This window comes from Scatophagus argus, chromosome 16, assembly GCF_020382885.2.
Source record: "Scatophagus argus isolate fScaArg1 chromosome 16, fScaArg1.pri, whole genome shotgun sequence".
NCBI classification, from domain to species: Eukaryota; Metazoa; Chordata; class Actinopteri; family Scatophagidae; genus Scatophagus; species Scatophagus argus.
In genome coordinates, this window is record NC_058508.1 from 18,464,244 (window position 1) to 18,578,047 (window position 113,804).

The 113,804-nt window shown below is 44.1% G+C and overlaps 7 protein-coding genes across 14 annotated transcripts; 5 read left to right on the plus strand and 2 right to left on the minus strand.

Annotated features, from left to right (window-relative positions):
- Positions 1–7,038: 7,038 nt before the first annotated feature.
- Positions 7,039–32,403, minus strand: rnd2 (Rho family GTPase 2). The gene is made up of 5 exons (XM_046416162.1): positions 32,064–32,403; positions 31,490–31,577; positions 12,700–12,809; positions 10,412–10,546; positions 7,039–8,191 (listed from the first exon to the last, which is right to left on the minus strand). The coding sequence occupies exons 1-5, from the start codon at positions 32,163–32,165 to the stop codon at positions 7,922–7,924; spliced, it is 705 nt and encodes a 234-aa protein (XP_046272118.1). The 5' UTR covers positions 32,166–32,403; the 3' UTR covers positions 7,039–7,921.
- Positions 32,404–36,736: 4,333 nt separating this feature from the next.
- vat1 (vesicle amine transport 1) lies at positions 36,737–67,011 on the plus strand. Its single transcript, XM_046414647.1, has 6 exons — positions 36,737–37,439; positions 43,196–43,403; positions 54,876–55,046; positions 56,206–56,295; positions 57,750–57,991; positions 61,390–67,011. The coding sequence occupies exons 1-6, from the start codon at positions 37,011–37,013 to the stop codon at positions 61,660–61,662; spliced, it is 1,413 nt and encodes a 470-aa protein (XP_046270603.1). The 5' UTR covers positions 36,737–37,010; the 3' UTR covers positions 61,663–67,011.
- On the minus strand, positions 67,009–73,021 carry si:busm1-163l24.3. Of its 5 annotated transcripts, XM_046414646.1 has the most exons (7): positions 72,899–73,021; positions 71,694–71,901; positions 71,222–71,325; positions 68,610–71,131; positions 68,348–68,486; positions 67,719–67,927; positions 67,009–67,618 (listed from the first exon to the last, which is right to left on the minus strand). In XM_046414646.1, exons 2-7 carry the CDS (start codon positions 71,875–71,877, stop codon positions 67,531–67,533), a joined length of 3,246 nt encoding a protein of 1,081 aa, XP_046270602.1. In that variant the 5' UTR covers positions 71,878–71,901; positions 72,899–73,021; the 3' UTR covers positions 67,009–67,530. The 5 variants fall into 5 exon arrangements, with proteins under 5 accessions (XP_046270602.1, XP_046270598.1, XP_046270600.1 ...); XM_046414642.1 differs by having other exon boundaries at positions 68,348–71,131; positions 71,694–71,877; XM_046414644.1 differs by having other exon boundaries at positions 68,348–71,131; positions 71,694–71,880.
- Positions 73,022–73,605: 584 nt separating this feature from the next.
- phb (prohibitin) lies at positions 73,606–76,934 on the plus strand. Its single transcript, XM_046416208.1, has 7 exons — positions 73,606–73,757; positions 74,325–74,418; positions 75,019–75,180; positions 75,451–75,593; positions 75,692–75,808; positions 75,908–76,003; positions 76,140–76,934. Exons 2-7 carry the CDS (start codon positions 74,334–74,336, stop codon positions 76,350–76,352), a joined length of 816 nt encoding a protein of 271 aa, XP_046272164.1. The 5' UTR covers positions 73,606–73,757; positions 74,325–74,333; the 3' UTR covers positions 76,353–76,934.
- An 837-nt stretch (positions 76,935–77,771) lies between these two features.
- znf652 (zinc finger protein 652) lies at positions 77,772–94,945 on the plus strand. 2 transcript variants are annotated; one of them, XM_046415078.1, is made up of 7 exons: positions 77,772–78,204; positions 81,543–81,673; positions 82,880–84,423; positions 86,716–86,863; positions 87,087–87,202; positions 89,286–89,430; positions 91,302–94,945. In XM_046415078.1, the coding sequence occupies exons 3-7, from the start codon at positions 83,383–83,385 to the stop codon at positions 91,925–91,927; spliced, it is 2,076 nt and encodes a 691-aa protein (XP_046271034.1). In that variant the 5' UTR covers positions 77,772–78,204; positions 81,543–81,673; positions 82,880–83,382; the 3' UTR covers positions 91,928–94,945. The 2 variants fall into 2 exon arrangements, with proteins under 2 accessions (XP_046271034.1, XP_046271033.1); XM_046415077.1 differs by lacking the exon at positions 81,543–81,673.
- A 1,068-nt stretch (positions 94,946–96,013) lies between these two features.
- phospho1 (phosphoethanolamine/phosphocholine phosphatase 1) lies at positions 96,014–99,613 on the plus strand. Of its 2 annotated transcripts, none has more exons than XM_046415079.1 (3): positions 96,014–97,011; positions 97,361–97,448; positions 97,863–99,613. In XM_046415079.1, the coding sequence occupies exon 3, from the start codon at positions 97,975–97,977 to the stop codon at positions 98,827–98,829; it is 855 nt and encodes a 284-aa protein (XP_046271035.1). In that variant the 5' UTR covers positions 96,014–97,011; positions 97,361–97,448; positions 97,863–97,974; the 3' UTR covers positions 98,830–99,613. The 2 variants fall into 2 exon arrangements, with proteins under 2 accessions (XP_046271035.1, XP_046271037.1); XM_046415081.1 differs by having other exon boundaries at positions 98,012–99,613.
- A 1,239-nt stretch (positions 99,614–100,852) lies between these two features.
- Positions 100,853–112,860, plus strand: eftud2 (elongation factor Tu GTP binding domain containing 2). 2 transcript variants are annotated; one of them, XM_046415867.1, is made up of 28 exons: positions 100,853–101,009; positions 101,688–101,803; positions 101,911–102,073; positions 102,239–102,317; positions 102,442–102,517; positions 102,731–102,796; positions 102,889–102,924; positions 103,182–103,272; positions 103,365–103,447; positions 103,570–103,736; positions 103,981–104,105; positions 104,222–104,285; positions 104,392–104,482; positions 104,622–104,757; positions 104,965–105,092; positions 105,327–105,520; positions 105,601–105,712; positions 105,805–105,945; positions 106,127–106,228; positions 106,545–106,627; positions 106,884–106,970; positions 108,172–108,298; positions 108,814–108,901; positions 108,994–109,112; positions 109,421–109,515; positions 109,660–109,813; positions 112,056–112,163; positions 112,246–112,860. In XM_046415867.1, the coding sequence occupies exons 2-28, from the start codon at positions 101,699–101,701 to the stop codon at positions 112,339–112,341; spliced, it is 2,916 nt and encodes a 971-aa protein (XP_046271823.1). In that variant the 5' UTR covers positions 100,853–101,009; positions 101,688–101,698; the 3' UTR covers positions 112,342–112,860. The 2 variants fall into 2 exon arrangements, with proteins under 2 accessions (XP_046271823.1, XP_046271824.1); XM_046415868.1 differs by lacking the exon at positions 100,853–101,009 and adding an exon at positions 101,215–101,354.
- Positions 112,861–113,804: the final 944 nt, after the last annotated feature.

Genomic DNA, 113,804 nt, shown 5'->3' on the forward strand with positions numbered 1-113,804 from the left:
GTCAGTCTCTCCCTCGCTGTGCTCTTCTGAATCACCAATTTCACGTCAGAACCAGCCAGCGTTATACTGCTGCCATTTTGCTACAGAGGCAACATACAACAACCAACTCTGCAGCAGCAGTTCACATAACAAAGTTGCCATTATGTTTCTCGCTCCGACCTCTGAGTCTCAGACCAGTGGCTGCCAACTTGGTGATGTGCCATCCAAAACTGGCAACGACGGCTGAGCTGTGGCTGGACAGCTGCCAATATGCCCCCCACCCACCCATCTCTTATAAATTACACATGCTCACAGAATAATACACAGCTGTGCTTGCAAAGCCAATGCAAAGTTCAATGTAACTGCATAATACTGAATATACATAAGACCGAGGCTGGTCTCAGAGTCTCAGTACATGTCAACTTCAAGCTGAAAAGTTTGCTAAGACTAAGGACCTTTGTTGAATGCAATCATGGCAGCACAGTGTCCAGAGTAACAGGTACAGACAACATTAGTGACCTTTCATAATGCAGAGCCAGACGAAGCAGGATGAGGGGAAAGGAGGTGGGCAGCCAGCTAAACACACTCCACCTTTTGCATCATCCTGGAGTGTGTGCTCAGGGCTACACAGGTCTGATTAGGAACGGCTCAGTGGCTTATTCCGTACCAATAAACCACCAATGTCCACATTTCCTCCCCCTCTCTCTCTACCTTGTTTTCCTTCGTCCACTTCTTGTGCTATTTCCTCCCAACACGCTGTACTTTTTGTTATGCTGCCCTGTTTGTGCCATGAGTTGTACTGCAGTGACTCACCTCCAACAGGTAAATGACAACATGTCTTGGACATCTGCGAGCTAATTAACATTCTGAAGCATCACTGCCGTGACGTCAGCGTCTCTGTGGAAACTAATTCAGCGATCGGGGTCAGATTCACAGATTCTGCCACGATCGTGTTGCTGTTCATTCAGTCGGGCTGTCAGGGAACACACTTCGTTGTCGATTTCTAATAGCCATAATTCACAATCAAAACAGCCGTTCTGTGTGGCTGATGATAAATAGTCTGAAGTGCCTGCAGGGCAAAAATATGGGAAGAGAGATCCAACAACAGTGAGAGTTGACAAAACACCTGACTGGTTCTCTAATGTGTGTTTAATTGTCCAGAGCAGACTCATATTGTATCCGAAAGCCAGCTAGATCATGTGGGTGAGAGGAGGATTTCAGCATCATATTAGCCAACCTGACAAACCTGCTCTGCAATAGACAAGTGGACGCGGGTTTTATTACTCTATAATCACCTTGACTGAGCCGGCGAGAGACTGAGACACTTTGTTCCCCTGAGAGATGGAGGATGATGAGCCTGGCTCCTCGCTGGCATTATTTTAGGACGGTCTGGGTTCCTTATTCTCCTTATTCTTCCATCCACTACTGGATCAAGATTCTAATCATCTGAAGTGCCGTCAGTGTGTTCATGGCAACCTACACTGTATTAAGAAAGTACACATTTTCAATATCGAGCTGAGTGATTGCAATATACAAAAGAACATGAGAAGTTGTTTATTGTTTAGATTGCCTGGTTATGTTACAGCTTCTTGAGTCTGAAATCGAATTGTTTCAAAAGATGGTGTTTTTATTTCATCTTTCATCTGCATTTACTCTGGCTGGTGCTGCTGACTGTTCTGCCTCAGTTCACTGTTTTTCTGACAGTGGCAATAATGCTGTAAAAGATCCTGTGAGCTTACTTGTGCTACATAAAATCCACACCACACTATGCTGCTTCAGTGTGTGCTTATATGAGAAATAACACATTATTGAGGAAGTTATCTGGTTGAGAAAGGACACTTTTATTTGGCTCGATAACACCAACGCTCACAATGAGCCAGCTGATGAGCCGTCTTCCATATAACTCAACCTCTGACAGATGCTGAAGGCTTTTAAATCACGTGATCGCTGCTTTCCTACATGGTTACATCCAATTTTCAACACTGCTATTGATCAGACAAGAAAAAAAGCAAAGTTCAAAGTTCTGTCAAAATAAATGGGATAAGCCATGCAAGCAGGCTAGTTACAAAAAATGTTTGTTTTAAATCTTTTTTTTTCCCCTCAAAGTTAATCACATAAGGTTCCTAATGGAAATAAACTGCAGTTTTTTTTAGCCAAATGACATTTACCTGAGCTCCCTGACGTATTTCAAGATATGAATTTTCATTGGAAACTCATTTCAAAAGCAGTTCTCACAAGAGGTCAAACTGTGGCAGCGATAGGTGAAATGATCTCACCGTATTGGCAGCAGTGAATAGATAATAAGCTCCCCTCCCTCAGCAGTTGACAGTGATGTGCCCTTTATTAACGCACTAAACCCCCAGCGGCTCCGCGAAAGCTTCTCGGTGGCCAAACAGGGAACAAAAGCAGCATCTCCCTAACGTGTGACTATGTAAATGGGAGGTGCCTTGCAGTAAATATGAAAGGGGTGAGTGGGTGATGTGGGGATTTACTGACCTACACCAAGGAAACTGTAGACAGACTTTTTTTTCCTTTAACTTATCATCATGAAAAAAATGCTGATTGCACAGCAAAGCTATTCAGTCGTGTTTTGGACTGCAGCAATAATAACACCACTTGAAAACATAAACCATTAATGTGCTACATTGCAGTTAAAGCAGCTGAAGCTGAATTTTCAGCAGACCGTGTTTCAGGGTTTTATTCAATTTAGTTTTTCTGCTATGTTTAATCATCTGATTTTGTTTGTTTGATTGCAACATAGAAACGTTTTAAGCCTACTTTAAGCACTTTATTGTTATAAAATTCTCAGATTATAAGGAGTCACATAAGCTCAGCAGTCACATCAGCTGATTCCGTTTCCATGGTGATCTTGTACAGCAGACTGTTGACCTCTCGTCCCTAAACCTGAGTGACGTGAATAAGAAAACTCAAATAAGAAAAGTCATGCAAGCAGTCTGTCCTGATATGCTGAACACCTGTTTGCAAGGTGGAAAAGTACTTCAACTGCAAACCACCACTGCGCTTATTCACCATATAATTAGCTGCTGACAGGTGGTTGGCTTGCTAGCTTGATCAAATATGCTGAAAACAAATAACCCTCAGATTCAGTCAGTCTTTGGAGCTGCGTATGTAAATGTGTGGCTCGCTGTATTTATAGACTCTGTAGCTGCTGTAAGGTAACGCAGGGGCATGCTGAGCTAAATGCTAACATTACTGTAAACAGGTTAACGTGCTGACAGCATGAGTGCTAGCATCCTAGTATTAAGCAGAAATATGTGTATGTATGTTTAAAGTCATGGCTTAGCGTGTTTGCATGCTACCTTTTGCTAATCAGCAACAGGTATTTGGCCACAAACAAAACACGATGACGGCTGCACTGGATGAAGAACCGCTGAATCAGCACCGTAATTATAATGCATTATTAGGGGGACATGGATTTGTGTTTCAGAGCGGCAAAACCACAAAATGATGGTGCTAAAGAAAATGTCAGAGGATCATCAGAGTCTGTACAAAAACTGGCACCAATTCATCATATAAAATATTGAGATTTTACAGGATATGAGCAAGTCTTTCCCTGCTTGTAGTGGAATATTCTGTTAAACAAGTGGAGTGGAGTGAAAAGCACATTATCTACCTCTGAAATATAGTGGAGTAGAAGTATTAAACTGAGCAAAAAGGAAATTCTCAAGTAAAGTATAAGTACAATCCATGAAAGAGTATTTCAGCCAGTAATGGAGCCATCCAACATTACTGGTAAAAACAAATTAATTACTACCACAAATTGGTATATCTGCTTGATTTTTAGTCCACCTTGTGGGAAAAATTCCAGCCCATCTGGCCACGGCAATACAACTCTTAGTAAATGCTCAAAATTCGTTCCTCTCAATCACAGATGAAGCTGGTTTATTTTTTATGGACAGCGTCCAAGATGTCTATCAGTCTGTGGGCTCCAATTTACAAACCCAAGTGCTGGATATTGAATATCGCTGCCAGACCTCTCAATCTTTCAGCTCGGCCGCACAACTTATACACAAACCGTCTAACCCCTCAGGGAAATACTGTACGTGTGCATCCACCTGAAAACATAGGATGAAAAAACCACTGCCTTCTAAAATATCAATAACTCCTCCTGTCAGTCGATCTCTTCCTGTTCTGCCTGTGATGTTAAAAGACATTAAAAAAATATTTTCTCTGTAATAAGATGCTAACCACAGTTCAGACCCAGAGATGAACACAGTTTAAGAGGTACACACACCCCGACAAATTATATGAAAATGCACACTCACACAATTTAATTAGCTGCACTTTAGCGCAGAAAGCACTAAACCGTAGGATAATTAATCTCCACAGTCTTTTGTTTTCACTGCTAAACCACCTCGGGTAGGGGCCCAGGTTGGTCTCTCCTTTGTTGGGAAACAGGAAACAATAAAGTCCAAAACCTTAAGAGGTATCAGGGGAAAGGTCGTCAGATTAATATGCTGTTGAAGGCATGTGCTTGTGTTGCACACTGGTCAATTCCCTCACTGTGAATGTGGAATGCCAACAATCTCTGTCAGCTTCCTGTGTGTGTGTGTGTGTGTGTTTGTGAGTTCAGCTTGGTCACATACTGCTTCTCATTACAAATCCTCTCATGACTGTATGCAATTTGCGGCTGTGCTCTGTAGCCTTTTGTCAGTAAGCGGGCCAAGTGCTGTCTCTGTCTGTCTGTCCCACTGTCCATCACTCCTCCTCCTGTGTGCCTCTCAGTCGCTCTGTCTCTTTGTCTCTCTGTTTCTCTCTTTCTCGCTCTCTCTCTCTGCCATTTCTGAGGACACAACCCCGTCCGCAAATTGTAGTAATTAGCCAACAACGTCTGCAATCCCGCTCTTCCTGGAAGTGCATGTGGATGACGTCAGCTCTGGTGGTTCAGTGATAATGTGATCGGGCTCTCTGCGCTTGACAGAGACATGAGGAATAGAGGAGAAACGAAGGGAAATTCAAGAAAGCAGAATCAGAGCGTGAACCCACAAAGGTACTTCTAATCCTCCCGGCGTCTCAGCTGTAAAGGGCAAATGGCTGATCAGATTGCTGAAATCGAGGCTCTACATCCTGCAGTAATAATCCTGCCTGCCACTGGGAGTAGATTGTCAAGATAAACTCTGATGCCAGTCTAATTTTACATACAATTCAGTCGATGATTTGTCTTCATCTAGGTGAGATGTACACATCTGCATCAGCATCTGGAAGACTGGTTTATTTGATGAGATGTGCAGGCTGATGGGCAAATGCAAGCCAGAGCAACAGAGATGATGCTGCCCCCGTTAAACACACAAACACACACACACACTCACACACACTGGCACCACAAGACTAATCCTCTTTAAGAGTCGGTCCGAACTGTAGGGCCACAGCAGGTCTTGTGCCCCTGCTGTGGGTGCCGGCCTCATTTCCACCGCTCATTTCCTGCCCAGGGCAACACCTTCCTGCAGCTCCTCTGTGACTTCTGTCCATTACAGGAAAGGTCATTTTTTCTTCTTTAAGCAGGTTAATACAATACAAAAATAATTTTAAGAATCAAATACTCACATCTTTGCTTGTAGGTCGCTCATTTGCAGGGTGTTGTATTATCTTGGATTTGCACAGCAGTTGCAACAGATTTGAAGGAAAGTGTAACATGAAGACATTCATCAAAACTTCTCATTCCACTCCAGCATTATCCATGTCTCCATCACTGATGTGTATCTTCAGTTTGTTTCAAATACTCGTACATTGTAGCTTCACCACAACAGAGGTGAAGTACGTCTCCAGCAGTAACTTAGGGATTTGTCTTGAACACTGGTTCCCATCACCGTTTTGTCCTTGTGACTCCTTATAGCTGAGTGTTTTCTACCACTGACCTCTCATCACAGGCTGCATGTGCTGTGAGCAGTTTATAAACATAAAGAAGTAAACCCACACACAGAAGACATAAAAACCAGTTATATTTTTGTGTAGCTCTAATGTTTTTTTTCCTATCTTGCCACTGACTGACACAATCTCCTTGCAACCCACACAGCAGGTCCTTAACTCCACACTGGGAGCCACTGGTCTAGAGCATCATCATCATGACAATGGTATGATGCATTAAAACATCTGTAAGTTAAATCCCAATCTACAACTTTTGTCCTCTGCAAAGGAGCTGGAAACCTTTCAGGGTCACTTGTCAAACAAACAGAAGGTAAGTATTTGACACACATACTGACACACGCACACACACCCTCTGTCACTTTCTCTTTCATATCTTGTCTTAGCTTGTTTCTCTCTTCATCTATCACAGTTCGTCTGACATTTCATCCAACATTTGAGCTCAACCTGTCAATAGTTTAGCATCTAGCAGGGATGTAACAGCAGTTAAGTTGACAGACAATGCTGACAGTTACAAAGGCAAAGCTTACAACTGCAGCAAATGTGTTTTGGCTCACAGAAGACAGGTCTGTCCACTATCACCTCCACCTGTGAGGATACAGCAACTTGCCAACTGCAAACACACTCCAGACAGACGGTCCTGTTGCCTGAGAGTAACCGTTTACACTGAGACACACCGATGAAACTGTCTTAAGGAAGCAGCTGTGAAATGTCTGGAGTCCCAGGATCAGCTGAACAGACAAATTGTTCTCTATGGACGAAAGAGCTCACACTTCGTATCACCTGTCGTACTGAATAGACTCGAAGCTCCTGTGAGGAGTCGGTCGCTTAAAAACATCATGTTAGTCCTCCGGTGAGGCTGCATTGCAGTTCAATTCTGCTTTTTGCCAGCTGAGAGGTCTGCATGGTGTGCACATTACCTTGAAAGACTGACTCATTGCTCAGGCTGTTGTGCTGTTCGGCTTACAGGGCAACATGAGAGCATGGAGATGACATCAACACAGGGAATGGACACTTTTTATTTACAGATATGGCTTTTTGAAGGCTAGAAGAGGAGAGCATGTGGATGGGAAGTAGCAGAGAGAGGACTGCATGCTGTGAATGATTGATTTGCTGCATCTAAGCATAATCGACGTCTCTGATGCCATTTAATGTAAAAAAGAATGAAACTCTTTGTCCTATCACTCTACAGTCAAGCTGTTGCTTTATTTTGACTTTAGTGAAAGTACAACAAAATATCCCTAACATTTTACCACTTTATTTTTCACAAAGAAACATCTTCAAAATAGTGACAACAGCATTAACTTCAGTGAATCAAACACAGTTGGAACTGATGAGAAAAATAGTGTTAAAGGAACAAAATTAAATCAGATATGTTGTGACTTTCTTTTCTAAAATGCACTTGTGGTAGTAATGCTCACACACCTTTACAATATCTCAGTGTTACAAAATCTCATCTCCAGCCTCCAATGTTTGGTTTGAACCATCATTCATCTAATCCCTTTTCAGCATTACTGAACGTACAGGTTTTCCTCTCAAATATGGCAACAGGAAGCAACTTGAGACACGGCAGCTAGATGATTAGTCCTCATGTTCTCTGAGCAACACGGGCTTTGAAAACAACCAGCTTCATCCCCAGATGTCCTGCTTCAACTGGTACTCCTCACATGCACTTCACTCTCCTCAGCATCGCCGCAGCGCCTTCCTCTTATTAGAGCGGTTTCAGGAAATTAATTCCTCTTTAATACCCGAGACTTCCACTATCACAGCTTCCTCATATCCAGAGGGTTAGTCCAATTTGTCATCATTTCAAAACAACGAATACGTAAACAGCTTAGAAAATATGAACACACGCAACAAAAAAAGGAAAAAAAAACAAAAAAACAAAGCATTTCTTTCCACAGAGCCGTGTTTCTTATTTCCTCCCTCCTTTGCAGTGCAAAAAATGAAGATACGAGGGGGAAAAAACGACAAAAAAACAAAACAATAAATAGACTTCCTCTGTTATATATTTCTGTGTTTATGTATATACATATATATTTTTCATACTGATGGGTCTCTACATGAGCACACAGCTCTTGGCCCGGTCCTTCCTCATGGCCGGCGCCTGGTCCATTTGTTCAGTCCGACCCGGCAGGGGAGGCAAGGGGAGCTGTGACACTCGCTTCAGGCCTCTGCGGGAACTGCTGCGTTTTAGCTGCGGCTTGAGCGGCCGCCGCACCGATGCCACCGTGGTGACGTGGAACACATCTCGAACGCTGTTCTCTGAAACCTTGGAGGTGCACTCCACGTAGGCCACCGCTCCGATCTGTCGAGCTATCGTGGTGCCCTGGAACATGGAGAGAGGAAATTAGCAAGCAAGCTAACTTGATTTATAGAGCAGAAACAGAAGCAGCAAAATGCTTTATGGGGGAAAAAAGCAAAAACGGGAGACTACACGCAACACTTTACCTGAAGTGCATCACAAAACATCATCTTTTAGAACATTTTGGCACCCACCAAGCATATTTTTTCTCCTTTTGTTCTCCTTTTAATGCTTTTCTGTGGTTTTTCTAATAGAATTCCTGACAAAATTGTGTCTCCTCAGGCTTTTAGCCAGACTCTTTGATAGACCTGGGTTTACTCCACATCAAGGTGATGTGTGTGCACTTCATAAAAAAATTAAATTTCACAACACCCATCCCATCCTTCAATGTACTTTGGCATCAGCAGGAACTATAACTCAACAGTGGAGGAGTAAACGCCTCTGAAAGAGGGAGCACATCTGAAACAAAGATTCCAATCTGGTGTAGACTGAATATCATTGGTCTGAACATGTCTGAAGACAAATGGAGCTCCTCCATCTGAGACATGAATAATGTAGCTACTGCTCAGTCTGTGGGAAGACAGTGGGAATGGAGCGGCACAGAGCCCGCTGGGCCCGGTGCTGACATGGACTACACAGCTATTTAGAGAGAAGAGACTATGCTCCTCTATCACTGGAGCTTACCCCTGAGTAATGTTACAATATACCCAGTTAATTAAGACCATAAATTGTTTGCTTGAGATGAAATCAGGCACAAATTTAATTTGAAGGTCCCTCGGCCCCTCTCCTCGCTACGGTCCAGCCTCATCTCATCTTGTTTCACGATCAGACTTTAATCCTACATTGGTGCAGGATCAACGCATGTAAAGGTTCCAGCAGATGAGACTGCATTTCCTGTGAACCAAAAGTCGCATGCTCTCCAACACAGAGAGCTTTGTTGTTTGATTTTTATCACCACCGTGCACTGGGGCCACATCTAAGAAGCAATGGAGTCCTCGTTAGGTGGAATGGCAGTTTGGATTGAGGGAGGGGGAGCCGAGGTAGAGACTGCCGTGGCAAGCGGAAAAGCTCGATCGGATCTCAGGCAGATTAGTGCGGAAATGTCTGGAGTTCATCCAGTGGTCATTCTTGCCACCGACTCCTCAGCTGTGTTGGAATTCAATTTAAGATCACCAACAGGATAACAACACAAGCTATTGGATTAAAGCACCGAAATGTTTATTGTGCCCAGCTTTGGCATCTGCTGTGTGACACACATTTTCTGGGTGTGTTAAAGGGACAAACAGTTGCCTCTGAGGAAAAGTGACTGAGAAGGACCAAAACAATAGATTAATGTGGGACCGGTCACAAAGGGTCCCCAGCTATTTTACATTAGCTCTGTGGTATGCCACTCCATCTTTTGTTTATGTATCTTATTTACATGAAATGCCTGGTTTTTTTCGGTTGCTGATTTTTTTTGGAAGCTGCGTGCTTTTAGCCTCCGGCGAGCTCTCAGACAGCAGTGGAAAAAAGGCTCCTTTGTTCTGAGGGCTTTTGTGTGGCGGTTAAAAAAGCCCCACCAGTCTTTTTTCTTTCTTTCTTTTCTTTTTTTTTTTTTTTGTATGTCCAACACGGGGAAGCACAAAATGAACAGGCTGAAAGCTGATTAAAATTCACAGATTTACAGAACAGTTTATCATCCCCTTCCTCTTCTCCCCATCCCCTTGGCTTAGAGGTCACGGCGGCATGTGATAAAAGGGTTCACTCATTTATCAATGTCCGTTTTTCTATTCATCCTGCATTTTGAAAATCCTCAAATATGCATGAATATTACATTTCAGGGAAAAATGTGTCCCTCGACATAAACTCCACTAACCGCCCGTGCTTCTTCCGCGGCCTTCGCTATAAGCAACCTTACATCGCCTGTCAGCAAAATTTCAGTCAAAACGCCAACCCTAGCAGCACGTCCCCGAGGGGTTTCACGCAGCCCTCATTCCGCAGCGGTTGATTATATTGCGTGAGCCACCTCTCACACTACATTCCTGTGGGACTTCACTTGAGAGGCAATACCACTGCTGATCCAAGAAAAAAAATAAAACATATAGAATCTCTGGAACGCTTTCTAATTTCTTTTCTGCATCCGTTCTTGTTCTCACATCTGTCTTTCTTCCTGCAGTCTGTCTTTCTTCCCTCAGGGGAGGCACCTCCTATCATTATTTATCCCACTCCTTTCTCGTCACATATCCATCACCTGCTTGTTCTCACCTGCTCGTGGGTGACGGGGATGAGGCGCTGCTTGGAGAGTTCCCTCAGGGTGTTGACGTCTGTCCTCATGTCCAGCTTGCAGCCCACCAGCACCACTTTGGCGTTAGGACAAAACTCCTGCGTCTCCCCTTGCCACTGTTCAGACGAGACCCAAAAGGCAGATGCAGAATTACATTTCTGATTCTACAAAAATACGAGAGCAAAGCGAGTGAGTAGTGAGTGAGCTACTGAGATACTGTGACGACCTTTGGCTTTCACTGGATGCCTGAGCTTGAGGGAGAATATTTCTGTCTCGATTTGTTCACCAAACGTGTCAAAGGGAACGTAAAATGGTTTTTAAATACTTTTTTACAACTTTAAATCCACTGCAAGACTAAATGAGTATATGAGGTCTGTTCCTTCATATTTTTGAACATAAAACATTAGTTCTCTAATCCACTTCTTAGTTAATTAACATTTTAATAATTTATCAATAGCTTAACTCATTCATCATGCTGAGAATTTTGCTGTTGTCCATGTTATACTGTGATATTTCAAGACATCACCTTGGGCTCTTTGGAAATGTGTCTGGCATTTTAACGATGTTGTGTCAGTTGCAGGCTGCAGCTAACAACTGTTTTCAATTATTCTCTCAATCATTTCATTTTCCAAAATATTGTTTGTTCTATCTGACCGACACTTCAATACCCAGAGATGTTGAATTTATTCAGAAACTGGAAGAAGAAAATTTTTGTTACAACCAATCGATTAATTCTGTTAATCGCTTCAGCTCTGAGCAAAAGCATCATAACTAACTTCCTATTTTTTTTCATAATCCCATGTACTTGTCAATGTTTCATTGTAAAATTAAATCAAAACTCCAGCTTGAACTCCATGTGACTTCATTCACACCAGCTTGGTTCAGGCTTCTGCAGTACCTGAAGTGTGTTATACCTTCCTCACGCAGCCCCGTCAACAAATCTATTTTAGGTTCTGTGCAAAAAGGTTGTGCAGTCTACCTTCTAAAATCACCCTGAGATTAAATGTCACCTCTGAAACTCAGCTGAACCAACACCGTCTGTCCTCCCCACGACACAAACACACAACAGCAGTCGACGGCCCTGAAATGTTCCACATGCCTCGTGCAGAATGTAAGGGTGTCCATTCTTTCGTCACGTTGAAAACAACCTCTGACCTTTTCAGCCCATCCCTATTCTGCCAATAACATCCAATCAAAAGCTTTGATTGTTTAACCCTCCCTCCTCCCCCAGCTGTCATCCAGAAACCTTTGTGACCTGCTTGTTTCCAAAGGTCAAGAGTCTAATTTGGGATGGGGATTGTGCAGCAGGTTTTCCATGTGTCCCTGAGTTTCAGAGATTACCAGGGCGACAGCTAGGAGTCAGGGGTCATGGCAACCCCCTGTCGAGGGATTCATGGGAAAACCAAAAAGCTTGACGGCGGCTCTGCTTCCCCCTGTTGACAGAGTGCACTGAGGCTTGTGAGATATTTGTGGGTTAAAAAAAGGTGTCTTGGGTTAGATCTACAAGTCTGCAGGGGCATTTTAGCAGCTCCCCTCAGACCACTAAACACGTCAACAGGCCGGCCGTGGGAACTGTCTCTGGCCCACAAGGATCGCAGTTCAAAGGCAAATACACACACATGGCTTCAAGATGAGAGACCACTAAAAGGCACAGGCCTGTTTTACACGACACAGACGCACACAAACAAACCCATTAAGATGGGTGTCTCTGCATGTACAGTAGGTATTTCAAACAACGGTAAAAACATGTGCATGGCCACAACCCTGCCAGTCCAGCATCGCACTTTAGTCGTCAACCCCAGGGTGTCCACATGTGAACCGTAGGCCACCTAATGAATCTGAAACCGCCATCTTGCCAACTCATTTGCATAAAACTCAGATTTTAAATTTCAAATGCCCACAACAGCTTCTTTGATATGCCTGCTGTGGCTAATTTGCGTATCTGATATTCCTCTCGAACCCACCCGGCTGCAAAGCCTCTCCTCTCATTCTTCATTCTGACCTTCCATTCCTCAGAGGGACGCGGGTCAAGTATCCGTGGACGTTTTGATGAGATAAAGGAATGAGGGGCTCTAACCTCTGTGCTGATTTGCTCTATTGTTGAGCCGTGAAAATGCAAGCTGCTGGCACAGAAATGTGAGCGGATACAAGATGCTGATTAGGAAAAACTGTTTTTTTCTTTTTTTCTGTTAGTTCTTTGGTGTCACGGCAGATATTAAATGCTGATTCAAAGTGTTGAGAGGCAAGAGAAAGAATAAAAAACACTGACCTTCTTTATGACACTGTCCAAAGTCTCTGGGCGGCTGATGTCGAAACAAATGAGAACCGCATCTGAATCAGGATATGCCAGCGGCCTCACATTATCGTAGTAAGAGGAACCTGTGGACACACAATAACATATGGCATAAGGTCATGGTGTCTTCTGAGAAATTCCTGTGTGTACTTGTTTTTAACCACCTTAACCCCATGAGGTTCTCTATCCCAACCATATGGCTTCTTCTGTCAATTAGAAACATACAGCACATCCCTGGAAGGTGATCTGAAGGTCACGAAAACATGGATATCCCATTAAAGCAGAGGCTGTGACATGAACTTGGATACACTGCAGCTTGGATGCAGTCTGCAGATGCAAATGAGCCTTGATCTTAACAGTTGTGAACGCAAATTTAAGTATCTTTGTCTCTTGGGCTTCCTCACAGCTGCGGCTTCCCTTCATCACAACGCTTCATGAGGAATGAGTTACTCAGAGAAGCACACACACTCAAAAGTGAATTATAGTGGTTTGAGAACTGGAGGACTTGTGCACACAATCCATTATCATCTTGAAACAACAGCGAATGCCAGCACAAAGGCCAAACTAAAGGTTGGACCCCTTAATTCTCTCGACCCATCCCTCTTCCTGTCACTCCTGTAAATGGTACCTGTTTAAAAATCTTCCTTTTTTTTCGATTGTAGGAGATTGGCACTCACTCACATGCCCCTCCCCACTCTTGCTTTTCATTTCTGTACCTTGATAAGATTTGAAGACAGAGTGGTGCCTCTGTACTTTCACAAGCTGCTCAGTTACACGAGTCCTGCTCTCTCACAGCCCTCATTAGGAGGCTTGTAAAAAAATATCTGGGCTTTACTGGGAAATGTGACTGTGGTTGTGGGCACCCTCCCTCCTGCCACCCCTCTGGGAGCTGGTATGAACCTGAACTTGTACTCGCAGCAGCCCAACCCTGGCTGGATAGGGTGGATTTAGATTCAGGGAAACTCACATGTTTGGAGATAAATCACTTCACTTATAATGCTAGAAATCTCCATAAATCTGTGAATGCACACTGCGGCTGGGCGTTGCACACTTGGTGTATAAAACATAACAAAGATTACACTTAATCCTTTCAGGTCGCTCAAACTGATTGTGATAATTATAGATTATCTTTATACTTGCCGCCACTTCATACCAGAGAGGACACAATGGGCAGTCAGCCAGTTAAAGCCCTGCATGTCTTTGTCTGGCAGGGCAAATGGAGTCTGCACAACGGCGCTACAGCCTGTTTTAGCATCACTATGTTCTCTTTGTTAATGATGGAATGAATCTATGACAATAGCTGCACGCGGCCCGTGGCCCCCATCATTCAGCTGGCTGTCCTATGGTGACCTGCTCCCTCCCTGCTGAGAACAATGCAACAGGCTCCACATTAAAGACGCTAGATGCTTTACGTGCCTCCGAGTGAGAGCAGCTTTGATTATTTCTATTTCTCACCAAAATGCACTTTGCCATTAGCGGGCAAAGATATATTCCAAATGCCTAACCAGTCTCATAAGACTTTTTAAAAAAATGTTTTGTCTTCTTCTAGCCTTTCATTGCAGCCTAGTCAACATGCATCGCCAGCTTCTGAAATGTGGCCTGTCACCCTCTTGCTCATTGCGTGTATATTGTGGTTGTATAAAGATGACTGGATATTGTGTTTCAAAATGATTCCCTATTAATTCGAATGAAATCTGCCCCCCTGCATACACCATAAAAGTTCTTCAGTCTCAGCCTTTTCAGTCTGCATTTTTGGACCTGTAGGGCATGTGCATTAGAGACCTCCTCCAGCTAACTGTCTGCACACAGGAAGGAAAAGTAAATAACATACTGATACAGCTGTCTGAAACTTTTTAAATTGGCTCTAATGGCTGAAATTTTTGCAACACAAATTGAGATTGTATGGGTGTTTTTTTCAATGTTTTAACAGCAGATCCTTTTGTAATGACTGGTTAAAGGGGAAATGTTTCTTGGCCCCTGCAGATCGCATGACTGGCAATTTCAACTGCAATAACCTCTGCAAAATTACTGCACAGCCTGGCAGTGAGGGCTTGGTGCATGTGAAAACAATACAATAAAACGTTTCTCTTTCAGCACCTTCGCTGGTCAGTGTGGTGCTTTTGAACTTTGCAAAAGCCCAAAGGCAGTTTTTCTTCGATACAAAGACTTATGACAATCTTGTTTCTCCACCTTTAAAAATACTGTAGCCACAATTTTATTATAATATAGAAGAAAGAAAGATAAAAAACACATGTCATTTTAACCTACACCTTTCAGGATTTTATCAGGTATTCATAGCCCCCCGTTCATCTTATTAACAGAAGACTGTAACTGTTTTGTACTGCTGAGAGAGCAGGACTAACACACACACACACACACACACACACACACACAAATCCCTATCACACAGATGCCAACTCCAACAGTCAGCAAAGCGCACATTGTGTGACAGTGAGCTCTGATTGGTAGTGGTCACACATGAGGTGCTATAGCTGCTGAAGTTGGTCTTTAGTATGTATCACAGTGCAGCAGACCTGTACTGAGGTTAGAGCTGAGAAAGACCAGATACAGAGCACGTGGGGGTGGGAGGGGGACAGAAAAGATTTAATGACTTTGACACTGGGACGAGGGCAAGGTGCAGAGGCATGCGGTGATGAAAGAAGCAACTGGAGAATTAGAAGCAGAATCCAGATGAGGGGAAGAGATGTCAGATGAAGGAAAGATGAGGAAATTGTGCTTGTTTGACTTATGGTGTAATCATTGGCTGGAATGAGGCCGTTGGGATCAATTTGACAATCCTGGTGATCAAAATGATTGACAGGTCACGGTCACAACAGGCAGCGATACAGAGCTCTCCCTCTCTGAGCGACAGGGAAGCTACCTCAGCACTTTCACAAAGTCAGAAAAAAAGTCCTCTGAGGGAGCAAAGAGGAGAAAAAGCGCTTGTGTTTAAAACAAGCCGAGCAGGCACAAATAAAAGCCAATCACCATAACGATCAAGAACATGAGGAGGAGGAGGAGGAGAAGGAAAAAGAGTTTTGTAAAATATATCACCTCCCCTCCACCGCCACCTACCAGCAAAGAAACATGGCCAGAGATAAAAGAGGATGTAGCTGTGGAGGAGAAGGGTGTGCAGAGGCTGTTTGGGTATGTAATGAAAGCTCTGAATGCGGCTGGACAGATCAAATAAAGAGGTATGAGAGCTCTGGTTTGGCCAATGGTGGAGGTGGTCTGTGCTCATTTGCTGTGAGGTGGAACAAAAGGTCAATTGAATTTCAGACAGAGGCAGGATGAGATGGATGGGCTAGGAGCGAGAAGGAGGGGAGCAGAGCCTGGCAGGGACCACTAAAAACCATCACGCCTGGCAAGGAGCAGGGACCCTGCCACACCGTGCCAAGGACAGGCATAAAACACCCCTCACAAAACCTCCTCCTCAAGCATTAGCATTAGCCTGATTTAGCACCGGCGATCTCTCACAGTGGAAAGTGGATTTCTGTCTTATTTTCCACAGGGGTAATTAAGCGCTAAGCCGAGCTGCAGCGCCACGCAGGAGGCTCCCTCTGAGCAGAGGTGACAGAGGTGGGAGGAAAACGCTCCTCAACCAGCCGTCAGTCGAGCTTCATCAAAGGCCAGAAATATCCCAGAGGATGTCGAGGCAGACAGGAACTTAACATACAGTAATAAGGCTTGAGGGTTTGTGGTATGGCTTCATTTAAGCCTCCTGTCCCCTAACACTTGGACTACGCCGCAGAGACGATCTGTCTGAAACATGACAGGTCTCTGTCTGCTCATTCAAATTCTGTGAGAATTTCCATTGCGTGAGGACAAACAAAGAAACAAACTCAACGATGAAACACATACGGTGCAGTTTCACGTAGAAGATTCTTCGGGAAACCTGCGCAATTGAGTGTGCAAAGCCTTCCAGTCTTCAGCGCATTCATCTGTAACGTCACAGCAGGAATCTTCTCTTTTCTCCCTCTGTTTGTTGCATGATCATTGCAGACACAGCTAAAAAGCAAACCATTATGAGTGAGGGGAGAAGAATAGTCTTCGCCTCGAGGCTCCTCTGATGTTTTCATGCACATATGGTGGAAAGTCAACAGCAACTAACAGCCTCATTAGGCCATATAGACTCTGAAGAACACCCATGCGCACAAATGAAGGCAGGGTGTAAGGGAGCAAACACCATCTCAAATGTCACCAAATAAACGAAAACAGTTCGCATGATTGAATTAGTCGCAACCTTAGAAACACAACATGTTCAGTGCCACACACACACTGCGTCTTTTTTCTTCTCCTGCAGCTGTTTTCCTCTTGAAATCCACCTTCAAAGCAAAGGCAATACATTTCAAGTTGGGGTGGCCGAGTATCGTAGCAACCTGGAGGGATGCAAATGGTTTCATTGTGAGACCCTGAAAGGAAGTAAGGAAGAAGAGAGCAAGGGAGCGAGGGGACTGTGGACACTAATGACTCCGGTGCATTGATGGTTAGAGGTGACTAAAAGGAGAGAAGAAGAGGGTTGGTGCTCCATCCTTTCAGAGGTTGAGCAGACTTTTCATTGCTGACGGCCCAGGCTGTGTTGTGAACTGTTCTGACTTCTACACGATCAGGGTTCTTACTCAAACAGAGATGAACCGACACTGCTGCCAAGACACCCTTTGAGAGGAGGTGGAGTTACTTTGACCCGGTGTGCCTCTCTGCTGATGAAGACCGCGTGTCTTTTATTATGTGAACATAAGCCTGGAATAAAACTTTCTTTTACAGTCTCACATCCAGAATCCAATACATTTTACCAACTTGGACCCTCTGACCCTGGCAGAAATTCTGTACTCACCCGGCAGTCTACCTGGCAAAAACTAGTTTTCCTCACATAAACAGAGACTCGGGACTCATTACATCAGCTGGCAATCAAGGACTAAACCTTGAGAAGAACCATGCCAGTCTGTGATTATACGTTTTAGTTTCAAGCAATATACCTTTGCTGACAATTTTCAAATGCAGGTTTGATGATTTTCATACTTTTCTGGGCAGTCAGTTGCTTCAGTTCGCAGGCACTTGTTTAAGAGCTACAATCCATTTGCTGCAAAGAGAGAAGGCAGCATGGTTAGTTTAGCTCGTCACAAAGACTAGGGTCATGTTGGGTGACTGCTGAATGGAGAGGGAATGTACTTTACTTCAGGAACAAAAGATGGGAAAAAGAAAAGAACGGGGGATAACTGAAACAAACAGAGTCTCTGGTGAGTGTTGACTTTAGCTCTCTAGAAACCTACGGGTGAAGTCATGGTGGCTCCATCCACTATTTATTGTATAACCTAAGCGTGAAACACGACAGGTGCTTTTTAAATTTTTATGAAAAGACAGTGAGCGATCTCAGGGACAGGAGACAGTCCTGCATCCATCATTTTTTAATACAAAAATGGACTTTTTGGCTTCAGTACAGTAATATGGGTCTTTTGTTTTATTGACTTCTACACTCACATTCTTCAAAATGTGAACTTATCACTGTTGTTGAGATCCAAGTTTTTTTTTGAACTCATTCATTATTTCTTTTGAGGAAAAACAAGGCTCAGCGCTCTTTCTGGTACATAACAGCAGGGCATGGACGAGCTGTAGGCCATACTGAAGCACTGCTCTCCTCTGCCAAACAACAAGACGCCACAACTACAGGCAAAATGGACTGTACTACACAGGAAACGCACTGATGCGTCTGATGTCTGATTTCCATTTGGCTCGCCGTAATGCAAATTACATATGTGGGCTGTCTTACCTGCCAAGATAAGCAGCAGGGGTTTGTGAACACGCTGTCTGTTTCAACTGATGTGCCTCTATGAGTGAAAATCACTAAAAAGCTTCAGCTGGCCTACACTCTGCACTGGGGCTTATGTCTTTGGTTGTTCATGCAGCTTGACCTGTAGGCTGTATAAGTACATATAGCACAGAGGGAGAGAGAAAGCTGTTCGTGGGTAATAGAGATGGCACTGTCAAGTTTTCAAAGGCATTAGCACCCAGGCAGGACAGTGGAGGTGACACTGGGTTAAATGGCCATTAACCTTCCATGTCTGCAGCCGTCACACGGGGGATATTGATCAAAGACCCAGTGCTTTCTCTCTGCAGGAAGTCCTGCCTTTGAAGGGCATCGAGCAACTTCCACTAGTGATCTGCTCTGAGCTCCGCTGCCGAGGAGCTAATGCCTGCATCTGCTGTCCAGTCGCAGGTTGAAAAAGTGTGGCTGTCCGCAGACAGCCTGACAGCACAGGCAGGGGACGGAGTAGAGGTACAGTCCGTCTCAGGCTCACTCCGTGTGGGGAGGGAGGATGAAGACAGTGTGTGTCTGCTTTCAGTTTCTCCTCAGCCCCTCCTTTATTATCACACACACAGAGACCCTCATTCCACCAGAGATACAGTATAACTATGCATGTCATCTCCGGCTGTTTGATCTCCGTCTCTGTCTGAGGTCGGTGCTGTGCTTTACTTTTAAAGATCACTCTGCCGCTTTTTGTTGCCCACTTCCTCTGTTGATCTATATATTCCCTGTCTCGCTTAAAAAAAACAAAAACAAAAAAAAACATAAACTGAGACATGACTTCAGATTCGGTGTAGCAGTCTGCATTGGTGCAGTTCCACTATTAATTCCTTGGAGTTCCTGTGTTTGAATGTTACAATGCAAACACTACCCGGCGTTTGTTTTTGTGAGGGAGTCAAGTAGCTGTGAACGACTGTGTACAGGGAGCACAAGCAGAAACTGTTTTTATCCGTTCCTGTCTTTCCTCAAGCTCTGCGCCTCTCACACCAGAACCGTTGAGACTCGTCAAAGTAACAGCAGCAGCAGCAGCAGCAGACTGTTTGGACAGGATCCACCAAATAACACAGAAACAGACAAGAGTTGGTTAAAGAGCACCAGATGTTGACTTGAAGATTATTTGTTCTTTGCACAACGTCTTTCACCAGCATTGGACCCCAGCTGGTTCTGATATTCCCAACACAGACTGCAAGTCTTTCTGCTTTGCTTTTGTTCAACTTGAACATGTAAAAGCCAAAGATTTCAGAGTCTGAAGGAGTGTGGTTTTCTTTTTTTAAAGAAAGGAGGCCAGTTGAAAAACTCAGTTTCACTCCTTAAAAGCTGATCAGATCGGCTTTCAGGACTGTCCGCCCTGGAGATGGCGGACTACTGCTTTACATAGACACCCAAATGAAAGGAAGACTGGGTCACCATGACAGACAGAGCACCTCAGGTAAATTCAAGCAGGCAAAAACGGTGATTTTGTGACCACAAACAAAAATAAACTTAAACCTGTGCTGTGTGCTAATGACATGTGATGTGAAATGGTAGCTCTGTAATTTTCCCTACATAACCATAAAGCTAAAATTAAAGTTATTATTTGTAAATTTATGTGATTATCACATCTTACTGATTATCATACCGAGGGCTCCGGCCAAAACAACAGGTTGAAACCGGCTCAGCTATTTGCATGATGCAACACAGCGTCATTCGCACCATCTTGGACAACCACATACCAGTAAGAAGTCATACCTGGCAGATTATGTACACACCGCATTCAACCTGGGTGTGCGTTGCTATCTACTGCCATGTCATTCTCAAAGCTATCGACAGGTGGCATCAAAGTAAGAAATTTTCTTGCATACATAGCTTTTACAATCAACTCTCAAATAACCAAAGTTCAAACTTGATGGTGTTGAAAGTATTTGGCTGACACTGCACTGGCACTTCCATTTGGCAAGGATGCCAGTAACTGAAAAAACCTCATGCCGCGCTGAGTATTTTATGTTTTATGGCGCCAAGTTGACAAATAGCAACTTTATTTGACCAAGCATTGGTGAAATGTCACAATGAATTCTGTTCTGAAAAGCTCCCAGCCCTTCTCAAACACTGCCATCGCCTCACACACACACACACACACACACAGTATTTAAATTCATCTCATTCACCTGGAAAACATCAGAGATATCATCCTTTATTTCCACTCCTACACATCTTTCAATCTGATACTCTCCCTTTTCAAAACTTGTCGAAGACTTTCATTAAAACTTGTAATAACACAGACTGCAGCTTCTCTGTCCGCAGAGGTCTGTCTAATATGAAAGAAGAAGTGAGAATATTCAGACAGGCATGTGAAAGAAAAACTTGTGAGTGGAAAATGACATCCTCTGCTCCACTGACTCCACTACCTCCAGTGCATAACCATCCAAACACATCCCTATCACGGTGCTATCTATCCTCCAGCCCATTCTGCAACCCCCCAGGGGGGCCAACGGGGAGACATGGCACCACTTCAAGAGCAATTTCACTTCCACAAAAGCAGCAGCAGCGAGAAAGAGTGCACATTGGATCTTGTTTATAAATAAAGTCATCCATAAATGATGGGATCTGTCGAGTGTGTGTGAGCGAGGTGCAGGTGGCGAGAGGATGAAGGATGGAGGTGAAAGACGGCCTCTTTCTCCCTGTATCCCCTTACGCTCGGATGAGTTGCAGACGGATGCTGAGAGGGTTTTGCTCCTGTGGAGGTGGGGGGCCAGGGGGACTGAGCACTAGCTCTGGGAGCAGCAGAACCAGTCAGTGTGGCTGTTTGAAGTGGGCTGATCAAAGCTGGCGCGTCATCGGGTTCTGTTGCAGTCAGTAGAGGGAGTGGACTGGGAGAAAACACACAGAGCCACAGATCCCTGTGTGGGTTTCCTGTCTGACTGGATGACTGAGGTATTCACTGCTGCTGCTGCTGCTGCTGCTGCTGCTGAACAGGAACAAACGTCTGGTTCAGTGCCAGGATGCATTAGTTTGTGTCTCTTCTCCTGGTAAAGTCAATTTTCCAAACACATGAACAGTGCTGGGGCATATAATAAGCAATCGCACATGCTGAAGTTTGGTTTTTAGAGATTAAGTTCCAGTTACTGGCCTGCTGAAAATTGTGTTGCTGCTGTTAAATTGAATCTGGATGGCGTCATGACATACTGACTTGAGAGAAGGATCATTACATTCACTGTTCACTGTAACTGCAGAGTTATCATGTGTATTCACTGATTTCAAATGAAGAAGAACAAGTTTGCTTCTGTTTGAATATCCTTTAGGAAAAATGTACTGTGTGCACATTGTGTTAATACGTAACTTAAATGAAGCACAAAATGATAATGCTCTGATAAATGAGAATATTCTCATGACTTTAACTTCATGTAAAATGTAGAATATCACAGTAAAATGTAAGATGAGGTCTGATCAGTTAAACCACCTGACAAGAAAATAAGCCAGCATCAAACTGGCCATCGTTATTGTTTAGTCTCTTATTTATTATAACACAAAAGTCCCCCAGTTCATCTGGTAAAGTCCATGTGCCCTTGAAGCGAATGCATTTAGGATCAATAACTTCCTACTGCATTGTATCATGCCATAGATCACGTTACTTCAGGTCAATGAAGACTGGGGACGCACAATTAAAGCTTGCTTCCCCCACCTCTTAATACAAAACTGCTGCATGAAACCCCCCAGAGGATTGTTTATATGGCCACATGTAGCTCACATGTAGTGTTGAGCATGTAACAAGACTGCTGTGGTGGTTTAAAACTGAGACACAGTTGGCATTCGTGAGTCTGCATCCCCCAAGTACCACAGTGGGTCAGGTCCCATGGGTGCCACCAACACACCCTACTCACAACAAAAAGGCTTGAAGGGTGGGGTGGTGGGTGGGGGTGGGAAAAGCACAGACGTCCCCTTCTCCTTCTGTCTGCTCCTTCTGTCCCCTTTCCCACTTTTCAATCTAGTGAACACTTACTGCTGTTACAACATGCGCTAAGGGCAGCACCCCCACACCTCCCACCCATACTTTTTTTTTTACCCGCATCAGGCCCCCCACCAAATCTGTTTCCCGATTGGTCGAAGCAGCTGCTCCGCTTTCCAGCCTCATTGTGTGCCGGCTACCTCCCATCAGCCCCCATTACGCCTCTGGTCAGCTGAGAAACAATAGGAGGGGGTCAGGGGTCAGAGTTGTTGGAATTCCCATACACTGACCCACTCAATCATACACATGTCCTCACACATGTAAACATGCACTCACTTGAATCCATTATACATACATGTTTGTCTTTTTATATCTGCTGCATGCATCTCTCTTTAGCTTAACATTGTCTTGTAACGACTGGGCTTTTTAGTGGTTTGTCAGCACACAACTGTGCTGCTTTGGTTCACTCTCGAAGTGTAGTTTTTGGTCACAGCAGGCAGCTGTTTTCAGAGAAAACGTTCTTAAAACCCAGTGTTCACTACCTGCTCACAACCAACGGCAGACACGCACGCCGTCAGCGAGAAGCTGGTGAACACGGTGAGGCATTTAACAACTAAAGAGCCAGAAATTTCCCTCGGGAGGTGGTAGAGGCCGCAATTAAGATTCTTTTAAAACTTTTTGGTTTTCCTGAAGTTCAAATTACGACATAGAAAGTTAAAGTTAATCAACAACAATAAACAGAACCTGTGCACGTATCTCCTGTGTGTGTATTACAGTAGTATAAGTTAAAATGGCTGCAATGATATGAATGCAATGTACATGCATGCAAACTTCTGCCCTCCTCATATCTGCCAGTGTGTACTCCTGCAGCCTTTTATGCATACCAACAAAACCCTTTCATATCTTTTCATTTTATCGTTTTTACTCTGTGTCGGTCATTCTAAAAGCTCCATCCTCCTCTGTTAGTGGCACGGCACAGCAAGGCTTAAGACAGGGCTTGTGATCTGAGTCAGTGTGAGCTCATCTGAAGCCTAAAGTGCTCTTTTTCCCTCCCCACGTACCAAAAGACTTCTTTTAATTCTGTCCAGTTAATGTTCGCTTCCTAATAACATATCGCTTTGATTATTCCATTGGCACATTAACTAAGTAAAAGCCATATACAGCCTATCAGCAGTGCGCAGTGCTGTTCAGCAGTGGACATGCTATTTAAGCAGATTACACACTTTTGCCTGGTGCTCAGTATTAAGCTGACAGTGCATTGATGTGTTGAAGGAATGTGTACCCATGGTCACATTTACAGGCTCCTCTGACAGAGATAAGAGATCTGAAGGGCCAGGATGCTGTGTCCTCTGGGGCCTGTGGGAAGCGCTTGTTTTATTGTTTATGGGCTGATGCACATGTGAGATGCTCACAACGTTTTGTATGCATGTAAAAACAGGCTGAGCAGAGGCTGCATGCTTGTGTGATGCAGCAGGCATCCTGCACTTCTGTGTGCGAGCATAGGTCTCTACACGAGTGTGTGTGTGTGTGTGTGTGTGTGGGTATTCTGTGAGGTAATTACAGCCTGTGTGTCCCTGTCAGTGTGCCTGGCTGGCTTTCATGCAGCACTTCAGCCCACCCCCTGCTTAACACGGCTCCTGACTGCTGGTGACCTCAACGTGGTGCTTCGGCAGGCGCCTGGACTAATGGGCTATCAGAGATGAAGAACATCGACGAAGGGGAAAGGGAAAAGAGAAAGAGGATGGGATAAATAACTAGCACAGAGTTTCCTCATCCTCTCTTACAGCTACTGTAACAAATGGGCAGCCATACCCTCTTCAGCTTGTTGACCCTTTGTGTAATGGTCTAAAAATATGATTCACGGACTGCTGACCTCCAGGGATGGAGCACAGCTGCTTGCCTGCTCAAGAACCAAGACATCGAGCCCAACAGCCAGGACTGCCCGCTGCCCTCCAGAGTTTCCATACTGTCACACAAACCCACTCAGAGAGGCAGGGTGCAATGAAGTGCAGCACTGTGCATGCATGAGGCCATCATTGTTCAAGACATTTGCAGCTTGAGGACATTTTGCAACAAGGAAAAGGGGGAAGAAAGGAATGATGGAGACACAGCAAGGATTTGTTCTTGTAATGGCAAAATAATTATAGTTATCTACAGTGTGAGGTATGCGTGCACCTGTATTTCTGTGGATGACATTTTATTTATGTGCATTCATGTGTGATTATGCAGCAATTATGTTTCATGGGCTGTAAAGTACATTAAAGTTTTTGTTTTGTTCAGTGAAAAACTTAGACATTTAAGACATTCAACAGCCTCTCAGTGGTCGTTTAAATAAAGCAAATGGTCACCACATTTACATTTTCTTTAGCTGTAATGTATTATTTGCATGCATTAGTGAATGAATTCAAATAATTACAATCTATCAAAGGAAGTTTTTCATATATTTATGTTAGTCCAGAATTCACTAAAATCTCAGACTATAAAATGTAAAGTGGTGTGTACAATTTACAGTACAGTGACATGCAAAGACTGCACAACTGCTTTACCACATGCAGGGCTCGCTGTTTGATTTCTAAAATGTAATACGTCTTTGTCGACTCAAACTATTAACTGTAATCCCTGGGATTATCAGGTTCAGTCTGCCCGAAAGGCTGAAGGCTCATCCAAAACTTGACGCCAGGGAGATGAGAGTCAAGGAGGAGCCAGAATCTAATCTCTGAGATCCTTATGTCGCGCTCAGAGGACAAAATGGTGCCCAGTCAGTCCAAAAATACATGCCCAGGCATTCTGGAAAGTGTCTACGACAGAAGTGCCCAAACATCGTCCCTTGGAGGGCCAAAACTGAAACTTAATGATGAAGCACCTATTGTATTATATTGTATTGTATTGTATTGCATTGTATTGTATTAAGATGCAAAATGGTAGGATTTCAAGTTCCCTTAATTGACTGACTTCCTGGTGCAAAGTGTCACCCAGCCTGATATACGCATATGACCATTTTTACCTCATAAATATAAAACAGCATAAACTTTATTATTACATAAAAACATAAACATCTGGGGGAAGCCAAACTGAACCTCCTGGTCATTCGACTTTGGCCCCACTCGGGTAGCTCTGGCCTATGCAGACTGGAGACCTGGACATCACTACAAACTGTACTGTGTGCTGAGCTGCTCCTGTGCTCACACTTCAGCCATCAGACTGAAGAGGGAAACCATTAGATTTATGCTGTGGCTTCCTTTCACAACCACGGTGCATGTTAGACCTGAAATGCCTGTTTCTGCTTCATGTGTCAGCGCTTAGAGCCATGCTGGTGTCTATGAGAGGCTGCAGGCACAGCCGTGCTTTGAGATAAACGCCTGAAATCAAGCTGATGATGCTGTTAGATTAAAAGACAGAGAATCACCAAAGACATTAGGATTCATCTTCATGAAGGTCATGAATGCATATTGAAAAAATTTAATTCATCCAGTAGTTGCTGAGATGAGTAAATCAACAGAAAATTAATCACAAACAGGTTTGACGGCTGATTCACTGTGTAAGTCATTTATAAAGTGAAATGAGAAACACTGATTGTTTCCATGTTCCCAAAAGTGAGGATTTACTGCTTTTGTACTCATTCTTGAGTTCTGGATTGTTGGTTGGAGAGGCCAAGCAGATTAAAGACATCATTATGGGCTCTGAGAAACTGACTGACATGTTTCACTATTTTCTTCCTAATGGAAAACTTGACAATAATCCAGTTAATCAGTAAGGAAAACAATCATTAGTTTCAGCTCTGGCGAACATCATCTCTGTAAGGATGAACTGGTGGAGGACCAAGGAGATCGAGGAGGAACTTCTTCAGTGTGTGTGTTTGTTTAATTAAGAGGGCACAAACAGTTATTTTGAGTTACAGTATTTCACCACGCTTGCACTATTTTCTGTTTACTCATTACCCGAAACTGTCATGCAGCCGTTCTCCCCCACTGCAGGGGAGTGCCTTCCAGCCTGTTATGCATCATCAAAACAAGTTTCATTTAGGCAGTTATAGCCCTGGGCTGGTTAGGTGTAGGAACAACTTTCAGGGCTTGGGCTCATCGCATACATTCAGGCCTGTGAGCAACGGTTGAAAGGATGTCGTCATCCTCCCCGCAGGATGCTGACAAAAATAAACAAAAGGTATATTAACTGTCTGTGGTTACAATTCCAGCAGCCACTCGTACAGCATCTCATTCTCAAACAGTGAGGGAAAACACAGGAGTTTTTTTGGTTTTCAATCATGTAACGTTCAGTCTAACATTACAGCAGAGATTCAGAGGGGCCGAACACACGGGAAGAGAAGAGCCAAAAGCAGATGATGTTATCTCCTGTGATCAGCATGCTTGCTCCTCAGATAGGACTTTCTGAGCATCCGCTGGCTCCACTGAGCTGCAGGTTTGTGGGCAGGAGGGGTGGGAGGGTTGTTGAGTTTATTTTCTGCGCTGCGTTGCGGTTGTAGTTCACTCATTCTCTATTAAAGATTAATCAAGCGGAAAGTGTTGAAGAACAGAGAGCCCACTGAGCTCAGGGTGTTTTTACAGGCCTCTGGATGCCCTACTGGTCCAGTGCGCTCAGAATGTGGAGTTTAAAGAGCATCAAGACACCAGGAATGCTGGAAAGTCGGCACGAGAGGGGAGGGAGACAGCCGGGCTGTGACTCTGAGCGAGCTGTTACACACTTGCAGTGTCTTGTTATCATCTTTCAAGTCAAAAACAATCACACCTCTGACTGTGAAAACACAAGGCAGCTTTGTCGTGAGAAATGAGTCATTAAAAAAAACATTCAAAGCGACTTTGAAGACACGTAAAAAGAAAAACGGCTCTGAAACTCATGTGAGTTTTTATTTTTTTTATACGATTCTTTTAAGATAACAATCTGTGACATTTTCAGATAAATACGTGTTTTTCCGCTCTCCATCACTGACTGTGAAGCACAACGGCGCTTCAAACTGCAGCCGGTTCATGAAAGCTTTTATATTTGTTGTTGTGAGCTCCCGGTGTCAGGCAGGTCTATTGCAGGAAAAATCCTCCACTGCACAGCAAGTGATGCGTTTCATGTTCGCAGCAGCAGAAGCAACAGCAGCTGCATTTTGTCTGGCAATAAATTTAATGAAAGAACTGGGTGGCTAGAATGGGAAGCAATAGCCAACATCGCTGATCAGACAAAGGTGCTCAACAGAAATATTCATCGACAGGACACGATAAGAGCTGAATGACAGGTGATTCTGGACAGTACAGTTGAAAAACAGCGTGAGCGATTGGTAAGCAAAGATTTAAGCGAAAGACAAAAGAAAAACTAGATTCTTATGGATTGCCACTTGAAAGCAGGACTGAAAAGTACGTTCCAGTCTTCATGTGAGAATGAGGTCAAGCATTAGAGAGGCAGCAGAGAAGAGAAACAGAAAGAGACGTGAGTGTACTGCTATAGAAAGTTTGGGAAAAACCCGGCCTGTCATGGCTAGGGCGTGGAAGAATCAGCACACACACACACGCACACACACGCACACACCTCTGAGTGGGGTATTAGTCTTATGCCAAAGCTAGAGGAAATCTTTCCCAGGCAGCCTTAACCATATTGGGAAGAGAGGAAGACTGCATTAATACCCCAGGCTTGGTAAAAAAAAAAAAAAAACAGACTTGCTGACTACCAATGGGCCTCCTGGGCGTAGATAGTAATCACTAATGGCCCTCAGGCAAGTTATCACCAAGCCACATTGACATTTTGACTACTTAACAGCTCGGGTTGCTTTAAAAGTCAATTAAGCCACAGACACATGCAATGGCGGAACAGACCACACCATCTATCACCATGTGGCCGCTCACTCATTTAACATAAACACACACAAATACAGTGTGTGTGCCCCCCCCCAATCTGAATTCCATTCAATCACTTTCTAATTGATTTAATTCTCCAGATGGTCTGGAGCATGGCAGAATACAAAGCACAGCTGAGAAGTTGCCCTCTGCTTCCCAGCAGCCATAGGGCCTCCATTTTTATGTTCAGTGCTTCTTAAAATACTCATTCATTTAGAGCTGCAACACAAACACACACATGCACAGTAAAGACCTCAAGTAGATAAACACCCAGCCCTGTTCTCACCCATCCTGCATTGTGCCAGACCTCGCAGAAGACCCAGAATTAATGGGACCAAACTAATCAATGGCTGACTTCCATGCTACGACAACGAACACTGAGAGCATTTCTAATGGCAATAGACATCTAACCACGCCGGAGAAATGTGAACCAAGAGAGACACAAGCCGTTTAAATAGCCTGGCCTCAGATAGCGATCAATAATGCTTTGTGAGCGGAGCCAGACCACAGCAGGCAGACCTCACCAGCAATTAAAAGGCAGACAATACTGTATGTGAAGAGGCTGAAGGCTTGGTTGTTGGGAAAGAAAAAGAAACAGCTGTATACCTGGGGTGGAAGAGCAAGTGTAGGACTGACTGATGCAAATGGAAGGTTGAAATAAACTGTTCAGTGCAGTGTAGCCTGTAGGCAAGAGAAAGTGGCACAGCACAATTTATTTGCATGTTTTCCCAAAACAGCAAGTATGGGAGGTCTGTAATGCACCTGAACTGATGTGCTGTGGGTTGTACCTAGCGGGCACAAGAAGAAATCTCTGTTGGCACAAAATTTCCATGTTAGGTCCCTCCATTTTGGACTTTCTTCTAAGATTTAACTCGCGAGAGCATGTCACACATTTATTTCAGCTCCACTGTTGCTGCTTTTAGTTGGAAATGTCTCTGTTATAGATGACAGTGTGACCGTCCCTAAGAGTCTGGGTATTAAACTGGCATAACTGCCGCTGCTGCTGCTGCAAGTGTACATGAGAGAAATTCTTTAAAAAACAGAGCTGAAAAGGGGAGAGCGGGTGAAGCAATAAAAAAAAATCAGAGTCTAAAAGAGGAACGAGGGGAGACATGCTATTTTCTTTAGATGAAAGCCTTTTTCATCCAAGTGTGAGCCAATTATTTTTCTTGTTGAGAGAAAATATGAACATCTGTGTTTGCTGTGAATCAGTGAATAATGGCACAACCACACAAGAATCTCTGAGCACACACACACGCACACAGAAGCACACATGCTTACTACACACACACACACACACACACACTTTTGCCCTATGGGTTGGGTGACGTCATGTTTGTTGTGGGGTGGGCGGCTCCTGGCTGAAGATTAAAGACTCACACTGCCAAAGGTGGTTTAGGGTTTTAAAGATGGACAGAAGCACAACACTCCCGTGACATCATTAGGCTCTTAGTGCCCCGAGATAAGGAACTCTTCTAAGTTGTGGCCCTGGGCCCCATAGGACCCGACCCTCTGACTGACAGGCTTGAGCAGATTTACTTTCTGGGTCACCATGAGGTCCAAGGAAAAACAACATTCTTTCACTCGCCGACCATGTAACATTGAAACACTCCCATCATCTCTCCCGGAAGATAGTTTTAGGTTTGGGAATGTTTATGGTAAAAGAAGGATTTCCCCCTGGGAGGATCCAATATTCAGTCTCCTCTGATTGGCCAGCCATGTCACTGGTCAGATAGCCGACAGGAGCCTCTAGCCTGAGATGGCTGTGAAGAGATGCGGATCTCAGGGTAGCTCAGAGCAGTTAATCCATCCATGCTGATAAAACCAGGATGAAAGTAGAGCAAGGCTTTCTGTGAAGGAGTCTCACTGATGAAACTGGCTGCCTGGTGGCCAAAACTACTTCCCCAGCAAGCAAGAAGCATATTTACGCACTGGTTCACATAAGAAGCCATTTACCAGACAAAGTGAGGCTTTGTTTTCAGAGAAAAGTCTCCTTCTGATGGCACAACTCTGCTGACAGTTCCTCTCTGTGGGACTACAATGTTTCACACTGACGTCACCAGCGTCCAACGAGTTTAAACTTGACATTTTTAACACCTCAAGAATCGTGTTCTGGGTGGAAAAGCTCCAAAAGAAACATTTAGAAGAAGTCACTAAAGCTTTCAGTTGAACCTTGATGAATGAACCTGGAAAAAACAAACTGAGTGAATTTCTTTCAGGGTTAAGGGAGGTTGGTGTTGTGGCCAGCTGTGTAAAGTCTGCAAGCACTACTATGTGTTACTGATTCTTAAATAAATGTATAAATAAAATTTGCAAAAACTTAAAGATAAGTAGATAGAGATCCAGTAGGTAATTTACACATTAAAATCCTTGAAAAGGCACCTACTCCTGCTACCTTGTAGACAAAGGCTGTTCGTTTCATGCCTCCTGCTTCGCTGTAAAGTCTCCTCTCATTGCACGTGCACTGGAGGTTTCAGGTCACCACGTCACTCTGTTTAAAGTTGGATACTGGACCAGGATTGGACTCCAAAATTACTTCTGATGCCACAAAATATGCTCGTAGGCATACCCTTAAAACCGAACTTTTCAGTGAGCACTGACAAACTTTCCACTTTATGTAGATTAACATGAAAGCACATGTCATTCGTGCACTGTGAAGTGCAACATGACAACATGACACGTATCTGGCTCAGTATAAACCACCATGTCAGCAAACCGGCACATCAGTCAAACTCTGATGAACTCACTTAAACAGTTAGGGGAGTTACTGATGCCTTAGGGCACATCCTGTCTCAATTCTCCACGCCCACGCCCCCGAACCCCCCCCAGTTGCCTGACCCTGGCTGGAGCATGGGAAGAGCCAGCCACACACAGTGGACAGCATAGGAAGGAATGCAAACACCAGACAACAAGAGGCATCGCTGGCACCGAAGTTTCTTGTAAAGACAACAATCATAAATAGCAGATGCCCCGGACTGAAAAGAAGAAGAAGAAGAAGGAGAAGGTTAAAACAAAAGCCATCCGTGTGATGCTGGCGAGGTCAAAGCAATTTGTCAATTTGATTTCTGGAAAAGTTGGAGAGGGGAGTTGGAGGCAGTCCTCCCACGGTCACAGCCAGGGACAGGCGCCATGAGAAGGGCTGGGGGTGGATGGAGGTGATGTCAGCCCTTGAGAGATGGTGCAGAAGCAGATATGAAACCGTCTTACCTGACGTGTCCCACATATTCAGCTCAATCCGGTGCTTGTCTATCTCAAAACTGGCCGTGTAGTTCTCAAACACCGTGGGCACGTAGTTCTGAAAATAAAGGATTTATTGTAGTTATCCAATTAAGAGGCAAACCATCAGTCTGTGTTTGCACAGCCACACACTTAAGAGGAGCACACTAATGGGAATGTCATATCTGAAATGATGCAGCAGACAAATAAAATAACAGCAGGCACATTTCACAGCAAAGCCAGGGTTGTAAATCCCTTTGGGGATGTTTTAGAAACATGGTGATATTACAGCAGACAACGCCTTAAAGCTTTAAGGGCAGCACCGCAGACACAATAAAAGTCCATTTAGACATTATAGGACTGTTACAGTGATTTTACAGACATTCACTGCAGTTCTACCAGCGCTTTGTCACTCATTCCTGCCTGTAAGCAGGTGGATGTAACCTGCTGAACAAGTGCTGAAGTTCAACTGTTCAGCGTTACATTTTAACGCCAGCGGTCCTCACTTTCATTTCTCTTCAAATTTTAAAAGCAAGACTTAAGTTCGGACTTTGAGCAGACCCACCTCTGGATAGCAGTCCTTGGCAAAAACGTGCAGGAGTGCGGTTTTCCCACATTGTGTGTCCCCGACCACCACAATCTTACAACGGCTCCCTAGACTGTCCATGGTTTGTCCGTCAGAGGTGTATTCTTGACGCGGGGATGGATAGCATCCAGCATCCGATGAGAGGCGCAGCGGAGAAGAAGACGAGAAAGAAAAATGAGCGAATACATGCGCCGAGCCGGTGCGCTTTTAGCCCGCACCTCCTGTCCTGCTCGGAGCGCTCAGGTCCCGCTGACAGGCAGACTCTGACTGACTGCTCGTCTACCAAAAAACCAAATGAGGACGCACACGGCCCTCCCTGGAAAATGGCACTTTGATTGTTGGCCACGCCTTCATAATATTCACGTCTGAGCCCCATCACTCAAACGGCTCAATAGGCTGCTCTAATGGGAAATAAAGGGACTGTGAGACACATGGGCACATCAGCGAGTTTATGGAGGCAGTTCGTGTATAAAAAATTCAACTTTTCAAATCAGATGTTATGCAAATGTTTTTGTGTTCTTTATACTATGAAAGACTTCCTAAAATCCCTTTTGACAAAAGCACAATATATCGACTTACAGTATTGCAATACGTCATTATATCATTATATCAGATATCATGATACATCTCGTGTCACCAGATTCTTGCCAACACACAGCCCTTATCCCTATACGTCTATATATTATGATTACTACATAATGGCTTAAGAACTTCGTATTTGAGGACGTCTGGATTTCATGCCTGCCTTGTTGTGTCCCTGCACACAATATTTTAGTACTGGAGCTTGAAATGCAGGAACAGGACTTAATTAAGACCTCTTGTCGCACTTAACATTTTGCCTCTTTAACGTCAGGTCTGTAATGTCACTGTAAAGGTTAAGCACTATTATCGGGAGGACTCATTAGAGCTCACTGAGACCACATGGACGGCACATCGTACATATTCCCGTTGGAAGCTCGTCAGTGATTGCACTCCAAACAGCAAACACACACACACACACACACACACACACAGCGTACTCAAACTTATATCTATTTTATCTAATGATAGTTTTTCAGTCTGCTTGCTGGCCAGCTGTAACTGGATGTGGCTGCATCTGACCTTACAGCACTCTGACGGGAGCGATTTCACACCATCTGAAACCATACTGCCTTAAGTTATGGGGCAAATCTCTGGGCCTCTGAGGCTGAATGTGTCCAATTATTTGTTAATCATGGTGTTTGGTGATAACTAACCTACTGTTCCCCGTTACTGATGGGAAAGCAGCATAAATAGGCCTTTTGATTTAGTCTCAGCATGACCTCTTAATGAAGACACAATAAATGCAGCATACACAGATAAAATAGTCCATGAAATTAAGTAGTTAGAGGTGAGTGGGCTGCTTTATGGGCCTTTTCGCCTGCACTTCAGCTGATATTCTCTGGAAGTGCTCCGCTCAGGAGTTATTGGTTTTCTGAATGAGATAATTAAATGACGCGTCACCATTTGACCGGACGGCGCTGTCGAGTCGTCGTTTCTCCTCTGAAGAGCGACACTGGCGCCTTCTGGACGAAAGTGGTATTACATCAATACAATTTACAAAGAGCACAAGCCCTATCAGTCATACCGACAAAATAATAACAGTGAGAGAGCAATACACAGAAATCCAATTTATCTCAGCCCTCTACAACACACTTGCCGAGCTATTAAATCACTTGCTGTCTTTTTCGTCACATTATTATCTTGACTATGGTTTGTGCCGTTGGTGCATTGTTGTCTCTTTCAGAAGCGCAAGGAAGATTCAGCTCCTTCACTTCAGTAAAAAGTACAAACACAACAATGTAAAAATACTCCATTACAAGCCGAAGTCTTATATTAAAGCTTCTACAGTAAAGTCTTATCAGGTAGTACAGTACAGTGTAATAAGCAGACTAGAATGAGTACCTTAAACCACTGTGATGCATACAATCACATGTTACTGCTCTAGCTGATTGTGGTGGTCATTCTAACTATTAGTATGGATGTGTAACTATTGGTAGTTCGATCCAGTGGTTCCTGACATGCGTGGAAGCTTCTGAAGGGTTGCGTGTCTGTGTGTGTGTGTGTGGGGGGGGGCTGATCCCAAGTGAGTCTCTGAGGCAGGCGAACAGCAGATGGCAGCACCTATTCATTACCAGAGCCCGAAGGCTTTTTGTATATTTTAAGACAGGACCCTTCCAGACCTTATGGAGGGCAGACAAAAATATTTTATCATCTTTTCATAAAGCAGACATCTGCAGGCCTGTACAGGAAACTGCTCAGGCTCATCACTTTGTCCTTAGACGTTTCCCATTTCACTTTAAGAACCTCCAATGCTCGTATCTTGCATTTAGAGCACAAATAAATACAGAAAGAATCCATGGGTCCATAAACGAATAAATACTTACATTAATGGTCTGACTATTTAGCACCATCTGCTGCGTCTGCCAGCAGGTGGGTGGGTGTAATGTTCTTCATCACCATTACCTGCATGTTACTCTGACTGAGCCAAAAGGTTTTGTGCATCATTCAGCGTTTACAAACAATTACATTACAACAAACAATGCCAGCAGCAAATCACTCAACAGGAGGCTAAATGAGCAAAAAATAAATATGTATTTTCAATTTTATAGGCGTGACCAGAGGCTGAACTGGTAAGGAGCCAGTAGGCAGTGACTTCTCGCCAGGAAGAATCAATTTGTCCCGTAACTCTAACCCGACTGTGAACGAACTGCTGAACATGATTCAGCATCCTGCTCAGGGATACTGCAGTCGTGTATAAAAGAAAAACATTCACCTGTGTGTGTATGTGTGTGTGTGTGTGTTGAGAGGGTAAAAAATGTTGAACAGACTAGAAATACTGTAAGGCACCCCAATACTTGCAATGATAAGCAAGTAAGTCACTGTAACTACTGAACATGAAGGTATTAATACTTCATAAGTCTGCAGTAATAATTCCTGCACACATGAGCAGGATTTGGATGACTTGCCGTAACTCATTTTTCTAGAGTTGTTATAAAGCCCAGTATTTGCCCAGTTTTAATGGAGACGAAAATGTGTGTGTGTGTGTTTGCAGCTCAGACACACACACATCCCAGACTCCCTGCAGACTCAGTCTATTTGCCTGGCAGAGTGGTGACACAGTACTTTATCCAGGCCAAATTACACCGCTGAGCAGCATTATGCATTCAATAACCTACTTAGACAATAGAGTAAGTCTCCAAACTACACCAGGTGTCCAAGGCAGTGCATCTCTGTTCCTGTGTCCTATTCCTTTAGCCGCAGCCATTTCCTGTGATGGGCACATGTTAAAAGCCTTTTTTTTAGCTGTTGGAGTGTGTTCTGAAATTCTCTCCCTGGCTTCGCAGTGAGACACATAACTAAAGGTTTTATATTATGCTTCACGTTTTAATCCTTCTTTCAGTCATCTTCCTGACTTTGCCTTGATGGTACGTTAACATACCAGGCCTGCCAGAGCTAATGAGGAGATGAGCCACTCTGTGAGCACCCACAGCATGCTGATGTGTATTCATTGCTGCTCGGTGTGGTTGGGGAGGAAACACAGACAGTCCGCCTTGTAACATTTTTGCCTGCGTCAAGGCGGCAGATCAGTGAGGCCTCCATCCTACATCATTATGCCTCTGTGGGATATCGATTGGGACGTTGCTGACTTTGGCCTCAGGAGCGCTGAGTGGCACTTAATGGCCACAAGGTGTCTTACCACTCCTCCTGTGGTCATGTGTCTCTGAAAGGACACTGGGCTGGTCTGTGGGCTCTGTAGAGCTGGAAAATGTGAATAGACTCCGGTTTCTTTGTGTGATAAATATAAAAGACATTGGCAGTTACAAGTATGATGGCAAAAGTTTAACTATTTCTGTCTATCACTCGAGCCACCAGGACTCTCTCTGAATGTCCCACTAGCTTTCAACGGAGAGGTCAGCCTGCCCTGTGGTTCTGCCTCTCTGTACTGAAGTTGAATAATACAAGGCAGGTTATATCATTTAATCAAAAACTGGCGTGACCTCAACACAAACTCATATTTTTCTGAGCTGCCTGTGCAGGGAAGTTACAACAATGAGCCGTACGCAGGTCCAAAGTTCCTGCAAATCCTACTGCAGAATAGGCAGCATAAACAGACGTTTCCTCTGGCTGCTGCTGTTCCAGCAACACAAACCTCGCTGCTCAACAGGCAGCAGTAAACACACAGAAAAAAGCAAAACCTTACTGAAGGGCTAAGTTCATAATGTGTGATTTCTGTTCTATCTGATTTGAAAGCATTATTGCACCGTTTTCTGAAGGTTTCTCTCTGACAGCTCAAAAGATGACAGATCAGTGAACAGTGCTGGGATTATAGTGACCTCTTTTGTATCTTACATAATCATACAATATTTATCTGTGGCTTCTTGTGCTACTAGTTGCTGTTATGACATTGTAACTTTAATGTGTGTCAGAGTGGAGTAAAATCTCCCTGCAGTAATCAGCAGATTTTGAACAAGGATTTGCTGGGTTTCCTTCAGTTTTATTTGCCTCTTTTGACATTTTTGCAAATCACCTCTCTGCTTGATGCAATCTAGGCTGTTCCTAGCCCTTCCCAACCAGACAAGCCCATCCAATCACGCAAGCCAATCCCCGGGTTTTATCAGTTCTCCGTGTTTTCCAGCCTGCCTCTGTCTCGTCCCACTCACACTCTCTGTCAGAGCGCGGCGTTGACAGCCACTGGCCACTGATCAGCCCACTCTGTCGGGGTTTGTGTCTCCATCCAAGACTGCTGAAAAAGAAGCTCTGACTCTCGCATTTCCTTTTATTTGCAAGGCAAGCAAACCAACAAGTCCGTCCACGGCAACGGAAGCACCAGAAGTGAACGAGGGAAGGAATAAAAGCATCTAAGTAATTTTCTAGACTCATCACTGTCTCACAGCTCCCTGCACGATGTCTGGAGAGGACGCACCTGCCCAGCAGCAAAACGCCGTGGACCAGAAGCAGGAGACCAAACCCGCCGAGGAGCCCAAAAACGAGCCCCCCAAGACGGAGTCCGCACCCGCCGCCGCCGCCGCCGACGCAGCAGCTGCCCCCGCGGCGACCACCGAGAAGGTCCCCGAGGAGGAGACGTTCACCTACCGCGCCCTGGTGCTCACCGGCTACGGGGGCTATGATAAAGTCAAGCTGCAGGTGAAGAAGGGCAAGCCGGCCCTCAAGGCTGGAGAGGTCCTGGTGCGGGTCAAGGCTTGCGGGCTGAACTTCGCAGACCTGATGGCTCGGCAGGGGCTTTACGACCGGCTGCCGTCCCCGCCGGTCACCCCAGGAATGGAGTGCTCCGGGGTGGTGGAGGCTGTCGGGGAAGAAGTGACGGACAGAAAAGTAAGCACATACGCCTCTCAGCTTTTCCCCTAGCCACTCCAAGTGTAATTTTCTTATGTTTTTATGTGCTTTGTTGCAAGTGATGAATATTTGTCTTCATTTTTTGCTGCTGAACGGCCACATCTGGGTATGGGCGTGTCAGGCTTTGCTCGCCGCTCAGGGAGCGGCGGCCGCGCTGAACACTCATTAAACAGTTTCACTACTTAATCCATTTTAATGGCAGCAGACTATTGGGTCAGGTAATTGAGACAATAGCAGGTTAATAATAGATAATGTCCTGTAGTTTATGTTTGGGCTGCCATAGTTGTTCATCCATTCATTCACTCGTGCGTAATGAGGAGCCTGCACTTATAAACCTTTCAGTGCGTTCGTGTTGTGTTTCATTGTTGTAGAAGCAGCTTCAGAGTGTTTAAATGACACGAGTTGAGCACAATGAGGCCAGCAGCAGGCGTCGCCCCTCTTGTCTTTTCAAATCGCGCAGCCTGTGCGCACTTCGGCTGAGCGACTTGAGGCGCCGCGCAGTAGCTGATCTGCGGGATGAATTCACTGCTCATACGCAACATGTTTGTGTGTTGTAAATCCAAATAAACACATGCAAATCCGCGGGATGTTTGCCACCCTTGCAGCTACCTACGCTGTGCTGCGCTTTGGTGTGTGCCAAGGCGCGGAGAGCCGCGTCAAGTCAGCCAGAGGTAGCAACGAAAAGACCGGAAATGTGACTGTTCCGCCTTCAAAATTAAAGCTCTGAACAGTCACGAAAGGGTGTCTTTTGAAGCCATGGTGAAAATATACGAAATGATGTGTTAACCGTGTTGGGTTATAATACGGCCGCATGATCTGATCATATAGGACTACAGTACAGACAGGCTGCAGGTCTGCAGTTCATCCTGCTTTGGCCTTAATGGTTGGAGTGTGCACAATTTGAATAAAACAATAAAAGGACAGTTTGGTTCCGATTCCATTCATCACTTCTTCCTCTGCTTTGCTTGCAGAAATTGCTGTCAATGTTAATTAGTAAGGGACTTTATTTTGTAAACGACGGTCAGATGCTACAGTTATTAATATGGCTGACTTGACTCCGGTGGCGGGGACCGAAGTCACCGTCGCCTTTTGTTACCGGGAGCGACGGTGGCGCACAGACTCACCGAGCGGAAAGGGCGAGGCGCGCCGCACCAGACAACGAGATGTGAGAACGACTCACTCTGCCCCTGTGGCGTCCAAAATATATTTACAGTCATCAGTACATCAGGATTAAAGTTCAAACCTGCGCGCCCTCACACAGTGAAGCAATTGAATAATACCAAAAATAATAATTAAACATCTCAGACTTTTCTCCAATGTGGAACCAAAGAGAATGAAGTGGTGACCGAAGAGGAATCATTAGTCGGTTCCTTACATCGCATGATGAGTCACAGGCCCATATGTCTGTCTCCTGGCTGCGCGGCATCACCACGTTAACGCCTTAGTAGGGCAATTAAACGACAAAGCCAGCATGTTACACATCAGCCGGCGATGACTCACACTGTTTGTTGTAAGAGCACCACATTTTCCTCACACCAATCACTTCATATCACAACACCACGCTGATAACGTTAGTGGTACAAGTGCGGGATCAGTGCATCTGGCTGGGAGTGGCACATATGCCTATCAAGTCCATCTGGAAGGGAAGTCTGTGCGGGGTAATGTGGATATGACCGGCGATAGGTCAGCCAGGCATCATAGAAGGTCAAGAACCTCGTGTTTCTAAAATACTTTACAGCTTCTTTCCACATTGTCAGTGATGTAGATTGGATTTAAAGGTCACACACTGCACACACACGCACACACACAGCTTGTCATCAAGGCCTCACACTCCCACATCCCCTTGCAGCCCTTAGGTTATAGAATTAAGCGCCAATCTTCCTAATGGATGGAGATCTCTGAGATCTTTTGGCAGCTAACTCAGAGGGAATGTGCTGACCCTGGTGGCACATAATTTTTGGGAGGCTCATCACTCACTGCGGCTCTGTCTGCCTGTCTGCCTGTCTGCCTGTCTGCCTCTGCTTCTCCCTGACACACATGCACACAAAGACATACGATAATGGCTTTGTCTGATGGTTTGCTCGTCTTGAAGTGCACACAAGGCTGCGCACACATTCTGGGCATTTAATCAGGTGCAACATAAACATCAGTGGCTACAGTGGGATTCATTTTTAGTTGATCTCTCTGTCACTGAACCTAATGGTGAGCGTCTGCTCACAAGCATTTGAGAACTGTGGCTTTATTCGACACATGAGAAAAACATTTTTATTTTATTTGTCAAAGAAATTAAATAATAAATATCGTTTTGGTCTCAAAGTTCAGGTATTGTATTGCCACCAGTATAGAAAAGTTCCACCTACCCCTGAATATAATGTAATTAAAATTCCTCCCTACCTCATTCTCTAATGTTTATACTTTTGAAAAGTTTATAAGGGCAGCACTTGCACCATTGTTGCCTTCTAGCCTCCCCGTCTTTCGGTTGAATATTGTTTTGCCGCTTGCTGGCTCCTCTGTTGTTGTTTTTTTTTACATTTATTTATTATCCTCTGCATGCCTCGCTTTGTCTTTCAATAACTGCTGCAAAACAAGCATCCCTTGAGGGGACAATGGGGCTGAATGAAGTAAGACTACAGTGTCCTCACCCCAAATGACCTGAGAGGGAGTGCAGGGAAACGTGTAACAGTGAGTAAGCGAGTGAAGAGGGGAAATATCTCAAATCAAGCTCCCCTGACGCCAAACATCAGCACTTTTTTTTCCTCCTGGCTGATTTTTCATGCTCTCCCTCGGTGAGTTTTGGTAGGATCTGACCCATATGTTCTCAATTACCTCCCTTTGGCCCACATTGTCATTCTGGTATTTCCTCCATCCCCCTTTCCTTCTCTCCATCTATCTCTCCTTTCTTTCATATAATCACTTGATTCTTCCACTGTTGATCATGCTGTCAGAGAATTCCTCCCCTTTAAGGTACATCTGCTCTCTCTTCCTCTCCTCTCCTTTCTATACCTTCCTCCCTGCTCTGCTCTTTCATCCTACATGTCATTTCCACCATGATCACAGCATTTAGAGCCTGCCTTCATACTCTGCAAGGCCTGTTGACGGCTTGCCAGAAGCTGCTGGCTTAAATCAAACGTCCTTCTTTTGTATTTTTCTCCTCGAAGGTTGTCCAATGTGATGTTCCCTGATAAACTCTGGAAATTTCTGAGATTGAAAGTATAGAGGAAGAAGAAGTGAAGTGACGAGGAAGAATAATCGTGTTTTGTCGGCATGATATGCTGATTTGCATAATCAGAGGTGCAGTCAAGTGCAAAAAGCAGACAGTCCTGTCAGAGATTTTGCTGGATGTGAGCAGGGCGTGGCCTCGGTCCTGACACCATGCAAACCGCGTTAAAGCACAATACAACCTGCGCTGACACCAGGGAGGTATTATGTTTCTTTTTAATTACAATTACGGGAGCTTCTCCATGTGGGTGTCAACGTTTAACTTTCACATTTTGTCTGCCCTTTTTATTTTCTCTGAAATTTTTTTGCTGAGCTCATCAAACTCAAAGCCACAAAGCAGCTGACTTGGAGGCCCGCATGCCCCAAAATTGAATCACCATCTGATTAAGTCCATTCATACACAGTTAACTGGAAATGTCTTTGTTCAGCACCCCCACACTCCTGACCCCGAATGTGAGTACATTTGATGCAGTGACATCAAGGCTATGAAAGGAAATGTAAGAAGTGTGTGTGTGTGTCACACGGCGTGAAGATGTTGTAACAGAAATGTCACAAGGTTCGCTCGCCCGGCCTTGAACATTGCTGCCCAGCTTCTGTATGACTGACACTAACTCACATGCTTAACGTGGGTGCTGACGAATAGCTGCAGATGAATTTGAAGGCGATGTGTGAGTCATGTTTGTGTGTGTGTGTTTCCTGTAAAAGCCTCCCCCATCTATCGATTTGTGCCACACTGTACCCCTAGTCAAACCGGCGAGATTGATGAGTTTGAAGACTCAAAAAAAAAAAATAAAATAAATAAAAAAGAGAGATGGGAGAGAGCGAGTGAGCATAAACAACAAAAGGAAGGAAAGAGAAGTGGTCTGTGGTGAAATGGTGAAAGTATAGTTTGAATATAAACCAAATGACTCGGCCTCAGACAGAAAGATGAAAAGAAAAAGAGAGAGGGAGATCTCTCTAATTGGAGTGGATCGACAGCGAGGCGCATGGCTCCCGCCGGACCATTAGAGAGGCCCGGGTGGAGAGGGTTTGTTCCCAGGAGGAGAGAGCTTGTCTTATGCTCAGCCATGAGGAAGAATCTGGCAGGGACTCTGAGTGGAGAGAGGCCAGGGGAGAAGATGGGCCCCCATTGTCCTGTCTCGCTGATGAGGAAGAGGGGATACGAGACACTCCTCACACAAGAAAAGAAAGAGTGCAGAAGAGACAGAGTGAGACGGTGAAAGATGAAGAGTCAGGGAGGAAAGAGAGAGCGTCAAAGGAGGCGGCGAGGCAGAAACGCAGGCAGGATGAGACGCGGGGCTGGAGAAGGGGAAGGAAGATGTTCTAAAGTTGTGAGAGGAAAAGGAGTCAGGAAGTGAAAGAGAAAGAAGGGAAGAGAAAAAGTGAGGGCAATGGAAACGGGGCGGGAGGGAGAGCGGCGTCTAGAGGGGTTAAGGGGGAGGAAGAAAACAGGAAGAGAGTTATAATGCCACAGTCGTCTCTGTTTCCTGTGTCCCCCGAGTGGGCTCTCCTGATTGGTTATCGAGGGCGCTGGGGGTATGTTTACATCGTGGCTTGTCCTTCTGAGAAGAAACAGTTGTGAATTGGAGGATCCTGCTTTGATAAGGATAGTTTGGCAGCAGAAAATGATAAAGATGGAGACTTTGACTGATGCCTGTGGCTTCCTCAAGTTCCCAACAATAGAAACTGCTCAGATGATACAAAGAGCAATTGTGACATTTCTATTATAGTCAAACATTTGCTAAAGAGGAAAATCAGAATAAATTTCTTAGAAGGTGTCGCAAAGCCACACATTTAGCACACTAGCAGTTCTTCTCTTTATCTTTTCATCATCTGTCAGCACTTTCCCTCGCTGTCAAATCTGTTCTGTAGCCACTGCAAGGCGCTAAGTTAAAAACTGGAAAACAGCCATCTTACTTTGGCACCAATCCTGAAGATGTAACCTATGAAACAAAAAGGAAAAAAGTGCCACTTCCTTGTTTTGCCCTCTTTCCTCTGCAGCTTCATTATTTCCCTCTGTGAAGTCAATACAGTTACCACTCTTGCTCCGCTGTGGGTTTATTGCTTTACTTGTTTGATTGCATTCTACAAGAGCAAACTCTTGGAGGTTTGGTGGATGTGGTGGCTGCATGTTTACAGGTCTGCCAGTGTTGTGGGCTAAACATTAAACCACCACTCTTACTATTCCTGCTGCACGGCTCACATGTTTCCCACAGTGCCAAATGGCAGGACACTCCAGAACACATCAGGCTCTAGCAGCGAAACCTCCTGGGGTATTGAACTGCCAATGGATCCTGTTCAAGCTTGAGAAATCAATTAAACTACAGCAGAACCTTAATTGAGTACAATCTTTATGGTTATTTGCTCCCATTTTCCCCACATTTCCGTAACGCTTGTCATTGTAGATTATAGTATTAACCCAGAAACATTCTTCCGAGGAAGAAAACAAGCACCTCTGGCTTGAAACAACTGTGTTAAGGACCTACTCCTCAGTATTCCTGTGCCTTCTGTTCCAGGTCGGCGATAAGGTGATGGTGCTGAACCGTTTCGGGCTGTGGCAGGAGGTGGCGGTGGTGCCGGCGAACCACACCTTCCTCATCCCAGAGGGCATGAGCTTCGAGCAGGCAGCAGCCCTTCCCGTGAACTACATCACTGCCTACATGATGCTGTTTGACTTCGGCAACCTGCGGCCCAACCAGAGCGTCCTCATTCATGCTGCTGCAGGTAAGGAGACAAACACAAATACAGAGAAAGAGACACAGCACACATGCACAATGGACACACACTGACTCTTGAGAAGGGATTCATCGCTCTCCATGAAAGGCCATTATTTTAAATGATGGTTGATTTCATTGTAGTAATAATTCACCCCCAAACTAAAACAGTCATCATTTCACCCTCTTTGTAAATAACCCAAAGTTCCGATGCAAATTTATGTTGCAATCCTGCAACTAAAAACCACATTTAATCAGCTTTATCGCAGCATATGTCAACCAAGCATTGAACTGTCCTCTGTAGTTAGCAGCCACACATTTCAGTATCACACCTCGAGACTTTTGAGATGGTCTGTGAAGAACAAAGTTTCACATGCTCTGCAGAAGTTCAGCACAAGATTCAAAGCTTGAGGAAACGCCCTTGAATGTAGTGCAGTCGCAGATGTCTTCCTTCTCTGCACCTCCTGTTTATGCATTTCTTTTCTATGTGAATTTTGGCTGATGGAGAAGGTCCACCTGTACATTAGTGTGAGACACGGCTCAATGTTTTGCACCTTCTAGCGCTGTGCTAATGCTGGAGCACCTGCCACCTGGACTGTAGGAGGTCAGAGTTCAGAGTGAGTGGGAAGGAGAAAGAAGAATATTGAGGGAGTAAAAGCACCTGTTTTGGGGTGTGATGCACTGAGCCTGAGAGCATTTGATTTTGCTGTGTTTACACAACCAGGCCAGCTGGAGAGAATGGGAGTGCATTAGCTAAGAGAAAGTGTTCTCTCCCAGTTCTCCTCTCTCTTGTCCTATCTGCCGGTGTGCAGCTCCCACTTTTCCTCCCATTCCCACTCTCTTGCTGTCGAGGGAGTCAGAAAGGGATCCCTCCACATTTGGGACAATGCGTGGGTCTCAGTGGCTAAGAGAAGTAATGAAAAACGAGATGAGTTTTCTCTCCGGGGGGGAGGAGGGCGGGACAAAAGAAAATGACAGAGAGCTCTGCGAGGCTACCAGCCCAGGTGGATGCGTCCCTTGGCGTTTACACAGAAAAACTGAAAATGAATGAATTTGTAAGATTACCATTAAACTGTTTCCCCAGAGCTGAATGACAGCCAACAGACTCATTGTTGTGGGACTGGTGGTCTGCAGAGGAATCCCAAATGTTTGTGTTCACCATGTCATCCAGCTGATGTCATGGCTGTGAACACACATCTTGGCCAGAGGTTTTCTTGCTCAGAGTACGTTCGCTATAGGAGGAATGCTGTGGACGTGTGGTGTAAGACGGTTTTCCCTCACTGGTTTGGTCGAGGCGGCGTCTCTGGTTTCTCGAGGCAGGCCGCCAGTCTTGGCTCGCCAGCTGTCCGGACATCAGGATTGTAAAAGCACATTGTTGAGGCTATGACAAAAACATTTGCCTAAAACTCTGCCTCGCTGCGCTCCGTCATTCTTCTGCATGTGTAAATCATTATCATACTGTGCGCTCGACAACGCTGCTCTGTTGAGAGTAACTCGAGGCTTTTCGTTAATAGCAGTGTGTTTTGTGAAAAAGGTGTTGAGAGATATGCACATCCTTCTCCCAAAACTGCCTCCTAAAACTGTGCTGTGGGACCGCGTGGCTCACATGGTGCTGGTGGCTGAGTGTGTGTGTGGGTGTGTGTGTTCTCGATATTCTCTGATCAAAAGTACCAGTGACCAGAAAGAGACTGTGGGGGTCCGTCTCTGTCTGTCTGCTTATCTGAAGTCTGACACTTTTTTAATATCATGAAGGAAATTGCATACACAGATGCACGTTCCTCACTAAATATATTCCAGTACTGCAACTGGTTATTTTAGCAATATGCTAACATAGGCATATATTGCTACTGGACCTCAGTCTTGGGCTCTGGGAAACCTTGTGATGTGGTTTAAGGGCGTGTCTCCCCTCTACTCCTTTCTGCTCTCAGTATGAAGGAGGGTTTACCTGCCTCTTCACAGTCCTTCCTCCTGTCATATGTATCTCCCATGACTATTTTTTACAGGAAGTAAAACCTCTCTGTATTTCATTTAAAAAAAAAGGTAAAAATCAACAAATGTAACAGCGTAGCATTAATTTGTTCTTTCTTTTTTTCTGTCATTTTCAGAAAGCTCGTTCAGAACCACTGATCTGACGTGTTATCCATCCTCAGTTATGTGCTCTAACCACTTGGTCTTACTTGCTTCCAGCTTTACAGCTGACCCATTCACATGTCATCTATCTGACTGTAATGCAACACATAAAATAAATGCGGAACACCACCACTGCTGCCTCTGCTGAAAATCGTCGTGTCAGTTCTGTTGTTTTCCAAAAATTGATCTCCTTTTTGTGCCGAGTCAAAATCAATTCAACAACAATCAAGTAACACATTAGGATAGAAAGCACATATTGTATTTTGATTATGAAACAGCAGCAATTACCAAGTTCTGTGTAAGTCCTCGGCTCTGCCCACAGCTCCAGTGAACACCCTGTTTAACCACACACGGTATTAGCATGTGGTTAAATGGTTTTACTTCACTTCGTCAGGCTGTCTCAAAGGACGATTGCGTATGAAGTCATATGTCCCACTAAACAGCAGTGATTTTGTGTGCCAGACGTGCCAGCACAACACTGCATTCCTTCTACGTCAGTTTATGTTGTGCAGAGATGAGACGGTGAGCTTTTGCTTGAGATTCACCGGGTTCGCTGAGGAGACAGATAGTGATTTGTTTTCTTACCGTCAGTCACACAGTATATGGCTGTGTAATTAAACCAATGTCATTTTTATTGAAGGTCCATATTAGATCAGCAGCTTCTTATCACAGTGGCAACACACTACAAATCTTTTCATGAAAGGATCCTTCTAGTTCATGCTTTAAGGGTTCATCCTGAGCTCATCCGTCCCATGATTGACTTTGTTTGTATGATGAGGATATAATCAACTTGTTCAATCACATTAGGAAAACAGTCACCCTCTTTCCAATTACTTTTAGATTACTTTGTCTCTAAAGCCCCCCAGAAACGTGAAGTTAAATGATTACAAAATTCAATAATGTTGATATTATATCATCATCTTCAACAGTTATTGAAATCGCTGTCAGGATATGCAGAGTGGTTCTTAGCCTTGGACCATCATTAAGGTACAGTGTCAAAACATTCTTTTTTTTCTCTATTTAATAAAACAAAATAGAAAGTCAAGTCAGTTTCAAGTCAAAAGACACCCTTTATCCTAAGGTCCTTGATTCAGATGAGGCCACACTGAAAAAAAAAATTAATGGGAGAAAAGTGTGAAACCAGAGAAGGAGCATCATACAACAGACGCACAGCAGGGGTCGAATGTACAGAGTCAACACGAGTGCAGAGACGGAATTACAATATTAAGTAAATAACACTGGAAACAGGGTGCAACATTTAGCCTGGTTCAGACCAGGACCAGTTGCCAGGCAACAGCAGAAAATCCAGGAAGTTGCTGGTCCTGACCAAGAAATAGTCTGGCACATAACCAGTCGTAAAATAGCAAACCATGGTTTTTACACTCTGCTTTTTGCACAGATTAAATGAAAGACACACATCTAGAAAATGTGCTGTTAGGTGGACTTTGTTACCTTTGGACAGGGACAGGCTGGCCATTTCCCCCTGATTCCATTCTGTCCCGTGCTATCAGTCTTGTCATCTAACTAAAAGCAAATTTCCCCAACATGTCAGCGGAAGTGTAATACAGTTTCAGGTCAAATGTGAACCACAAGTGGCAACACAACCGTGCAGCTGGTCACACTGATCATGAATTTGTTGATATTAAACATAGCTGATGCAGAACTTGAACAATGGCATCTCTATATGGCAAATAACCTGTTGAACTTGTTAGCGAGGGCCTTCACAGAGGGATGATGGGTATCCATCCTCTTGCCCTTTGCTTCTCCATTGTTCTGCACATGCAGGTAATGCCATGTCAACTCACTGAGAGCTCTCCACAAAGATCATCATTTCTGCAAAAGTATGATGACCTTTACCCATCACGATCAGGTGACCAGTGCAGAACGCCTGACTGGTGCTTCGGCTCTATTGGTCAGTCATGCCTTAATGTGTGTGTGTGTGTGTAAGTAAACTCTGGTGAATAGTCCTCAGCTGCCTCTCTCGTGGGTCCGCTCCTGTCCTCTCTCTCCAAACAATAGCTTGTTGTATTTCCTCCCATCGTGCCTCCCTTCTCCACCGCATTGCACATCTGCATCCTCCGTTCTCCCTCTCCCCCTCCGGCCCTCTGTAACCTCCGCTCCCTCTGCACGACCTCTCCATGTCCATGCTCAATCCCTCGTCACAGGGGAACGTGCGCACGTTTCCCCTTTTGTTTTCCCCCTCGAGGGCCTGGGCGGGGGGAAGTTCTGCGACATTTGGATGTATCTCTTGGGTCTTCCTCTGTGCCCGGCCAGCAGCCTTTCCTCTGACCTCTCCCTGAACTGGCCCTAATGTTTATGAACCCTGGCCAGCCACCCCGCCACCACACCCACACTACACATTCCTGCATGCATATGGGGCTCCGCTGCTTCCAATAGTGACGTCCACCTCTGATTTATTTATGAGTCTTCAAGTGACTGTAGGCCAGCATCAAGTGTCACGCATTGTGTTGCAGATGTGGAATGCATAATATGAATTAGGCGGTGCTGCAGGAGCCTGTGTCATCAGTTTATCTGATGGTTTTGCTTCGCGACTTCTGCAGCCACTTCTGCGTGTCAAAGCTGTGTGACATTTAGGAGCAAATGCTGCCAAGTTTGCGGTTTGACTCCAGCTTCTCTTCCTGGAGAAAATATCTACTCCCTAATAGCACTGTAAGGTGCTTTGGTTGATTTAATAGCATATGTTATCAATCACCTCTTCTCAAAAAGCTCCACACCAGTGTGTTTGAGGTTTGTGTGTCACATTCCACATGTCCTCAGCCCTGTTTAAGCTGGCTATTATTAAAGCTTTTATTTTTCCCACCAGCCAATTATGGCGGCCGCCATGCTTTTGCAGCTGCTTCTTGCTGGAGTATCTGTGTGCATACACCAGGTTACACCAAGGACTGTCTGGATACACTTGATGTGAGAGGCTTCCAGCTGCATGTGGGCACCATACGACGTTGACAGCGTTGGGTGGCAGCAGTCACAGATGAGTTAAATCCTTCTTAATGGTATTCGACAGAGTTGAGCTGATAGGTCAGGAAGCAATTTTTTTTACTGTAGTAAATTCCTGTTTGAAAGTCTTCTTTTAATGGTACCCTCGTTGTTTAATGTTCAACATCAAAACGAGGGATTGTTGTGACCATCAGTTCTGACCTAACTTTTCTGTCTATTTGTCACTGTATGGCAGATGTGAGTTGCAGTAAGAGGTACCACAGTTGACAAATTTATCCAAACTTCACCCTGAATCTGAAAGGCAGTCGTTTTGAACTGCTGAATGTTTTATCTTTAGCTTTGACTCCGGCACAAACGACAGAAGTTTTGTGTTCGGATGTTTCTTAATGAAGCGCTCCTCGATATTCACTGATGACCAGTCGCTCTATGTTTTTAAGTACACAAACTTGAATCCTTTTATTAAAATAGTCTGATATTTTCTTATGCTGTTGCTCATCTATTACACAGATGATTCAACCAGCAGAATTTCCTGCTCATTTGTCTGTCTGTCACGAAGCATTGCCTCTGCACAACAGCACTTTGACTATTGGAGTGAAATCATTTTGTAACTCTATTAGTTGTGTCTGACAGGGAACGTGAATTTCTGCTCTGTGGCAGACAATGCTGTCATAAGAGTGTGGTAAATGGAACAGGTGGCTGGATCTCTTGGGTTTGGAGAACAAGAGCCCCATCCTGGTGTAAATCTTCATGGCTGCTGTCAGGCCTGCAGGCAGGGCCTCAGGCATGGGAGCCCCCAGTGCACACTTTATTGCAGATGGGAATGAAAAATGAGAAGCAAAAATGTTTTTTGGAGGTGTGATGATTGGAAAAAGTCTGTGAGCTCTATATAAATAAAGAAATATAGATTTCTTATTTCTCCCAGGACTCCCTCACAGATTATTGCTCTCATTCATTATTTATCAGGCAGCAAAGTCCCTTGCTATTTAGGCATTCGCTTAAGTGTAGTTACATCGCAGTGTGTCAGACTGTATAGTTCACAATAACATCAGTATAATTTTCAATAAGCGCTCAGTGGAAAACAAGGCGAGCCAAAAAGTTGAGCTCTAAGCTAAAAATATTTTTCAGTATTTTGTCTTATCGAGAATAACATCATCGCAGAAATAATGTGAAATGCGGTGATAATACTTTAAGGCCAAATCATCCACCCCTTTAGTTACTCCTCTCACTTTTATAGACCCATTGTTCCTGGGAGCCATGATAAAAATCTGATGTGCCTTGAAAATGGTTTCCTCTCGTCTCTTCTGTCTGTCTGCTCAGGAGGTCTTACCCCAGTTTAGAGAATGCTAATTCAGTCTGACCACTAAGCGGGAGTCTGGGCTGTGTGGTTGAACCGTCTCTGTGTTCCTCAGGCCTGGCATCGCCGGCGGCAGATCAGCTGCACTGATAGGAGAGGGAAACCAGGGCAACCTTCAGCCTAACCCACCAATCACATCGCTCGCTCGCGCTCTCATCGCTGCAGCCGTTGACAAATGACCCCCACCCACCTCCACCCTAACCACCACATACAGTCGCAGGTGTATGTGAAACCTCTGTGAGGACACCTGCTTCTGTGTGTGTGTGTGTGTCTCCTGCATAACAGGATGAGTGTGCACCAGCACTTGTTTCATTTTTCTCAATCAGCTTGATTCAGCTCTCAAAGACAAGGAAAGACAAACCAGTAAAATGTGGGAAACGTTTCTTAAAGTAATCAAAATTTTACACCAGCAGAACAAAATCTTCCTTTGCCAAGATGCTTTATAACAAATAAAAATATGTGCAGATTTATTTTGTCAATAAGTAGGAAAACGTGCTTAAATTTAGCAAATTTCTGTGCTATCATCTTGAGATAAGCCATTATCTTAAAACCAGTACTGCTACTATCAATCCATCCACATGTGAGATTAAAAAGAAAGTGGTTCTGTAAGAAATATTTTTTATGTCCGTACATATTGATGCATATTACTTTATATTTCTGCCTGTAGTGTGCGTGTGTGTTAGTGGTGTGTGAATCTTTACTCAGGAAATCACAGGGACCACCTTCACGCACAAGCAAACGATGTTATTAACTAAAAATTATAGAATAAAAAAATGGGCTTCCTCTGTGCCGCACAGAGAGAAATTCACCATCAGAGAGCACACATTAAACTGCTCTTCAAGCCCACAGTGCACACACACACACACACACACACACATGCACGCAGCCATCCCAGAAAAACACCAAGGTTACATAATGCAGAGTAATACCTCAAAGGTGCATGTTCACAACGAGTCGACCACAGCTCCTATCGTCGTTACAGGACCCGTTTCTGAACGCTCTGCAGAGCTGCAGAGAGCAGCAATAAAAAGTTCATTTATTTGGTTCAACTTGTTGATGTTGTAACACAGCCACAGCGAGTTTGGGTAAGGAGAGATGCTTGGGTCCCCGTTTGAATTTCATTCTTTGTCAAGCGCTACCACCACAGGCTAATGATAGGTTAAGAAAGACGAGAGTCCTTGAGGAAATGTGGAAATGAATGCAGAAGGAATCGCGCAAGAAAACAACACAGAGCTCAGAGACGAGGGACCAGTCGTCTCTGGTGTTGACAGCGGCCATATGTCCACCAACCCCACCACCCAACAAACACCTGAAATTATAGCCTGGCTCGCACAATTAAGAAACACTGTGAGATGTGAGATCAGTTTCGTTTAAACAGGAAACATGAGCTGTAAGTGAGGACGGAGCAGCAAAGAAGACTGAGAGATGCATCAGTCATTACGGGGCAAACGTGATATCCATCCCGTTATTTTTTTGTTTTATGAATCTGAAAAATATTTCTGATGTCCCCACCCACCCCTGCTGTTGAACTCTGGGTGTGGAGCAATAACAGTGGCCTCAGTGTCAGTCTGGATTCCGCTGTGTTTTGGGGAAAATTCCTCTTCGCTCCTAACAGTCATGTTATGGAAGCCAAGAGCAAATTGTGCCAAAATTGTGTGAGTATGTTAGGATTCAGGGGAAGACAAAACCCCAGTGTGTATCCTGTTTCTCCAGAGAGAGAGAGAGGGAGAGAAACAAAAAGGAGAGGTGGCCGCTTTTTGACGTCTTCTAATTTCTAAGTGTAAACAATTCAATTGAAACAAATGTAATTAGCGGCAAGAATTTGCTCGAGCTGCCTTCTCTTCCTCGAGCAGTGGTTAAGTGTTTGTGGATGGTCTTAAATCACACTCTGCTCCTGCCAAGAGAGATGATTCTAGTCTGAAGAAGTAGATATAGAGGGAGAAACTATAAATCAGGACAGCAAGGACACAATGGGAACCGAAGCTCTGGGTTAATGAAGGTTAACTTTTTAATCTTCCTGCATATTTGTGAAGATTAGCAGATAACCAGCAGCCGTTCGTGAACTGCAGCCCTACTCCTCTCTGCTTTGCAATCTGTGCATGTATGAATGTATGGGTGTGTGTGTGTGTGAAGTGAGGTGGGGTGCAGTGAGGGGTTCTTGGCTCAGCTCAGCAGTCTTGTGATAGCAGATCAGGAGTTTGTTCTCACGGGATTCAGAAACAGGTACCTTCTTCCTGCCTGGCACTGGAAACACACATTATAAACTTCTGAGAAACAAAGATGTCTGATGATTTAAAGTGCTCTTATTTGTATCATCTATGTAATGCTTTATGGGCCTTATTGGAACAGTAAAAAGGAAAAAGCAGTAGACGAGTAAAGATTTCTGCAGAAGTTGTTTTCCCTTCGCACGCCGACTAAGCAGAAACAGAAGGGAAATCGCTGTGTTTATGACAGCGGCGTTAGTTAAATATTAATATGCGAGTGCCTGGCTGTAAGTACGTGGGATTAATGGATGCGTCACCGAGCCGGACACTTTTTTACACCCGAATGTGAGGGTTGCTACTATGTGACAGAGCCATTTAGTAAAAGCAGCCTTGAGCCCCCACTCAGACGATGCAGTCAACATTTCTCACCTTTTTTTAAACTTCCCCTCAACCTGACAGAAACGGCTGCTCCTGTACTTGTGTACAAACGCATGTGTCAGAGGCAAACAGATGCACATTTGCTTGCAGTATGTGTCACCACGTATCACTGAGCAACATGAACCCAGTGCCCTTTAGTTTACCTGTAAATCACTCCTGATTCTTAATACATGCAGGTGGCTGCCTATCAGAGAGGGACTAATGACAAAGTTGTGATGGCCACCAAACTCCCTCATGTGAGAAACCCTTGCACACCTAAAGGAAGAGCAGTCAATGAAAGAAAATGGCTCCCTTTGCTCAGTCATTGCCGGCAATTTGGCCGAGGTTTCCTTGGCAACACAAACTTGGTTTCTCACTGAGGACAAGGAGAGACGGTGCTGTTATAACACAGCCGCAACAACACTCACATCCAACAGCAACGGCCTTGATTTTGTTTTCTCATCAGTTCTCCCCTCAGTGTCAGCAGGCGTGATGCTTGTAAAGCAGAACAGTCTATTCATCTCTCACGGTCGCATGCTGTCAGATGTGAGCCACAAATCATAAATGTTTCTGGTGTTTGCACTGAAAGGGGTTGTATTCAAGTTGTTGTTCTTGCCTTTTTTTTCATCAAGGGACCATTTTCTGCAACAAAGCAGTCTGAGGTTTGCTGGAAATAAAAGGCTTTGAAATGAACCTTTTTCCATTCTCATGCTGAGTGTTTCCTGGTCAAAACTTAATACGGAGAGTAATTTGAATTGGGGTTAATCCTGTCATTGCATCTCTCAGGTTTTGGGTCAGTGTCAGTGCTGTGATGATGCTGCCTCAGAGAATAACTTCCAGGATGTCGCTGAGGAAATTTGACTCGCTCACTGGCTCAGAATAATTTTTACGCTGAGATGAAGGGACCAGAGGTGCACCCTTGTCATGTAGTGCACTGTGTTCTACCTATACAAAAGACACGAGGAAGAAAGAAGAAAGAACCAGAAGAAACTGGTTAAGTAAACATACAACTATTGGTCCACTTACATTTTAGCGGGAGAGGAAAAGGAAAACCATCTATATCCACTTTTTAGAATTTGTCAGGCAAATCGAAGGATTAAGTTTAGCTTCATTAGAAAATTCTCTGAGATCTTTAGCTAAATAAAGCACTTCAAAACGCATCAGCTTTTCCTAAAATGCACTTTCACGCGGCTCCTTTTCTAAGCTTGTGGAAAAAGCCGACATGTTGCAGATAAAGATTTTTAGAAATTGTGAAATGTCTTTTTTGCACGTGTGTCTTCTTAGTTTATCAGAAAGCTTTTTTTTATTCGTTGATTGATGACACGATAAAATCAGAAATATATCAGATTGAAACAGTATCTTCCTGTATGGTTACTTGCTGCTCGAGTCTAATCAAATGTGCACATGTCTTCTTGTGCATGTGCCTACTTCCTGCCTTTCTGATTACCTTTCTGGGTGTGCTCATTAAATGTTCGGGTTTGGCTGTAAGCAAGAAAATCATCTCATCGTTCATTTAATCCAAACCTGTCGGGCAGCTCAGCTATGCCATCAAAAATGGATGTAAATGCACATGTTGCTTTGTGCTGCATTATTTTCTGGCATCAGATAAGACGTGCTCTTTACTCTGTCAGGCATAGATGACCTTTATGGATGCCTTTCAGCTCAAGTCCTCAAGTCGGTCTCCATTTCAAACAAGCCACTGCTTATCAGTAACCTCTTACTTCTTGCTCTGGCTGCCTTAGCAAACATTGGCCGAGGCATTTTGCCACAACTATGCACACACTATCAAATGCAGTGATCACAAGCGCAGATATCCAAAACATCTACCGAAGCACACGCCTCTTCGTCTTTAAAAAGTTATCCTGGACGACACAGCACATTGTTTTCGGTTGGCACGGTTAGAAGGAGCTGTGTTTATGTAGTTTGCGATAGAATGTCATCCAGCTCTCCTTTCCTAACAAAACAAATACCTCAGCTGCATTTTCTGTCCTGTGGAATTTGTCCTGTGGGACAGGTTGTCTTAAATAAGGGAACCAAAAAATTAGATGTGTCATTCGAGCCACAATGGCTACTTTCTCCAGAGTTGGATGTGTGTGTGTGTGCCTGTGCATCTGTGTGTGGGTGTCTGTTCTCCCTAGGCCAGTTGGAGTAATGTGATTGTGTTTAATGCGCTCTTTACATACCCTTGAGCAAAACACATCCATGGTGTTATTGACTTGTCTTGTTTTGGACAACGAATAATGGAAGTCACATTTACCTGCCATAGAAAATGCATGTCAGTTGGGAATTTATGGGCGCCTCTCAGCGACTGGCAAGTTTCATGTAGGTCTACTAAGTTCGAATTCTTGTCAGTGACCTTTGCAGTAGAATCCATCACAAATGATGTCAGGAAATTTACTTTCATAAAATTCTGCCCCTGCAGGTGGTGTGGGCATTGCTGCCACTCAGCTGTGCAAGACGGTGAAGGATGTGACCGTGTTCGGCACAGCATCAGCCAGCAAGCACGAGACTATCAGCGAGGGCGGAGTCACGCATGCCATCGACTATCGCACCAAGGACTACGTGGAAGAAGTCCGCAAGATTAGTCCCAAAGGTAAGAAAGTCGTCCATCTCCACTTGGGATTAGTGCTTTAAATTTAACCATTCACAGTCAAGGTTTAAAGAAAATACTGATTGTTTCATAAAGCAAGTAGTCCAGATCGATAAATTCCCACCGGCACAAAGCAATACTGTGTGGCTGCAGCATTTGTTGATCGCCGCAGACAGTGAGATGATACATTTTCATACACTTTGTGTTTTTCCTCATGACACAGTTCTCAGCAGAGCTGGCTGCCATGTACACTAGACTGAAGGGAGTTCATTTCACTGAACAGTCACTGTCAATAATGTATTCCCAGAGTTTTATGTAGATGTGGCCCTGGACTCGCTAAGAGGCGCACACAAAACGCTGCTTTTCAGCAAAATGAAACAACGTCCAGTTCCTGTTTTTTTTTTCTTTTCTTTTCTTTCACCCACTGCTGTGTTCCTAGCAGGACGGAGAATGTTATTATGCTGGAGACTCATTTCGCAGTCCCCTCTCCAACCCGTCTTCGCTCTTTGCAGCATGGAGTGAGACAGATAGACATTACAGAGACAGATAAGAAGAGAGCGAGAGCTGACACTTTAGACAGAATGTATCTAATTAGAAGCCTGGATCAATGTGCAGCCCTGCTCGCTACCTTTCCCTCTGTCTTTGGCTCTCCGTCAATTCATCTGCCGTGGTCAAGGCGGAGTCCTGCTGTGAGCCTCGCACAATCAATAGAGCCGGGGTTTAACGGAGCAAGGAGGGGTAGTCCAATTTGAGGAGTCCCCTCTGGCACAAAGGAACATCATTAAGGCCGAGACTACAAGGCCAGACGGTAATAAGCCACAGAGAAACCTTCATAGTTAAGTCGTCCTTTACCATCTGTTCAGAGGATGGTCTCAAACTACGACTGGAATGGACAACGAGGAAGAGACATTTCGTTCCTTTTGCCTTATCAGTGGCGAGAATTAGAAAACATAAAACAAGTAGGATCTCACCCCGCCCTCCTCTTGTCCTCTCTTGGCATACGTATGAGTTCCTCTTCGTGTAAACATGGCACAACTTGGCTACACTCACTACTCCCAGTGAACTCTGGCATGCGGAGGGGGCCGCTGAGGAGACTTGGCAGGCTTCTCTCACTGAATTCAGACCAGTGATAACTGTCCCCTTCTTCTCTCTTCTGCTCAAGGTCTGGACATAATACTGGACCCTCTCGGAGGATCAGACACCCACAAGGCCTACAACCTACTGAAGCCTATGGGTAAACTTATCACCTATGGTAAGTAGTAAAATAAAAGTAGTGGTGTATATCAGTTATTTTCAGTAGAGTCTGGAACGGCTCTGATCGAATTCCCAGTGTCCTTCCAAGAGTTAGAAGGAATAGGCAGGAGTTTGGTTAGAATGGTAAAGGCTCGCCAGTTTCAGAAGCCACCGCAGGTTTCTATGCAAAATAATCAGATTTTGAACTACTTTTATTAACCAAAGCCAGATAAAAATGAAGCATCAGCCCCCACAGGCAAACGTATTGTAACAGCGGTGGAAAAGACTTCTCATGCCGCACTTGCCCCCAAGCTCTCCAACCACTTTTAAATTTACCAAAACTTATTATGTAATGAACAAAATGACACATGTTTTAATAGGCTTGCTGGCAGTGCTGCACAGCATGGCGGGAAGTTATCTTCGTTGCTAGTTTCCTGCACAGGTGGGGAGAGGGTAGAAATGCCCATGAACAGGTTGTTCCTATACAAATTTTTTACTATAATTTTTACCGAGATTCGTTGGCTATATTATTATTATTATTATTATCTGCAAGTTCTCTAATAAATTAAGTATGCTCCACTATATCAAAAATGGAAAAAGCAGCTGCTGTTATTTCCAGTCCTTCCAGACACCTCGGACTATGATTTTTAAGCAAAGTAATGCAGAAATATTTGCAGGTTTCCGAACTTGCCACAGAATAAAGCTGCTTCGTGGTGGGTAGCGTGACCTCTCAGTAGAGGTCCATGTCCTCAGTGTGCTGTGTGTCATCCGTGGGAAGGCCTTTACACTCGCTCTGTTGCAATGCCACTCTTGGACCAGCATGCATGCAATGGTGGGCGGGGTCGGCATCCATGGAGAACAGGGCCTTGCCTTTGCATGCTGCTCAAAAACCCACCACCCATCATGGTGGATCCCACCCCCCAGAGCCCCACCACACCATCCCGGTCCCTCGGTGCTGGCTGCTCCTCTTCCAGCTTATCAGAAGTATGCATGGCGGAACAATGGGCGTTCTATCCACACGAAACCTGGAATGTGTCTGAATGTAGCAGGCTGGGTCCCTCTCTTCTCTCAGAGCATGCTTTGTGTCCCCTGTTTCCCCCGAGAGAGGGGGAGAAAGAGACAGTGACACTGAGAGCATAGGAGGCTGTGTGAATACAGGAGGGGAGTGTGGTGACAGCAGGAGCCAAAGTGCTAAAAAGGTTTTCAGATTGGAGGGCTAAGGTGAGGAAGAGGTGGAACAAAAATATGAAATCCGAACTTATGAGTACCAGGACATTGATTTGACATGTTGTCAAATGATTGATCAGGCTTTTATACTTCTCAGTAAGTGTTTAGCCTATAAAATTTCAGAAAATTTGAAAAAATAAGCAGATGGGACATCAGCAAACCCAAATAGGATATTCAATTTACAGTAAAGGTACCTGAGAATCCACAAAAAAAGCGAACTGTCCTTTGACCCTGCTTTTCTGTCAGGTGCCGCCAACATGCTCGCGGGCCAGAAGAAGAATCTGCTCGCTGTGGCCAAGAACTGGTACCATCAGTTCTCCATCCACACGCTCAGCCTCATCCAGGGGAACAAGTCGGTGTGCGGCTTCCACCTGGGCTACCTGGATGGGGAGATGGAGCTCATCACCCAGGCCATGAACACCATCCTGGATCTCTACAAGGAGGGCAAGATCAAGCCCCGCATCGACTCGACTTGGCACCTTGAGCAGGTCTGTTGCAGTGTGTGATGTGTGTAGATTGACTATTCCCCATTTGCTCTGAAAAGGTCAGATCAGCTTCTTCATTTTTAGGGGATTTGCCAATATATGCTGTAAAATTACATTTTGCAAGACGGTGAACTGTTTTATAACTCTGGTTATAAGATCGGGCTGTATATTTACAGGACTGGAAGATCAGTATGAGGATTTAAGTTTTAAACACAGAGATTTATATCAAATTATATACAATCTCTATATACAATCTCTTCTGTCAATCTCTTTTGCAATGAAAAAAAGACTTATCATCTACCATATATTCCAGCCACATATTTATTAACCTAAACATTATTTTAACCTGTATGTGACTATTTGAACTTCTGCTTTTATGTCTTCTTAAGTTGAATCCCTACTGAAAGATGTATTTCCATTAAACCGTCTTTGCATGTGGATTTCAGATCCATTTATAGCTGGTTGTTAGTGTGACTAAAAGCGCCCCTGTGCACCCCAGTATGGATGCCCAGATGATTCACTGCGACATGGTTGCAGTTACACCTGAATTACATTGATTTTTACGGCGTGTGCTCGCAACCCATTCACCCAGAATCCATGCAAGCGCCAGGTGGGTTTGTGTGTGAGTGTATGGGATCTGCAGGAGCTGGGCGTGGCTCGCATCCAATCAGGCTCATCGTTCGACAGACCAAATCCGTCCACAAGGAGCACTGTGCTCTGAGCATAACTCACTCAGCCAGACAGAGTCAGATTGTTGCTGACAGAATCAACACTGCTAACAGATATGAATAGAGAGAGTGTGAAAAACACCGAGAGAAAGCGGGGAGTCAGAGGCTGACATCTTCTGTTGTCGAAGTCGGAGCCGGTCAGTATTTTGGCCTGTGTGACTGTGGCCAGAGAGAAATGCCCGCTGTCTTTCTCCGCCATCTGACGCTCTTTCTCTGCCTCTCCATCTGTCTGCTCTTTATCTCAGACTCTTTCTCTCTGTCTTTAGGTTCCTGACTCGCGTCTCTGTCTCTCTCCATCTCGCTGTATTCTCTCCTTCTCCCTCCTCACAGTGCATCTTTTTTGCTTTTTCTCTCTTGTTGCTATGGTGACATCCTTTAGTCAGGGTGTGCGTCTGTCTGTAGGGAGGGGCCCTGATGTATGAGAAAGAGACATGGAAGGAGCACAGAAGACAGAGGAGAGACGACGGTATATCTCAGCGGGGCTTGTAGAGGTCGGGCGTGTAAAGTTTAATGCGCGTGTCTGCAAACGTTGACGCTTGAAGCAGCATCGAAGACACAAAGCCATTGGGTGCAGGCTGCAGGTTTCTTTCTTGTCAGTCTGTTATTATTTTGCATAAGTGCACAGTGTGCAGACACAGCAGAGGTGACACAGGGATACTGAATAGTAAAGAAAATATGCCAAATATCCTCTGTAAGTGATTGTAGCAGACTCTTTGTGCATCACTCACTTTCTTTGCTCTGACCCGTCAAAGGGACGGCAGATGTGAATCAGATGAAGTTATAATCCGTATCAAGCGGAGGCATTTATGTGTGAGCTGAATGCTGTCCTTACTTAAGTAAATTGAACTAAATAGAAATAAATAAATAGAACAAATAAAGAAGCGGTCACTGTTCAAATTCAAAAGAATGAATTGTTGGACGGGCTGTTGTTGGGGTAAGATACTCTGATGGTGCATCAGAAAGTCCAAAAAGGGGCACGGCTCAATTGTGATCTCAGAATTAACGTCAAATATTGACGACTTTAATTGCTGTTAGGTTGTAGCAAGTGTATGAAAAGACATGCAGGGGCTTGCTTGCATCTGTTGTTGGACGATAGTTAATCACACAAACGATCAATGATCACATCCCACGCCCTCACTCCATCCATCACAGCCCTTCCTCCACTGCCACTCTTCCTTTTTTGCTCCAGTAATCAATAAACATTGTTGTGCCATGTTTGAAAATTAGCATTATTCCTCCCTGCTGTGGTTTCTCTTGGTTCATTATCTACATCTGCGCTGATGCCCACGAGGATAATGGCCATGTCTGCAGCCGCAAATAGCACACTCCAGCCTGAGATGCCTGGGAAGCAGAGAGGTCGACAGATTTGAGAGAGTGAAGGGTGGAAGTGGGTGGAGTCGTCAGCCTCGCTGTGACTTTCATTCACATTGAAAATAATTCTTATAATTCCCGGACTCGCCCCTCCCTCCCTTTCAGTTTCGGCAAGGCGTGTTCATCATCTGAAGGACACCAGTTGCTCTCTTTGTCCCCCCCACCTCCTCCCTCCACTTCGAGCTCCCACACTCCCCCCTCTTCTTTCCCATGTGTCTGACTCGTCAGGGCCACGTTTCAGCCAGGCTTTACGTTGCTAGGAGATGGCCCTGTTGCCGTGGCATTGGTCGTTAGGTGGTCTGCCTGCCTTGCACGACGAGTGGGATTGGAGGGAGGAGGGAGGCAGGGAGTGATGGAGGCAGTGGACAGAGGGAATCTCCTCTCGTCGTTGCGACTGACAGTCAGTTGGGACAAGCTGGTCGATCTGTTATTTTGTGGGGGGTTAAAGGCTGATTAGCTGTCAGGGCGAGGGCTTCTATTCCCAAAAGGTAATCCTTTAAATTCGGCTTCAGTTCAACACTCTAAATAAAGTCTACTGGATTACTGAAGAAAATTTTGATTATGTAGAAAGATTTTCCAGTTTGCCACAGTTTTAACCCCCTAAGTGCTGTGTCCTGGCAATTGACCGGAATAAGCTGTTTTAAAGGGTAGATTCACATTTTTTCCAGTCTGGAGGAACATGTTTAACAACTAAAGAACTCACCTGTGGATATGTGAGTGTTTCTTGAGGTCCTTTCCTGTCCTTTAGTCCTTCCACAGAGAAATGTAGACCAGGACTGAACGTAGGACTCAGATCCAACATTCATTCTCCAGGAGACCACCGCTTATTTCTGTCCGTGTTATAACATTGGGATATTAGATAAAATGATGAAAAAAGCAAACAAGACAAAAAAAAACTATTACTCGCGGCGGCACGTCAATATTCTAACACTGAAAGTATTTGTTCGCTGCACATGCTGTTCCCCTCGTTTATGTTGTCGTTCTGTTAACCTTTTTTCTCCTTTGCCTTTTGCTACTGCAACAATTTCATTTCCCCTCAAAGATTATTAAAGTCTCACTGAAACAAATGCACTCTCATATGCCGCATATTAAAGTGATGTTTGTGGAGCACAAGCCTGTAAAATTTGTTTCCAGTCTGTGGCATCAACACAGAAGATGAAAGGCACAGAGTGCAACGACGCTCCTACTGCGTACCCTCAAAAGATTTTTCTCAATGACAGAATCCTGCTCGCCCTCCGTTTAACCCTTCACTCATTCATCTTGCCTTACATAACTCTCTTCCTCCCTCTGCCTCTCCTCCAGGTGGGCGACGCCATGAGAAAGATGCAGGAGAGGAACAACATCGGCAAAGTGATCCTCACCACAGAGCCGATGCCTGAGGAGGAGAAGAAGGAGGAGGCCAAGAAGGAGGACAAGAAAGAGGACAAGAAGAAGGAGGACAAGAAGAAGGAGGACAAGAAGAAGGACGATGGCAAGAAGGAGGAGAAGAAGGACGACAAGAAGAAAGAGGAGCCCAAGAAGGAGGAGAAGAAGGAGGAGGAGAAGAAGGAGGAGGTCAAGAAGGAGGAGAAGTGAGAGGGAGGGATGGATAGTCAAGCAGACCAGCAGGGAGTTTGTGTCCTGGGAGCAGGGGATGTGGTGTGGGATGGTGAGGGGATGGGGGGGCGGTGGAGATAGATGGGTGGATGGGAGGGTGGGGATGGTGGGTAAACAAGGAAGAGAAGGAGTTAGGAGGGTAGATTACGAAATTATCACACAATCTTTCCATCTTTTGTCTCTTCTACCTCCCCTCCGCCTCACCCTCCTGAGCCCTCAGCGGCAGTGATTACTCAGGCCTGGCTCCGCCCAAACACCTCCCATTCCCGTTTCTTCTCTTTATCTCAAAAAAAAATAAAATTTCCGATCACTTGTAACACCATTTAAGCTCATCACTCATCTTGGATGCCACATACGAGACATTCTTCCTATTGGGAATGACAGAGTCAAGAGAGCCGTAGAGGATTGTGGGTATGGTCCAGGCCTGGGGCAAATTACTGTTTCCTTGACAACCGTAATGCCTACTCTGCCCCACCCTCGACCCCCATGCCCCTCCGCAACTCAACTCCCACTGTGCTAAATTGTTCTGCTCTGACTTCCACCTGCCACCTCCCCACCCCAACCCCACCCCCCTCACTGTGCTGAGTCCCACCCCCCACCCCACACCTCCCACACCACCACCGCCACCATCCCCACCTCCACCTCATCCACGGGCCGGACCCACAGGCAGGCACAAAGGCAGGCAGATAAACGGAGAACCACACCCACCCACACGTTGCTCTCTCGGTGTCCAAAGCTTAGTTATGTCACTGAGGATGAGTCAGAGATGCCTGCGATTGGCTGGTGCACCCCACCTCCCCTGGGGAGATATTTGCATCACGCTTTTGATCATGATGTTCGACTGCTCAGACAGCGCTGTTAATCCTACAAGGCCTTACATCGATTATTTGGCTTCGGCTTGTGTCAGTCTTCATCAGCGGTGACGGAACTTGCTATCGCATGCGTTCCCACCGAATTTCAGCAAAGTTAATACAGTGACTGCAGTTTTGCACTTGCCCGAATATGAATCCCCCGCACCAATAATGAGCCTTTCTGTGCGGCACTGAATAGGGAGGCAGAAATCATTGCTCAGCTTCCTTCTCCTTAGTTACGGATTTTTCTAGCTGACCAACTGTTGGCAAGAAGTGCGCAGTGCCAATTAAGAGAGAATTTGTTTCTGGTCAAACAAGCCACGCGTGCGCACACACATACACGCGCAAACATACACACTCTGAATGTGATGAAAGGGGCACTGTCACTCTAGGACAGTGAAGCGTCTGAATTGAGAGAGTTAAGAAGGTGAATGCCGGTCCCTTTTTCCCCTCAGGACCAGGCTTTCTTCCTCCCTGATCCTCCTCGAGGCATTCCATGGCATTCTGCTCCTTTCACAGCAACCGCTGGCCTGTCGATCACCCTGACCTGAGAGAGGAGAATTCAATGCAAGCTGGCGTCCATACTTCGCCTCCCCTCCTTCTCTCTTCCCCACCATCTCTCTCTCTCTCTCTTTCCCTCTCCCTCCTCCCTCCATTTCCCTCTCGGTGGTCGGCATAGCAACAGGCGTCAGGCTTGTGAGAGAAGGCACTGTGGTCTGTTTCTCTGTGTCTCTCTTTCTCTCTTTCTGCCTCCCTAACTCTGTATTTGCCAACAGTCGGTGCTGTTGACAGACGTTAGAATGCATCAAGGATTTCATATGATAAAACTGAAGACGCGGGCCGGCTTTCAAGGTTTATTTTTTTTTAGTCTCGCGCTACCTGACAGTTTGCTCAAACCAGACTGAAATTCAAGTATTGACAATGTGTGCAAACGTTGGCCAAAGCAGCAAGCTGCTCCCCCTAATGGCCAGTGTGAATTTTGTCTCACTGGTGTAAAGCCGTTCAAGTGTAATCCATAGTGTTTCATCACAAATCCAACTGGGTGCACTCTAAATCTTTCACGTAGGAGGATGTCAACTTTAAACCTTAAGACATTTATCTACCTGCCCGCCTGCCTGTCTGTCTGCGAGCCCGGCCTCAGTGTTGAAACTCAGATGGTGACTAGTGACTTTGTAAAAAAACAAAATGTTTGAAAAAAAAAAAAAGAAAGAAAAAAGTTGTTGTGTTAGCATGAGTGGCCTCCCTCATGTGCTGTGTGTGGTGTGCCATTGTGTGTGAAGATGTGTGTGTCCTCAGGTCGTCTGTCGGGTTTTAAGAGCACCCAACCTACCCCTGCCACATTCCTCCCTCGCACTACTCTGCTACAGTATTATGTAGCTCCCACCCAACCCTCCCCTCTTACTCTATCTCCCCCTCCTGTCTGATAAGAGGCCTGTGTAATGAGGACAGTTGGTATTAGTATTTTGCACTCTGCTCGCTGATCTTAATGCACTTACAAGCATGGCAGTCGCACTCCAGTCCTACGCAGGCTTTGATTCTGCTCCAGGTTTGCAGCCTGTTTCCCATCATCCACTCCCAGTGTATCTGCTGAAGCTCAATGAAAGCACAGGTGGCACACACACACACACACACACACAGGTCCCCTCATTTTAAGCTTGCCAGTCCCTGCCCGTGCCAACTTCTCCTGGGTGGCAGCTGAAATCAAAGCATTCATCCATCCTTGGCTGTGGGAAAGAAAATGTGGAGCCCGGCTTGAGTGAACTGGGCTGGAGTGCGACCACCACGCTGGTGTGGGGAGTGACTGTGTCCTGTCAGCCTCTGGTTAGTGTTCTGTTCTAATCTGCTGGGCTCCCTTTGTGAACCTGTGGACGGTGCTTCTGTTCCGAGTGCCATGTGAGAAACAAAACGCTTCAGTTTAAAAAAAAAAAAGAAGAAAAAAAAGAAAAAAAGGATGTTTTACTTAATATGTTATTTTAATTTACCTTTATATTTCCGTTTGTTTGTTCGTTTTGTTATCCAAGGGTTTAAAGTTCAAAGCTCATACTCTTTATGTGGGGACCTGCCAACCTGCCAACCTCCTCTTAAATGTGATAAAGTCTTTCTGTTGGTCCGAACCATGTGTGCCAAATTGTATTTATATTCCTCTGTCAGTGCTTTGGATATTAACAGTGCATAAAAAAAAACATATGAAGAAAATTCTGTTTTTGGATGCATTTCCATCTTGAAGAAAAATGAAAATTCAAAACAGTCGTAACAGTTTGACAGATTTGCATCCCAAATGCTCATGGGTGCTGAGAGAATTTTTTGCTGCAAAAGGTTTAACACAATTTGTAGTTTTTCATTGGCTGCAGCCTTGCTCAAGCGTAGGCCTGCACTGTGCCTCTCTTCTTGCACACAGCTTACCTCAGTCCGAGGCATCTCCCTCCGTGTTTCTGTCCTTTTCACTGTGTTTTACCAGCTCTCACATCACGTCGACCGCAACGGGTTGAGTCCTCATAAGTGTTTACAACCATAGTGTCACAGTGAAAAGGAACGACATGGTGCATTTAAGGTTCAAAACTCCAACAAAAGTCATATAGGTTCATGGAAATCTGCAAAATCCCTCCAAATCCAAAGCTCTGTGTTATTCCTCTCTTAAGGATTTCTATTTCTTTCAGTTTGTTTCCAAGCAGCTTGTATAGCAAGCGAGGGAGCAGATGTTTTCACACAGCTGTGCGGGGATGCCAACAGTGTAACACAGCTGCACCAAACCCAAGCTTATTGGCTGATCCTAGCTCAGCCCTGGCCTGCCCCAGACGCAACATTTCCGCTTTACAACTGATCTCGGGTTCACTCAAGGATTATTAGAGACGTTCCTCTTTTCCTGTGCTGCATCCGCCGAGGCTCTTGGCCGGCGCAACAGTCGCAGCCAAGCAGCAGCCAGCCAAAGCGCCTCTCCATATCGCCGATTTCTCTCTGCACACACATTCGTAGCACATAAAACATTACTCTGACATCTGGAATTTGAAATTGCATGCACGCTTCGGCATGTGGGAAACAGATCATAATCTTTTTTTCTTTCTTTCAGCATTTTCCCCCTTGCTTCATTTGAGCTAAGCTGCCTTTGAGATGAACTCAATCGGTTGGGCGGGTGGCCTGCTGCCTGAGAGCACTTCCACCACAGTGAAGTTGCATGTATGTCATTTTGAAATGGTTTCCCAGTCATTCCAGACACTTATGCAAGAGTACTTAGCAACTCAGAGACGCACAGGAGAAAAACAGTGTTTCAAAGTAAAAAAAAAAATCGGAACTTTTCCAGTTTTAGATTTGATATTACTAATTACCACTCGCAGTTCCAGGTCTGAAGAATGCACTATGACAATGAGTAAAGTATCTCCAATAGCCACTCTTCTGTCCGTCTTGTCTTGTGTAGCTGAAGTCCCCCACAGACGCTCACCGTTTAGCCCCTGAGGTCAGTTTCTTTCTGCTCTACATGGTTTCTCAGGTCATTCCAAACAGCAGTTTTCTTCTTGTAAGAAACCACTTAATTTTGCATTTACTAACACTCAATTCAACACGTAACATCATTGCTCCACCGTGTTTCACTGAGTTCACTGCACAAACTGTCACACCAACTTTCCCTCACACATCCATGTTTGATGTAAGCTTTAGCACTCAAAAGACAAAAAGGAGAGGCTCTGCCAGCGGGTGACTTCCAAAATCAGAGCCGCTGTGTTTGCTCATCCACACTGAGAACCCAAACAACCACATCTGCCAGCAGCTTTTGTTTCCTTAGCACTGATTTTTAAGGTTATTGCAATGCAGCAACACCACAGAAACATTGCAGAGATGCTATGGAAGTACAACCTGGCTGGACTTGTCATGTACAGTACTAGAATGCATGTGTAGTTGACCAGAAAATAAGGCATGTGTTTATGTACAGCTCACCGTCTCTTTCCATGATAGTTTAGTAGTCATGTAGTGGTGTGGTGTGTGAGGGAGGAGAACACCTTTCCACTCGTGTCCGGTTGCCAACTGAAGCCAATCCACTGCCCCTCCTGTGCCGCCTGACTCCCCCGTCTTCACCTTCAGCATGGGCACAGCTGGTACATTCATGATAAATCTTAACCTATCTCTGGGAATGCTTCAGAAACTCACAACACACCCATCCCACCACACACCTCCCGTTAGAGTTCAGTCAACACAGGTAATTCTCCGCCAGGCTTACCCAACAGGTTGATTTCTAAGCTAGTTCTCGTCCTTCCTTGTGTTGTTGTTTGTTTGTTTTGTTTTTTTCCTGGTTGCAAACACTCTCCTCGTCTCGACTTTGTTTTTTAAACCCTTTGAATTGATGCTGCTTTTGTGCTTGACTCTGGGTTTACTGCGTGGTGCCATGTTGTCCACATGGCCTCTAGAGCTTGTAACGCTTCAGTGTGTAATGTTACCATATGCCTTACATGTTTTCCAGGACTAATAAAAAAAGCATAACAAAATGTCAGGAGAAGTGCTTTTTTTATTTCTGTGCCCATTCTGAAATTCTCTCCAGACACATTTGTACAAAATTGTTAATTTTACTCCCTTTTTACCAAAAAACACAATTCATAAAACTACACAGGATGGTATAAAATGTATATCTATACAAGCTCTATACACACAATACAGTATGGAATGCATTTTTTTTTTACAAAATAAAGCTGAAACTGTGAAAATGAAAATGTTAGGAATGCTATAAGATGATAGTGGTCACATTTGTCATTTACACACAGTTTGAATCGATGTAAAAGGAAGCAACAGTGAGGCAGGTTGCTGAATTAAAAAAATACAAAATAGCTGCAAGTAGGACTATAACACTGAAAATGATTTAAATCTCTATATACATCATTAGATATCAAGGACTTGCTCAAACAAAGCAATACAACCTGGTACTAATCATAAAACTTACAGTGCAAACTGCTCTAATCACAAAAATATACTTTCAAAATACAAAACCACCTAAGAACTCCTCCTCACATTGCTTTTAAGACTTGGCCGGCGTCTCCTCAATCCCGTGGGAGGTCAAGACCTCTGACAAGCGAGTGAGGTAAGTGGAATCTGGGTAACTGTTCCTGAAAGAGGCAAAAACAACACCATTGATCTCAGAATACGTGGACAAGCGAGGCCTTAAACTCTGCAGCTCTGTTAGACGCTCCCACTGGCCTCACTCACCCTGATTTGCCTCCACACAGGCTGGTCTTGTGTGGGATGCAGTCCCAGGCGACCCTGCCACCTGTCTCTTTTTCTATCACTGTGAAGGTGAGGCCGTGCCTGAAGGCTTTCTCCAGCCTGGGAAGCAGCTTCTTTGTCTTCTCGCAGTCAGGAAGGAAGGCTTCAAACACGCCTCCTTGAAATGGTTTTCCTGGAGAAGGGTGACCCTCCTGTTAAGACAGAAAAACCACAGTCACAAGGTCTCACAAGCTGAAAGCAAAGAATTGCTATTAAAGCTCGAGGTGGAACCTCGGCACATTAAACTGCTCAACGGATCAGAATTCGCAACGGTTTTATTTCCGATGACACTTGACAGTAGATAAACATGCCCTGCCACAAGGTTCCAGGCGGCGGATCAAGAAACAGTAACTTCCTACGCAAGGCAGTCACGGTGTATTTTCCAGTACTTCATAAATCATAATAGGCCTTTCCGGAGAGTTAATCTAACTGCTTGTTGACTACAAGACAAAAGCAACTGCGTTAAAAATGCCTTACACAGAATACCACTTCCTGTGAAGTGAGATCACACCACATTCTGTGAAAGCCCTGACATAAGACGCATAGAGAGGTATTTAAAACAAGCTCCTCACCCCTTGGATACCGTCAGGGATGCGGTACGTGATCTTGATAGCAGAGTCTTTTGCGCATCCTGGTATGCTGATGTTTAGCTTAGCGTGGCTCATTATGCCCTGGATGCCCCGTTTTGTTGGCTCTGTCTCATGGCAAACTCTGCAGTGGACATGTACAGTGTCCAGGCACTTTGAGCACAAGGCAATGCCACACTTAGTTCTCATCATCAACTTCTCATTCTCACAACACACACAGATCCACCCCGGGTCTCCCAGGCCTGACCTGGATTCCTCTGTGGTTTCTCCGATTTCTGTTCGTCTTTTCTGTCCAATTTCCTTTTGTGTGAAGCGTACGGGTCTCGGTTTGGCGTGAGGGACCGTCTCTTCATCAGTACGGGTTTCAGTTGACCTGACACCATTTACACGTTTTGCACTTTCGTCGTTTGCTGTTCTTGGGTCCCTGACAGACGTCTCAGTCTTCTGTCCATCTATCTCCACTGTACCTACAACTTTCACTTTCTCCTTAACAACAGGGTCTTTCCTCACTAACGGCTGGCTGACAGATCCATTCACAAGCTCTGTCTCTTGGAAGTCACTTCTGTTGTTTGTTCTCTTTTCCTGACTACAACCAGTTCCATCTGCTTTGCTTGTTTGGCTCTCCAGCATGACCTGAGGAGTTGTTCTTTGGTCCTCATTCATTTGTAAACACAGGGATAGATTCCCGTTGGAGGTAGAGGTGGTAGAGAAGTTCTGCTGGTCAGGCATCTGGGCTAAATCTCCAGAAAACACCTCCCGTAGCAAAGCACCTACCTGAGAACACAGCTGTTTTGGACCAAGAAGAAATAAGCTTGTCTTAAAAATCTGGATGGTAATCTTCTTGAATCGACTACGCACCTCAGCACAACAAGCCTGCAAGGTTTCATCAGATGGGTTGGTGATGCCCAGCTCTGACAAGTGCAGATCCAGCACAGAGAAATCTGCACCCACCGAATCAATAAGCTTCTGTAGACCTTGCTGACATGAACTCACTTTGGATGAGTTTGCCCCTATTAAGGTGAGAGTCAGATCACTACTGCCCCCTGGGCGGCTCGCTTTCATCTGGACATCAGAAGTCAGGTCGTCCACTCGGCTGCTGTAGGCTTCTTTTATGTGCTGCCACATCACAAACGAAAGTGTAATCTCTGCATTATAACCTCCCTGCTTGTCTCTTCCCATTTGATGAGTGAAGCTAGAGGACCTGGTCCTGGCTCTCACTGTGGGCTTGTCTGTGTCGTCTTGACTCCTCTGGCCTGTAACATGGGCCTTCTGTCGAGGCGTTCCTGAGAAACTACTGGCTCGCTTCAAGGTGGAGCCAGAAACAGCAGATGGAAGTGAGGTTCTTCCTGACAAATTGGACGGAGGTGTGCTCAAGGGGGAGGTTAAAGTCTTAGGTTGATTATCAATTACATGTGAGTTCAATGAGGGTTTGTTCTGCGTAGACGCAGCAGAAGGCAAAGCATCTCCACTCTTAAACAGAATGTCCCCACCAGTGTTTTGTGCTAACGCTCTGGAGCCTTTTTGGCCAGCGTTCTCTGCCGTATCTGACAGCACATCATGCCCTAATACCGGCCCAAGGCGTGTTTGTCTGCTCGAAGATGAGAGTCCTCCTCGTAAGCTGAAGTCAGTTGGCCGACTGCCTAATGCAGCAAGTCCTGTATCCTTAAACCGAGCAGCTAGTTTATACCTTCTAGCCCCTTCAGCTCTCTTCTCATCCTCCTCTGACCTCAGCAGCTGATCTATCCTATCATTCACAGGATCTAAAGTGGAGGATGTGCTGAGGGGGACTCTCTGCTCATCAGCATGAGCTGGTGAACCTAAATCATATGAAGGAAATCTGAGAAGACTGGATACATCCTCTTTTTTTGCTCTCACTTCGTTGTGCTCCATCAGAAACTGCTTGGCGTCAGACACGTCGCTAATGCTGCCAACAATGTATATATTGCGGTCATCTTCATTCAGAAGAAGTTTGGGAAATCGTACACATAAGTTCTCCTTTGCCCTTTGCAAGCCCCCCCTGGGGGACAGGATACTCTTAGGGAGCTGGGCTCGGTGGATCCTGGTCTCATTCTCTTGGAAAAAAACACTTAATGCGTTCCTCGCCAACTTCAGGCACTCCTGATCTTGACCATCCTCCCCTGCTGCTGTTGCAACCTGCAAATACAGACTAGTCAGCCCCTGACTGGTCATATCCACCACATCAACACCATGCTGAGTAAGGATTCGCTGGTATTCTTTTCGATGGTGTTTCTGCAGATACTGGAACATGTCTGCATCCACAATTAGTAAGAAGTCCTCCTGTGACATGGCAGGAGGTTCAGGAAGCTGCAGAGCTGCACCCTCTGTCTGGCCAGTATCTTCCCAGCCATAACCACCTGGTGTCAGGTCTCTATGTGAGCCTGAGTTGTACTCATCAGATGACCTGTCAGTGCGAACTTTCTCTCTTTGTTCCCTTTGCTTGTTAAGCTTCCTGCTCCGATCTTCAGACTCCTGAGTTTGAGGTTTCTGGCCCACCAGAACATACGAAGAGTCAGCGTTGACAGGCTGACCCGACTCTTTGTTCTCTGTTGATTGTGGACGTCCGGGTTGGCCAAGCAGCTGTGCCAAGGCATCCTGAACTTTGGAATAAGGGCCACGCACTGTGTACAAACCCCCCTCTGCAAGAGGGTTTATCTGGATATCAGGGTGACTCTTATGAAGGCTTGTCAACGCCATTACTCCTCCAGGAAGCTGCCCGCAGTCGACAATTCCTGACAAATTTAGGATGACCTGTGGTGGCGAAAGAAGAGAGACGTTCACGGATTTTACTGTATATTCAGCATCTGTTGACAGATTTCCTGACGTTCTAAATAAATATACCTTGTCTGGGTCCGGCTTCTCAAGGTGCTCAGTTATGGTGACTTCATACTGCTTTCCATCGACTTCCAGAACATGCGGCCCGTGTTGAATGACTCTCTGTGCCACTGTGTGAGAGGAGTCACCGGAGGGAAATCAATCTCTGTCTGTGAAGCATCCTGACTCAGCTCTTTAACCACTGGCTACTCCGTTGACTTGCATACCAGCATTCCAGCTCAAAGTAAATCATTGGTGACAGCCAATACATTAGAAATACTTTGCAAATTACTGCAACTGAATCTTAGAGTCTTTGGTGTGAAAATTAACAATTTGATATTGCATGGTGAGACCTGCATGTTCATGTAGTTGATATATTAAAATAGTTCATAGTGCTTTCACAGCCGCATGTCGCAGAAAAGAAAAGTGTTGAGGAACATCCCACCCACTCCCACACGCTTCATATGCACACACATGCTCACATCCTGACCCTACTGACCTCTGCTGTCCTCAAAGGTGATGAGGGCAGAGACGGGCGTTGCCTTGACGATGGTGACAGACTCTATTTCTCCTCCACCGTTCCTTTTCCTCAGGAAGTGGATAAATAGCTTGTCTTTCAGCCTATCATCGTCAGTGTCTGTGGGCAGACCGCTCACCCTCACAGTCCTGCCCGGCTCTGCCATCTGCTGGAGGAAACACGATCACTGCTGCGAGGAAATTATGAAATTAAATAACTTCTGGGATTGACATGCAAGACAGCGACACAAATCTATATTGTATAACTGCACAAAATGGTGAGCATGAACATCATACGTGAGCATTATGAGAAAAAGCAGAAACACTTCCAGATGAAGCTGTTAGTAATTTGTCTTTATCAGACAACCATTCAAAGACCCCACCCTTGCAAATAGGAAGGGAGCCATTTTTGATAACATAACACCCTCTACTGGAGGTTACTAGAACACTACATCAACATAACTCAAAAACTTCCATTTCAGGTGCCATCAGCGATTACACTTTTTCTGCTGAAATTCTGAGCAAATTTCAAATCTGTCAAACATTCCTCTAAATGCGTTTCTTTAAAATAAAAACAAACAAACAAAAAAAAAGATGACAACGTAATGTGATCATAGTCTGATATTTGCTTACTTTAAATGCGTAACTATTTATTAGTTTGCTCTGCATTGTTAAAGAAAGGATGTGCGCCTCATATAGTTCAAATCCCCACCAGGATATAAATGTGAACGTGCTAAATGAAATGTGCAGATTGTGACAGATGTTGGAGTTAACGCCCCTTCATCCCCCTTCCCTCTCCTACAGTACGTATCGGCAACTGATCGGCTAAGAATAAATGGCAGCAAGTTTTTGGTGTTGTTTTTAAAACACACGCAGCAGATACTTTCATTTCCACACGGTCTGTCGCAATTGTTTTGAATTATAAACCCTTCTGTTTGTGATTTGTATCCATCCTGCAAGATATGCACAAAATGTCGTGAGATTATCGCGACAGGATGTCACACGAGCTAGAAGGAAAGCCACACTGCAGAGCTGGATGTCAAGGAAGTGGAAAAAAACAAAAACAAATCTAAACTGACGATCTGCGTAACGCATTAGCTATCGACAGATCTTCTGTCTGCGCCCGACTCGGTTACCATTCGCCGCCAAATATTTTAGATGTCCGTGAGATTCGTAGCGATTACTAACCTTGCAGTTTCGCGGCAGTTTGTCGCTATGTTTCAGAGACCGTCACACTTCTCAGTCATGGAAGAAAAGTGAAACTGCTAGAGATTATGCAGTCCGTCGTCTGAGCGCGAGGGGGCGACCAAGTGCCGCCCATCGTTTATAACAATTAACGAATTAGTAATTTATAGGTATAAAATACAATGCCTTGTTAAACATTTATGCCACTGGTTACCAACCTTTATCTTGATTGTGACTCCTTAAAAAATCTGTTTTTTGTTTAAGATGTCTTGTCATTTCTACCAAAGAGACGTTTCCGCTCTAAAAGTCTCCTATGGTCTCATTTAAATAACTATTCAGTTCCAAAAAAGTAAAACCATCCAATATTTCACCCAAAAACCCCAAAGATTTGAGAAAAAATACTAATACAAAATTGTTCACCTTTTTTTTAAACTTAATTTTACTTTTACCTTTTTCTGGTATTTTGTAGATTACAGACATAACAGCATAATAATGTAAAACCTGAAGTAACATAAACGTTTGCATCTTGTATGGCGATCGACAAGTTTAAGTTGAATGTCACACTATGGTCTATGAAGAAGAGGGTATAAATATTTCAATATTTAAAGAGCTGAAGAGTTTATTTAAATATGCAATCAATCAAGAAACTAATTAAATCCCTCCATTCCAGCCAGACTCAGTAGGTGGCAGTAATGCATCTTTACATTGAACTACTTTGACTCAAGACGGTGAAGAAGAGGATCGTCTTTTGACCAATCAGAGGTTACGTTGATACGTACAGTGCGCAGGCTCTGTTTCGCAGATATTTCATGTGTTGTACGTCGTGTCCGGTGGAGGTCATAGACATCTGAGCAGAACTGAGGTGAGTTATGAACTGCAGCGTGTTTCGTCATAATAAAAATGTAGAATTGTATAGCCAGACGTGTGTGTAGCAATAGTCAAACCTCAAACTGGAGACGTTTTTTATTTGTTGTCTGTAAATTGCGTTATGTCCCAAGTTTTTAGTAGGGCGAGCACGAGCAACCACTTGGCATGCCCATCAGTATGGGATAACATGCGTACGGCAAGCCGGCGTGCTGTTTGGACGTGACTGCCACAAGCTTTAATATTGCCTTGTTGTATATGTAACGATGTACGTACAATATTTTACTTGTCGTAAACGATAAGCTACAGTGCTTGGCTTTTTTTGCTTGGCTTACCAGGTTTCTCAGCTAGCTGATAAGCTAATGCTAACTGGAGAGCTAAGTTAGCTAACACCCACAGCCTTGGCGTCTTCCAGCATCAAGGCCAACTGTTAGAGCTTGGAAGGGATTTCATCTGGCTTGCCAAGTGCCGTCACAAGCACTCAGATGGTTTGCACTGTGTAGGACTGATGTTGGTGACGTGTTCCAGTTGTATTAACCTCTTAACCTACTGTAACTGCCTGCAGATTGCTGTCATGGCCAAGCTGTTTGAGTCCATTGGGAAGCTGGGGCTGGCCCTCGCCATTGGTGGAGGCGTTGTGAACTCGGCACTTTTCAATGGTGAGTGGTCAGCTAACTACACATAACTTCAGGAATTGTGGTGGCTATTTAAAACTGGTCAATTTCACCTTGTCTTACAAGTGATTTATGTCCTTGATGAGAACACTAAAGCCGGTAGGAAGTCTGAGAAATCATGAAGTGTCCAAATAAAGACTACTAATTGAGCAATTATGATATTACAGCTGTTTACTTATCTTTAGTAAGTACATGCATATAGACAAAGCCTAAGTAACTGAAGAAAACTTTTAATATTTGGAAAAGTTCTTCAAATAAATATAATATCACTTAAAATGTAGATTAGAGAAATTCATTGCAGATTTTGAAAGTGACAGATTCTCTTCAGAAAGAGGCAATGTGAAGCCATCACTTTGAGCTCTGAAAATAATAACGGTTGTGCATGTAGGACTGTGCAGCTTTTCAGCAATGTACTTCATTTAAACCAATCAGGCATTTATGTCACAGGTTAGGAGAACACTGCCATGGATTAAAAAAATTTCTCAAAAAATTTTTCAGAGCTGAAAGGAACCATATACTTTGTAAGCCTGTATACTGTACACACAAACCCTTTGGCAGGAAGACTAACAGTCCTCTGTTCTACAGTTGATGCAGGGCACCGAGCTGTGATATTTGATCGGTTCAGAGGAGTGCAAGACGCTGTTGTTGGTGAAGGGACCCACTTCCTGATTCCGTGGGTTCAGAAACCCATCATCTTTGATTGTCGTTCCCGTCCACGCAACGTGCCTGTCATCACAGGCAGCAAAGGTACATCAGTTATTATACATCAGTCTTTTAAATCTGAGTTGGTTGTATGGATTCTCTGAGGATGCAGCTAGCTTTTTGGAAATGCTACATTTTCTAGCTGTTTGCTAGGGAGAAAAATAAGCTGACATTAACTAACATCCTAGTGTAACAACGCAGTATATGTTTACAAACTGCAAACATTACCTAGTTTTGGTCATTGAAACAATGTTTTCTTTCACTTGTGTGTTATGATGTGCAGTAACGGTTACATTTGAATCATTCCCACAACAGATCTGCAGAATGTAAACATCACATTGCGTATCCTCTTCCGGCCAGTGACTGGCCAGTTGCCACGCATCTTCACCAGTATTGGTGAAGACTATGATGAGAGGGTGCTGCCATCTATCACCACAGAGGTTTTAAAGTCTGTAGTGGTGAGTATCAGCGAATAACAGTACTTAGGAATTAAAGGAGGAACGTTTTTGTTATAATTCATAATCACATGCATGCGTCTGTCTCCCTTTTTCTAAAGGCTCGGTTTGATGCAGGTGAGCTCATCACCCAGAGAGAGCTTGTGTCTCGGCAGGTTAGTGAGGACCTTACGGAAAGAGCCGCCACCTTCGGCCTCATCTTGGATGACGTTTCCCTGGTATGAAGCTGTTGGCAGTTTTGCAACAATGTTCACATTATGTTTTATGTCTGGAGAATTAATTATATTGTGTTTTGTTTTTTTTTTTCTTTTTTCCAGACACACTTAACCTTTGGCAAGGAATTCACAGAGGCTGTTGAGATGAAGCAGGTGGCTCAGCAGGAGGCAGAGAGGGCCCGTTTCGTTGTAGAAAAGGTATTGTTAACAGACGTTCATTTTTCAATCCCTGTGCCATGTGTGCATTCAGAAAGTTTGTATGTAATCCCTACTGGGAAAAATGTGGAAGGTGTGAATTAAGCTGGCTCACAAAATTTTCTTCTTATCCTTTCAGGCAGAGCAACAGAAGCAGGCAGCCATCATTTCAGCCGAGGGAGACTCCCAGGCTGCCCTGCTCATCGCCAACTCCCTGATGGAGGCCGGCGATGGTCTGGTAGAGCTTCGTAAGCTGGAGGCAGCTGAGGACATCGCTTTCCAGCTCTCCCGCTCCCGCAACGTCACTTACCTGCCCTCAGGACAGGGCACATTGCTCCAGTTGCCACAGTGATAACATCTCGCCTCATGTCTACCCCCGCTCTTGCTGTCACCAGCTATTGCAAGGGCCATGGAAGGGGTGGTTGGAGGATTCAGCAAAGGACTCCCAACTTCACACACATTCCTCCCACTCTTTCTCTAACCAACTCTGGACTGGGTTCTGCTGATAGCAGCATGGTGGGAGACAAAGTGAGCGGTCTGTGATGGATACATTTATGACGTCCACCTATGTGTGAGGAAGTGAAGGGTAGCCTATATATAGTACTTTGTTTTAAAAAGAATTGACAATGCAGTAAATTCTCTAAAGATTTATCTTTGCTACATTGTTTGATTCTAAGCACTGCGGAAAGAAACAGTCATTTTAACATCAAAGAAAAATTGTGATTCCTTTGAAAGAGCAGATGACATGTTGTGAATGATAAATGCCATTACTCTTATTGTTGTGCTGCAAAGTTTCATTAAATTGTGTAACCACGTGTAGTCAAATCTGTTATGAAAGGCTCCCCTTTGGATTCACTGACTAGAGATGATTTATTCATTTGATTTAAATTCTGTCTGTTCTGACTCGCTTGAGGAATTAAATGTCTGGAATATACCTGCTTTCTAGCAAATTATTTCCTCATGAATAATATTGACACCCCCAATAAATGGGAAAGTGCCTCTCGGGCGGTAGAGGACAGTGCTTCATTCTTTACAGTTGTCGCTGTGTCTTTAGGTTGTATGGAAAAAATGTTAGCAATGTGTTTCAGAAAAGGCTCGACTAAATAAAAGTGTCTTCCTACCTCCCAGTGGTCAGGCCTGTTGAAGGCCTGAGGCAAACGTACAGTGTTTCTTTATTGAGTGTAGTCATAATACTCACCACAGGAGGGTGCATCATAATTGTGTCGCCCTGTTAAAAAATACTGCATAAGAGGAGCAATCAGTTGCACTGTTCATTGTTGCTTCCCTTACAGTTGCTCCATTATGATGATTTGTGATGACAGAGTGATAGTTTGAAGAAATCAAAATTTCTATCACTAATTATTGAGTACTTATAATTATGTTCTCATGCAGTTCAATAATTGGATCATACCATAGTTAAAAAGAAATTAATTTTAGATGGCGATTGAGATGAGGATCACTGTATTTTATATTTGTATCGATTATCCATTTCAAAATCGTTATCCGATGTTATTTGTCTTTTAAGAAAAATATTACGGCGCTTAAATATGGGATTTGGTCACTTTTTATTGGCAGTATTCATAGAAACAAATGGGGAAATACGCAAAATAATTCACTTGAATACCTTGTGAATCCAAACAAAAACAAAAAACTAAAATAAACTAAATGCTAAAAAAAACTCAACCTCAAGCTCATAAAATTGAAAAGATGTCCTAATATTAAGAGCAAGATTTAATGATGAAAACAGAATAAATTCATTACTCTCAGTATTTTTCCTTTGAGAGGCTAAAACGGTCCTCGGGGTCACGTTATTATTTCATCAATCAAGGATTTCAGCGCGACGCGTGTGCGCGCGCTGTGCCCTGTCTGGTTTGGAGGGGAGACGAAAAGAATCCAGACCCAGACACGCCGCCGCGCGCCTGCCCAGACAGCGGCCTGAGTGCCTGGGATGAGCGCGGGACGGCGGTGGTATGCGCGAGAGCTTGGCCGGGCCACGTAGCGGGGCTTGAGACACCGGTGCGCACACAGCTATCTCCGCAGCCCGTAACGCACATCAGCACATATTAACCCTCATTTTGCACAAAGGGGTCATTGGCATTGCCTTCCTTAAATGCACATCCGCGAATGTAGAGGGAGAGCGAGCAAACCCGAATCTGTGCAACTCTGATTGCACGAACGCAAGAGGGACGTCGCACTCGACGGAGGTAAGCCAGCAAAACGACTACAAAATGTTGCTGTAGAACTTAATTTTATGCACCTACGTGTATGACAAGCGTGGCAGCGGCTAGGAAAAGCATACGCAGGTCGCCGGTAGCCGGTGGCCGGAGCTGCCGTGAAGTCTTGCCCGTGAGCTGAGCTAGCACTGACTTTGTGACAGTGTCTAGTTGAGTGGGTTTGTCAGTACAGCAGTCGGGGTTTTGTTAGGGAAGCGGCGCTTTTCATCTTGCACGACAAGAAAGACATATTGATTACAAAGCATGACATCGGATTTCCCTCTAGCTTCATACGGGACCGATGACTGTCACGCTTTCCCCTTCAAAGTGCAATATCAAAATTACGTGTAACGTTAATGCTAAATATCTGACGTTGCTGTTAGCTTTAAGCTAACTAGCCCCAATCTGGACGGTTTTGGGTTAAAAAAGTGAAAGTCCTCTGTCTGTTGTTAGCTAACGCATGACAGTAAATACTAACTTTTATTTACTGTAGCATGTGTGGGATAATGTGGCTGTTCTTAAGGTTGAGTAACGTTAACTTTAACTGCACCGAAATATCTAATGGCTGCACCTTGAGCTAATGTAGCCAAGTTAGCTTGTCATGTGTGTGTAGGTTGGTACCTATAGAGTATTGCTAGCTTGCTAAGTAGCCTAAGTTGTCCAGGCCTGCACTGTGTTACTGCTGTTCGGTGGACAATGTTGCTTTTTTCTTTTAACCCTTTCTTTGCTTCGTACACACTGCAGCGTTAACTCCAAGTTATGTAGCTGTTAAGATTGACTTCATTAAGATGTATCTCAGTAAGATCCGAAAGTAGCTTCGGCATTGTAAATCCTCATACTTCCCAAAATTATGTACTATGTTGGTAACCTCGGTTGCCCGAAATAGCAAGCTTATGTGACCCAGTGCTTCCGTTCGTTTTACTGTCATTTCCAGTATGCTTTTTTCAGTTCAAAACAGATTTTTAACAAAGAGCCACGTTTAGTGTTCCCATGTCATCCTGTTCCATTTGGACAACAGACCCAGTAGTGAACATCAGTGGACTGCTGTCCAGGTTGACAGTCTCTCTCTCTCTCTCTCTCCATGCATTGAGGACAATAAAGAAACTTGGTATGGCGGAGCCTGGGACTGAGATAATACTGACACTTAAATATGACACCTCAGATGATTTATACCAGACCAACAACACTAGTTACTGCTCTATGACCCGATTATGAGCTTTAGGGCCAAACGCCTACAGAGGAATGGAGCACCCCCGCAGTGCACCACACAGTGAGCTGGTTAAGGTCTTATGAGTTTGGACAGAGTGAGGAATGTGAACCCTCACACAGTCCTCCACGAGCTGCAAAGGGGAAAGCTCATTAAAGTTTAGACTTGAGAGGAAGCGAGGATTTGAGGAGCTCTGCTGTATAATAAGAGGTGAACGTAACACTTTTTGACTGCTCCAGAGGTCTTATCTTCGTTACTGTCACAGGGCAAGCGCTTGCCGAACACATGAACCAGTTAATGTTGTTGATGTAAGTGTATAGTGCATTTGCAGTAAAGCTCCCATCCTGTGTCATTCAAATCTTAAGCCACAGTAGCATCCATCCGGTATGTGACTGGCTTTGTGGCTTACCCTATATGAAATGAGTTTTGGTTTCTTATCATGTCTCTGTAATGCAATTGAGGACGTCTATAAATTGGTTATTGTTGAATAAACTTTGATTTCTGGGCAAGTTTTGCTGTGCATTAGTTATGCTTTGGATTACTTAAATGGGCTGTCAGAGAGACATTCATGTATGCACTTTTCTCTCTTTTTTGCGTCAGGGTGCAAAGTTCATCTTTGAAAGCTGTCCAAACTTTAAAAAAAGACAGTCACAAATGACCATCAGTCAATAGGTTTGACCTTCTGAGGTGATTGTGTTGTCTAATTATCAGTGATATTGAGAAGTCTGTGCTCTACACCATTCCCACATCAAAGGACTGCACTATTTCACTGTGAGTGAACTGCCAAAATGACTCATCGTTGATAATGATAAGTGACTGGAAGGATTTTACTCAGTATGGGTTATATAAATGATAACTACGTTGTGTATTTGTTTATTTGTGCTTGTGTTTTTTTGACAGTTTTCAGCAGTGAATGTAGCACTTTTGCTAAATTTTAAAATGCGAATAGCAAATTAAATACATTCTTAAAGTCGGATGTATGTTCTCTCAGTCCCTCAAAAAAACTGCATGTTAAGTCTGCTTCATGCCGTGGTTTCTCATGCAACTTATATTCCTCTGTCATCCAGACGCAGGATAATCTATCAGGCTTTGTGTCTAAGACTGCCATGTGAGTTGAGTTGCTCTGTCAGTGCAGAGCTTGCCCTCCCCTTGTGGTCTTAATGCTCTCAGAGCTGCTGTCCAATTCTCAGAAAGGATCAGTCTGCGTGTGCAGGAAGACAGGTGTGTCTGTATGTTTGGATAGTCAAATTCTGCTTAATTGGCTCTCACTTCTCCTGCAAAACTGGTATAACATAAATTCATGTATGTTTGACTTTAATAAAAACCTGGCAAACATAATTTATCTTCATTTAGATAGGCGTAAGTTCTTGCTTTTTATTTCAGTCTAGTGAGATGATGTAACAAAAGGAACAGGAAAATTATTTTGTGGTTTGCTGTGAGAGATTATTGCAGTTAATTGATAATCCATTTGACCAGATCTTTAGTTCAGATTGGGTGCTGAGATGTACCAAAAATTGTTCGGTGAACATAGCTGACAAATGTTAGAGATAAATATCCTTGTAAGCCACACAAAAACCTGGTTTTGTTACTGATGGCTGTGAGCAGCTTCTTTTTGAACTGAAAGTTTGAGTTCAAGTTGATTTTGAAACCTCAGCAATGAAGTACTTATGAGGACTGTAGTAAAAATGAACACCACAAGTAAAAACAACATATTTTAGGCAAAAATGTCACTCTGGGAAAATTAAAAGGAAAAAAATGCAATTTGCGAGTTGTTATCATCGTTGTCAGAATAATCAGGCATATCATGTTATTGCATAGCTCTATAGACTCATCGTGTCACAGATCTCCACCTTTGCATGCTCTCTTGCTCCATTTTCTGGCACTCCTGAGATCCCTTCATGTTAATCACGTCTGTAAATTAAAGACTAGAACAAAGTAACCTTCATGGGTCGGGTGTGGGGATGTTTGAGTATGAAAGTTCCCATTGACCTGTTGATGTTTTCTTTGTAGACGGAAAGCGTTGCGTGTTCAAAGAAATAAAATTTAAGATATTTGTGAAGACAGAGGAGAGGACGTCTCCAAGAAAGGAAATGTGCTTTTTTTTCTTTTGTTTTTTGCTCAGGGAGGTTCTCTAGTGAACAAACCGCCCTAGTGCACACTCATTATGGCGAGTAGGGTGTAAGGTTGTTTGAGGTCAACCAACTGTCAGCCCCAGCATAGATGTCAAGTCAAGAACATGCAAACCCCATAAAAGTAAGTAGAAAACAGGTCGATTGCGTTAACTGTCGTTTTCATCTTTGACTTGCATTAAGGTGATAATCTTACTGTAGCTTTTAAACTGTGCTAAAACTAGTGCTTCATTGAAAAGTTGAAATACAGTTTCCTGTGGTTATATTTGCAGTACAAGCTTCTGAGCTGTGGTTACACTATACTCTGTAACAGTCAATGGGAGGCATGTGTGCAAGTTTTTGTGTTGCTTAAAAAAAAAAATCTTTTGTTTAATCAGTGCTTTGGCCATGGAGTTCGGTGTGAGGGGCTTGTTTTTTAGTAAAGATCATTTTTATTAAATACCAAGCGTTACACTGGAAAGATCTGAAACATAACTATGGTCTGCTGAAGTTTTTGTCTGGAGTAGTTGGTCATTGTTTAATAGCCAAGATTCACTTTGTTGGTAAAGTATAATGTTTGCATCAAGTGCATCATCCACTGCAATTTATTCTGAGCTATAGACAAGAATTTCAAGGGTTCTCTGCTCATGTGAAAAGCTTTTTCAGACCATCTCCAGGAAGATGTTTTACATCTTTTTATGTATTTTACATTGTGGGGGAATTTATAGTTATCTATTTCTGTTATAATTATGCTCTTAAATTAAGTAGAGCTGCAACAATTAGTCAATTAATTGATCAGTTCTCGACTATTAAATTGATTGTCAGCTGTTTTAATAAGTGGTTGCTCTGAGTCACCCACATTCTCTCATCTCAGCTTCTCAGATGTGAAAATTTCTGGTTTCTTTAGTCCTCTGTGACAGTAAATTGAATATCTTTGAGTTGTGGACAAAACAAGACATTTGAGGATGTCTTCTTGGGCTTTTATAAAAGAATTACTGATTATCAATAATCGTGAATGAAAAGAACTGTTTGTCTCAGCCCTAAAATTAACAAGTCGTGTTGTATTGTGTAACTCCAGAAAGCAAACCCTCTCTGTATTGTATTTTACAGTAAGGTGTTGTCGCCTGAAAGCGTTTAGAAACTTTTGAAATTGAACTGACATTCATTTGTGAAGGCTGTGGTTTTGACTCCTACACACAACACTGAAACATCTGTGGGCAAATGTGCCGCTCAGTATTGAAAAACACAACAATATGGCTTTGGTTTCAGTTCTGACTCTCGAGACACAAGGGAGCACTCTAAGTAACCTCATGTGTGTTTCTCCCTGTCTGTTCTCTGTCTCATCTCATAGGTAATGTGCTGTAAATGGCTCAAGCAGTGCACAGAAATCCTTACAGCAGTTCCATGTCTGGCATTCAGCTCGGCTTTACCTGCTCTGCAGTTTGAAAACACTGGCACCCTGCGGGGCAGCAGCCTTCAGAGAAACTGAATCTGGCAGCTGCCTATAACTCATATACTAACTCAAGAGAAATTTAGTTTCAGATGTTCAGCATCAAAGACAATGATTTGATTTTTCAATCTGATTTTTAAGCATATGAAACAAAACTTGGAACAGATTGTATGTCTTTCCAACTGCATTTTCTACCTTGGACACAATGGATGCTCTTTTTGAATCGGGTTGACTCTCTGTCACCTCATCCCCTCCTTCCTGTCTCCTCAGTAGAAGGAGGGTGGGGGATTGGCGGTGCATCCCCTGCCCCTCCTTTTAGAGTAGGCTAGTCTACATAGGCTCCATAGCAGTTTCTCTTTTCCATTGCCTTGTGCTTCCACCAACTCCATTCCCTCTCCCTCTTCATGAAATCCTGCAAGAGCCTCAAGGAAGAGGTGTCCGTCCCAGGCCTTGGCGGGATGTCACAGGAGGAAGGACGCAGGGCGCCAGTGTCCCAGTCTTATTTTCATTCCCCTAACCCAGATCTGGATCTGACAGGCAAGCTTTATAAGAGGGAGGTTGGTGGTAAGCCTTATTCTGTGCTAGTGGACAATAAAATGGCAGCCAAAACATGCGTGGGAGACCAGAACATTGGTCAGGTGCCCACTCAACATGTGACTCAACAGCAACATCAGCAGTATTTCAGAGAGGGAGGAGCAGGGAAAGAGGTGGGGACGCAGGGATCCCAGGCTGGCAATAACGGCACCTCTGACGACACTGAAGATGATGACGACGATGAGGAAGAGGAGGGTGAGGAGGAGGAGGAGGAGGATGGGGAGACCGAGAGCTTCAATCGTGAACAGATCATTGTCGAGGTTAACCTGAACAACCAGACACTTCACGTGTCCAAGGGGGACAACAAAACTGGCACCACAGCTGATGACTCTGAGAGAGCTGGCAGCGATGATGATGATGACAACGACGACGACGATGAGGAGGAGGAAGAAGAGGAGGAGGAAGAGGAGAGCCCTGATGAAGAAGAGGAAGAAGAGGATGAGGAGGATGAGATTGAGAGTCAACGAACAAGGTCAAAGAGGGGCCGTCGGGGTGCTAGTAGCACAGCAGCTGCCAGCCAGCCACGGAGGAAAAGCCTGAGAACAGCTCTGAGCACAGCCACTGCAGGAATGACCACCAGGGGCCGGCGGAAGCGCATGGAGCCTCCAAAGAGCAAGCGCAGGTCTGCCAGGTCAGCCCCATCGTCTGCAGGGGGGAAAGCAGAGGTGGAGGAGAAGGAGATGCTGGCGTGTGAAAAGTGCCCCCGAGTGTTCAACACGCGCTGGTATTTGGAGAAGCACATGAACGTCACACACAGGCGAATGCAGATTTGCGACAAGTGTGGCAAGAAGTTTGTCCTGGAGAGTGAGCTGGCCTTACACCAGCAGACTGACTGTGAAAAGAACATCCAGGTAAGGCGAGACGCTATACTCTCATATCACACCTCTGTAATTCCTCTGGCAAACTTACATTTTACTCTGAATGGCAGAGGAGTTTATCCCCAGAGTTCACCACATTATTTGATAACATCTTTATATAACTAGGTAAATTAAGAAGTTATGCTGAACCATTTACTCTTAGATTCTTTTTAGGGTACTTTTATGGTTTAACTAAGTGCAGCAATTTTCTTTTTCTTTCTTTTTGCCTACTGAGTGGAGTCAATATTTAAAACCTACCGATAGCTATTGTATTTCCTGTTATATTCAAAAACTGGCAATAAAGAGATTGTAGAGGTAAAGTAACGTGTATAAATTTGTCATCTCACTAAGTTAGAGTGAGAATACTCCAAAATAATATTATGAATGATGTTTTAAGTTTTAAATAATTGACAACATTTAAAATTTAAAAGTTATTCATGTTAATAGATGATTTGTGAATTTGGACCATTTCTCACACAGGCCTTCTCAAATTGCTAACATGAAGAAAAAAAATGTTAAAAGAATATATTATCATCTGCTGTCTTTGATGGTTTCATAAGTGGGTTCAGTTTTGGGTGTACTTCTCTAAAACTAACAAAGCTGATTCAGTATATTAATGCCCAAGGGTCATATGGCTGTTTTGAATAGCTTAATTTAGCCCCATTTTGCTGAACTTGATTTGCATCTTCAGTTGGTTTGGGGAGGAAAGTGTTTTCATCTTTGATGACTTCTGTTGAGACTAAGGCTGCATTCACACTGCAGGCACAAGTGACTCAAATCTGACTCTCATATTTGCCTCTAAATCAGATACTGGTCTGAATTTTTTTACAATACGACCGCAATATGAATAGTGATGTAAGAACTCATTCAACCTTTATGTCACACACTCGCCTGAGTGTCTTGCAGCTGAATGTTGTTGAAAGGTGTTGACAATAGATAAAAATAGTTGTAGTTAAAATTTTGTAGTAAATCAGTTTGTCTGAAGCTATTCAAGTCACGATCCTACCGCTGCTGGCTCCGACTTGGTCTCTCTCTGTCTCACACACACACACACACACACACATACACACATACAGAGGTAGCAGAAATTGCACTACAAAAAGCCATAATTAAAATTTTGGCTAAGTCTAAGAACTACATTTGAATTGAACACAAAGGCTGCAGTCTGAATGTATCCAAAGTGACTTGCAAGTGTTGCTTCAATACAGTGTGTATAACGCAGGTAGTAGGATCAACACACCTGTATGTGGAAAGGTGTGATGACTGGTTAGGTAGTTTCCTGGTGAAAAAGATATCGTGAAGATAAAGGAACATGCCAAAACAATTCAGAAAAGAAGCAATGAAAGGGAGGATACAAAATGAATCCCTCAGTACAGCAAGGTTATTTAAAAAACTGGCTAAAAAGAACATAATGGCACAGTGTAAATTCTGTCATGAACATCTGTGTAAAAAGCACAAGTGAGGCTCTGACAGAGATCCAGATTTCACAGCTGAGATGGGAGATGGTGCTTCAACACTTTTATGGTACTGAAAAAGAGACACTCGTGTGTGTGTGTGTGGTGGGGGTGGGGGGCCAGGCTCACATGACAGCTTGGCTAGCAATTGCCACTAGGCATGTGGAAGACATAAAAAAGTCTTTTTTAAAAAATAATCTTTCTGTGCTTCTTATTAAATGCTTTGGTTTTGGTGTTTTACATGTTGGTAGCAGGGAGGGGGGAGGAGGGGTGAAGCTGTGAATATTCCTTGCTGCTGCATGCCCTGCAGCCTGCAAGAAAACTGCCAGTACAACTGGCCAGTCAAGTCAAGCAGCCAAGAAAAAAGAACTTGAATCCAGTTGAGAATTTGTGCAGTTTTGCATAGAAAAATGTAAGAAATCTACACGGTTAAAATGTGCAAAGCTGATACCTTTTAATTTAACTTAACTGCATTCTGACTTGAAAGAAGTTGAATAAGCTGTTTTCTAATTTATATGGTTTATCTGGCCTCTCTGTCAGCGAGAGAGTGGTGAGTTCATCAGGAATTTGTGTTGATGAAATTTGTTTTTCTTTTCTCATGCATCTCGGCTGCAATGATCGTCAGATACCCCGAGAACAATCAGGAAATTAGACCCATTGTGATTTTTTTCCCCAGCAGGGGGAGCTGAAGTATAACGAAACATTTTTAACACATGAGAACCATCTCGCAGCCATCAGATTTAGATACTCATGATATTTATTAGCAACAACAACCTTAATCATAATCTGTGCTGTTTTGTTTTTAATTCCCCAACGTGTGTTTGTCCCTCAGTGTGTCTCCTGCAACAAGTCTTTTAAGAAGCTGTGGTCACTGCATGAGCACATTAAGATTGTGCACGGCTATGCCGAAAAGAAGTTCTCGTGTGAAATCTGTGAGAAGAAGTTCTACACTATGGCACACGTCCGTAAGCACATGGTTGGTAAGTGGGGGCCTTTGTTTTTTCCAACAGTTTGTGCATCACTAATAACACGTACTCGGGTTGTGAGCCATCACTCAGCTCTCAGTTCAGTCTCACTGAACCACAGTAATGACAGACATTTCTCTTCTCTGTCTTGTTTTTGTAGGATCATCGCGTTTTTATGTTTAATGTTAGTGACCTCTGTGTCTCTCTCCCTCTCATCCTTCTCTTCCCCCAATCCCAGCTCACACTAAGGACATGCCATTTACCTGTGAGACATGCGGGAAGTCGTTTAAACGCAGCATGTCTTTAAAAGTTCACTCACTCCAGCACTCTGGAGAGAAGCCCTTCCGTTGTGAGGTAAGATTCACCCACTGTGTCCCTGTTTAGGTGTGATCTGCTCCATCCAGATTGGGTCTCGAGCTAGTTGAGAGTCACCTGATGTATCTCACCTGCATCCATGAGGGGTCACTCATCAGGTTCTGGGTTTTTGCTTGTATTGATTGTGTCCGTTGACCGACAGAAGACCGACCGACACTGCACAGACAAAAAAATGTTTTTGGACTTAGAAACCTTCAAGGAAAAACAATTGAAACCGGTGAGGTTTGTGAGGTTTGTTGATCTGTAGGCACGTTGTCCTTGACTGAGATGACGGACACATTTTGTGTTCATAATCTGCTCCACACACACACATTACAGTCTAATCCCTAAAAGGAACTTTAAAACTGAAAGGAGTTAGGAGCTGTTTGTGTTGTCCTCCAACATTTCCTCCATCACCCTTTCACATGCTGCTGCTGCTGTTGAAGTGTGTGTTGCCATGTGAAAGTTCACATCATGTTACATAGGAGACGTAGGACTGAGTCTCCTCACCATGACAGTTTCCCAACCAGACATTATGCATTTTTCTAAGCGGCTTAAATTCCACAGTCGAACGATGAGTTTTTTTCTTTCAGGCAGTCATGGTTTGATGTACTTTACTGCTTAAAATACCCTTGGGAAAATATGTCAGATCCTATATAATGTTTGCATACTGGAGCCATGGTGCGCAGTAAATACTGTCTGTCATGAACACATACACACACACACACCAAAATTTTATTTTTCTCACTCGTCTTTTCTCATGTTAATTTTTTGTGCTGCACTCAGTGAGCGAGTGCAGCGACTGAAGGTTACAGTTTTGTTGGGTTTGCCCTTGTGTGCCTCAGGAGCCTCAAAGTAGTTTTCACTCATTAGTGTGAGCATAGCAGCATCTGTGCTGTGTGGTTTGTGAGCAGCCCAAAATAGTCAGTTATATTCAGTTGGTGTCTTTTGGCGGGGTGTCATCCTGATTTACTGTGAATATTCGCTGGACAGTTGCGTCATCTGAGCTGTACAGAGAAGCTAAAGGTGGACCCTGTCAAACATTAGCAAACCCCACAAAGACCGCATTCACCAATTAACTGGAACATTACATAAATGTAGAAGTGAATGTTCAGTGTTTTGGGGCTTTAACCAACCTGTCTGTCACGTTGTGTGTCAGGATTTCCAGGCTTAACAGGGTTAGATGCAGTTGATTATCAGATCCCTGTTCTGACTAATTCAGAAGAATTTGACAGATGGGGTGCTTTACTCCAAACCCAAGGCCTTTTAATGTCCAGATGCTTGAACGGACGGCACACAGGGAACATGTGTGTATGGGTGGAGCTGCCCTAATTAAATGTTCGAAGTCATCCTACACTGTAACATGTGATTATAAGCTTATTAAGGCTGTATGCAATGTGTAGGCTTTTCTTCTCAGTGGTCTTACTCTGTGGTGCCATATGGAAACTGCTAGATTTTCTTTCCCATAGATATTTATTTAGCCAGGTGGTGCCATTGAGATTATAAATATCACACTGTAGGAAAACACCTGACTGACAAAGCCTCATAATACAAACATGTAGAGTGGTTACATACACCCTAATATTTGGGTTATTATTGGTTTGTTGCAGGAACCTCATTTATTCAGGTCATGCACATGCAAATGAGACACCTCTCTTTGTATCAGGTTAACGGATTAAGAGAAATCTTTTAACGCAGCTAGACTTCTGAAGAAACCGGGTTTCTTTGTCGTGTATGTGATTATCCTAAGCTGGGTAATTAGTAATTAAATCTAACTAATACGATATGAAACACTCACTTTCCTAACTGGACTTGTGCAAGTAAACTGGTTTCTCATGTACACGTGAGAAGTAAAAACTTTCCATGTACAGATGTTTTAGAACAGCAGCAGTGTATCTGTAAGTAGAAACTACATGGATATAAATATCATCTGTTTCCCTTCGTGAAAGGAAACATTTTCAGCAAGTTAGCAAGTACACAAAGTGTAGCCTGTAAAATATTCAGAGTTTTTTTGTGTGCCTGCCTGTGTACTGACCTGATGTGTGTGTATCTGAATGCCTCTGTTGTCTCTGTTGAACTGTAGAACTGTGACGAGCGGTTCCAGTACAAGTACCAGCTGCGCTCCCACATGAGCATTCACATCGGACACAAGCAGTTCATGTGCCAATGGTGTGGCAAAGACTTCAACATGAAACAGTATTTTGACGAGCACATGAAAACACACACAGGTGAGCAGTGACAAGTTTGCCTCTATTTAAGGGGCATCCATTTTCTTGCAAACAGAGCAGTTACAGCAGTGTTCATAGGGTCTGTCGTTAAGGCCATTTTGGCCCAGAGGAACTTCAGAAGTGAGGAACTTAACCTGCTCTTTGACTGCTACCGCTAGTTCTAAAGCCCTTATCATCAAAGTGGGATTCTTAGTATCAAACTATGAACTTGATCCATATAGCTTACTGGAGGAACTAAGGGCTAGGTTCAAATTTAGTTCCAGGGCTACTGCTCCTGTTCCTCTTCCAAAGACTGTAGCTCACAATGGCCCAGGAACTATCAGGGTGGACTCTCCATTCAATACAACCCCGTGTTGGCTAAAACAAAAAATAAGTAGACAGCTGAGCTCGGCTGAGCCTTTCTGTTTTTGGGTCAGGCGTCTGGCCTTTCTGGCATCAGTCTGCGCACAATTCTTTTCAAGCATCTATATTATTACAAAGAACAACAATATGACTCAACAAGTTGTGTTAGTGCATGGCAAAACAAATCATACAAAGAGCTTACTGTTTTATCTTTAATGAGTCTACTGTGCTTGATCTTCAGTTATTTAGCTACATGTGAATAAGAATCCAAAAAGTGAATAAAGAGCTTTTTGTTCATTTAAATCCTGCGCACTGGAAAAATACATTTTTGAAGTTGGTGTTATCAGTTTTTAATGTTTTTATTCTGTTAGCTTGTTGCAGTTTTCAGATACATTAAAGCTCTGAAATGTTCTGAGATGAAAACTTTGCTGAACAACAACATTTCTGGACTCAGTCTGCCAGTCACCATAAACTCCCTAAAAAAGGAAAGACATGGGATGTTTCCAAGATGAACATTATAGTGGTAGCCGGCGAGACTTCGCCCAGTTTTTGTAATGAGAGGGATGTTCTGCATCAAAGAAGAGACTTGCATATATTGCGGCTTATAATGACTACCCAGACACATGCTGTATTACATGGCTCTGATTTTCTGTCCCTGCTGCACTGCTATTGCTAAGGCCACACTGAGCAGTGCACCCTGTACGTACTTCACTGTTTCATTTTATTTTTTTCCCTCCAGCCCTGTCTCTTGTGGGTGGACACAGTGCTCTCCGTTGGCCCTCACGGTTCTATTTGTGATGTGTAATTACGCTACCCTCTCCTCTCCCTGCCGCTGGCATCCAATTTAGCCTCCTGCAGGAGGAGCCACACCCAGCCGTGGCCTGTAATAGGCAGCACACATGTTAAACACAAACTCCCAAAGTTTGGTTCAGTGCACACAGATTTTTCAGGATTTCTTGTGAGCGTGATTTAACAGTTACAGGAGACAAGCACATTAGCTGTCACCTTTTAGATATTCAGGTGGTTTGGAGGAGCTTCACACATAATGTGCCCGTATAAGGCATTCACAGAGCTCTTCAGCAGCCTGTTAATAGATGGCTGTGTGGGAGGTAGCAGGCACATTCAGTGGCTCCATGGAGGGAGGTTAATGAGAGCGGCATTCCAACGGAGCTGCTGTTGTTCACTTTCACATCTCGTCTCCTCAAAGTGTGAATTGTAATAGCTTCCTGCGGAGTGGGTGGGTTGACAGCAAAGACCCTTAATTCAAGATGGCAACTTATTAGCATTTTTAAAAGAGAACCATTGCTTTCTGTAGAGAGAAATGTTCAAAGGGAGACAAAGTTAACTTTGTCTTTTGGAGAGCTTTAATCAATTGATTATTTTAAATTTTGTAACCATCACCTTCAACAACAAAGGATTTGACTCTGATGCATCATATTATTTTCTCTAAGTAGCTCCAGTGTTTTTGTTAATTGACACAGTCTCTGTCTTCTCCACACATCAATCTTTTATTTTCTGAATCTGTGCAGGAGAGAAGCCTTTCATTTGTGAGATTTGCGGGAAGAGCTTCACCAGCCGCCCCAATATGAAGCGCCACCGCCGCACCCATACTGGGGAGAAGCCCTATCCCTGCGAGGTGTGCGGCCAGCGCTTCCGCTTCTCCAACATGCTCAAAGCACACAAAGAGAAGTGTTTCCGGGTCACCAGCCCCGTGGTTCTGCAGACCAGTGGCCCGCCTGTGCCTGTCCGAATCTTTGCCAACACCTTCTCCTCCTCGTCTTCTTCCCCACCTGGCCCCGGTCCTTCAGCCGTCACCCCAGCCACCACATCAGCACCCCTGGGTCTCAGTCCGACAGCAGGCCCCATGCCTCCACGAGGCCCTATGGGACACACATTCTCCCACGTGACGCTCCACTCAACCACCTCTCACCATCATCCCCATGCTCCAACAACCCAGCAACACCTTTCAAACACACCTCAACACGCCCCGCCTCACCCCCACCACCACCTGGCCGTGCCCCCAGTCTCCCACCTGCCCCCACCCCCGGCCCTTTTCAAGAGTGAGCCCTTAAACCACTGTGGGCATGAGGACAACAGCTACCTGCATCACATGGCTCCCCCTGACAAGGGCCCCGGGGCCCCACAGCACCACTGAACTGTGCTCCCGTTCTGCAGGCCCGCACCAAACTGCGCCTTCTTTCTCCTCTTCTCATGGTCCTGCCTCAGTTTCTCAGTTGCTAGACCCCTGATGTAAGGGTGCTCCTCTCAAACAGATTGAAATAAGTCAAGCTAAACATACACCAGACTGATAGACCCTTTGTGCACCTGTTATTTAAGTAAGAAACCCTACTTAAATACCCTGGTCAACTGACAAAGATTTTACAACTTCTAGATTTTTTTTCTTGAACATTTTCTAAGGAAAGCTACACAAAATGATCTCTGTGTGAGTTCTCTGTCTGTACATTGATGGGTGTAAAATATCTCCATTTCATCAAAAGCTGCTGATGGAAATCAACTTATGTATCACCTGGGCTACGTGGATCATCAGATATCAGTGTCATTGAACTTTCCTCTTCACGTCAAGTTGACTTACGGTTGCATATTGGTCAGGACTTATGCTTTTTGTGCTGGTCCTCCCCAGAGCAATACTCAACCTGTCCTGCTAGTTGTACTGCAGAACCTTTGCCCCCCACCTCCTCCACACACACACACACACACACACACACACACACACAGAAACATTGAATGAATGTTGTAACTGGTCCTCTTCTGAGCCTTAACCTAAGACTAAGGCATTCTGTCAGAAGGGCAACAGCAGTAGTGACACAGTGCCATAGGTTGCAGTGAAAAGGCGGAGAGGAATTTTTGTAAAGGACATTGGAAAAAACAAAAAGGTTTTGTAAATGGTTAGTTGAATCTAGACATATTCTAGATTCATAACATGGTTAAATGGTGCTTTCCATTCCAGTACATGAAATATTTCTTAATTTTGCTTTTCAGAAGTGTAATATTTCAAAATAACAACGTATTATGTCATACAGAACACGTCTTGACAGACTGGCTTTTCTACAGTTGATCTGAGTTTTGACTAAAGATTTTGTGATGGGGGGATCTCAAGTTATGCAGGACATGCCACAGGCACACTCATTCTCACTCTTGCTCAAGCACACACACACACACACACACACACACAAACAAAAGACCATATGGTCACTGATTTACCTGCTGTGATCAGTGCAACCTCAGCTCTTAGTACTGTTGGTCAACAGACGCTTTTAGATAACACGACTGTCAAATACTGCCACTGTGAGGGGCCCCACACACGGCCCCATCAGGATTTACCCCACCTTCTTTCGCTGCTGTCTAAATGATACGGGTTACCATGTTAAAGGTCATATGACACACACAGTACACACACCTGGGACCTTTTTTTTCATCACAGTTCTTAACAGACAATTATGCATATTCCTCTTAGCCTATATTCCATGGTTTGGTGTGGGGTGTCGTCGTAAAGCTTTGGGATTTTTTGTTTTTGTTTTTTTTTTGATTCTCATCATACTGACACACTTTGATCCACACAGGCAAAACGCATGTCTCAACCTGTTGAATGTTGCCTACGCAGAATGACGGCTGACGAATCGTTCTGATGTTTTCCTTTATGTTCTCTGATAATGTGCTCAGTTTTAAGCTAATGAACGGCTCTGCAGTGTAGATATGCTGTTGTTAGCACATGATAGGAAATGTCAGGATGAAAGGCAGTGGTCATACAACTTCTAATACTTGGAATTCTTGTATAGATAAGCAAACACGTGATCAAGTCAGCGCAAGACGTTACATTTCTCAATGTAATAGCTGAAAGTGTGAATGTTTTTGATTGCCTGATTGTTCGCTCTTCACCCCGTCTGACTGCTAGCAGATGTGTGTTTAGGAGCAACATTGAGCTTTGTGTGTGTGTGTGTGTCTGTGTGTCTGTCTGTGTGTGTGTGTGTGTGTGCGTGCGTGCATTAGTTTTTAACCAGTCTGTCTGGTTGTCCCCAGTGCTCTTGTACCAAAAGCTGCTTTTACACAGTGTGCCCCAGTATGTATATTTGGGGATACCTGAGATGGATAGCAGTATATTTAACATGATCTTCTTTCTACTGCTTGAACAGAGTTTAGTCTGAAGTGGTTAAGCTCAGTAGTTTAGGAAGTCCCAGCCTTGTTTTTTTCAATTGATTTGCGACATGCAATTATCCTGACATTTCTGTAGGTCTTAATATCGCTGCATTATTTGCTTATCATCCTGCCCCCTCGGGTTCGCTGCTGTGCTTCAGCATTTTGCAGTACGGATCTTTGTCTTTGTTTTTTGTGTTTTTTTTTTTTTTTTTGGTTTGTTTGTCTGTTTGTTAAGCCTTTCATTTGTGTGTATTCTCTGCACTTTACTGCTGCGTGGGTGAGGCGCAGGGACGGGGGAAGGGAGGGACTGACAATGCATTGTGGAACAGAGTGCAGTTATGGCTGCATGGGAAAGGGTGGAGGTGATTACTTTGAGTGGATGTTTTTAGGCAAGGAAAGGAGGAGAATCCCGGGTGGAGACGGGTAGTGTGGAAGGGACCATAGCAAACGAAGGACATTTCTTTTAGTAACGTGCATAAATTTAATTTCTTATTTTCTCAAAGAATTAAACTTTTGCTCCAGTATGGACCTCCCCTCAAAGTGAAAGCAATGCTCCTCCTGCTTTGGCAACTTTCCACCAGCCCCTCCAAGCTATGTGTGAAATACATTTTTCTGTTTGTTCATGGAGTTTTTATCTCATGTCATGTCCTGTTCTGTCTTTTTTCAGTTTGCTGAATGATTCTCCTCCTCCTTTCTTTGTTATATAGAATGCACTTTCTACTAAAATTCTTGGCTAGTTAAGAAAAATAACATTGTATGTTCTTTAAAGATGTTTTAAAAAAAAAATCAATATACTTTTTTTCCCCTTTGTATTTTTAACCACTTAATGTAGCAATTCGTATTTTATTATTGTATCTGGTACAAAATGTGCAGCTTTATAATGTCCTGGTTTGTCCTTTTTTTTTGTATGTTATCTGGCGATTGGGGAGAAGTGAAAAAGTTGGGCCTTTTTTTGATAATGTACATTTAACTGACTGCTAACTTTAAGAAGTAAAAACAAGTAGCCATGATTATCACATATTTGTGTTCGTCTTTATCTTCAGATGCTGCTTCCTAACGAAGGACAGGTGATTACACCTGAAATGCAGGCCAAGGACTGCGCACAACATGCTGCTGATAGCAGGTCGATGGGTTCAGTTTCAGCTTTCACACCAAGATTTCCTGAAAAACGTCCAAATTCCAGTAGATTGTTTGCAACTGCGCAGACTTTATTAGCTCGGGTGCTGCTCTTTTAAGGTCACTGGGTTCTTGGCAAAGTGCCTCTAATGACACCACAGCTGCTGGCTACACATGACACGTGAGGTTCAGTAGCTCACTTTTTTTGAGGCTTTTATTCGACGAGAAATGTTTTAGGTCCTCTTCTTTCTAACCACTTCCTGTTCTTTCCATGTGACCCATTGCAAAAATGTGTCTTTCAGCAGGTCTTTTTGTAAGTAGAGTTCATGTTTGTTGTTGGAGATGACCTCAGAGAGTCATGCAGTGGGTTTGACCAACAGTGACCTCAGACGGTTAGCCCCTGGTTGAGTAACATACACCTTCATTGTTTTCATCTAAACGCCTATCATAACTTTAGATGAAGTTGCATATGGGCAAACCGCGTTGTGTACAGAATTTCCCGGATATCCATTTGTCAAACTCCACCGGCTTTATTCGTCCATTAACCGAGTGCGTCTCCTCTAAGGGCACATTAAGACATTTACTGTTACTGAAATACCCCTTAAAATGTGTGCCCTCTAACACCATAGGTGGTTTTAAAGTGGCGCACCAATGAGTCACACAATCCTGTGAGGTAGCTGAGCGGGCCGATGGGCAGAGAAGAGTGACTCACCGATGGTGAGTGGGTGGTCAGGTACCGAGGCTCACTTCACGAGCAGAGGAGATAATAACACACCGTCTGTACATCTCCATTCCCATTTGGGTTTGAAAATAGTCAGCCACCCCAGCTGTTAGTCATTACGCCTTGTGGTGTAGAGGAGGGAGGCGTCTGTCAGCAGGCAGATAAGGAGAAGAGGGGTGGGGGGCTTCACGCCGTGTTTGTCGGGCGAGCGTTCGCTGCTCTGCGGCTCATTAATCGGCGTGTTCGAAAGGTTTTATCTGAACCACTTTGCCTGTGAGAGAAACAAGCAGGCGACATAAACTCCCTCGCTGTGCCGCTAATGTCTCACTGTAGTTAATAATTTGAAACTCAGCATTGTTTCACTCTCTGAAATGAAGTATCACTTTTGGCATGCTTCATTCATTTTATTCCAATCAGCCTCTCAGATGAGGTGCAACTTTATCCCCGTTTCCTGCTGCTCCCTCACAGCACATGGAGGTCAAAGGTCATGTGCCGTTTGAGAGCACAGGGAGTGTTTTTCCACTGTTTTCCACTTGAGGGAGGCTGTTTTTAGCCATAAGTTTAGCCTGTCGGGACGGTAATAAGCACCCGAAAGCTATGTGAAATATATTTTTGCACTGTCTTTAACTGCAGTCAAAGGAACCTTTCTGCATCAGGCCAGCTGCAACAGCATCACCAGCATGTTAGCTCGGGATCATTCAAATGCGTGTTTACTGCCCTGCACTTTGTTTTGTTTTGCCCCAGACTCAGACTGTACCTTGATCCCCTCTGGGCTGCTAGAACCAGAAGTGTTTATTCTCTCCAGAGTCTCACGCTTGCAAATGTTCCACAGAGGAGGGGAAAACTGTGGCTACAGTTCATATGGGTTTTGCAATGTGCCTTGAGACGCAGATTATTAACTTGTGGAAGTGAGACCAGAGCAGAACCTGACACTCTCTGTGGATGGAAAACAGAGTATTTACTGTCTAGCGTTCTTTCTTTCTTTCTTCCTTCCTTCCTTTCCTCCCACGTTGCTCTCCCTCCCTCTTCTCCCTCTTCAGAGTGTCGTGAACGCGCTCAGGAGGCTGTTATTAAATGGGCGGGCGGTCTTGTAGGCGCGGTCACGTCCTCGAGCTCCGGTGGTTTTGACTGTGACATAAAAGTGCGCGTCCCACCGGCCGGCCGGCGCAACTCTGTCTCTACTCTCCGTGAGACCGGATCGGAACCAGTTCACATCGACCGGGATCGGAACCAGCGCCGGTGCCACAGTAATATACTTTTGCAAGAATTTATTCCAATTCGAAAGAGTTCAAGCTGCGTTTAACGCGCGCAGGCTCTCTGCTGCTGCTGCTGCTGTTGTTGTTGTTTTTGAAAAAGCAGGTTTAGCAAACTCGGTAGTAGGCTGACAGTTTTATTTTGCTCAGATTTAAACCCATTATGGGTGTTGAACATTTCTATCTGCCTTGTGTAGTGTGAGTCGGTGCAGGAATAAACTTCTCTGACCTGACCTGATGGTTTCTAAAGTACAGGACTTTGAGTTGCTGGGCTGGTTAGGCACGATGCTGTCTGGTGCGATTCAGCATTTTTGTGGGCTTTTCTCCCCCCCCCCGTATGCAGACATAACCAGCCTGACGGTGTCCGGTGGGGATCAGGGAAACACGTGAGGACGGCGGACACTCGCTGCTGACATCACCTTCATCCAAAGGTATGCAGGCTTGTAGCGACGCTGACGCGACGCTGTCCTGCTCGTCCGTGTGATGTGCAGCTGATACATTTGGCTTGCTTGTAGGATTTGCATGCAGGAATCATGTTTGTATAATGTTCACCTTTGCTTACAGCAGGATGACTCCCAAGCCCTCTTCTTCTTCCTCCTCACTGCTCACCTTTACAGAAAATCCTTCGCTTTTCTTCAGAGCGCCGTGGGCAGGTGGATGCTGCCTCCTCTGGTTTGAAAGTGCTGCTCACCTGGCTGCTTTGCTCTCTTCCTCTCTCTCTCTGGGTCTTTTTCACACCCTTTTTATTTAGATGATAATCAAACCACCGCGTCTTTAACATAAGTCTATATTTGATTCTGTTTTTACCCACATTCTTCGTCTGTGTATGCACTGATGTTTCCCAGAAAGCCATCCTCCTCACTGTGGGCTGCCTTGCGTGGGATGCTGGAGAGTGGGAGAGCAGGAGTGGAGAGTTGATGCCACTTGGCAACAGTAAGAGGTGTGGCATAGTCAATCATGGGGGATTCATTCTTCAACTGCTGTTATGTTCCAGCCCATCCCCCAGGCGAGGGGGAGCCCCCCGGGTCCAGACGCTCAGAGATCATGGCCTCCCAGTCGGCCCACATCTCCTCCAACAAGCGCTTCCTCATCTTCTTTGACTTTGATGAGACCATCGTGGATGAAACCAGCGACGACATGGTGGTGCAGACCGCCCCGGGGCAGCACCTCCCGGGCTGGCTGAAGGACACCTACCAGCCCGGTCGTTACAACGAGTACATGCAGCGGGTGCTGGCCTACCTGGCGGAGCAGGGCGTCACCGAGAGCGACATGCGCAATGTCATGGAGAAGCTACCGGCCACCCCCGGCATGCTCACACTCTTCCAGTTCCTCCGCACCAGGTCCCAGCAGGACTTTGAGGTGGTGCTCGTGTCCGACGCCAACACCTTCTTCATCGAGTCCTGGCTCAGGCGCGCCGGGGTCCGCCAGCTCTTCCACCGGATCTTCACCAACCCGGCCACCTTCAACAAAGACGGCCGGCTGGTGATGCGGCCCTTCCACTCCCACGACTGCCCGCGCTGCCCGGACAACATGTGCAAGCAGGTGGTGGTGAGGGACTATGTGGCCCGCAGGACGCAGGAGAGGGGCCGTCCGTACCAGAGGGTCTTCTACGTGGGGGACGGAGCCAACGACTTCTGCCCGGCCCTTTCCCTCGGACCACGGGACGTGGCTTTCCCGAGGCGGGACTTCCCCATGCACCGGCTGATCACGGAGACCCACGAAGCCATGCCCGGGGAGTTCAAGGCGGTCACGGTCCCGTGGGCCAGCGCGGAGGAGGTGGTGCAGCGGCTGAGGAAGCTGGTGGCAGAATAGAGAGAGAGAGAGTGTGTGGGAGGAGAAAGGAGAGGATCAGGGGGCTATTTGAAACTTTTAGTCATATTCTCAGGTGAAATAATCCCAGAAAGTAATGTTCAAGGCAATGAAATCTTCTGTACTGTCAGTGAGAATCAAGTTAAATGTGTCTGTCTGGCGTCAGTCCAGCTCCTCACGTTTTCCCGCAGGGGTCACTCACACGGCAGAGGCCCAGCTTCACATCAGCAGGTTAATGATTATACAGAGACCTTCCTCCGTCGCCAGAGAGAGGAAAAACATAACTAATTCACTGCTTTGTTTTTAAAACGACATTTAGGAGTGAGGAGGTTACTTTAAAGTGAACTGAGGGCATTTGAAATATCCTTCAGTGGGTCGTGTGTTTAAGCTGGGTCGCAGGGACACTTGTGGGAGTACTCTAATAGCAAAATTTAAAAATGCTATGGACATTTATGTCAACCCAGTGATTGGTTGCTCTATAATTACAATATTAAATGTGTTTTCTTACAAGCTGCACTTTTTAAATAGAAAATACTGAATTCTAGTCCCAATCAGAGGAAGCAGAGTAACACTTTCATCTAACAGAAATGGGCATTTCAACAGAATTTTATCAACATGCTTCTCAGAGAATATATGTCTAATTTAGAAATGTATGACTATGTTGTAATGTTTGAAAGAGTGTATTTGTTTGTTCGACTCGTTTATCGGTCTGTAGTGTCTTTACTGTGTGGGCCTGGCCCACTGAACAAAGTATTAACACCAGCAGGAATAAAGCCATCAACTGAAACGTTGCCTGTGTGTGAGTTTATCATCGAACCTCATCGATATCCATGTGAAGTAATTCACAGCCATCTCCCTGATGTGTGCCACGGAAAAGCCGCATTGCATTTTAAACTTCACCACTTTGTTATTTCCAACACTGTGCTTCACTTCTCTGAAAGTTTGGGCAAATATTGTCCTTAGCCCACAAGCCATGCATACCACAACTACATATCAGTCTTGCATGTTGACAGTGATTTAACTCAAAGAAATCCAAAACTAAAAATAGTAATGCTCATAAAGTTATAGACTTTAGTTATAACAGCTTTTCCCATATTGCAGTCCACAGTTTTCTGAGGGGTAAATTTGTCTTTTTAGAATTTGGTATCAGTCGTAATAGGTGAGTTTCTGCCTCTGAAACTGTAATATGTAATTCAAGGGTATATTTAGCATTCAAATACTTATATACATCATTAATTGAATAATTTAACTACATTTAATTTAATTTTAGGAGCATGCAGTGCTCATTTGGTTGAATGAACTGAACTGAATTAAGTGTTCATTATAAAATGCCCATTATATATCTATTAATCTAATGAGGGTAAACACTTACTCTTTGCTGAGTAATAAGCTGTTATATTAAGAGAACAGGATTCACTTCAGGGTTTATCGATTTTATGACCTCCTGGACTTTATGATAAGAGAGTCTTATCAGGAGTGAATGTCCACTGCCCTCCTGTGGCCACAGTGTGTAATGACAGTTACAGAAAATTTAGGCTTTTTATTGTTAAAGTCATCACCGGAAAATACTGTACGATGTGTTGGGGAGACACTGTATTTATTTAAAGCTTATTTCTGTTAATTAATTAATTATTTCTGTCAATTAATTAATTTTTCACACGGTTAAGAAAATCTCACCGTATGAAATGTAGCGCCATGTGGGATATACTCACTCACTCAAGTAGGGAACCACCCGCCACTCGAACATCAAAGTAAACATGAAAGCATACTAAGACTTCCGTTTGAGGCAATCAAAATAAAACTGTAATATTTGACAGAGGCGTTCAATTACATCTTGAGTGTGGCCATAGATGTGTTACATCCGAAATATATGTAACATAATTTTAGAATGTTAAACAAAAAGTTGTTTATTTATTTTTTGTTTTTGTTTTTTTGTTTTGTTTTGTTTGCTTCTTTGGTTGAAGCGATACTGGTCCTTTGGAATGTCGATACGGCACTGTTGCAGTGGGGGCGATAGTGCGTATAACGTCTAATTCTCGACGCCGGCAATAGAAGAAGAAAGCCGGAAGCAGTTTCTCGTGCGCATGGCGCTTTTTGAGAAATTATTTATCTTCTGAATACATATCCAACTTTTACCTGGTTTGGAAAATAATAGTTGCCGAGTGCATTATCCCAGAATACAGGTACGTGAGCGTTGCAACCAGTACGTTATATAGTGTTGTGTTGTACGTTATCGTCAGCTAAATCGCTAACAACAACGTAACTGAATCGTCGTCTACGGTCATTCATTTTTTACTTGTTAGCTAACTAGCTAACTGCTAGTTTTCGGTTTGTTAAGGACGTTGCTGACATTTGAAAAGGAGTAGTTCGTAGTCGTTAGAAGCTTTCACTTTAAGCTAAATCGTTTTTGTTTTTTTTGGCGACGGGAAGCATGTGCATACTTAATAAATAGCAATTCAGCTGGCGGCGCGTGTTGTGCTACTTGCACAGTTAGCATTTACTTTTTGTGGTAGCGTTTAAAACACAAGGTTTGTGTGTAAGCTGATTTAGCCTATGCTTAGTTATTTACTGCGTTTAGGAAATTATCAGGGCTACATTGCAAGACAAGTATTCATTTTTAAGGAGACGTGAACAAAACAAGTTACTGATGTAGACTCACGTTGCAACTTTTAACGTTTAGGTAGACTGTAAAGTCACTGTTAGCAAACTTAATGTTTAAACATTTCTAGTCGTTGATAAAACAGAGAAGCAGAGAAATGAAAAAATGTGCGTTTTAAATTGTTAATATCGTGTCTCCTCTTCGCATGACAGAACGTAATATGAATTTGATTAATATTAATTAACCCTTGTCCCTCTTTCAGTTCTCTACAAGATGGAGGCTGATCTGTATGACGAGTTTGGGAACTACATCGGTCCAGAACTGGACTCTGACGATGATGAAGATGATCTGGAAGCTGAGGACAGAGATGTTGACGAAGTAATGTTCAAAATCGGTGTAAACAGTTACACCGATTACATAGTGCTAATTAGTACCCTGAATTGCTAAATGTCATATTTATTGGTTCTAACTCTTTCCTTGTGCAGGGTGAAAATGACGATGATGATGAACCTGCTGATGCTGATGATGATGTCCCGGGTATGGAGGTGGTCCTGCATGAGGACAAGAAGTACTATCCTACAGCAGAGGAGGTTTATGGGCCTGAAGTGGAAACTATTGTCCAAGAGGAAGACACACAACCTCTCACAGGTTTGATTCAATGAAGAGACTTGTGACCTGTATTTGCAGAGTTACATTAAAGTACATAGTATTTGTTACTTAACACACATGTTTTCACACACTCGAGTGTGAGTGCTCATAAGTCATATGCTCTGAAGGTAAACACACAAAAAAGCTACTGTTTTCTCTCCTCAGAGCCAATCATCAAACCTGTGAAGAACAGGCAGTTCACCCTGATGGAGCAAGAGTTACCTGCCACTGTTTATGATATGGAGTAAGTTATCTGCAGTGAGAAAAGTGCTGTTAAAGCATTTTACTCAGCCTTGTGTACGTCCCAGTACATATCTGCTGTTTGTCTTAGTCTTTCAAGCTGAGATGTTCCTCCTCTCTCTTGGCAGATTCCTTGCAGATTTGATGGATGGTCCTGAGCTAATCCGTAACGTCACTCTGTGTGGTCACCTTCACCACGGCAAGGTAAGAGTCTGTGCCATGGCTCATTCTGGCTCAGTTTCTCTTTTAGCCATGTGTCAGGGCTCCTCTGGAACATTTAGCCAAAGAGAACGTCTGTTCCTAAGATGAAAAATGTAAGTGGATAGGAATGTTTTGGAGCATATGCTAATAACATGGTTACACTTTAAACCTGTGTGTGAGTCTTGGGGATCTAATGAATTTGTTTACTCCGTTCAGACCTGTTTTGTGGACTGCCTGATTGAACAAACACATCCAGAAATTAGGAAGAGAGATGATGTGGACGTGAGTATTGACTCTAATAAGAAGCACGTCTTTGCAGTTCATTATGCTTCTTTGTGTGAGAGCAGATACTAACATGACCTTGACTTTTGCAGCTCCGATACACAGACATCCTCTTCACAGAACAGGAGGTGAGTGGTTTGTTTGCATTGTGGCATAATGATGACGCTTCACTGCATTCTAAAATACACTGGATTACCAAATATTAGAATGGCAGGGCACAGTATACATGGAAACATCATCCATGACAGAATACAGTTAAATTTGACCACTTGACTTGACCTTGTCATTAGAGCTGATCAGTTTAACAAAAGTTTCAAAATGATAGAATTATGTTTAACTTGCAATGCAGGTGATTCACATCTTGTGTAATTTTTGTTTCCCATAGAGAGGAGTTGGTATCAAAAGTACCCCTGTCACACTGGTCTTGCCAGACTCCAGAGACAAATCCTACCTGTTCAACATTATGGACACACCAGGTATTGTGCTGCAACTGTATTCTTTGATTTCCTGAATGTATGTTTTGATTTATAACAACAGAAAGTGATCTAAAACCTTGTCTCCATCAAAGGCCATGTGAACTTCTCTGATGAGGTTACATCCAGCATCCGGATCTCAGACGGTGTTGTGCTCTTCATAGACGCAGCAGAGGGAGTGAGTCGCCTTTTTTTTTCCTTTTTCCTGTTACATCCTCGCCCACTCCTGCATTCTCTCTGCACGTGTTATTGTTGCTCCTGCTTTCCTATAAGCCAGACCTTTGTGTATCTGTGCACCAGGTCATGCTGAACACAGAGCGTCTCATCAAACATGCAGTTCAGGAACGTATGGCCATCACCATCTGCATCAACAAGGTGGACCGACTCATTGTGGAGCTCAAATTGCCGCCCACAGATGCTTACTATAAACTTCGCCACATAGTGGATGAGGTCAATGGTTTGCTCAGGTAATACTTTAAACCTAATGTCTACACTGTCTAGAAAGCATGAATATGATGATGTGCTGCAGATTGACAGGTTAAGTTTTCATTGAGAGCTGTAATATTGAATGAAAGGCATTGTGTACATTGTTGATCCATAAAATTATCTGTAAAGGACTAAAGAATATTCTTCTTTGTGTAACCATACTGACTTTTTGCTGTAGTGCCAAAATCAGACACTTCATGGTTGGACATTTCTCTTTCTTCTCAGCACATACTCGACAGATGAGAACTTGGTGGTGTCTCCTCTGCTTGGAAATGTGTGCTTCGCCAGCTCTCAGTACAGTATCTGTTTCACGCTGGGGTCATTTGCAAAGATCTACTCGGACACCTACGGTGAGACGACTCTTCCACTTGTGCTCTCATGAATAGTGAACCAGCTCATCTTTTTCTTATGTCATGCCTAATTACAGGTAATGAGATATTAACTAAGCATTATCTTTGTGGTGCAGGAGACATTAACTACAATGAGTTTGCTAAGAGGCTTTGGGGGGACATTTATTTCAACCCCAAAACGTGAGTAACTAGTTTGGTTTTCAACCAAATGCTAATAAATGCAAAAGTCAGACTCTTCCTTTAACACATTCTTTTGTTATCTCTTCTCTTCTTTTCTTCTGTTCAGCCGCAAGTTCACAAAGAAAGCTCCCAGCAGTAATTCTCAGCGCAGCTTTGTGGAGTTTATCCTGGAGCCTCTCTACAAGATCCTCTCACAGGTTGGACATGTCTCACATATATTCTCTCAAATGAGTTATAAGGCAACACGGCTAGCGCACCACCTTCAGGCTCCACCTGGCTCTGGCTGAGTTGTAGACCTCAGTGTGTAATCCTCATCCAGATCCTCTTTGCGTCTAGGTGGTTGGGGATGTGGACACGTCTCTCCCCCGAGTTCTGGATGAGCTGGGGATCCACCTGACTAAAGAGGAACTGAAGCTGAACATCAGACCCCTGCTGAGGCTCGTCTGTAACCGCTTCTTTGGAGAGTTCACGGGTAAAGCTTTATTGTTTTTAATCTGTTTGTGTGATTGTATTATGATTTTGTTATTGAATGTGAAGAATTTTTTTTTAAAGCACTGTCTAAATAAATAATATCAATACTGCAGAGACTCTCAGAGGCACTGTGTCCATCTTACTGCTTCATTCAAAGTGTCTGCTCATCATTGTAGTTTTAAGTCAAGCGTGAATCGCTTCCTTGCAGGCTTTGTAGACATGTGCGTGCAGCACATCCCTTCACCACATGAGGGTGCCAGGAACAAGATCGAGCACACGTACACAGGAGGTCTGGACTCTGAGCTGGGGGAGGCCATGGCAGAATGCGACCCTGATGTGAGTATATAGAAGGCAGAGCAGGAGTCTCAGCAGCAGATATGATGTTTTTAATTGGCTTGCAATGAACGAGCTGTCAAATAAGCCGATTTCAGACAACGTCGAAAAGTTTTGGTTGAGCCCTCTTATGTTTATTTAGAAAGAAGTGTTATGTTCCAGCAGTAAAACATTCCTGCCCTGTTTTCTGTGTCTCTTATCCCTCATTCCTGTAAACCTCCTGTTTCTTGCCTTCAGGGTCCCCTGATGTGCCACACCACTAAGATGTACAGCACAGAGGATGGGGTTCAGTTTCATGCGTTTGGCAGGGTGCTGAGCGGGACCATTCAGGCGGGCCAGCCTGTCAAGGTTTTAGGAGAGAACTACACCCTTGAAGATGAGGAGGACTCCCAGGTCTGCACCGTGGGCCGTCTCTGGATTTCAGTTGCCAGGTACGCTGCAGGGCAAGTTTTTAGAGCCAGAAATCAAACACTGTTAGTATTAAATCTTACTGTTCCATCTGCATTTTTAGATACCAAATTGAAGTGAATCGAGTGCCTGCTGGCAACTGGGTTCTCATCGAAGGTTGTGACCAGCCAATCGTCAAGACCGCCACAATCACAGAACCCAGAGGGAACGAAGAGGTGAGGCATAAGAGAAATGACAATGAAATCTATTAAAAACAAAACACTTAATCAGAAACATCTTAGTTCACATTTTTTATTTTCTCTGACAGGCTCAGATTTTCAGGCCACTGAAGTTCAACACTGCATCAGTTATTAAGATTGCAGTGGAGCCTGTGAACCCATCAGAGCTGCCAAAAATGTTGGACGGACTGAGGAAGGTCAACAAGAGCTATCCGTCTCTCACCACAAAGGTATGTCTCACCACACAGGTGCAGTAATGGGTCCAGTGCATAGCAGTTTAACTACTGAATATCCAGGTAACAAGTGAAATGACATTTTGCACAGTTTGAAACAAGATAAATTTGATCATAACAATGAGTATGGAGCTGCTGAACTAAATTATGATTGTCCATATGTGTGTCTGTCTTTCAGGTGGAGGAGTCTGGAGAACATGTAATCTTAGGGACAGGAGAGCTCTACCTGGACTGCGTCATGCACGACCTGCGCAAGATGTACTCTGAGATCGACATTAAAGTAATTTTTGTCACTGCTGCTTTGTTTTAATACACAGCGTGTTTTGGCTTCTGCTCGTGCAGTGGAAGAAAATTTCACCCACTAATTTTGTCAGTTTTGAAGTACAGTTTGACAAATAAAACTAGCATGATGTAAGTAATATTACAGCAGTGTAGTAATGTGATGATAGTAAATTAATGCTTGGATTTTAATAATGTTTATAATAAATATTTATAGATGTCATTTACTTCCATTATTTAGAATAAAAACAGCCTTAACTTGAAAGCACTGCACAGGAGTGGAAACTTTGTGTAATTATGCTCATCTTTATCTGCAGGTTGCTGACCCCGTCGTGACCTTCTGTGAAACAGTTGTCGAGACATCATCACTCAAGTGCTTTGCTGAAACGCCCAACAAAAAGTGTGTAGCAAACAGCATTTTTCAGACTTGTCTACATGAATGCGGTTACAAGAAAGCTCACTTTAATAGATTATTAGTCAAAACTCGCATCTCCACATTAATCCTTTCTTACATGAGCTGTTAGATGATGTATTTGTAGTTGGGAGTTAAATTTGTGCAGGGTTTTAGAGTCTCTGTCAGGGTTGGTCCTTCCCTCTGGCCGAGTGTCTCCCCAGCCCGGAACGAGTGATTGACGGCTGTGTGATGTGATTGACAGGAATAAGATCACCATGATTGCTGAGCCCTTGGAGAAGGGGCTGGCTGAGGACATCGAGAACGAAGTGGTGCAGATCACATGGAACAGGTACAATGTACAAGATATTTCCATCACACTATAGGAACTTTAATCTTATGATGTCTTAATTAATTGAAATGATATAATGTGCCCTTCATGCTGGATGCATCCATACATTTTTCCCCTATCTGTCTGACGTCGCATTAATTTCACCGTATTTCAGAGCCGCTCTGACCGATCATTCATTCTTATTACTCCCTCAGCTTGCAGAGATGAATGAGCAGGCATGTAAGAACTATGACGGGTTCCTTAATTAACTGCTGCCACTGAAGAGGGTAGAGACGTATAGAAATGCCCAGGGCTGTAATAGTAATTCAGTAAGTGCAGTCTTTGGGTTCGTGGGTAATCTTTCTCTTAACTCCATAGGTGTGCTACCCAATTTTCATTCATGGAACAAGAGCTGCACACACTCTGATGTGCCTGACAATCATTTTAAATTTTGAGTATGGAAGTGACAACTATGTGCTGCGATAATGGTGCTTTAACTCGGCCTGCCATGTCTTTCTATTTAATTTAATTTTGATTTCATTTAGGTCTCTTTTTTTTGTGTAAGTTTTGAAAACTGGCAGAAGAGTGTAACAATAAGCTTCAGAGTCAGGCTGGATCGACCCATGTGGACCATTTCAGTAATCGTGGATTTCTGCTTCTTTGTCAGGTCAAAAGGGGCATTAAAAACTGCAAGTGTAAGAAAATTTGAATATAAAAGCAAGATTCATTACTTACCTTTTTCTTTATATAAAAATTGTACGTCTCTGTATTTGGAAATATAAGCAAAGTAAAGGACAGCCTCCTGTGCATGGTGACAAGTGTGTCCTCAGCAAAAATCCTCCTCAGCATATTGATCAGTTCACTCACGGTAATTGAATCATGCACTAAAAGCATGCAGGAATTTTCCCCTCCCCATGTGTGCTCTGTTCATGAGTGACTTCTTGTCACTACTTGGCTCATCTGTTAGGCCATCTGGACCCAGCGGTGCCAGGATGCAGCAGAAACGCCAGAGAAGTGACATACTTCACACACACACACACACAAACACCATTAAACTAAACCCTGCGCTCTGCTCCTCCTCATCCTCCTCCTCCTCCTCCTCCTCCTCCCCATTAACCCCTCTGTCCCCCCCCCCCCCGATCAGTCGGTCTTCTTAATGTTCCCGCTGACATAATGTGCAGACCTACTTTCAAACAGTGGCTGTTCTGTTTCCTCACGGCAGGAAGAAGCTGGGAGAGTTTTTCCAGACAAAGTACGACTGGGATCTGCTGGCCGCCAGGTCTATCTGGGCCTTTGGACCGGACACCACGGGACCAAACATCCTCGTAGATGACACGCTGCCGTCAGAAGTGAGTTTCGTACCAGCCAGGCTGCCTAATCACAGCCGAGCAGGGCTGCTTGTTTGTCTGGTGAAAGGTTTATGGTAAAGTTTGTTATTGGTAACTGGTAAAAAAATTTTAACTGATAAACTGCTGCGTTCCAAATCTTAAGAGGCATATAGAGCCTTAACAAATATTACATATGTTTTTAACTATGAATTTAATTAACTGTGTAAATGTTGACTCTGATTTTTATCAAATCAGCAACCAAACCCCAAAATATTTCAGTCACAAACAGTAAAAAGCAGCAAATCCTCCCACATGAGCAGCTACATCCAGGAAATGTTTGTGATAAATAACTTGATTTAATTTGACTAACCAGTCATCATTTTTGCTGTAGGAGCGACACACTAATAATAACTGCATTTGTTTGCACTTTATCTACACAGCACACCTGTTAACCAGGATTTACACAACCCGTATATGGTGAACACAAATGACTTTTTTGAAGCTAAATCTTGACTTCCTTTTTTCCTCCTCTGTAGGTGGACAAGGCGCTGCTCGGCTCGGTCAAAGACAGCATCGTTCAGGGCTTCCAGTGGGGCACCAGGGAGGGGCCTCTGTGTGATGAGCGTAAGTTCGCTGTTGGAACGTGAGCACAAGGAAGATGTATTATCCTCGTCACTGCTCTGTTGCCATAACTCAAGTCTTTCTGTTGACCTCAGCCATCAGGAATGTCAAGTTTAAGATCCTGGATGCAGTCATTGCTCAGGAGCCTCTCCACAGAGGAGGAGGCCAGGTCATCCCCACTGCCAGGAGAGTGGTGTACTCCGCTTTCCTCATGGTGAGCCCCACCCCCTCAGGCCTATTGTTCTTCTCCTCTTCCATTAGCTCCTCCAGACTTCCCTTTCATCCTCACTTTCTTTAATGTTCCATTACAGTGATTACAGTTCAGGATTTTGCTGATGTACGTTCTTTTTAATTGTAGCGCGATAACGTTTCCCCCTGCGCACTTTTGGCTTCTTCTCTCATCTCCTTTGGCTCCTTCACTACCCCTTTCATAAATCTGTTGGTCAGCTGTACATGACTTGGCCATGCATTGTGATCCAGGCTTTTGTCCTTGCCCTAATGTTGATCTGTCTTGTTCTGCAGGCCACTCCAAGGTTGATGGAGCCCTATTACTTTGTGGAGGTCCAGGCTCCAGCTGACTGTGTGTCTGCTGTATACACAGTGCTGGCACGAAGAAGGTTGGTGTGCTGTCTTTGTCCTCTTATCAGCCTCAGAAATGCCACGCGCTGACAGTATTTCTTCAGACCTCCACAACACAAACGCAGTGGTTATCTTTGAAATACAGGGAGTTTGAGTTCTTAAAAACGTTTGTCTTCTAACAGGGGTCACGTCACCCAGGACGCTCCCATCCCGGGCTCTCCTCTCTACACCATCAAGGCTTTCATCCCAGCCATCGACTCCTTCGGCTTTGAGACTGACCTTCGCACACACACACAAGGACAGGCCTTCGCTCTGTCTGTGTTCCACCACTGGCAGGTGCACAAGCCAGCTTTCCATCCAAGTGTTGCCCAAACGTTCAGAAATGTTTATTTTCGCAGCTGTGTTTTCAAAGCGGAGTTGAAATTTTTTGTTTCAGTTTAATTCAGTTCAGTTGCATCCGTTTCATATATTTAGTTATTTTTGGATTTTATTTTGGTATTTCCAATCACTGTAAAGTGAAAATCGGAAATACACATAAATTGTCAGCGAAATAGAATATCAGAATGTGTTAAAGGATAGGTACGCATTCTTTCCCCCCAAATCTTTAAACAGTATTGACATGTACTTCACATTTGTACACTTCAAAAGTTACCACTCACCGCCTCTGTGGAGATCTTTTCTTCATGCGGCTTGAGTGGAAGTGATCTGGGAACAAAATGCGCATACATTCGGTGCATCCTGAACATTATCTGACTTGAAAATGACACTTGAACGGTCTCAGTCAGACAATACAAGCGGGCTTTTTCCAAAGTTAAGTAAGAGAAAACATCTATGGAAACAAAATGGGGGAATTCGGTACTCAGAAGACTGTAAAATGAATACTGTGCCCCTCCCCACCTTTAGTTTGACCAACTGGCTGCTGAAGCCTCATAAGAAAAGAATGGATTTTGTGCTGTCAGCACCTGGATAACAAATACGCAGTCCATGATGGAAGAGATTTGGTTAGCGTGACCCCTGCTCACATGCACCAACTCACATGCAGACAGAACTGGCAGCTTGTGCAGCAGAGTGACCTAACTTGTGCACACGTCTGCCACTTCGGCTGAATCGGTTTTGATGTGGAGTAGAGCGGAGTGTTGAGTCATTAAGTTGTAGGCTTAATGTGGCCGTCTCACTCTGCCTGGCTTGTCTGACATGCGTTTGTGTCGGCACTCTGCAGAGCTGTGTCAAAGAATATTTACTCCACTTAGGGAGAATTAATACTTAACAGCAAAGTCAGTCATCTGGAAGGAAAAAGAGGTTTTCCTCAGTGCAAATATTTAATGTTTTATCCCCCCTGTTATTCCTTTGGGAAATGAAATGAAAGTGTTCGACAAGAATCTGGCATGAATTATTTACGTGCTTGTCCAAACACTGGAAAAAAAGGATGCAGCCTGAGAGCGAACCTTTGGGGAGAATGCAGAATAAATGAAAATGATAGTTGGGATTTTACAGCCATAGATCTGTTAAACTCTTGTTGCCACTTTTTTTTCACTGTAACGTATCACTTATTGTCAGTCGCTGCAGTCGTGTCGTGGCACACAATTTGTTTGGTAAAACTGAATATCAAGCTTTTAACAGTAAGCAGTGCTGTCACTAAATCCGATTTCTCCTGGGATTATTCCTGAAATTCAGCAGAAACCGAGCGTTCTACTCAAACTGTCATCATCATGCGCTCCGGTGTGGTGATTTATTCCTGCATCGCCCAGTCCTTAAAGAGAAGATGTACGTTTTTCCCCACGAGGCATTCCTGAGGCCAAATACCAGTCACCTTCACCTCTATAAATTATTTCCTTAAGGGCGGCTACAGAGCTTGTACCTGATACCACCAACAATCTGCTCTGCTACTCCGGACAGAAATGATTCCTGTCCTACTGTCTTGTACAATGTGAGTAACACAGGAATCGTTGAACTGTGCTGTTAGCCCCATTAAACTCGAGGCCGCATTGTTCCTTCATATTGGTGCGATTGTGGACTGCCAGAGCTTCAGATTGGGCTTCAGCCACTCCATTGATTATTTTTTAATCTGTCCTCAAGGCTATGAATGTCTTTTTATTCCTGACAGGACTTCTCTTCCTTCTCTCTTTGCATTAAGGGTGAACACAGTATGATATCCATGACGATGAGATCATTTTGTGAAGGTCGTACCATAAGCTCCTTAAGAAAATGGATTTAGTGATCCATTTTAACAAGCCCGTGAACACTTCTAACTCAACCTGCCAGCTCTGCACTGATGCCACGTTGGTTACAATCTGAGGGGCTGACGGCTGTGACAGGTTGCTTGTTTGTGTTGATGGATGCACTCCTGACTCAGTAACAATGGCCCAGACTCGCAGCTGAATCAGTTATTTGGCGAAAGGTCAGGGCCACTATTAGAAGTGTCCACTCAGTTTGTTAAAGCTCAGAATGTGATGCGTGTTTCATGTTGTCATATTGCCTCTCAGATTGTGCTTGGCTGCGGGGATTTCCTGTGTTGACCAGCCGTCGTTGCCATTCGCTCCCCCTCTGTGGGTTAACTATTGTTTATATTTCCTTTCAGATTGTCCCCGGTGATCCTCTGGACAAGAGTATCGTGATCAGGCCTCTAGAGCCTCAGCCTGCCCCCCACCTGGCCAGAGAGTTCATGATCAAGACCAGAAGGCGCAAGGTGAGCTATTTTTCTACCATTTTGTCACTTCTACCCGTGTATCACTTTGCATGACTGATGGTGTGTGTTTGTTATTGTGCAGGGTTTGAGCGAGGATGTGAGTATCAGCAAGTTCTTCGACGATCCTATGTTGTTGGAGCTGGCCAAACAGGACGTGGTGCTTAACTACCCAATGTGAGAGAGCAACACCAACCGCAACCTGCAGCCAAAACATCGACAAGTCGCTCAACTGCAAATCCTGCTTTGTGAAGGACATTTTGGGGTACAATCTGACCACAGTAACACAGAATCCATACAACATGTTTATAGATTCAGGTTTACACAGTCAGTATTCTCAATCTCCAAAGACTCCATTGCTCTCTTATTTGCTTGTCTCCCATTTCCTAATCCTCAGACCAATAATTGTTGAAAGGGGAGACCATCTGGATGAATCTTTGGATTAATGTAAACCTATGACAACACACAGCCCTTACTGTCACTGGTTTTTAGAAAGCAGCTGTAGCAGCTTTGTCAAAGATGGCAGAAGTTTGTTGTGTCTCATCTCCTTTCCTGTATTTTGTTGTTTTTTTTTTAAAATGTACAAATTATCATTGTTTTTGTAGAGTAAGATAACTTGGAAGCCTTTTTAAAAAAAAAAAAATGATGTCATTGATCGGGTGTAAGTCAGAATAAAAGAAGTCTTTGTGTTTCGGAGAAAGATGCATCCATACCTTTTCTGACCTTGAAAGAAACCACATCCTCACAACTCTGTTACTGTTGAAGGCTTGTGGGGCTCATACGATGATGGAGGTGGTATGTAGAAGTTGGGCGGATGGACTGCGGTGGACTCAGTTGTCTGTCTGTGGGTTGAGAGTGGTGCTAAGGTGGAGATTTGCTGATGTTTGAGTGATTGGTGCGTCTGTTTGCGACGCTGTGCGGGCGGTGACTGATGGACAGGCTGTGGGATGATTGGAGGCAGGCGGAGGGGACCCAAAGGTCACCGTCACATGACCAAATAAAAGCAAAGGGAAGGAATGATGCAGGATGCCAAAGATGACAGATGTCAGTCCGTAAACCTTTCGGACGTGTTGAACACCGATGAGAGTGTTGAGGGGTACGAGCACCTTAGCTAAGACCACGTCCACCTGTTTGGTTTAAGATGGAAATAATCCCATTAAAAGGATTAGAAATTGGTGTGATGCTGGTCTCTAATGTAGTTATTGTCACAATAAGTAATAAACTACCAGACACAACCCAAGTCAGCCACAACGTGCTGTGATTTTTGAAAAGTCGTGTTAGCATAAATGGATTAAACTGAGCCCAAACATTGACAATTTCAGCATGAAAAAAGCATGAAATTTTATTTATATATATTTTTTTTTTTATGTTCTGTAACATGTAATGAGTGAGGTTTGTGTTTTCAATTGGCTAACATGACTAAAACGGTATCATCATCTTTATTTACCTTCCAAGTAAAAATACATACCTTTGGTAGTATTACATTATTGGGTGACATAATACCCCTATCAGCTATATTTGAATCAAATTCAGGCTGCAGTCAAGATTAAATTTCTTTTCAATCCAGCTGTCTTGTTTTAAGCACCTGTGTAGGTGTCACCAGCAGGAAGTGACAAATTTCCTAACAATGGCATGTTCAGCCCA

Coding starts and splice junctions, on each gene's coding strand:
- phospho1 (XM_046415079.1), top strand. CDS start 97,975: ATGGGGGATTCATTCTTCAACTGCTGTTATGTTCCAGCCCATCCCCCA.
- rnd2 (XM_046416162.1), bottom strand. CDS start 32,165: ATGGACAGTCTAGGGAGCCGTTGTAAGATTGTGGTGGTCGGGGACACA. Junction 31,578..32,063: donor CCAAGGACTGCTATCCAGAG/GTGGGTCTGCTC, acceptor CTTTATTTTCAG/AACTACGTGCCCACGGTGTT. Junction 10,547..12,699: donor TGGACAGTGTCATAAAGAAG/GTCAGTGTTTTT, acceptor TCGTCTGAACAG/TGGCAAGGGGAGACGCAGGA.
- vat1 (XM_046414647.1), top strand. CDS start 37,011: ATGTCTGGAGAGGACGCACCTGCCCAGCAGCAAAACGCCGTGGACCAG. Junction 55,047..56,205: donor CCGCAAGATTAGTCCCAAAG/GTAAGAAAGTCG, acceptor CTTCTGCTCAAG/GTCTGGACATAATACTGGAC. Junction 56,296..57,749: donor GGGTAAACTTATCACCTATG/GTAAGTAGTAAA, acceptor CTTTTCTGTCAG/GTGCCGCCAACATGCTCGCG.
- phb (XM_046416208.1), top strand. CDS start 74,334: ATGGCCAAGCTGTTTGAGTCCATTGGGAAGCTGGGGCTGGCCCTCGCC. Junction 74,419..75,018: donor GAACTCGGCACTTTTCAATG/GTGAGTGGTCAG, acceptor TCTGTTCTACAG/TTGATGCAGGGCACCGAGCT. Junction 75,809..75,907: donor TCTTGGATGACGTTTCCCTG/GTATGAAGCTGT, acceptor TCTTTTTTCCAG/ACACACTTAACCTTTGGCAA.
- znf652 (XM_046415078.1), top strand. CDS start 83,383: ATGAAATCCTGCAAGAGCCTCAAGGAAGAGGTGTCCGTCCCAGGCCTT. Junction 86,864..87,086: donor CGTCCGTAAGCACATGGTTG/GTAAGTGGGGGC, acceptor CCCCAATCCCAG/CTCACACTAAGGACATGCCA. Junction 89,431..91,301: donor GCACATGAAAACACACACAG/GTGAGCAGTGAC, acceptor GAATCTGTGCAG/GAGAGAAGCCTTTCATTTGT.
- eftud2 (XM_046415867.1), top strand. CDS start 101,699: ATGGAGGCTGATCTGTATGACGAGTTTGGGAACTACATCGGTCCAGAA. Junction 102,518..102,730: donor GTCACCTTCACCACGGCAAG/GTAAGAGTCTGT, acceptor TACTCCGTTCAG/ACCTGTTTTGTGGACTGCCT. Junction 102,797..102,888: donor GGAAGAGAGATGATGTGGAC/GTGAGTATTGAC, acceptor TGACTTTTGCAG/CTCCGATACACAGACATCCT.
- si:busm1-163l24.3 (XM_046414642.1), bottom strand. CDS start 71,877: ATGGCAGAGCCGGGCAGGACTGTGAGGGTGAGCGGTCTGCCCACAGAC. Junction 67,928..68,347: donor TCCCTGACGGTATCCAAGGG/GTGAGGAGCTTG, acceptor CTGTCTTAACAG/GAGGGTCACCCTTCTCCAGG. Junction 67,619..67,718: donor CTGTGTGGAGGCAAATCAGG/GTGAGTGAGGCC, acceptor TGCCTCTTTCAG/GAACAGTTACCCAGATTCCA.